The 123214-nt window shown below is 40.4% G+C and overlaps 3 protein-coding genes and 2 non-coding genes across 12 annotated transcripts; 4 read left to right on the plus strand and 1 right to left on the minus strand.

Annotated features, from left to right (window-relative positions):
* The first annotated feature begins 22230 nt into the window (after positions 1-22230).
* Positions 22231-48452, plus strand: TEX55 (testis expressed 55). The gene is made up of 4 exons (XM_010970940.1): positions 22231-23388; positions 23937-24083; positions 25854-25913; positions 48285-48452. Exons 1-4 carry the CDS (start codon positions 22231-22233, stop codon positions 48450-48452), a joined length of 1533 nt encoding a protein of 510 aa, XP_010969242.1.
* Positions 44363-69029, plus strand: UPK1B (uroplakin 1B). Its single transcript, XM_010970838.3, has 8 exons — positions 44363-44561; positions 56025-56112; positions 57101-57301; positions 59647-59721; positions 60390-60512; positions 62555-62734; positions 66991-67074; positions 68716-69029. Exons 2-8 carry the CDS (start codon positions 56044-56046, stop codon positions 68764-68766), a joined length of 783 nt encoding a protein of 260 aa, XP_010969140.1. The 5' UTR covers positions 44363-44561; positions 56025-56043; the 3' UTR covers positions 68767-69029.
* TRNAA-AGC (transfer RNA alanine (anticodon AGC)) lies at positions 61825-61897 on the plus strand. The gene has a single exon. It is a non-coding gene; the product is annotated as a tRNA-Ala (tRNA).
* A 7771-nt stretch (positions 69030-76800) lies between the features above and the next one.
* B4GALT4 (beta-1,4-galactosyltransferase 4) lies at positions 76801-103693 on the minus strand. Of its 8 annotated transcripts, none has more exons than XM_074364029.1 (10): positions 103575-103687; positions 101521-101588; positions 100899-100923; positions 100181-100272; positions 93264-93662; positions 90023-90255; positions 88117-88304; positions 83179-83301; positions 81145-81249; positions 76801-77717 (listed from the first exon to the last, which is right to left on the minus strand). In XM_074364029.1, exons 5-10 carry the CDS (start codon positions 93514-93516, stop codon positions 77585-77587), a joined length of 1035 nt encoding a protein of 344 aa, XP_074220130.1. In that variant the 5' UTR covers positions 93517-93662; positions 100181-100272; positions 100899-100923; positions 101521-101588; positions 103575-103687; the 3' UTR covers positions 76801-77584. The 8 variants fall into 8 exon arrangements, 7 of the variants coding, with proteins under 7 accessions (XP_074220130.1, XP_074220135.1, XP_045363158.1 ...); XM_074364034.1 differs by having other exon boundaries at positions 100177-100272; XM_045507202.2 differs by lacking the exon at positions 103575-103687 and adding an exon at positions 103305-103550.
* An 18279-nt stretch (positions 103694-121972) lies between these two features.
* On the plus strand, positions 121973-122045 carry TRNAG-ACC (transfer RNA glycine (anticodon ACC)). Its single transcript has one exon. It is a non-coding gene; the product is annotated as a tRNA-Gly (tRNA).
* The last annotated feature ends 1169 nt before the right edge of the window (positions 122046-123214 follow it).

Genomic DNA, 123214 nt, shown 5'->3' on the forward strand with positions numbered 1-123214 from the left:
TGTGACTTTCCGACATCACTAGGCCTTTAATTAAAGCCACTGTGAAATAAGGCAAGAACCAAAGAGCACATGATTATAGCAGATAATTGTAACTTTCCCATCCTCAGTACCATTTGAGAGTCCATGCTTAATTTGCATCTTTAAAGGAAGACAGACCCTACCTAGGGTGGCGGTTGTTTTTATAGCCCAGTGTAACTACTTCCCTGCAGACCAAAAGGCTATTAATATATTAATGAATTTCCTCCTTCTAAAATTTTTACCCAGAAAGTTTGGGGTTTTATGTGTTAGTTTGGCTTTTTTAAATGTTGAATTAATTTTCATTTTAAGGCAATAGATTGATGCCTCTCCACAACTTAGAAAGTAAAATGAACACCCTAATTTTTTTTTTTAAACATTAAGCATTTAATGTGTTGTCCCATCTGCTGTTTACAACATCTGACTGAACACCGGACTGCCCACAGAGCCATCCTCGTGTCTTTCCTGTCTTATTCTTTATTCTTTCTTGCTTATTTTCATTCTCACAGGACTTTTTTCATCCGTTTCCATTTTGCTCATTTTTATTCTCCTTTTTCTGACTCTCCCACTTCTGTTTCCGTCTCTGTCCTTCCCATCCGCCTCTGCTTCTCCACATGGTCTTTTCCTTTACTTCTTTCCCCTCTGCTATTTGCTGCTACTTGTTCTCCTGTGTTTTTTCCCCCTAGTCTGTCCCTCCGTGCTGCATTCTCAGTTAACACCAAGATGAATGCTGATTCCCCAAGGGCCGGGTGGTTTCCTGCCAGCACCAAAGGTGACACTCCTTTATTATGTATGCTAAGTATGTACTAAATACATTTAAGAACTCTACCAAGCTGCACAATTCTTTCAAAAATCTATTCTCTGACATACACTGGGTTTGCAGTAGGAGTTCCAGTCCTGGTTGTTAACACATAAACTGTGCGCCCTTGAGCAAATCGCTTTACGTCAGGGAGTATCAGGTTGCTCATTTATAAAAGAAGAGCCATCTGGGCTGTCCAAACACCCTCTCAGTTTTGTGATGCTGCTCCTTATCCTATTGGAGGAAGGAATGAGGAGGATCCAGTTCTTAGTCCTTCGAGCAGCATTTGCTTGTTGTACAAATAAATCTATGTCTGATGGAATGCTAGGCAGAAAGAAAAGACATTTGGGGGCAAGAAGCCTCCCCTTATAGCACACTTCTTGGTCTATACCGCTAAGGCAAGCACTGCAAATGGAGATCAGGGAAGAAAAAGGAGAGAGTTTGAAGTCACAGTGCCCAGAACACCCAGGGGTGTGGGAATCTCCAGCAAGAGAAACTCTTAAGCCTGACTTCCTGCCTCCTCCCTGCTTCCTCCTGAGTTCCTCATGGAGAGTTCAGAGCAACATCCTGCTCACCAGGTGTCCTCACCTGGTAGCTGAGGCCAGAGGTCTCTCCTGGGCCCTCTTTTACAAAAGCACTGACCCCACTCGTGAGGGCTTCACCTTCATGACCTTATCATCTCCCGAAGGCCCCACCTCCTAATGCCAGCAACTTGGATGCCTCTCAGAGGACTGGCACAGGAATTTTGCAAGGATATAAACATTCAGTCCATTGCATACACACACACACACACACACACACACACACACACACACACACACACACACGCAATATCACAAAGATAACATTAAAATGTAAATAATGATTCACACACTGTCCTCCTGTTACATAGGAAACTGAAGATCGCTAAGATCCCCAGCTCTGCCTGCACAGCTCAGCTATGTCACCTTCAGTCACAAGCACTGTGCCTTTCCGGATGCCTCCCAGGGATCCCACTGCGTCAGCTCCAAGTCCATGGATTGTGCTCGACCAGCTCACACTGCACTGTGGGTGACTCCCTGCAGAAGCTCTTTGTGTATCTGGTCTTCTTGGGCCTTTTTACACCAGACTGTTCAAATTACTCTGGTCGGCCCTACCTCATTAGGGAAAACTTCAGTCATTACATGACTTTATCCAACTACATTCTGAGACAAAACATTATTGGCGAACACCAGGGACTTAACAATATCAATGTTCAAAGTCTTGTCTTCCACATTAATTTGAGGTTCAGTAGTGATTTGTTTCCTCCTCCCCCCGAAATTTTACTGGTTATTTTCATAGGGCTTCAATAGTCAGTGTCTAAATTCCTTCTCTCCATCAGAGGTTGTTTTTAGGAGTCTGACATCCTCTGAGGTGAGGACAGAGCCTTCACACCAGTAAACAAATACATCTGTGAGCTCCTTCCGTGTAGGGTCTACAGCACATCCGACTCTGTGTCTCCGGTACCTACTCATAGTGCCTGGCACAAACAATAGACCCAAGTAAGGGTTAACCTGAATTGAATATGTAAATAATTAATCATGATGAATAGAAAAACCAAGGGTATTTCTTCATCTTAGCTAATCAACAAGATTGCTTCCAAGGGAGAAATCAAATTAAGATCAGAAGATCACCCAGATACAATAAGGAAACGATCTTATAACATTTTAAGGGATATTTTCATAAAGCTGGAGCATCCTTGTAAAATGCCTCAGGTATACGCATCAGGTATAGTTGGTAAGAATTTTAATGTGGATTAAAGGAAGATTAAGGCAGTGGCAGCATAATTTTTGCATTTTTCCAAATGCTCCCATGAAAACAGAGCAACTAGATAGCAAAGGCAAAAACCCAGGAACAACATTTCTTCAAAAACTAGATGACAGGGTATGCTTACAAAACACAAATGGGTGTGCCGGTGAGCCACTAGCAGCCACAAAACTTGTATGGCGTTGGTGTCTGTTTCATAGGATGAACAAAGATGGAATTAGGTGTCTTCCGAGGGTTTTGACAACAAAACCCCCGATTAGTTCAGATGCTCCAGGAAAGAAATGCTGGCACAGACTCAGGAGTACTAGGAAAGGGCAGTACAAGGAGGAGAAACTGATAGGAGTGAAATCAAAATTGAGCAGAATAGGGAAAAAGGAACAAGAATATCTAGACCAAAGTATATAGCTAGACAAAGTCAGGAAACCCCAGAACGCAAGCCACCGTATTTCTATCACCACATAAAACATAAAGCTCTGTGAAATTAAAACAAACAAACAAAAATCTTTCCTTATTCTAAAGGTTCAGGAAAATTTCACATTAAAATGAGCTAAGGAAAAGTATCAAAGTCAAAACCCAAACAAAATTATTATTTAAAAATGACAGTAAGGAATTGAATCTCTCTCTCTCTCTCTCTCTCTCTCTCTCTCTCACACACACACACACACACACACACACACACACACACACACACACACATTCAGATTATGGTTCACACCCAGATTGGAAAATATTCAGTCTTTGCTTTGGTCAATACCTCCTCCTTTACACAAAGAAGCAGGAACTATATCTGCTGCAAAGAGAATACACACACTATTTTCCCCCAAGAATGCAACCAATGAATCAAGTAGATCTACGCAGGTCAGAGTCAACAAGGGACCTAAAGCCTCCAGAGAGCAGCGTTGCCTGACTGTGTTAGCTGAGTGGTTTAGGACCTTCTCAGCAGCCTAGAAATTACATATTCACTCTTCAAGTCTCAGGCTACTTCCCCAAGCAAAGTACTGTCAGAAATTGTGAAAGGCCTGGGATTTTACCCTACTTACAAGCTAACAAGCTAGCTCATTACTGTTTCATGGTGCTGGCAGACGACATGAGATACCTGGATCAGAAACAAAGGACTTTATTACAACAAAGATGGCAGCCAAAGCTTTATGTTTGTGCCAGTTCCTCAGGTCCTCCCAGTCTCACAGGGTTGACACAGGTGGATCTGGATACTTGCCTACACCTGCAGTGGGTTGCATTACAGGAGAGGAACACGGCATTTGGAGACTCACCACTTTTACAGTGAGTGGTAAGCACGCCTGTTCTTTGTCTCAAGGAGACAATACCTTATCCTTGAGGTCACTTGCTACAGATCCAACTCTGAGAAATGGTCCAGGTAAAAGGAGCTCAGGGCCTTGCATTCTTGGTATATCCAGCAGGAGCACATGGGGATGCTCAGGGCTCATGGAAGATTGCCTCTTATAAACAACTTCTTTTTTACTTATAGTATACTGTGTTCTGTTCATTTACCTGTCTTCATTTCCCAAGTATACTTTGAGCTCCTTAAGGACGTGGACTATTTGTTTATATTTTTATCTCTAGCAACTATCTAGTGCAGTATTTAGTACTTAATAGGGAGTCACCAAATAAGCAATGGATGCATTGAATAAAAGCTACCATGGTTATAGTGACCATCTTTCAAGTACTCTTCTTGGTGGGCATGCTTGTCCTCCAGGCTTTTCTAACTGGCCCATTCCTTGTGGGCCAGCCTCTTAGAAATACCTGTGGAAGGAGGACAAGTGGCTGCGACTTAAATGGAACATATATATGGCTTTAACTTCTTAAAAGGAAATGCAGTCTTTTTTTATGATAATGGAGTCCGGAAACTCCAAGGACTTTTCAAACGAAGAAAGCAACTAGACTACACTTCCTGGCCCTGTATGAGAGTCTTCCTTCCCGTTTGGGTCTTTTTGCAGATGACTAATGTCATCATCATATTTGCCTCTAGGTTGGGAAGTTTCACTACTTCGCATTTACCTTTCTACTCCATGCTGTGTGAATGAATTTTTTCTTTATGTCCAGCAGCAAAGCTGGGAAAGACAGAACATTCATGTCTTTACGAAATGCTAAGGCATATCAAAGGGAAACAGAGTAACACAGACCTTGAACGGCTTTTACAAGTTCCAAGTTTCCCTCTGTTTTACCAGTCCATTTAATCTCATAGGACCTTAGATAAAAAGGGTAGCTATGGAGTTCCTGCTTTGATTTGGGTTTTATTTAGGGGAGGGTGGATTTCTAATTGTTTCTCTTTTTTATTGAAGTTTAGTTGATTTACAGTGTTGTGTTAGTTTCTAGTGTAAAGCATAGTGATCCAGTTATACATGTACAATCTTTTTATATTCTTTTTCATTATAGGTTATAACAAGATGTTGAATGTAGTTCCCTGTGCTACACATTAGGACCTGGTTGTTTTATCTGTGTTATATATAGTAGTTTGTATCTGCAAATCCCAAACTGGAGTTCCGGCTTTTTAATTCACTGAGCTCTACTCCTTCTGATTTATATTATACCCTCTTCTGGACTAGGAGTCCCACACTTATCAGACACCATTTTGTCATGAAGTCTGTTTTATCATACTTTGGGAGCCAAGTCCTTGTCACGTTGTCATCTCTGTGATTCTCCCACATTTCTCTTCCACTTTTTTTTTTTTTTAACATTTTTTCATTGATTTATAGTCATTTTACAATGTTGTGTCAAATTCCAGTGTAGAGCACAATTTTTCAGTTATACACGAACATACATATAATCATTGTCACATTTTTTTTCGCTGTGAGTTACCACAAGATCTTGTATCCTCTTCCACTTTTAAGGGTGACTGTATTGCACGCACTTTGTGTTAGCTTGTGCTGCTATCACAGCAGCCTGGGGGCTCAAACGAAAGACATTCATTTTCCCATAGTCCTGGAGGTTGGAAGCCTAAAATCAGGAGCCAGCACAGGTGGGCTCTTGTGAGAGCTCCCCTCCTGGTTTGCAGGTGGCTGCCTTCTTGCTTAATGCTCACGTGGCCTTTCTTCCATGGGTGCTCACAGGGAGTTATTCCTCTTCTTATAAAGGCACTAATTCCACTGTGAAGGCCTCCCTCTCATGACCTAATCCAAATCAATTACCTCCAAATACCATCACATTAGTGCTTAAGGCGTCGACAGCTGAATTTTGGAGGAACATAAACATTCAGTCTATACCACACCTGGATAATCCAGGAAAATCTCCCATCTTACAGTCAGCTGATTAGCAAGCTTAATTCCTTTGACATGTAACCTAACATTCACAGGTTCGAGGACTGGGATGTAGACACATTTGAGGGACCATTGTTTTGTCTACCACAATGGCTTTCTCAAAAAAATTAACTAATAAATAGCTGACAGGAGCTAGAAAATATTAGGGAGGTATGCATCTCCACTATATCTGATATTTCCTGTCCAGAAAAAATTCACTAACTGTAATTACTGGTTTCTCTCTGTTCAGAGGAGATGGGGGTAAGTTATCTAACTGGTAAATTTGGGAAGAATAAATTAGGCATGCTTGGCTCAGAATCTGCCTTCTTTTTGGAGGGAGTGTTTATAGGGAGCACCCATTTCACTGTTTGTCCAGCTGCCCTCCTGGGAGCAAGCACTGGCCGGAGGTTTGGGGGTGGGGCTTACCCTGAGCCCAGGCTTCCCTTCATAGAGGGCGAGGGGGGGAATCTGCTCATTGTGCAGCTCAGGATCAGCAAGCCCATTTGGCTAACAGATCTAAAGCCAGATCCTCCCATTTGGTTCCTACCAGTAATAAAGGTGATATTTTGGCCCCCATCTCCCAACTCGTTTGTCTTATTCCTAAAACTGTTCAGAATCCAGGTGAGAAAGAGGAGTACCTTTACTGGGACTCAGTCGTAGACCTCAAGAGGAAGTACTTCACCCATATGATCTTTCTATTTCCCCAGGATGTCTCGTTTCTCTGTAGGTGATTGTTTTTTGAGAACAGAGCTTATTGCAGGAAATAGTGCAAGTGCCATATTAAAACTGCCTAAGTTGATATACTTCAATTTTTTAAAAAATGCAAAAGATAGAGAGAGAGAAGAGGGGGGAAAAAAACTACCTAAGTTCAAATGCTGGTCCCACCACTTAAATGTTGTGTGAGTCTTGGCAAGTTACCTCTTTGTGCCTCAATTTACACCTGTAAAATAGGAATACTAATGCCTACCTCTTAGAGTTGTTGTGAGTAGTAAGATAAAATGAGTAAAACACATAGAATAGTGCCTCTCATTGCAAGCAGTCTCTATATTATTACGTCTTAAACATATTTATATCCCCATTCCATTTAGTATAAGAATACTAAAAAAAAAAATTTTAATGAAATAGGGTTCACTGAAGCTCAGTCTATGTCTTATTCAACTTTATATTCCCAGAAACAGCACAGTGCCTACTACAGAACAAGGCTTAATGCATGAATCTATGAAATGAGAAATGAACTTGAAAACTAAGGTAAGAGAATTGTTCTAATAAGTAACACAATTTGTCGACTAAACTTAACAACTAATACTAGGGCTTAATTTCCATTTGGCCAGAAAGTCAGCAAAATACTTGTTTTTTTTTTTTAATTAATGGCAAATGCATTTTGTCCAGTTTTGCATTGGAAACTATATTTCAAGAATAATCCCAAAGCATTTTACTATTGCCTGGTGCAATCATGAGTTACTGCTGCCCTCTAGTGGGAGAAATCATGTAGTGCACATTAAGGTCATATCCTTGTCAACTAAGTGACTCACCTTAAAAAATAAAATAATTTTTCTACTCAAATATTTTCCCAAATACTCTTATACATTTTCTTGAATGTTTCAAAATTTGTATTAATATCTCCAGTAACAAATTTATTTGTATTTATAATTTAGTCCCTTTAGGAAATCAGTCATATGAAGTACAATGTTTCACTTTTTAAAAATTTGCACCAATTGTAATAAACTGCAAAATAGACATGTAAAAACTGCAACAAAAAAGGCATAAGTGAAGGATGCCATTTAGACATATAACAAGTCACTCAAGAGTACTTCTGTTACTACTTAAATGTTCGTGGTTAATCTCTCTGATTTCTAACCTCAGTTTTCCAACCAGTTCCAGATCACTGAAATTCTGCAGAGGTGACACAAAGAATCATCAATTCAATCCAAATTTTTTTCTGAGCATCTAGAATGTGCAAAAGTCAGGAAACAGAAAAATTTGGTGGCATATACCAAACTGAAAAAGACATGGCCTCTGCATGTAAAGAGAACGGTACATGAACACATGCACCACTCAGATGGAAAGAAAACTGCCAGAATACTCTTCTGCTGGTGGTACAAACTCAAAGACATGCAAGTAAGGGGAAGGTTTGCTCTAAGAAATCTTCTTGAAGTGGCAGTAACTGAATGGGTTATTGTGAAGGATGACTAAATCTTCAAAAAAAAAAAAATGGGAAAAGTTATCTCAGATGGAAGGGAAAAGGTGACCTAATACACATTAGTGGAAAAGTACAGATTACATTTTGGAAAGATGACTACTGAGATATGGCTACAATGGCAGGTGTGTTTAGAAATGAAATCAGAAACAAAAGCTAGTTACAAATCATGGAAACTTTAAATGCCATCCAAGAAATGTGTACTTTGATCTATCTGCCTTGAACAGTTAGTGAAAAAATGTTGAGGTCACAATAAAACCCACATTTTTGGAAAGAAACATTTTGCTGTAATTCAGAAGATAATTTATTTGAAAAAGAGAAAGCTTAAAGCCAAGGAGATCAGATTGAAGGCCACTGCTACAGTCCAGGCAAGAGAACCTCAACTTCTGCCAGAATAACAGCAACAGAGAAAGAGACACTGACGGAAGATGCTTCAGGAAAGGAGACGTCAAGATAGTGGAGTAGACCAGCATGGAGTTCACCTCCCCCAATGAACACATCAAAGATACATCTACATATGGAAGAATTCTCACTGAAAACTAACTGAAAACTCACAGAAGGACACCCATACAACCAAGGCTGTAAAAAAGATACACATTTAATCATGTAGGAATGGAGGAAAAGCTATCATGTCAGGACCTGTGCCCCCGGGAGGGGACTCAGGTTGGATTTTTAGATTGGATTGCTTGTTTTTTTAATGTTGAATGTTGTGAATTCTTTTTTTTTTTTTATTTTGGATATTAACCATGATTGACTACATCATTTGCAAATATCTTCTCTCATTTAATTAAGTTGTTTTTTGTTTTGTTGATAGTTTCCTTTGACATGCAAAAGCTTTTAGTTTGATATAGTCCGATTTGTTTATTTTTCCTTTTGTTTCCCTTGCTTAAAGAGACAGATTCAAAAAATATTGCTAAGACTGATGTCAAAGAGCATAATGCATATGTCTTCTTTTAAGAGTTTTATGGTATCAGGTCTTACACTTAAGTCTTTAATCCATTCTTACAGAACAAATAGATCAGTGGAACAGACTACAGAGCCAAGAAATAAACCCACACACAATGTTCATCAATAGATGAATGGATAAAGAAGATGTAGGATGTATGAGCATATATATTCACAATGGAATATTACTCAACCATAAAAAAGAATGAAATCTTGCCATTTGTGACATGGAATGACCTAAAGGATATTATCCTAAATAACATAATTCAGACAGAGAAGGACAGATACTGTATGATTTCACTTATGTGTGGAATCTAAAACAAAACAAAACAGAAACAGACTCGTAACTACAGAGAACAAACTTGTGTTTGCCAGGGGGAAGTGGATGGGGGATTGGACAAAATAGGTGATAGGGACTGAGAGGTGCAAAGCTGCAGTTGTAAAATATATAAGTCACAGGGATATAATGCACAGCTAGGGGATATAGTCAATAACATTATGATATATTTGTGTGGTGATAGTTACTAGACTTACGGTGATCAATTAGCAATGTATATAAATGTCAAATCACTATGTTGTACACCTGAAACAAATGTAATATTAGATGTCAACTATACTTCAATAAACAAAGATAAAGGAAGAAAAGGGAGATCAAAAACATGTAAGTTCATGCTCCAACTTATGTAAAATTTTAACAAAAATCTAAGTCACATATTGCCTCTGTGCCTTAGGGCTTTCATTGCTAAAATAAAATGGTAAGACCATGATAAATTTCTAAGGTCCATTTTAGATCTAATTTTATGATTCTTTAGTCCTATAATTAGTTAAGGATGTTAACCTTAAAGAGTTAATGTCCAGATGGCGCCCGATAACCCAGGTAATTTAGAGTTTTAAAAAGGCATAAAAGTTGTTCACAAAGAGGTGGAAACTGAAGTGATAGAGAGGTAAAAAGGCATGAAATAACAGAATTCTATAGATAAAGGTAAGAAATGAAGTCTGTGGACAGATCTGCAGGGAATCCGACTGTCCCATCTTGGGGAATGACCCAACACCTACCCACTTACCCAACTAGAAGAAACCGAGATGTCATCTTTGATCCCTTCCTCCTCACTACCCATCATTCCAACTGGTAGTACTTCCAATCCACCTGCTTCCCTCCATCTCTAGTGCCACTCCTGTAGCTCAGGCCACCATCTTCCCTTACTGACCTGACTTAAATATCTTCTTTTCAAGAAAAATAAATTATTTTTTAAAGTAATGGCACAAAATTCAATAAACATGTCCCTCCCATCCCAGACCCCCAGTGATACAATGCCCTTAATAAGAGCAAACCAAGCTAACCAAAGTTTTGTGTGTCCTTCCAGAGAGATTTTACACACATACAAGCATACATGTATATATGCTGGCTTTCTTCCCCCATGCAGTTCACTTTCTTCTGTACCTAGTTTTGCCACTTAATAATACATCTTGGAGATCATTTCACACAAGTGCACATAGAGCTCATTCTTTACAATAGCTGCTGTCCACAGGTATAAATTATATTTATACCATTCCCAAGCATTTGCTTTTACAAATGATGTTGCAATGAATGTCTTTTCACATACTTCATTTTTCACATTTGCAAGTATATCTGTGGGATAACTATAAATTTATACTACATTTAATCATCTATTTCATTGGACAGTATCTGTTACTCCATAATAGTAGCAATTATTAAATTTATATATTTCCATTTCCTTTCACTCCCTTCCTCACTCCTCACTCCATTATTCCAAATAAGGAAATGTTAGGTTCCCCCCGACCCCTCAGGGTACAGTCTCTTTTCTGGAAGATTTTCTCTGCCAGTTTTGCCTGAAATGTGTAGATGCAGCATCATTCTGTATCCACTCATATTCTTGTTTGACCAGAGCTGCTCTCAGTAACCTTTCCTCATATATTATGATTCGGGGTTGTAGGTTTCATCTAATTTTTTCCAAAGGTTGAATTTGCATTTCTGGTTTTTGTTCTTATCTTGCACTGATTTCTGAGAGAAGAAGAGTGCAGCGCCATCTTTACTTGGCCATTTAAATACTAGAAGCCTCTATAATAGGATTTTGTTAGTCTCCCTGTCTCTGATCTTACCTTTCCATCCATTTTTTCAGTTACAAGAATGACCTAGTGGGAAGGGTATAGCTCAGTGGTAGAGTGTATGCTTAGCACGCACAAGGTCATGGATTCAATCCCTAGTACCTCCACTTAAAAAATTATAACAAGTAAAGAGATCTAATCACCTCCCTCCCCCCAAAAAATGACCTAAAATGCAAATCTGATTATGTCAATACCTGTAAGAACCCCTTTCGTGACTCTGTATACTCTTGGGATAAAGGCCAAACATCTCCATGATCTGGCCTTTGTCCACCTCTCCTTCCTCATCTGTTTCTCTCCAACCCCCTCAGAGTATTTCAGCATAATGAATTTCTTTTAGTTATTCAGACTCTCCATGATCTGTTCTGCCTCCAGGCATGCAATGTGCTTTTCTCTGTGCCTGGAATATTCTCCTGACACTGACCACTCCATTTACTTCTTAACTCTTAATAACCCTTTGGCTCTCAAAATAACAATGTTACCATTTTTTATGTTTACCGACTATGCTAAGCAGTTATATAAATTATATTACATATAGTACTGACTCGTTTATTTTCATAGAAGACCAGTGAGATGAGTATTGTATTCCCCATTTCAAATATGAAGAAATTGAAAGTGGTAAAGATTAAGAAATTTGCCTAAGTTGACAAGCTAGTAGATGTTGGAGCTGCAGCTAGACTGCAGCACTGAAACAAGCTGACTACACGTGATGCTCCTCTTACATCACTGGTCCTCGCCCCTCAACTTTGGGCTAAGTGCCTCACCAACTCACACCGAGAGCTGCTTGTATTTCTCCCTTCATAGCTCCTAACACAGTATTATAATTGCTCATTTCCTTGTTAGAGATTCCTTCTAGACTATGAGATTCTTGAGACTGAAAACTATCTGCCTCATTTTCTACTGTATCCAGTTTGCCTGACACATAGCAAGGGCCCAATAAATACTTTTTGGAATTAAAAATTGCTTTTCCCAGGGTTGAGAAATGGGAAACTTTTTAAATAAGTAGTAGAATGTGATGAGGGGTCAGAATCATCAAAAGCCCTTCTCTCAGCCAGATCATCAGAGATAATAACTGCTAATAGTATTAAAACATCAATGCCAAGTCACTCACCAGTTCTGGAAAGGTAGTCCCACCGGAGCAAAAGTCCCACCAGAGACATTGCCTCTTCTTACCTGAGAGGGGTGAGGAAAAGGAGAAAGGAAGATTCTATGTTGTGACAACATAATAATAAGCAGATTTCATATTTTCAAAATTTTTAAAAAGTTACGTTTGGAAAGACCTCTTTGGATACATGGTTCCAGTACAAAACACTGGGATAAGAACCATCCCACTAGACCACTGAGTCACACACACACCTTTGAAACAGGAAGGAACACCTAACACGAACCCAGGTTAGTTAGGTTTGTATGGCTCATCTGCAGTTGGCCCAACACAGATCAGGATAACAGAATGGCTCCTAAGTGCCCATCACAGCTGCCACCATCCAGAAGCTCTGAGCTTCCTTCTCTCCTGTGTGATTCCTTATAGTAAGTCATCTGCATCAACTTCAGCAAATTATTGGAAGAATAACACACTCATCCAACCTTCCTTAGTAGATTACGGCTCCTCTGCCATAATTACTAAGGAGTTAAATGTTACAAGCTCTTGGCAGATTTGGAAACCACAGATATACTGAGTCCTTTCACTTGGAAGATGGCATTTACTGGGTTTCCTCAACAGGTCTAAAGCTTTGTGATTTAGGACTAGACAATGGTTCTTAAATATGACACCAAAAGCACAGGCCACAAATGAAAAAATAAATTGGACTTTATTAACATTTAAAACTTTTGTATTTTAAAGGATACCATCAAGAAAGTGAAAAGACAACCCATAGCATAGGAGAAAATATTTGCAAATCATATATTTCACAAGGGCCTTACATCTAGAATATGTAAAGAATTCTTACAACTCAATAGTAAATAAGCAAGTAACTTTTAATTTATTTGTTAAATTAAAATGGGCAAAGACTTTGAATAGACATTTCTCCAAAGAAGGTATACAGGTGGCCAATAAGCACATAAAAAGATGCTCACCATCATTAGCCATCAGGGAAATGCAAATCAAAACCACAAAGATATACCACTTCACATCCACTAATATGGCTAAAATAATAAAGACATAATAACAAGTGCTGACAAGGATGTGGATAAATTGGAACCCACGTACACTACCAGCGGGAATGTAAAGTTGTGCAGCCATTTTGGAAAAGTTTGGTGGTTATTCAAAATATTACACAGAGAGTTATCATATGATCCAGCAATTCCACTCCTAGGTATATAACAAAGAGAAAATATATATATATATCCACACAAAAACTTATACACAAATTTTCATACCAGCATTATCCATAATAGCCAAAAAGTAGAAACAACTTAAATGCCCATCAACTGACAAATGGATAAACAAAATGTGGTATATCGTAATAATGGAAATTATTTGGCACTAAAAAGAAAATGAAGTACTAACATAGACTACAATATTGATAAACTTTGAAAACATTATGCTAAGTGAAAGAATCCAGATACAGATTTTTTATGATTCTACTTATGTGAAATGTCCAGAATAGGCAAATCCATAGACACAGAAAATAGATCAGTGGTTGCCTGGGGTTGGGGTGATGTAGGGGAGGAGGTAGGGGAGGGAGGGTGTAATGACTGCTAATGTGTACAGAATTTCTTTCTGGAATGTGAAAAATATTCTAAAACTAGACTGTGGTGATGATTGCAAAACTCTATGGATATATTAAAAATACTAACGAGTGAATTTTATGGTATGTGAAATATGTATTAATAAAACTATTTTTAGAAATACATCATTAGTATGTTAAATACTTAAAGCCTCATGTTTAAAAAACAAATTCCCAGAAACCAACCAGAAAGAATAAAGCAAAGCAAAAACAAGAGAAAACTGTCTTCCCTAGTCCAAACTGCTGGGTTTAAGGACAGGAAAAAAATGACAGCTTGAACTCTGTTCAGAGTTGCCTTCTCCTTAGTTTACTCATAAAGTAATAAATAAACAGGGTAAAGAATATAAATGGGAAAGGATGCAGGAGGGTCAACTGGCTCCCTGCTGACTCCTTCGTGTGTCATGGATGCTCACCCAAAATACAGTGGTCTTAGCAGCCCACACAATTAGGTATTACAGGTCAGAAGAGCACAAAACTGTAAACTCACTGTCTATTTTACCATAACCTTAACACTCCAAAACACCTTACAACAGAACTAATAAACACAAGGTATTTCTTTAGAAAGACTATTTAAAGAAGCATTGAAAAAAAAACCACACTAGAAAGAAAGTATAACTGAGTAACCAAGAAAGAAAAAGGACTCAATATTGAAAATTTAAAAAGACTTATAAATATATATAGAGAAGATTGAAATAATAGCGTAAGAAAATACTGTATGTTCAATAAATTTTAAATTTGAGATGAAATGAAATATGTTTCTAAATAAAGTTGAATTATCAAAACGTTTTCAAGTAGAGGGGGGAAATCTAAGTAGACCAATAACCATACAATAAGTTGGAAATCCTATAAAAGATCTGTTCAAACCACAACCATAACCCACGCACCCTTCAAGGAGCCAGACCGTGATATTTGATAGGTGAGTTTTAGCAAAGCTATCTGAAGAACGGATAGTTCCCATATAAACTGTTCTAGGACACAGAAAAAGACAGTAAACTTCTTAAATTATTTTATAAAGCTAGCATAATCCTGATACCAAAACTTGACATATATAAAATTAGAAAAAGTAACAACAGACCAATTTCACTGATTAATAAAATACAAACACCCAAAAAAAAAATATTAGCAACTGATTCCAGAATTGTACTGAGTTAAATATAGGATGACCAAGTAAGGTTTATTCCAGGAATGGATAAGTGATTTAACATTTAAAAATCTATTGATGTAACCACATGAATAAATTAATGGAGGTAATTATATGATTATTTCAATAGATACTACAAATTATTTGATAAAATTCAAAAGCCAATTCAAATCTTTTGTAAAATATAAATAGAAACTTCCTTATATCAGAAACCAAAATTAAGCATTACATTTAATGGGACATTCTCATTATATTCAGGGATAAAATGAAGATATCTATAATCTTTGTGATTATTAAACGTTGTTTGGCAGTCTTATTCAACATTGGAAAAGAAAAAGAATAAGAAGTATAAATATTATAAAGGAAGAGGAAAAGTTATCGTTACCATTGTCTATTAAGAAAAATTGAACTAATCTGAAAGTCTATTCACTAATAAAATTAAAAAGAGGGCAATATAAAAGAGAAACAGAAATCATTATCTTTCCTACATATTAGTTATTTAGAAAATATATCAGAAAAAATCCAATTCATAATAATAATAAAACTCATAAACTACATAAGAATAACTTTTTTTTTTAACAAATACATTCAACACATAAAGGGAAAAATCCAAACATTACCAAAGGACATAAATGATGACTTTAATAAATTTACATTAAGACTCATAAGCACTATTATTTACTTGCTGAATATTAGGCACTGGGGTAAATTCATTATAAATATTATATCATCTACTCATCTCAACAGCTCAGTTGAGGAGCTGTTTATCTTCATTTTACAAGTGAAGGCACTGCAGCTCACAGAGGACAGGTCACTTCCCTAAGGCCTGGTCTCTTATTCACTATGTAATACTAAAGAGAGTGAAAATTAAAACGGGTGGAAGAATCAATCAGGCAACTTAAATGATTAAGGCGCAGGAGGGAAAGTGCGGGGAAACTGAAGAGTGTATGTTCTGCTTGAAGTGGGCAACTGCTACTCACCAGGCAATTGCTGATAATGTGGAACTGTGAGCTCAGCACCGACAGATTTTCCATTCTTCAAAAGAAGCTGGAAATCTGAAGTGGATTAACAGTGTTCCACTTCCAAAAGTTTAAGGGGGGTCGGGGTGGTGGGTGAGGAATGACATCAGTGAAAATGACAGAGGCCTTTCCTTCCACAGAAACAATGAAATAATAAGCAAAAACTGTCAGTCGACTTTGTCGGGACTCTGGAAAATAGCCAAAGGCCAAACCAAGTAAATGCTGACTCCAGGAAGAGGTAACTTACAAATAATAGAAAAGCACTGCAGCATTTTTTTTTGTCCTTGTTCCCAGCTTCTCAATGCAGCAACAGTTTTGAAGATAACAGCCCATGTTCACAGTGTAGGACCATAGTCCCTGGTTCCAGAGACAGCAGAACACACCTTATTCTTAAAGAACTGTTTGCCTCTTTTGACTCGTCTGAAGGCTACTTGATGGACTGACACTAAGTGTCCAAAGGATAGAATATTGAGACAGAAGATCAATAAGAAAATATAAGACTTGAACAACACTATAAACAAACTAGACCAGACATAAAAAGAACATTCCACCCAAAATACCGGACACACAGTCCTCTCATAGAACATTCTCCAAGAGAGACCTTGTGTTACACCACAAAACAAGTCTTCATAAATTTAGAAGATTGAAATCCCAGAAGTATCTTCTCTGACACACACAGAAGAATGAAGCTATAAATTTGTAAGAGAAATAAAACTGGAAAATTCACAACTATTTGGAAATTAAGCAGTACAGTTTTAAATGACTAATAGATGATAACAGTATTACAAGGGAAATGTATACCTTGCGATGAATGAAAATAAAAACACAACATCCCAAAACTTCTGGGATACAGGGGAAACAATGCTCCAGAGGAAATTTATGGCTGTAAATGTCTACATTAAAAAAGAAGAAAGATCTCAAATCAACAACCTAACTTTACACTTTAAAGAACTATAAGGAGAAGAGCAAAACAAACCTGAGCTAGAAGATGGAAGGAAATTCTCTTTTAAAGAATAGAGCAGAGATAAATGAAACAGAGTGTAGGAAGACAACAGAGAGAAATAACAAAACAAAAAATTGATTCCTTGAAAAGGTTAACAAAATTGGCAAAACTTTAGCTAGACTGACAAAAAAATAGAGAAGTACTAAGTAACCAAAATCAGAAATAAAAGTGGGGACATCACTACCAGTCTTGTGGAAGTAGAAAGGATTATAAGAGAATACTATGAACAACTGTATAGCAAAATTAGATAACATAGATAAACTGGACAAAGTCCTAGAAACACACCTACTACCAAAACTGACTCAAAAAGAAACAGAAAATACCAGACCTGTAACACAGAAAGAGATTAAATCAGCAACAGTGAAAAACAGCAACAAAAACTACCACCAGACCAACCCAGGAACAGATGACTTCACTGATGAAGTCTACCAACAATTTACAGAAAACTTAACACCAACCCTTCTCACACTCTTCCAAAGAGTAAAAGAGAAGGGAACACTTTCTAACTCATTTTGTACATCAGCATTACCCTGATACCAAACCAGACAAAAGACATCACAAGAAAAAAGAAAACTAGAGACTAATATCTCTTATGAATATATATGAAGAAATCCTCAAGAAAATACGAGTAACTAAATTCAGAAGCATATTAAAAGCATCATACCCCATGAGCCAGTTGGATTTATCCCACAGATGTTAGGGTAGTTCACCACGTAAAAAGTAATCAATGCTATGCACTATATTGATAGAATAAAAGAGAAAAAAACACAATCATTTCAATTGTTGCATAAAAGGCAGTTTTAAAATCCAATACCCTTTTATGATAAAACACTCAAAAAATAAAAAAAAAAAAAACAGAAGGGCACTTTCTCATTCTGATAAATGGCTTTGATGAAAACCCGTATCATAGTCAGCAGTGAAAGCCTTCGCCTTAGGATCAGGAACAAGACACGGATGCCCACTTTCACCGCTTCTATTCACTGCTGTCCGGGAACTTCTAGTAAGAGTTTAGGCAAGAAAAAGAAAATGCATCTAAATTGGAAGAAGAGAGTAAAACCATCCCTATTCACAGGTGACATGATCTTATATACAGAAAATCCTTTAAAAGCCTACAAAAAACTATTAGAAATAATAAGCAAATTTAAAGTTGCAAGATACAAGATAAACTCACAAAAATCAGCTGTATTTCTATACACTAGTAATGAACAATCCAAAAAATGAAATTAAGTAAACAGTTTCATTTATAGTAGCATCCAAAAGAATAAAATCCCTAGGAATAAATTAAACCAAGCAGAGGGTGAAAGACTTGTACACTGAAAACAACAAAAGACTGATGAAAGAAATTAAAGAAGCTATAAATAAATGGACAAAACATTACATTTTCATGATTGGAAGACTTAGTATTCTTAGAAAGGCAATACTATCTCAAAGCAATATACAGATACAATGAGCTCCCTATCAAAATTCCAATAAGCTTTTTGCAGAAAAGGAAAAGCCAGTATTAAAATTCATGTATGACTTCAAGGGTCTGTAGCAATTCAAAACAATATTAAAAAAGAACAATGTTGGATAACTTGCAATTCCTGATTTCAAAATTTATTTTAAAACAGTAGGAACCAAATCGTGTGGTACTGGCATATGGGTAGATAGATAGACTAATGGAATAGAATTGAGAATCTAGAAATAAGTCCTCACCTCTATGGCTGTAATGGACTAAACTATGTTCTCCTCAAATTCATTATGTCGAGGCTCTAAGCAATACATCAGAACAGCCAAGAATAAAACGCAAGTATGCAGAGCAACTGGAATCCTTTTATACATTGCTAGTAAGAGTGCAAATTGGCACTACCATTTTGGAAATCTGTCTGGCAGTATTTACTAAAGCCAAACATGAGCCTATTCTACAATCCAGGAATCCCACACTGTGCACTGTTCCAAGAGAAATGAGCACTTATATCCACGAAAAGACACATAGAAGAAAGTTCTAAGTAGTTCCAAGCTATAAACAATCCAATGTCAGTCAATGTCAGAGTTGATAGATAGTTTGTGGTATTATCACGCCATGGAATATGGCACAGCAATGAAAAATAACTATATACTGCTACATGTAAGAATATGGTAGTCTCATAGACATAATGTAGAATAAAAGAGGCCAGAATAAGAATCAGATTTTGTGGTGTTCAAAAACCAGTAAAACTAAGCTATGGAAACAGAGATCAGGACCATATTTAACTTTAGGAGTGGTATTCACTGGGTGGGGACATGAGGAAACTTGCTAGAGTGTTGGAAATAGTCTATATCTTGATCTGGGCACTGTATAAATAAATGTATACATATGTAAAACTTCATCAAGTTTCACACTTAGTTTTGAGCGCTTAACTTGATGTAAGGGAAAAAAAATACACACACACCAAAAAGTACTAAAATAAAATATAAGTGGGGAAAATTTATATAGTCTTAAGAGATAAGGAAGGTCTTTTTAAGCATGACCCCAAAGATTAAAAACTAGAAAGGGAAAAATGGACCTTAACCTCATAAAAACAAAAAAATATAAAAACTGCATAGCAAACAAGCCAAGAAATTTTATTTGCAATTTTTATAGCAAAGAATTAAATATTTTGATATAAAAGAAGCTCCTATAAATCAATAAGGAAAAGATAAGAGCAAGACTAGGAAATTTACAAAAAAGGAAATCCAAAGTCATTAAACATGTGAAAAAGAATACAAATGAAAACAAAATACTATTTTTCACTTATGAGAGAGGCAAAAATGAAAAATATACACAGAATCAGACTTGGTATAGGAAATAGTACTCTCATAAATTACTGGTGGAGCAAGGGATTTTTTAAGTATAGTACTTTCAAAAAACCAAAATAAGCACATTTCCTTAACCAAGTAATTCTGCAACTGAAAATTTATCTTAAAGAAAAAAATATGACAAGCTTATAAAATGTTTGTACAATGATGGTCAATGCAGCACTATTCCAAACAACAAAATACATTAATATAATAAATTACACATGTATTTTGAAATAGCTATTCTTTATGATGCATATGAGCTAATTATATATTATCTCATTTAGTTTTCACAAGAATTCTGAGAACTATTACATTATTCTCATTTTCATCAGCAGATGAGAAAATTGAAGTTCAGAAAAATAATGAGATTTGCTCAAGCTCAAAAATCTAGTAAGTGGCAGATATAGAAGTAGAGCCAACTTGGTCTGACTCCAAAAGCCAGTGTGTAATTTAGATTACATATCTTGACATGGAAGAACATCTAAATCATAGTCTTAAATGAAAATGTAGTTTATAGCACAGTTGCATGGTTTGATTCTGTTTTGTTAAATATACGCACATCTATATATATTAATAGATTTGCATACGGAAAATTCTAGAAGTATACATATCAACATGTTAATAATGGTTATCCCTTGGGTGCTTGGGGAATTTTTTTTAAATTTATGCCTGTTTTTCTTACTTTTCTACAATAATTTAAATAATTAAATTCTACATTTAATTTATAAATGGGAAAACAAATCTACAAAATCAATGCCCCTTTGAAGTTGCAAACCATAGCCTGTCAGCTGTTTTACTCCACACATAGCACCCACTTGTTCCACACATTTTAAGATAAATAAAGAAGGCAAATTACTAATATGTTTATATTCAACAAACACATCTTGAGCACCTGTTATGTCCTAGGTACTGTTAGGTAAATGATTTTATTTCAGTGTATCTAAATTCTCCTTTCTGCCCCTAAGTATGATGCCAAGGGTACCCACTCTCCCTCTCACTCCTTAATTGCTACTATTTGGATTTTAAATCTTATTTCTAACTATTGAATACAATTAAACCCATTTTAAAAGAATATCTGGCATTATACTACCAATCCTTGCCCTGCCTTAGTGATTTAGGCTTTTAAGAGTCCAAGTTTCATCAGTTACCACCTCTGCACCGCCCTGTTCCGGAAAGCAGAAGTGTTGGCTGGAAGTAGATTCTTAAGGTTTATTTCAAAAGGGGAGGAGCAAATCTCAGAACCTGGCCACCACCACTAAGTGCAAATTCCTCACTTGTTAAATATTCCTTCTCCTGTCTCTTCCCCACCTTCCTTACTCCTTTTCTTTCTGGAACTCTGGCTCCTAACCCTAGCCCTCCCTTATGCTCTAGGACCATCGGATGGTGTGATTTTAGAATCCATTCTCCCTTGATTACCTCTCCTCCCTCCAGCTCTCCAGCCCTCTATGACTAATTCTGACAGAAAACACCTTGGCGTTTGAGTTTCCACAGCCAGCATAGCTCTTCCCGGAGGAGATGGAAAACAGCTGTTCGCCTGTCCCTGGAGACAAAGAAAAGGATGCTCCTGCAGCAATAAACTGCCAAGGGGTGTGTAGGGTGAGGGTAGGGAAGAGGGCAAATTCCTCCTCTCTACACTCTTACTGTGAAGAAAGATCCGTATGACTTTGGTAATGAGTGTTAATTGGGACTAAACCCTTCCTAGTACCACTAAAAACAGCACCAGCACTGTTTGTAAAGGCAGGATTTAAAACATTTTTTTAATTAAAAAAAAGAAGAATTTGGCCGCATAACCACAATACGGATTCTCTTAAGAAGAGTAACATTTAGCAGGACCATTTACCAGCACAGTGCCCAGCACGAATATCATACCGTGCGGCACAACTGTGATTAGACAAAAGTCGGTGGCCGATGAAGCGCGGATTTGATTGACGGCAACAGTGACCTCGGTTCAGGTATGCCGCCCTCGTGCGGTTGGACGCGTGTTCATCGCTAACATTTTGTTGGTTAAAGTGATACCTGAACGATCCTATTTCACACATGCCGCAGTGGACCTCCACAAGGAAACAAGGAGGGTACCGCTCTAATGCGCCGATTCACAGAGCCCTGAGACCTTGTCGCTGGGCGGTGGCGACGCCACACCTCTGGTCATCACCTCTTCTCCGGAGAAGGGTGTCGGCCCCTGTGCTGGCATCCACACTGCGAGTGGCTGGCGCCCCAGTCCAGGCTACGCCTGGAGGCAGCGGCGGGCGGCCCCGCTCACCTCCAGGTATCCGCCCGCGGGCCCGGAAGAACTGGTGCAGGGAGGCTCGAACAAAGCCCGCAGGCATTGTCATCGCGGGCTCCTGTAAGGTTGCCTGGACGACCAGACTCGGCCCCACCCACAGCGGCTTGGCAGCCTAGGGCAGTCAGGTACCAGGCAGAAAATGGAAGAGCCTCCAGAAGAAGTTCCGGCAGAATCCTTGGAAGTCGAAAGCAAACCCAAGTCCTCAAATGACAGCCACACAGACAGCCAGGAAGACAACAGGCAGAAACAAGATGAAGTGGAGACAGATGACCAGACTGATCACAAAACAGCTGACCAGGCTGTCCAAGGAGTGTCTGGCCTGGCTGAACCAAACAAATTTAGTCAAGCTGACCCCAAACTGTATGAAAACATTGGAGAAAGAACATCTGATCAGGCTGACCTCAAAACATCCGACTATTTTAATGTTATCGATGGTAGAGCATCTGATCAGGTTAACCGAAGAATGTCAGAACAGATGGACAGCAAGGCATCTAGCCAAGCTGATGGGGTCGAGACTGAACAGGTTGACAGCCAGATGTCTGCTCTGCCTGAACAAGGTACCTCTGAACAAATTGAACAAAGGACTTCAGAACAGATTGATCACAGGACGTCCAGCCTAGCTGAGAGAAGATCTTCTGAACAGACTGACCGTAAACCATCTGTCCCATCCGTACAAATAGCCTCTGAGCAGATTGACCACAGAACGTCCCACCCAACTGACCAAAGAACTCAACAGATTGAAAGTAGATTGTCTGGCCTGGTTGAGCGAAAATCTTCTGAACAGATTGACCATAGATTGTCTGTCCATGCTGACCACAGAGCATTGGTAAGGACTACCAGCGAAGTGTCTGACCAAGTGACTAAACCAGCTGAATACCAAGCTGCTGACCCTGCTGATCACCTTAAAATTGACAAGGCTGACCACAGTGTATCTGACTTAATGGACAAAGAGTATGACTACACAGAAGACAACGTGTTTGACTATGGAGAACATAGCCAGTCTGATAACAGAATGTTTGCAGATTTTGGCAACATCAGGGAAGACAAAGAAGATGACTTCAGAGTACAACCCTGCAAATTTGAGCCTAGCCAGACAGACAGCAACGTATCCAACGTTTCCCTTGAAACTGACACCGAAAGTGTAACCGATCTGCAAGCATTCAACCCATTTGATGACAGATCGATCGGTCACTTGCAAGAAAAAGACTTAGCCTATTCCCCAAAATTTCCCTCCATTTCATCCAAATTGGATTACATCATCAGTCAGGAAAAAACTCAAGCCACAGAAATCAAGCCTGTAGGTTAAAGGGGCATTTGATACCCACCTGGGAAGTTAGAGGCCAAGCCTGGGGCCTGTAGTGGTGACATGGGAGAGTGGGGGGAGGGCACATACTGTGGTGAGTAGCATTCAGGAAGGACAGGAGAAGGGTGGGAAATAATGAGATGTGTTGCCTTCTCTGCTACGCTAAGTAAGGCAATTCAGGAAGGATCAATGAACCAGGATTCAGGAGACTGGGTTTCAAGTCCTGGTTCTGCTGCTAACACTGGGACACTAAGTCATTTCCCCTCTCTGGGCTTCTACTAAAGGAAAGGAATTTGGAGTCAATTGGAGATCTCTGTGAAGGGGAAAGTATTTGAAGTAGCTTGGAGATGTCTAAGGTACCTCCCAGGACTTGGGGTGCATTGGATCAACCAGGTCTCTCATAATAATGTGCCTTTACTCCAATTCCTGGTGTTCAGATCCCATCAGTATCAGCTTCCACTGATCAGAGCAACAATGACAACAAAACTTCCTGGAGATTTTTTATTTATTTAAGACCCTTTGGGGGGATATTGTTATTTCAGGATGATAGTTCAGAAATCCAAGAAAGAAGGAGTTCTCAGGCATACAACAAACCTTATAGGAAGCAGTTTCCTCCCCTAATATATGAAGATCCTTATTACTTTGCACTACAATACATGGAGAAACACCACATTCTGCAAATATTCCAGGTAAACCTCTCAATCCCTTTCTTTAATTGTGAGCTTTACAGAAATTATAATGTAAAAAACAAACTTTGACCTGGCTTTCCAGTGGTACAAGAAAGAGCCTTTGCTAAAGAGATATGATCTCATTGAGAAGTCAGTAAGTGCATTAAGATGTATTAATCAATACATAGTAAATGATAAACACCAAATGATTGTTACCATAATATGAAGTCCTTCAGAGGAATTAGAGAGCTGGTAGATTAGTTGCTAGGGAAAAACTTGGCCAAGAGTTAAAGTTTGAGCCAGACTAGGAAGGAAGGACAAAACATTGACAATTGAAAAGGAGAGAAAAAGACTTCACAGGCAGGAAAATAATACTTTCAGAAGATGACCAACTTGTGACCATCTAAGAAACCACATTCTTTAGGGGAAAAAAGAAGTAGTTAAAATTTGCTTCTGATTCTTGAAATTACAAATTTTATTGCCTCAGGATATAGGGTGGGAAACTTCTTTAAATTATGACATTCATGGGCCAGTATAGAATTATATTACCATATTTATAAAATTTTTGCTGTTTTGTGGGTTGTTTTTGTTTCTGTTTTCCTGACATGTGTGTTTTTATGTTAATATTACCCGGCAAGGCACATGTACATGTATAATAACATATATACATGAAGTAACTTTGAAGTTAGAAAGTTGTAGATAAGAATGGCCCACCTCAAATGAAAACATTTAAAGTGGAAAATTTTAATTGTAAAGAAGCAGAATATAGAGGAAAGAGCACAAATTTTATAATCTGTTAGCTCAGGGCTCCAATCTAACTTTGCCACTTGTCATCTTTGTGATTTAGGGGAAATTATTTAACTGCTGTGAATCCCAGTTTCCTCATACAAAGTGGGGATACGTGGAATTTACTTTATTAAGCCTGCTCTGTGCCCTTTTTTCTTAAAATGTCCTTTAATGGGACAATGTTAGTGGCTGGGTTTCCTAGCTTTAATCAAAGAACTACTAATTATTAAACTGAAGGGTTAAAGTTGTAGAAAGTAGAATTCTAATCATTCTGTAAGTAATTTTCCTCATCTGTCAAGAAAAAAATAATGCTTATTTATTGAACATTGTTATAAGAAAAATTAATTATAAATATGTCTTTAATAGAAACATGTATGAAATAATTGATTGACATGGGTGCACTAAAGAGACCAGAATATTTCATACCTGAAATTTGCCCTATTGTTATTCCCTGCAAATGAAAATTCTGCTTACTTTATTATAGTATTTTGAGTTATTCAACAACAACAAAAAAGTCTGGAAGTGAGTCCCTGTAGTTTTTTTTATATGCTTTCTCATTTATTATTATAAACACTGAACATCATTTTCACCTTTTAGGATCAAATGCCTCAGAAGGAAAGTTCTATGTAAAATCATAGTGTTTTAAAAATTGTATTCAATAATTTTTTCTTTGACTAGTTTTCAAAGAAAGTAATTTATTGATTTCCCAGTCTATTAAAGTCACAATTCTCAAAACAAAAACTTTCTCCAAAACTTTCTCACTACCTATTTGATCTTGGAAACTAGAAAAATATCCATTACTACTTATTACTAAATTTTTATTCCTCCACATTTTACCTTAATTTGCCTAAAACTATCAGTAATAAGAAAGTAATTTGTAGATAGAGATGACTTTCTTTAACATGCTATGATAGATTAACGCAAAACATTGCTTCAGGTATAACCTGACCGCAGAACTTTAGCTCAGAACCATAATGCGATGCGTTACTCTCTCTCTCTCAGCAGATCACTGAATCTTTAGTCTACGAAAGGCCAGCGGACCCCCTGAATTTTATGCTCTGCCAGGTATGGAATAGGAGAAAAAGGACCACCTTTTTATTCTGTTTATTGTGAAATATAGCACACATACAAGTGTACAGGACATGGACAACTCAGTGAATTATCATGAAGTGAGCATACCAGTAACTACCATTCAAGTTAAAAAAAATTCAAATATTACTAGCATCAGAGAAACCCCCTTTCTTTCTGTCATGGTTATTGCTCCCCACAAAGGGACTGTTACTCTGACTTTTATGGTAATGACATTCTCACTTTTCTTTATAATTTTATTATGAAATATGAATCATGAAACACTTTGGTTTAGCCTTGTCGGTTATTATTTATTTGTTTCTTTGTTAGTTTGTTTTAGTGGTTAAGAGCATGGCTTCTACAGCCAAACTGCTAAATTTTTTTAAACTTACTTTTCATTTTTAATATTTATACAATTTTTAAAGTTTACTTTCCATTTACAAAATCTTGGCTATATTCCCTGTGTTGTACAATACATCCCTGAGCTTGTCTTGTCTTACACCCAGTAGTTTGAACCTCCCTCTCCTCCACCTCTCTACTGTCCCTCCCCGCTCCTCACTGGTAACCACTAGTTTGTTCTCTGTATCTGTGCAGACTTGTCAGCTTTTTAGACTTTATATAAAGGGAACCATGTAGTAGGGGTTCATTTGTTCATTCTTTTGCTCAAAGTTATGTCTGTGAGATTAATCCATGCTGTTGTGTGTGACTGTGGTTCATTCATTTTCATTACCGTTGTAGTATTCATTGGATGCAATGCCACAATTTATCCATTTTAGTTGGATGTGGACATTCAGGCTATTTCCAGCTTAGAGCTATTATAAAAATTTTTCCTGGGAACTTTCATGTGCATGTCTGTTGGTGCACATATACACATATTTCTCTTGGGTAAATACCCACAATAGTGGTTGCTGGATCGTAGGGTATGTGTTTGCTCAGCTCTAGTAGATTATTTCAAAAGATTTTCCAAAGTGATTGTACAATACTCCCACCAGTAAGCAGGGTATGTTAGAGTCCTTGTTGTCTTACGTCCTTACTGCTTGCATCCAACACTTAGTGTTACCAGTCTTTTCAGCATTTCAATGGATGAATAGTAATCAATCATTGCAGATTGAACTTGTTTTTCCTGAGTACTGAGGCAGTTGCATACTTTTTCATTTGTTTTTGGCCATTTGGAAATACTTCTTTTCTATTGTATTGTCTTTTTTTATTCATTTGTAACAGTTTTCTATATATTCTGGTTTTGAGCTCTTTGTTGACTTATTTGTTGCACGTATTTTCTCCCACTCTCTGCCTTCCTGTTTCATCTCTTAAAGGTATCTTTAATGAACAGAAATTCTTAATTTTTATTTAGTCAGATTTAATAACCTTTTTATTTCTGATTAGTCCTTCAGGTGTCCTATTTTAGAAGTCTCTCCTTAGTCCAATCTCCTGACCATAGTCCCTATATTATCTTGTTTGTGAAGGGTTTTTTTGTTTGTTTTTAATTTTTTTTAATTTTATTTGTTTTTTGTCTTTTACGTTTATATCCAATCAGTCTGGAATTGATTTTGTGTAGGATGTGAGGTGGGGTCGAGTTTCATTTTCTTCCAAGCAGACATCCAATTAACCAAGCACCTTATATAAAAAGACAGTACTCTTTATTTGATTCCTATAGTATATTTGCCAATCTTCGCTCCACTACAAGAATTTCTTAATTAGAATGCCTTATAATAAGTGTTAATATCTAACAGAGCAAGTTCTTACATTTTATTCTTCTTTTAAAATATCTTGGATGTCCTTAAGCCTCTGCTTTTGCATATCAGTATTTAGAATTATTTGTCAAGTTACACAAACACACACACACACACACGCTAGCACACATTGATGGGATTCTTATTGGGATTACATTGGCTCTGCTGATCAATTTGGGGAGAAGTGACAGCTTAAAACAATCAGTTTTATTCTCTCCATTTATCTAGGTCTTTAATTTCTTCCAGTACAGTTGTCATTTGCATAAAGGTTTTATATATCTTTTGATAGACTTATTCATAGGTATTTTATAATTTTGATGCTATTATAAATAGAAACTTACACAATTTCAGGCTCTAATTTCTAGCATATAGAAATGAAGCTCATTTTTGTTGATCTTATATGCAGTAACCTTATTAAACTCAATTTATTAATTCTAATTATGCATTTGTAGATACTTTGGGTGTTTCTACATATATAATCATATCATTTGCAAATAGTGACAATTTTATTTGACCTTTCCAAACCTTATACTTTTCTTTCCTTTTGTCACATACATTATATGTATCTTCTCTTTGCCCCTTTGGATCCACCTTCCCCTCTTCCTTATCCTGCAAAGAAACTAATCTGGACTAGATCAGTAAGTTCTATTTCTTCTGACTCCCAGTTGGGTTAAGACAGTGGGAAACCCTGGAGGAAGCCTGGAAGGAGGAAAGAGGATGAGGTCAGTTTTATTTCCCTGTCCTTTTCCCCATAATCTGTCTGTCCTGAGTTGTCTGGAAGTCACTGCTTCTCTCAAGGCATCTTACTTCATATAAATCTTCACTTCTGGATTATAGTAATTTCCTTGCCTCTTGACCTTCACTCCTAAGGTTAGTTCTACTTTTACCAGCTCTGGATTATTACATTATCTCCTGTGACTACCTTATGCCTAGTTATTTTTAAATAACCCCTTTTTAAAATAAACTCCCATTGAATTTTTTCTATTTTGAAAGTGCCATCCATCTCCTGTTGGAACACTGGCTGATACAGTACACTGGTTAGGGATCACCAGTAGAGTTAATGCTGAATAGAAGTAGCTACAGTGGTTCACCTTGCTGGCTCTCAAGCTTAAAAAAAAAAAAGTCCTATTTAATCATTAAGTATAAATGTTTGCTGTGTTTTATGAATACTATTAATCATATTAGGGAAGGTCTTATCTAGTTTGTTTTCTGAGAGTTTTTATTATGAATTATTAAAGTTTATCAGATTATTTTTCTATATCCATTGGGATGATTGTATGATTTTTCTCCCTTCTGTTAATGTGGTGAAATATATTTATTTTCATTTTTTAAATTTTATAAACATACATACAGAAAATTACACACATCAAACTGTACAACTTGACTAATTATCACTGATGAAATAGAGCCATGAAACCACCAGCCAGATCAAAAGACTGAAAATTACCAGCTCCTCAGAATCCCACATAGTGCCTGTTTCCAATCGCTACCCTTTCTCTTCCACAAAACAATCACTATTCTGACTTCTAAATTAGTTTGACTTTTTAAAATTTTATGTAAGTGGAATCAGATAATACTATTTGGGGGCTGATTTCTTTTGAGCAAAAGTATGTTTGTGAGATTCCTTTATCTTGTGCATATTTTTCATTTCTTTTCATTTCCGTATTCTATGGTAGACATTTGGCTGTTTCTAGCTTTTTTGGTTGTTATAAATAATACTGCAGTGAACACTCGTGTACTTATCAGGTGGTGCACATGTGCATGCACTTCTATCCAGAAATAGGTTATTGACATAAGTTCAGCTTTATACAACAGCTGCCCAAAAGCTTTCTGAAGTACTTAGATCAGTTTACAGTCCCACTTAAAGCGGTATTATTGTAGTTTTCTTCATGTTTCTTGTTCTGTGCTGCTTGGAACTTCTAAGAACCGTGGGCTTCTGGTTTTCAGTATATTTTGAAATTTGTCAGCTATTATTCTTCAAACATTTTTCTGTCCCAGCCCTCTCCTCTGGGAGCTCCAGTTACACGTATGTTGGGCCAGTTGAAGTTGTCTCAAAGCTCTCTGATGATCTGATGTTAATTTTTTTTAATTCTTTTTTCCCTCTCCATATATCATTTTGAATGTTTTCTACTGTTACGTCTTCAAGTTTACTGATTTTTTCTTCTGTAGTGTGTAAAGTACCATTAATAATAACATGCCAGTGTATTTTTCATTGCATACATTATAATTTTTGTAGTTTTCATCCCTAGTAGTTTAGTTTGTATCTTTTCTATAATGTTAATATCTCTACTTTTTGAACATAGAGAATACAGTCATAATAACTTCTCATTTTCCTGCTTGTTCATATGCCTAATACTTTTTAATTGAGATATAATTTGACATGTAACATTGTAGTAAGTGTATGCCTGGTAATTTTTGATTTGTGCAATTATGCATCTTACCTTAGCAGGTGCTGGATATTTTTGTATTCATGTAAATATTCTTGGACTTTATTTTGGGACCCAGCTAATCTACTTGGAAACAATGTGATCCTTTCTGATTTAGCTTTTAAGATTTTCTTCGAGTAAAGCAGAGCAGTGTTCCATCTAGAGCTAATTATTCCCCACTACTGAGGCAAGGCTTTTGAGTATCCTACCCAATGCTCCATGATTCATGAGGCTTTTTAGTTTGACAGTGAACTGGCTTGGTTCTTTCCATGACCTCAGATAGTTTCCTCGCACATAGGCATTGATCTGTTCACAGGGGATTACTTGAAGGAGACCTTCTGCAGATTCCAGAGTTCTTTCTGTGAGGTTCTCTCTTCTCTGGCGCTCTGTCCTATGAACTACAGCTGCCTTGGTTTCCCCAGGGCCTCAGCTCTATTTCCTTAACTCAGGGGTCTTTAGTGTTCCTCTTGGGTTCACCTTCCCTACAGAGAGGCCAGGAAATTTTATGGACAGTAGGCTGGAGCAACCATGAGGCTCACTTTATTTCTCTCCTGTTTCTCACAGAGCACTGTCCTTTGTTGCCTGATACCACTATCTTAAAAACCAGTGTTTCTTAGATGTTCTCCATTTTTCAGTTGTTTCACGCAAGAGGGAAATCTGGTCACTCTTAGAAGAAACAGAAGCTCCAGATCTTTGTATTTTATTGCTTTTCATCTGTTTTGAAAATTTTTCAGCCAGTATTTTTTCACATATTGCTTCTATCCCTTTTTTCCTCTCTTCCCCTTCAGAGAACATAATATTTGCCTGGAGATTCCTTTTTTATTTATTTTTAAATGTTCTTCACTGACAGACATTTCAAACATATGCAAAAATAGAGAATAGTGTATTTACCCTCCATGTGCTCATTCCTCCTATTTAGTAACTGTCATCACATAGCCTATCTTATTTGATATATGCTTTATCCCCATTCCTCCTCCCCAGCTTATCTTGAAGCAAATCCCAGTTATAATTTCATTTGTAAATATTTCAGTATGTAACTCTTAAAAATAAGGACTTTAAAAAATATCTAACCACAGTACTATGATGATCTAAAATATTTTCAGTGATCCTTTAATATCAAGTAATAAATCACTGTTTGTATTTCACCAGTTGTCTACTTTTTGTTGTTTCTAACTGGATCAAAAAAAGGTCCATACATTTTTACTGGTTGATTAACATCCTAGATAAAGATTCACCTTTCATTTCCCTCTCTCTCTCTCTCTCCCTCAACAGTATTTTTTACTGAAGTAACCAGGTCATTTGTCCTGAAGTTTCCCAGTCTGAGTTTTGCTTATTATTTTCCAGTGATGTCATTTAACATGATCTTCTGAACCCTATATTTTCTGTAAATTGCCAAAGTTATATTTAATGGTTTCTTTAAACTCAGATTTTTTTTTTGTCTTGAAAAGATTGCTTCACACTGCTCTTGTCTTTCTCCATCAGTTGGTGCACAATGACCCAGCCATTGATGACTTTTTGTGCTATAAGCTGTTATTAATGATCATTTCCTGATCCATTAATTCATTAGGGATTGCAAAATGGTAGTATTCTAAATTTATCATTCTTTTTCCATTTATTAGCCATAATACATCTCATCAACTATGTGGTTACCCTAAGGAACAGATTACATAGGAAAACAGGATAAATGCTTTACCCCTTTCTCTTTACTTACCAGCTTTCAGAATTAAAATCTTTCATAGAATTGTCTGAAGAAAACAAATGTTTTTATTATTATTATCAATTCATAGATTTAAATGTACTGTATGTATTTCAGTCCCCTTGCACTTATTCTTGTTGACGCTCAGGTTTTCCCATTTGAGGCCAATGGAAATGTTTTGAGGATGACTCCTAGCACTTTTAACACTCCTTGTCATCTTTGATCACTGCATTATGTTGTGCTATAACAAGATGTTCCAGAAATAACTTCTACTTTTCCTGTCTCAAACCTGAAAGCACCCATTTCTTCTCATCAAATTTTGCTTCATCAATCTTTTTTATTTTAGCTCTTCTAGTAGTATTGTAGTTTTAATGTGCCTTTCCCTGATAAATAGAAATATTGAACAGCTTTTCATATATAATTGGCCATTCATATATCTCCTCTTGTGAAGTGGATGTTCAAGTCATCTATCCACTTTTAAGCTGGGCTGTTGTTTTCTTGTATTGAGCTGTAAGGTTTTTTTATATATATTCTGGATAGATCAGTCTGTTATCAGATAAATATATGGCAAATATTTTTTCTCATTATGTAGTTTTCCTTTGATTTTTCTTTACAATGTCTTTCAAAGAGCAAACACTTTCAATTTTCATAAAATACAATTCATCAGCTTTTCCTTTTTAGAGTTTTTGCCTTTTAAGTCCTATCTAAGAAGTCTTTCCTAACACAAGTCACAAAGGTATTCTCCTATGTTTTCTTCTAGGAGATATAACATCTTCACTTTAATACTTAGGTCTATGATCCATATGGATTTATTTTTTGTGTATGGAGTTGTCTTAATTTTCTTTTGACGCTATAACAAATTATTATAAACTTAGTGGCTTAAATCAACACTTATTTCTTATAGTTCTGTGGGTCAGAAGTTTGATACAGGTCTACCCATCCTAAAATCAGGGTGATGGCAGGCCAGGCTGTGTAGCTTTCTGGAGGCTCTAAGGGGAGAATTCATTTCCTACTTTTGGGGGTTATCAGCAGAATTCAGTTCTGTGTTTGTAGGCCCAAAATCCCATTACCTGCTGGCTGTAAGCTGAGGGCCACTCCCAATTTCTAGTGGCCACTGTATTCCTTGGCTCATAGTCTCCTTTCTGCATCTTCAAAGCCAACAACAGGTTGAGTCTCTCATGTGTGAGTTTCGCTCTCATAATCAATCTAGCTGGAGATTAATCACTTTTTTGCTCTTGTCAAAGAACCAGATTTTGGCTTTGTTGATATTCTCTATTATTTTTTCAATTGCATTGCTTTTTGCACTTATCTTTATTATCTCCTTTCCTCTTCCTAATTTTGGTTAACTTTACTCTTTTTTTCTAGCTTCTTAAAGTAAAACCTTAGATAATTTATTTTAGACCTTTCTTCTTTTCTCATGTAGACATTTAAAAATGTGTTTCCCTCTAGGCACTGCTTTAGTTTTATCACACATATTTTGATATGTTATCTCTTTATTATCATTCAATTCAAAATATTTTCTAACTTCCCTTGAGATTCCTTCTTTGACCAGCTATTTATTTAGAAGTGTGTTGTTTAATTTCTGAATACTTGAGGGGTTTCTATATATGTTATTGTTATTGACTTCCAGTTTAATTTTGTCATGCTGGGTACAATTTCAATCTTTTTCAAGCTATTGAAACTTTGTAGCCCAGTGTTGGTCCATATTGGTTAATATATAATGTTCACTTTATAAGAACATGTATTCTGTTGTTCTTGATATAGTGTTCTACGAATGTCAATTAGATCGAGGAGATTGATAATGTTGTTCAAATCTTGCACATCTTTCCTGATATTTTTGTTTAGTTCTTTCCATTGCTGTGAAAGGGGTGTTTAAATATTCTACTATCATTGTGGAATTAGCTACTCTCCCTCTAATTCTGTTAATTTTCCCTTTATGTATTGTAAAACTGTTATTAGGCACATGAACATTTATGTTCATTATGTCTTCCTGATTAATTGGCTCTTTTATCATTATGAGATGTCTGTCTTTATCCTTGGTAATATTCTTAGTCTTGAAGTCTACTTTTTTGGATTTTAATGTAACCAGTCCAGGTTTTATATCTTACAGTTTACTTGGTATATCTTTTTTCATCCATTTATTTTCACCTGTGTTTTATATTATAAAGTATGTCTCTTGTAGGTACCACATATTTGGGTCTTACTTTCTTATATTTTCTAAAAAAAACCTCTGCTTTTTAATTGAACCATTTAGAAGAGGAGTTGGCAAACTTAGACCACTGGTTTTTAAATGGCCTGAAAGTTGAGAAAGAATTTACATTTTTAAAGTAGTTGAAGAAGGAGAAGGAGGAGAGGGAAGGAGAAGGAGGAAGAAGAAAAAGATGGGGATGAAGAGGAGGAGGAAAAGGGGAAAAGTGAAAGACAGGGAAAGGAAAGGGAGACTCAGCAGCAGTGATGGAGACAGTACATGTCCTCCAATTCCTAAAATACGTATTATCCAGCTCTTTTCAGAAAAAGTTTGCCAAACTCCGGTTTAGACCATTCACATTTAACTTAATTATCAATATGGTTGAATTTAGATCTCTCAGTTTGTTGTTCATTTTCTGTTTGTCTCTGGTTTTTATTCCTTTGTTGCCCTTTTATTGCCTTCTTTGGGATTCTTTTAGTAATTTTAATATTCTACTTTGTATCTATTGACTTTTTAGCTATACTTATTATTTTTAGTGATTACTCTAGGGGGTTACAATATGTATCCCTAATCTCTCACAGTATAAAGTTAATATTTGTTTCACTCCACCAAAAAAGGAAGCCTTATAATCATATTGGTCCCTTTACTCCTATCCACTGTCCTTTATGTTAAACTTGTCAAATGTATCACTTTCTACATAAGTGAAAATCCCCACAAGAGAACAGTATAATCTTAAAAGGCTTTAAATATTCATATGTATTTTAAAGAACATAAAAGGAAAACATAATCTTTTATATCTATCCAGATTTCTATTTTTGATGTTCTTCATTCATTTGTGAATTTCTAAGTTTCTCTCTGAAGTCATTTCTCTTCAACCTGAAACAAATCCTTTAGCATTTATTGTGTTGCAGGACTGCTGGTAATGAACACTCTTAGTTTTCTTTTATCTGAAAATGTATTACACATCCATTCCTGTAGGGCATTTTTGGTAGATATAAAGTTACTGACTTTTCAGTCAAGCAAGATGACTAAGCTCTAAAGATCTACTGCACTCGTTGTACCCATAATGTACGCTTAAATTTTTGTTAAGAGGGTAGATCGCATATTAAATGTTCTTAACAGTGTTAAATTGACTCTCCCCCCACCCCTAGACACTGGCTCTTAAAGATGTGGTTTCATTACTTTCTGGTCTTCCTAGTTTCTAGTGAGACGTCCACAGTCATCCAGACTGACAGTCCCCTCTGTGTAATATGTCGTTTTTCTCTGGCTGCTTTCATGATCTCTTGTTCTTTAGTTTCCAGGGGTTTTTAATCATGATGCTCATTGGAACATACTTATTTGGGGATTAGCTTAGCTTCTTGAATCTATAAATTTATGTCTCCCACCAAATTTTGGAAGTTGTTTGGCAGAATTTCTTCAGATATTTTCCTGCTCCATTCTCTTTCCTTCTTGTCTTTTCAAGACTCAAATTAACTTTATATTAGACATTTTTATATTATTCCACAGATCCCTGAAGTTCTCTTCATTTTTTTTTTCACGTTTTCTCTCTCTTCATCAAATAACTCCTTGACTCTGGCCTTATGTTTTAGATGTCTGTCTTAAAAACAGCATATATTATAATTTTTAATCATTATTCAAATTTGACAAGCTTTTAATTGGAGCATTTAGTCCCTTTATATTTGATGGTATTAAAGATATATTTGGGTTTGAATCAATTGTCCTACCACATGCTGTCTATTTGTCCTGCCTGTCTGTTCTGTTTCTTTTACTCTACTTTTTGCCTTATTTTATTGCTCCAGTTTTCTCTCTGTTAGTTTAGAAGTTATACTCTCTTAAATCTTTTTGTTTGTTTCACATTTGGGTGATTTTTAAAAATTAATGTACTTTATTTTTAGAAAAGTTTTACCTTTACAGAAAAATTGAGCCGGAAGTACAGTGAGCTCCCCTTTACTCCTTTCCCTTTCCCCCTTTTCCCAGCCCTGGTTTCCTCTGTCACGACCATCTGGCATTAGTGTGTACATTTGTTACAGTTGATCAGTATGATACACATTATTAACTAAAGTCCGTGGTTTACATAAAGTTTCTTTGTGTTATACATTCTATAGCTTTTGATAAATGTATATGATATGTATCTATAATTACTGTATTATAAAAAATAAAGTCACTGCCCTAACAATAATTAACAATTTTAATGACTCTCCTAGACATTACAACACATATTCTTGACTTATCAAAGTCTAAATTATTTGTACCAAGTCAGTACAAGGACTTTTGTATTTTAAATGTCTACATATTTTAACAAGATATGGTAATTCCATGTGGATCAAAATGGCAAGTGGAAAAAATTCTTTTTCATTCTTCTCAGGTACAGGAAATGATAAAAAACAGAAAGAAACATGATTCCTACAAAGAATGACTCTCTCAACATTGTTTACAAATATCAGTGTCAACATTGTGTTCTGCTTCTCATTCTGAAAAATTGTTTTTGAATGATCATTGGTAGTGACTCTTCCTAAATATGCTCTTTTTTTTAAGTGAAAATCTACAGAGTGTATCTGTAAAATTCACATAAGTTATAGAGACTTCTGGCTAATCATACAAAAATATACACATATATACTTATCCATGCATTGATATTCCAATACTTATTTCTCCAAAGCACTGAACAGTAACAAGTTCACAAATCCCAAAGAGGATCAAGAAAAGAATATTAGCAATTTATATGCAATTCCCCAAAGCATACAAATCTATCACGTCTCAAAGATGTTTATAAAATTTTCAATCAGAAAATATGTGGAAAATAGTTTATAACAGCACTTTTTTTCTCTCTTAATGGAAGAAAATTGTTGTAAAATCTCTTTTCTTGTTTCTTAACACCTCCAACATATTTTTACTATTTTCCTCTTTGACCCTGCCTGTTATATTCTGACACCAGTGGTTGTGACTTAATCTGTTCCTTGGAACAGTCCTCTTCTGATTTTTAACCTACAGCAAAACTCAGACATGTTATACTACTCTGTACACACCTGTGGGAGAGGCAGAATGTCACTTCCTTATTAACTTTATCCTCTGAAGAGTGTCTACACTGTGTGGAATGTGTAACCAGTCCAACTGGTATTTAAAAGCAAAAAGCCTTAACATGGTCTGCCTGGTATGAGAGTATCTGCCCAGCAATCGTAACTGAGATGATCATCTGATACTACTTTTGTGAGCTGAACCTTTCATTTCATTTCTATTTGAACATTAAAAGAAACTCGATTCTTGACATTGTTTCACTGGTGACTTGGTGTGGTTATGTGGTTGCATTCCAATGCACTAAGCTTCAGTCTGAACACATGCACAAATCCCTTTTTCATACCTAAATTCCATTTCTAATCATTATACTTTCAAAATCTTTGCTTATAACATCAAAGCTTAGTTAGTTTTTCCTTCAGTTGTCCACCAAATGTGCATGTGCTCAGACTCAATAAACGTTCTCCACACAGATAAGCAGTCTTTCTGTTGACTGTGGGCTGGCAAAACTAGGTGAAAGCTGATAAATTTGCGGTGGACCTTTGGAAAAATGCTGAGTGACGTGACTACAGTTATAATTAATCAGTTTGTTGAATAAAATAACCCAAATATTGAAAGGCCAACAATATTATTAGTGATCAAAAACTTGAATGTTATTAGTAACATCTGAAATTTAGTTCACTAGTTTTCAGCTCTAATACCAGATAGCATTAATATGTTTCTAAAAGCAGAACACCTCAAACTTGGCCACTCCAGCCACTTCAGCCTTTCTCATTGGTATTCTGTGATGCATTTCACAGCTGTCATTTTGACCTTTCACAATGAGGCGGTGGACCAGAGGGGATGGGCTTGGTATGGTCCGGTGATACTGTCTCAACGTGATTTTGATTGAAATTGAAACGTGATCTTGATTGAAAGAAGGGAGAAAATGGAGATCTGGCTCCCTCTCGGTGACTCAGGCTCTCTACTAAAAGGGCTGCCTAGTGCAGAAATCAATCAGCGAAAAGTATATTCAGTTCTCAGTCCTTAAGTGGTAGAAAGTAGTCCGGGCCAGGAGTAAACATGAAAGGTGAGACTGTAGGTGGAGTTGGCAGTCAACTCAAAGAGGAAGAGGCATCTCAGAGTAAGCCTTTTCAGACTGAAACTGACAGAGGACATGGATGGACACTGGAATAAAAATATAATGGGGAATGAAAGCTTCAATGTCAGAACAAGCAGAGATCAGAAGATATGATCTCCCTTGAAGGCACCCCCCAAGAAGGAGTGATTCCTATAGATACATGTGTGAGTGTCTCAAATGTTGTTAAATGAGATAACATATAAAAGCACTTACGGAAGTGCTTTTAATAGTATTATCTACAATATTGATGCTAGATTTTACCTGAGCAATCCTGGTGACCCTCCATCACTGCATTCCACAGCCACCCTGATACCCTCACCATAAGAGAAAGTAAAGCTACTGGAACACTTTTCCTGGGCATATATCCCTTCCCCTCTTCCATTTAAAGAATAAACATGACATCATTTGTCATTAGGGAAACAAAAATCAAAACCATGATGAGACGCCACTTCACACCCACTAGGATGGCTGTAATCAAAGAAACAGATAATAACAAGTGTCGACAAGGCTGTGAAGAAATTAGAGTATTTCTACTGCTAGTGGGAATGTAAAATGGTGCAGCTGCTTTGAAATACAGTTTGGCAATTCTTAAAAAAGTTAAATATTATCATATCACCCAGCATTTCAACACCTAGTTACAAACTTAAGACAATTGGAAATATGTGGCCATACAAAAACTTGCACAAAAAATTTGCAGAGCAGTGTTCATAATAACACAAAAGTGGAAAATACACAAATGCCCATCAAGTGATGGATGGATTTTTAACATGTGATAATTGACAGATGAATGGATTAAAAATATAGTTTACATATGCAATAGAATGTTATTTAGCCTTAAAAAGGAATGAAATTCTGACACATGCTACAACAAGGATGAAGCTTGAGGATATTATGCTAGGTGAAACAAGCCAGTCACAAAAGGACAAATATTGCATGATTCTACTTCTACAAGGTAGCTAAAGTAGTCACATTCCTAGAGACAAAGTAGAATGGCGGTTATCAGGGACTAGGGGAGCGGAAAATGGGGAGCTGTTTAATAGGTATAGAGTTTCAGTTTTACAAAATGGAGAAAGTCTGGAGATCTGTTGTACAACAATGTGAACATACTTTACTGAACTGCACCCTTAAAAATAGTTGAGATGGTAAGTATCATGCTTTTTACCACAATTTTTAAAAGTTAAAAATGAAAAAGGTTATGTATACTCATGTGATGGAATATTGTTTGATAATGAAAAGGAATGAAGTACTGATATAGGACTATGACTTGGATAAACCTTGGAAGCATTCTGTGAAGTGAAAGAAGCCAGACACAAAAGGCCACATGTTATATGATCCCATTTGTGTGAAATGTCCGGAAAAGGCAAATCCCTAGAGACAGACAGAGAGCAGATGAGTGGTTGCCAGGTGCAGGGGAGGAGGAATGGGGACCGAATGCTGTGAGTATGAGGTTTCCTTTGGGGGTGACGAAAATCTTCTGAAATTAGAGAGTGGTGGTGGTTGCACAACTCTGACCAGCCTAAAAAGCACTAAACTGTACCCTTCAAAAGGGTGACTTTCATGGTATATGAATTCTATGTGTCAATAAAGCTATTTTTAAAAAATTAATGTGGAGACTAGTATTTTTAAGTTCACTGTATGAACAGAGGAAAGTGAAGGAGAAACAGAAACAGAATCAGAAACAAAAGAAACTGGAATACCTGAGCCTTCAAGGAGAATTATCCTCCTGTTCCCCACATTCTTTACAAATTCCCTAGTTTTACTCTTTGGCCTTTTGTACACGCTTTATTTTCTTTTAAATTAGCCTCTTGTTATTTCATATGTGTGTACGTACGTTTGTGCATGTGTTTCCAGCTTTACTGAAATACAAGTTTAAGGCGTATAATGTAATAATTTGATATATACCTGTATACATATTATGTATGTATATATACAAATGTACATATATACATGTGTATGTACATATATGTATATATATAAGTTTAAGGTGTACAATGTAATGATTTGACATATATATATATATGTATATTTGGGGAAATGCTTTCCACGATAAAGCCTATTATTTCTTGTCTAACTCATTCTGTTTTACTCACCCAGTCTCCTCCACGTACCTTATTTTGCTCTTATGTCATCAACCTTTTTGTTAACACAATACCAACCTATCTAGTCTTGTGAATAAGAAGTTGTGAGTACATAAGCATCATTGTCTCTTGATGTTTTTGTGCTCACATGCATCTAGTTTTGTGTATGGGGTGCGGACAAGTATGGTTCCAGATGGCTGTGTAGCTGTGCTTGAATCTTCGTGCCAATGATGGGACTGGAAACATGGTAAGGCTAAAACTCAGACAAAGAGAATTGTGATTTTATGAGTGGCAAACAATATTAGCGTGCCAGCGCCTTATTAGGCTCTCAAAAAGCTATTTTTTTCCTTGTAGTATTGGCAGAATTTGCAACAAACTAACACCAGATAGACAGTGGTAGTGTGTGGCCTATTATTGTGAACAGAGAGGATTCCAATAGGCAGAGTTCAGTAATCTGCCTAATTTTGTGTTTTAATGTTTTTGAAAAAGCAAAAGCAGTCCTCCTCAAATTCCATTAAAATTGCACTAAATATTTACAAAAAGAAGCAGACCCATTTTAATACTCAAAATAGAAGGGAGAGAAACCAGAGATTTTTATGATTTCTGAAGACAGAAAGCAGCTGGGGCAGCAATGATGGATAAACTGGAGCAGACTCCTGTCCTCGGAACCCACAGAGGCAGTGAGGCGCAGGGGGATGCTCTCCGGGCAGTTCCTCGGACAGCCCCAAGTGCAGCGTGGGCAGGTACGCGGGACGGCAGGGAGCTGTGAGTAACAAAGGACTCCTCCTTTCTCATGACCTTTACACTCTATTTCAGTTGCCTACCACCAGAGCCACACCTTGTCAACACCAAAATCACCCCACAATGAAGTCATGCGTGGAGTCAAATTACACTTACAGAAATCACACTGACCCTGGACAATTTTACAGAGAAGTTTTGTATCAAATGTTTACAATGAGAAAAAAGTGGGGATAATTGTCCAACCACAGATTGATCAAATAAATTGTGACATATCCATGCAATGAAATTCTATGCATCCAATTAATGTTGCTGTAATTATTGTTTAATTATTTGGATGACTATAGTTGGATCTACCCCATATCATGCAACAACATACATATACATATATAACTATATACTATTTACATATATAGAGTTAAACATAGAAAAGAGACAGACTGAAAGAAAAGAACAGGAAAATAGGAAATCTTAAATTAGAAAGCCCTTTTTAAGCATCATGCCAAAGGCGGACGTTATTAAGAATATTTATATCATTGAAAAAAATTTTTTTTAATCTATGAAAAATGTTAGCAAAAAGGCAAATGATTAATAGAGAGTAATATTTGCAGTGAACATGGCAGGTCAATAGCCTAAACATGTAGTAAGTTCCCACAAACCAACTCCTAAAATTACAAATACCCCCAGTCAAAAAAGAGAGCCAAGAACATAAACGGGAAACTTACTGAAGAAAACATGTAAGTAGCCAAAGGTGTTTAAAAAAAAAAAAGACACCAATTCAATATTTTTATAAACAAAAATTTATGGATGATACCTAATGTGGCCTAAAGTGCAGAGAAATGGGCACTTTTTCACACTGCTGTGGGGGTTATGCATTTTACAGCCACTCTGGAATGCAACATGATAATACAAATCCAAAAACCTTAGAATGAACATGCCCTTTAGTCAGAAATTCTAATTCTAGGAATTTGTATGAAGAAAATAATGAGTTGTGCTTAAAATTTTCTGTACAAGAATATTCTCCACAGCGTTATTTATAATATTGAAGAACTGAAAAATCTGAATTTTCAACCTGAAGGATTTAATAAGTACATAATAGGATATTCATACGGTGGGATACAATACACCCATTAAAATGATGCTGAAGAAAAGTCCCATAGGGAAATGTCTGTACTGTATTGTAAGTCAAAATAACTGGTGTAGAAGACTGTAAGTATGATCCCAATTACTTGGGAGGAAATGCAAAAAAGAAAGATTGAAAATGCCATGAGGGTAAGGATTTTGTCTGTTTCATTCTGTTAGTACTGTACCTGACACGTAATCATACCTCAGATAGCTCTTAAAGGGATGATTCTACACCAAAATGCTTCTTGGGTTTATCACTGAGTAAGCAAGTACAGTGATTTTTATTTTCTATGATGAATATACATTCATTTGGTAATCAGAATAGAACAATGAATGTTGTTTTTAAGGCAGAGAACAATTTAGGGCAATACTTAAAGAAATGCAGATACCTTCCTGTAATTGACATTTTGGTCACACACTTGTGGCTCTTCTCAAGCACTATTTAATGCAATAATTTCCTGACCCCACCTCCACCCCCAACCACCAGGACTGAGTAGATCTAACTTACCCTAAACCTCTCGAATCAGAAATTCATTCATTCATTTGAAACTATTCTAGTTTTGGTGAAGAAGCAAGAGCAGCAGAAGAAAGACAACAAATAAATAAACAAGGTAATATCCAAGTGTGAGTATTTTTCAAAGGAAATAAAACATGATTATATGAGAGAAAGTAACTGGTGTGGAGAGGGCAGAGTCCTTTAGGGAGGGACATAAGGAAAGTCTTCTCAGAGGAAGCAAGAGCTGATCTGCACTTGAAGGATGATAAGGAGTCAGCCCTGGGAACCACCAAGAGAAATGGATTTCCACTAACAGGAATAGCAAGTGCAAAGGCCCTGTGGTCAGGGCATATGTACATAGGGTGCAAGTAGTACCTCATGAAGTTGAAGAAGAATACATGGCAACTTGAAAGTCATGGTGAGGAGTTTGGACCTTATGCTGAGTGCAAAGAGAACCACTGGACTCTCTTAAACTGAGGAACAACAAAGTCTGATTTATTGTCTTAAAAGCTCTCAGAACAGTTCTGATTAAGAGGGTAGCTTTAAATTGCATACAGAAACTTCTTTTCCCAAGTCTAATAAAATAAACAAAAACTTTAAAAAACCAAAAGCCTATATACTTAGTAAATATCAAATTAAGAGAGGCCACGACGAATTCACTGTTCTTCAAAAGCTGATGGCCAGGGAAAGAAAAAAATGTTTCCAGGGGAAAAGAAAGGAAATACAGCTGTATTTGTAAGGAGACAAAGGTCTAGAATTCTTACTATTACCATTAAATCCAGACAGAGACATTTTATTTCTTTTGAACTTCCTACCAGGAAGTAGCGGGAATGAATGACGGTTGTGGGGGCTGACTCTCAACGGAAGTGCCGTTCCAGAGCTAGATTCTGACCTGGGAACTGGACCCGAGCCCTGGAGTCTTCTATGTAATTGGTCAGGCCACGGATGGGGAGAGACAGCAATGGGAACTGAGAAGGAACAACCAGAGAGTAGAAGCACAGAGAGAAGATGGGATAATGGAATCCAGAAGAGGAAAGCAGTACCAGAAGGATGGAGCCATCAGCTCTGTCGACTGCTGCTGAGTGACTGAGGGAAATGGAGGCAAAGCAGAGTCTGTTCCTAAACAATCTAACCTGTTCCAGGGATGGTCCTGACCTATGAGAACTCCCGAAGCTACTGATTAAGGTACTCAGTAAATTCTGACATTCCTGCGATGACTCATCAGCAATACTAGCCTAAATAAACTGTGCTGCGTCTCTCTGTGGTATGTTACTCAGCCATAGAAAGAAACACTTCTTTTGTTCAGATGTGGATGATGCTGTGTATGACACATGGCAGCTCCAGAGGAAAGGAGAAAAGACACAGGAGGGAAGGGAGGGGAGGAAGAAATTCACTGGACATCATCAAGTAATTGATCCCTCTCTCTATGTCTGAATTTCTCCCCATCTCTTTGTTTCCAGACCTCTGGCCCCTTCTGAGACTTTGGGCCAACTCAGTGTGAGCACTTCTGGGACAATTACTCCCCCTGTAAATACAGTGTATGCCAGTTATAGAAACAGAACTACACATGGCCCTGGACAGAGAAGTGTGTGCCAGTGGGACTGAGCAGTCAGAACAGCAGCGAGGCCTATTAATACACAAAAGCAGAATGAAAGATCGAATCACACCAACAAAAACAAATCAAACCAAAGTCAAAACCAAAGCCCTGAGTGTGTGTTCGAGGAAAGCCCAGACCTACGAGGAATCCAGGGGAGTGGTGAGCTGAGCCCTGTCAAGGTACTTCCATCTGTCAGAATCACACATTCCAAAGTAGCCGAAATCTACTGGCTGAGTTTCCTGTTACTTCCGGCCTCCGTGAGGCAGGCTCAGGCAGCATCAGGCTCAGCCCATGTGAGATACCTTCTCCCAATCACAGACCACCCTTCCCTGGTCCCCACGGCTCAAAGGGCTGGTGCAAGGTAGAAAAGCACCTCAGGCCAGAGCAGCAGTGTGCAGAGCAGGCCGGCCCAGTGCCACCAGGAGGAGGAGAGGGAACGGTGAGTAGACCCCTTCCCGGGGCAGGGAAGATAACTGCACTCTCAGGGGTTGGGTTGCTTTCCTGTGAGGGGAGCTAGCTGAGTGCAAGGGAGAGGGGAAGATGTTAATTTCCTGATGAATATGACCTGTCATTTTCTGTAGTTTAGGATATTGTGAGTGTTCTGTTCTCTTTTACTTTAAACTGTACAGACTGCTTTTTTAACCCCTTCAGTATTGTCCTGTTCTCAGAACTGAGATAGTTCTCCTGGGGGGTGTTATTCATCCATCCTGATGTTCACCTTACAGAAAGGCCAAGAAAAATCCAAAAGCCTTGTGAAAACTTTAATCTCCTGAGTAAATCCCAGATAGACAGACACCTTCGTGGACCCTCAGTTTCCTTGTAGAGTCCGAAAAGCAAAAGAAAAATTAAGGAAACAGGTCACGACATTTCTTAAAAATCTGTCCCTTAGCCTAGCAGAGAAGAAGTGCCTTAGTCTTCTTGCCAGATGTCATCTGGTCCTGCCAACTCGTAATGGGATTTGTAAGGCAATTTACCGGTGTTTCTCCTCTGAAGCAATTCTGCTTAATAAATGTTGAAAAGATCAACAAATTAGCTTCATCTATACAATGTTATTTTCACATAACTTATTTTTACTCTTTTCCAGAGTAAAAATATCAGATCAGACCTGGTTGATCCACCAGGATTCACAAATCAAATTTTTTGTTCTAATGACATTTCTATACATAATATAGATTAACTTTCAAAGAATACTAGTATTATTTTATGTTTATGTTTATGTTTATGGGTTTAAAATCCTTAACTGATAACTGGCTTTAAAGATTTTTAAGACATTTTGAATTTTTATTAATTTTAATGTCTTTTTTAAAATTATTATTTTTTTAAAAAGTATTTTGGTCCTTTATTAAAGATTTCTTGGGAAAGAAAATAGCTTAAGGCAAAACTTTTTACTGATTAAATAATACAAGGGTTTGTGGTGAATAACTTTTTTCTTGGTGTTAAGCAACATTTTTGTCTGAATAGAATAACTAAGCATAAGAAAGAACTCAGTTTATATATATATATACACACATATTTCAATTATATATATATTTAACTTGGGTTATATAGTTTTCGAACTTTATAAAGAAATGGTTTTTCTTTTGATTAACCTTTCTCAATGAGGAGGAAATTTTCTTATTTTGCTTTCTGCTACAACAGCTTTTTTTTTTTTTTTTGCTTTTCTGCAACAATAGGCCTAAAAATCAGCAATCAGCTCATCTATTTTTTAACCACCTGGAAAGAATCATAGACTTGGAAATAACAAGAGGAACTTAGACACCATGTAGATAAGAAAAACAAATGAAATCTCAGAATTTCTTTGACCTCGCCTGCTTACATTCTTACTCAGAGCAAACACTGATCAGCTCTAGAATATGCTTGACCCCAGTGCTGGAATCTGGGCCTCATGGCCATGCAAGTTGCCTGCACCCCTGATGGATCACTGCCCCCCAACTGGGACACAGGTCAAATTCAAGAGGAGGTACCTTAATCTCACCTCCCCCAGGGAATCTCCAGAGTGTTCCTGCGCTGGGGCTGGGCATCCCACCGGCATTGCCCACACCCAAGGTTCTTACTTGGCTGCAAACACCTGAGTATTGCTTACATCTTAGTCCTTGACTTCAGGTGGGTGATCACTCTGAGGTCAGCACAGCAAACAAACATCAGGGGTCTAGAGCAGTGCTGTGAGGATGGAAATATTCCATACAACAGCCACTCACCACATATGGCTACTGAGCACCTAAAAAGTGGCTAGTGCAAATAAAGAACTGAATTTTTAATTGTACTTAATTGAATTAATTCTAATGAAAATAGCTACATGCCTTTACTAGTTACCACCTTGGTCAGAGCAGGTGTAGGGCTTTAAAGCAAGAAAGACTAATGGATGCTGTGGGCCATGGGTATCACGGCCATGGAAACAGACTCCTCCTTTCATCATGCCCAGGACTTATCATACCGTAAATCTGAGCAGACCAGCAATTGTCCTGATCTCATCTCCACAGCCATCTTTATCCTCACGTCCAAGTCAGACAACTGTCTAATCTTGTTCTGGGTTTCAGAGTCAGGGCTAAGATAACAACCTATTATTTGTTTCTTCCCCTATTTCTCCTTTTTTTTTTTTTTCCCTTTGTCAATCCAAATTTCACTAGCCTGAGCTATAAAGTGTGAGGTGTGGTTTGTGTGTACTCTGGTCCAATAAACTTGGGTGAGTAAAAGAAGTAATGAACTTGAGAAAAAATGATCTCATGCCTGGTGAGTGAGTCTCACTTCGTTTTCTTCTGCTTTGAAAATGGGTTTGTTTAGTGAGCAATGGTTTTGAGACCTATTCAATGTGTCTGGAAACATCAACACCATGGAGACGAATAATTATTAGAAGAAAACAAACTGAAGGAAGGCACAAGAAAAATAAAATTCCAGCCTTTCAAAAAATCTGCACTCCTCAGAGCAAAGGAACTCCCAGGATGTTGTGCAATTTGAGTAAATCATCATGGTGCCAGGCCACTGGGCAGCCTTCCACAGGGGCTATTCCTGGGTGTGGAAAACACTTTGAGGAGAACTAGACATTTTCGTTCAGGGGCAGTATCGTTTCTGAAGGGGATAGCTGCTACTACATCCTCTGCACTCTACCATCCCACTTTTTAAAATTCACTCCATCCCATGTGCTTCCTTATTAGCCCTCCCAAGTAACAAACAAACAAACAAACAAAAAAGAAGAAAGAAAAGGAAAGGGGAAAAAAGCCAAATATATACGAAGGAAGCGCTACTTTGGAATAACACAGGGAAGTTGCAGTAAACCCCATATTTGCAAGAGCTCATACACTCTGGGGTCTAAAAGGGAAGTGGGGAAAGGGGAGACACACCACTTTATCAGGGCCAGGCTCCATGCACAGCCCCCAGCCCGCAGATCCTGAGTTAGGAGTTTCATCTGTCGAGGCTCTTCCCTCTCCTAGGGCCCTTTTCCCTCTCAGGGTTTCTCCCTAATCACATACCTTCTCAGTAAGACAAAAACTACCAACAGTGTAATCACTGACTTCTAGGTATGTCACTCTTCAATTAATTTGAAAGCTTATAACTTTGTTTCTTTTGTGCAATTATTTGTCAAAGTGACTGTTTTTTAATGAACAGCAATCTATTCCTCTGTGGGTTCAGAACTAACTTATTAACAAACTTGGGTACAGACAAGAGGTAACCAAAAAAGAAAGAAAAAGAAAAAAGGTAACAGAGGGCCAGGATACATTGCCATGGCCGTGGCTGAGGCCAGTAGGGGAGAGAAGCTACGCGCGTGCGTACACCCACCAAACAGGACACAGTGTGGGCTCCCCTGGAGAGCTGTTTGCTTAGGGCAGAGGGAGGGAGGTGGGGAAGGCAGGCTGACTCTGGGCAAGGGTAGTTGGGGAAAGAAAAGATTTTTCAGCTGAGCTTCAGAAGATGGTAAACTGTTCAAGAAGCAGAAACGAGAGAACACTCAGAGGAGATGAGGAAGGCAGGCCATTTGGAACCTAGTGGTACCTACTGAATACAAGCTAAGGAGTGTGCATTTTCTCTCTTGGGTCCTCCCACCTCTCTTCTGTGGGCCAGGAAGAGAATGAAATTATGGGGGCTGGACAAACACTGCAGATACAGCAAAGGGAAGTCATTAGTCTGCCTCCAAGAGCTGGAAAGCCAAAAATTTCTCAAATTTAAGTGCAAAAGAGTAGGATGGGAGAAATTTGGGTTTGGAGAGATTGGTCAGCAAGGGCGAATGGGCAGACAGGTGGAGCCATCTGGCAACAGGTATAAGAAGGAGCTGGTGGCCAAGCTTGTGGTTGAACAGGAGCAATCAGCAAAAACCACCTTTGAATTGAGGCTATAGGGAGCCTCTGGAAGTGTTTAAGCAGGGGCATGACCTAAACCCAGAGCTGTGTTTTAAGACAGTGCATCTCAGGATTAAGTGGCTGGCACTTAGAAGGCATTTTTATCTTTGTGGAATACCCTAAGGATTGACATGTTAGATTTCAAATAACTAAGTAAACCATTTTGGCCTAATTCATACTACAAACTAGATTTTGGCTAGACAGGTGGTAGTAGGCACCCAAGATCTAAGAAAAATTTGGGAGAGGAAAATGCTTAAAATGAGAACTTTTTTTAGACTTTGAAATATGGTTTATTACCCATTTTCATCAAATATGCGTTACTCTAATAAACGGCCTATTATAAACACAGGCGTTAAAATGACAAATTTTGATCTTTAATTTTTCTTCAGATTAGGAAATGACTGCAATTCTTCAATTTTGACATCAAAACATGTTGCCCGAGTAGGCAGAACCTCTGTGCTCTGCAGGGTCATTTGAGAGCCTCTGCTTTAGAAAGTTCAGCCTGGAAGCACTGTATGTAATGGGAACAGAGGCTGGTGAATCCATCTGAGTCACAAGTTAGGAGCTGGCAGTGGGAATTGAAAAGAAAGGGTAAAATGGTCTCAGAAAACATCAGAAAATGATTATTTTTGCTTCTATCAGAAATATAAATCAATTTAAATTAGGAATATATTATTCAGGGTTCTTCATAGAAACAGAACCAATAGAATATATAGAGAGACAAAGATTTCTTTTAAGGAATTGGTTTATGTGGTGATGGGGGCTGGCAAGTTTGAAATCTGTAGAGCAGGCCAAACAGGTTGAAAATTCAGGAAAGAAGCTGAAGTTGCAGTCTTGAGTCTGAACTCTGCAAACTGGAAACTCAGACAGGGTTTCTATGTTACAGTCTTGAGGAGGCAGAACTACTTCTTCAGAAAAGCTCAGTCTTTGCTCTTAAGCCCTTCAACTGATTGCATGAGGCCCACCCACATCATGGAGGTAATCTGCTTTATGCAAAGTCTACTAATTTAAACATCAATTACATCTAAAAAATATCTTCACAGCAATGTACAAACTGGTATTATATTTGATCAAATAACTGGGCACCATATCCTAGTCAAGTTGATGCATAAAATTAATCATTGGACGGTGTTAATTTTGATACTTTCTTATCAGGCAGCAGAGACAAAACTCAAGAAGTTATTAACTTCTTAAGGCACAACTACTCCAGGTCCCAGAGAACACCACAGTTTGTATTCTGTATGTAGAAAAGGGCCCACGTGTCCCTCCTTTTTGCTCTCCCTCCATGCCTGTCCTCTCTGGAAACGTCAACAAATTCATAATGTCTTTTTTTTTTTTTAAATAGCCATCAGTGTGGAACTTTTTCAAAGTCTTTCTTTTTTCAACCTAAATAAGTTCATTCGTTTGCCCTTGTGCACAGGCATCAAATAGCCTCCCAAGAACGCTAAAAGATTAGCAGGTCTGATCATTTCCTTCCATAGAAGTCACGTTTCCTTTCCTCTAAGTATATCAGGAACACAACCCTCTATGAGAGATTCCTCCTGCTGGTCTATTATGGAAGTAAACTTGCCCCAGGTTTCCAGGAGCCTTTCCTAGAAGTGTTCCACTGAGAGACTAGGTAATAGCAACCTACACACTTGGACCAAGGTTTTCCAACTTCACTCTTGAGCTTCTTCTAACTTCTTGGATAACCACCTTCTGAACTTAGTGATTTGCCTACCTGTTTCTTTTGTTAGTTCTAGAGCAGTTGTTTACAGCCACTCTCGGGCAAGTTCTGTGGTGAGGAAGTTTACAGCTGGTGAGGGGAGGCCCCGGGAGGTTCAGGCTCCTACTCTTGTTTCAGTCAGAATCTGCTCTGGGTTTAGACATGAGCATTGCATATTGAAACCTTATTTCTGTATTTCCTTTGAAAATGTGGCTGGTTTTTTTTTATTTCTTTTAATTGAAGTATACTTGATGTACAATATTATACAAGTTACAGGTGTACAATATAGTGATTCACAATTTTTAAAGGTTATACTCTATTTAGTCATTATAGAATGTTGACTATATCCCCTGTGCTGTACAATATATCCTGTAGCTTATTTTATACATAATAGTTGACACCTCTTAATCCCCTACCCCTATATTGCCCTGCCTACTCCCAACTGGTAACCACTAGTTTGTTCTCTGTATCTGTGAGTCTGCTTCTTTTTTGTTATATTCACTAGTCTGTTGTATTTTTTAGATTTTACATATAAGTGATATCATACAGTAGGTGTCTTTCTCTGTCTGACTTATTTCACTTAGTTTAATACCCTCCAAGTCTATCCACGTTGTTGCAAATGGAAAAATCTCATTCTTTTTTAGTATCCCATTGTGTGTGTGTGTGTTTGTTTGTGTGTGTGTAACACCACATCTTTGTGATCCATTCATCTGTTGATGGACACTTAGGTTGCTTCTCAATCTTGGCAATTGTAAATAACACTGCTATGAACATTGCGGTGCATGTATCTTTTTGAATCAGTGGGATTTTTTTTCCAGACATATTGGCAGACGTGGAATTGCTGGGTCATATGGTAGCTCTAGTTTTTATTTTTTGGGAAGCCTCCTGTTTTCCACAGTGGCTGCACCAATTTACATTCCCAGTGTGGCTCTGTTTTAGAATGAAATTAAATCTCTAGAATTAGATGCCTTTACCATTCACTATCTGCTCTGGTCTGTCTGCTTCAAGAAACTGAGGCAAAAGTAAAGAAAAGTAATATTGGTTGGGTAACTAATAGTGCTAGAACTTCACATATTTTTTCATGTCATTTTCTCATGAACCCTTTAAGTATTACCACACCCGTTCAGAGATAAAGCTTAACAAGATTAAGTAACTACCAGAGGTCACAGAACTGCTAAGTGGTGGAGCTGAGTCAAACCTGGGTCTATCCAAAGCTCATGTTCGTTCTACCTCCTGTTCTACATCCAACCTGTTCTGTAATAAAGGTCTAGACAAATCATTCACTCATATATTCTTCATTCATTTAAATACACATTTTTAAAATTTATTTCATCTGCCCTTTTACTGAGCAAAATAATTTACCGAGGGCCTGCCACGTGTAAGGCACTGTGCAACTTTGGACATAGAAAGACAAATAAAACAGGGTCCCAGAGCCTCCTCCTGCTTTGGAGACTCTTGCAGTGAAGTGCAGGGAGCCCTTTGTAGGTTGATACCAGGAGGAAAGAATGCACAAGGAGAGCAGAACAGAGTCCTCCCTGAGTAATTTCTGTGTCAGGGAGAAAGCAGCCCCAGTACAGAGGAGGAAACTCAAGGGTCATCTCTGCATCACCTGGCAGTCTGGACCAGAGGCTGCAGAACTGGCCAAAGCCAGGGGATGAGGCCCAGCAGCGGGTGTTAACCGTTGAGGAATGCTGTTGGAATGCACAGAGGGCCCTCCCGTCTGGACATGCTGCCTGGTACCTGATTCTGGCCGTACCCTGAGCACAACTGGGAAGCTTTTCCTCCTCTCCCAAAGAGATCGTCCCCCCATGAATCCTTCCATGGAAAATAAAGAGGAGCAAGGATGGGAGGTTAGCAAGGCTTTTAGGACCCTCCCCCAGAGCAGTGCCTAAGCAGGGAGCAGAGGGAGGGTGAAAGGGGCTGCTTCACATCAGCTTAGACGCCTTGGCGGTGGGACCAGTAACCGTGAAAACCTCCCTCCTAGGCCTCCGGGGTCACTAGCACATACTGCAAAGCCGCAGTCCAGGAGCCTGCCCTTCCTAAATAGCCTCCTGGTTATTATTCATAGTTTCTTATGTCTGCAAACGATCTTGGTATTTACCAATCACCTCCACATCTTTTATGTCAGCGGTCACAATAATCCCATCAAATGAGATGTGTTTTATCCATTTTATAAGTGAGGAAATAGACACTGAGTTGGTGTTGCCAGGTTTACCCAGTAAGGACCGAGCAAGACCAGGTTTGAACCTTGGCCTTCTAACCCCAAGTCCGGTGTGCTCACCGTTAGACACAGCCAGTATACCACCCTGCGAGCTGCCAGAAACCTACACTTGGCAGCCACCCCTCTTGACGTTTGTGGCTGTTTAGGGGATGCAGCACATGCTTTAGGTCTTCCAGACACCAGCCTAGTGTCAATACCAGCGGCCGCGGAGGGGCTGTGAGCGCTGGCTCTCACCCCGACCTGCACGTCTGCCCCTCTTGCTCTGAAGAACCCTGCTCCCAGGCGCGGGCGGGGGCACCGCAGGTCTGGGATACATCTAGCTGGACTTTCTGGAACAAGGTGTGGGTGCAGCACTGGGTCTGGGGGAAATGCACAAACATTAGTGTGGTTTCGAGGGGCTACAGAGGCAAGAACGTAGAAAAGTGAATGAAGAGACGCCTGGAGAGTCTGACCTTTGCAAACAGGCTCATCTCAGCGGGGAAATGTAGTATCTGCTCTCTCTGCTCCAGGCTTGGTGAGGAAGTGAGCAAGGTGTTTTGTTTTGTTTTGTTTTGTTTCCTACTGAAAGTATTAACCACGTTGCAAGTCTTTACAAAGTACGATGTTAAGTAAATGATCTGGAGCTGGGCAGATCTGGGTTTGAATCTCAGCTTTTACATTATCTAGCAACGTGACCTGGGCCAAGTAATTAATCTCTTTAAGCCTCCTTTTCTTCATCTGCAAAATGGCAAGAAAACAGATTCTCCCCAGATCTTCCAGAAGGAGGGCAGCTCTGCTGACACCTAGATTTTAGCCCAGAGGGACTCATTCCACACTTCCGGCCCCCAGAATAATACAAGATAATACCTGTGTGTTGTTTGAAGTCACTAAGTTTGTGGTAATTGGTTGCAACAGCAGTAAGTAACCAATACAGATTTTGGTAAAAATACCCATCTCTCAGGTCTATTGAGCGGATGAACAGAGTGCTAACATGTGCCAAGACCATCGTAAGTCTCGCTAAATGACAACTTACATCAACACTTTGCTATTTTGTGCCATTATCTAAAAAATGATGTGCCACTGAAGGAGCAGAAGCGGGAGAAGAGGAGGGCGCGGAGTGAAACCGGAGAAACAGCTGGCAGGCAGCAACTTCAGCGCACGTGCCCATCGGCACAGGCCTGCCTTCTGTAAATCAGCCTCCGCCGGGCTGCCCCTGGCCTCTCCGACCTCATGCTTGTCAAGATTTCTTCTCTCTTCCTTTCGCCGAAGCCAAACTCCTACCTGCCTCTTTCCTTCTGTTTTTCCACCCTGGTCTGCATTTCCCCACCCTAATTCTGACTTGCAGTTCTCCCACAGAGGATTCCTATGTCCCTTTGAAAACTCTGTGCGGCAGAGTCATCTTTGGGAAAGAATGACTCTTAGGAACATAACTGGGTCACTTGGACCAAATCCCTTGTTCAGGGTCCCATCAGCTCCTTCTGGACCAATAAAGCCCTCTTTCTTTCCTACCTGCCTTCTTTTCTCTCCATAGCCCTACTTTCTTCCTTTATTCTACTGTGTACAGTCATTTTTGCTTTGAGTCCATGTTGCTATAATCATACTTCAGATTCCTTGAAAGAACAAATTGTCTTCTTTCTGTTCTTTGAGGCCCACCTAATGACCACAAATAGGCGGCTCCCTGCAAAGGGGTCCTAATTGATCCTGGGTGATAATGGGCTGAATCTGGACTCTCCAGATTTTTGCCCTTTACTCTGTACATGAACTTGTGTTGTCTGAACTTTCACCTTTCATGGTCTATTTATCTATGTCTCTAGTTTAGATGGTAACCCATCTGGTCAGGAGCGATATCTGTGCATTCCTGTAGTAAACTTTACAATGTGGCTGAGCCAGCTACGTGAGTGAGGCTCACCTTGGGGGAGGTTGTGCATTAACTCCTTCAGGGCCTCCAGCTCCACTCAGTCTAGTGTGCAACCATCTCAGGAAAGGACAAATGACATTTCTAAGCCCAAAATGACATTTCCAAGCAGAAAGAAATGAACGGCATTTCTAAGCAGAAGCTACGCATAGGGATTTTGTAACAGTGGCCCAGTTTCTTCTACTCACTCAGCAAACATTGATGGAGTCCCCACCATATGACCCGAAAACACTCATAAATTTCAGCCCCTTCAGTCCCCACCACTACCCAGGTGAAGAGGTAAAGGAAAATACTTAGAGATGTTTGAGATTACTTGGAAGGTGGGTAATAACTTACGTGAGAGTGTAATGATGAAGTTAAATTTAGCAAGGTCTGAGTCAGATAGAAGGCTTGCCTCCCACGGGTTCCCCACACAAACCGGAACTTCAGCCAAACTGGCTGATCTGCTATCTTCTGGGCTCCTTTGCTCTTCCAGGGCTCTGCTCCCTAACCGCCCCTTTCCTTTTACCTCCAAGGTCACACCCCACCTTCTTCCCACACCCACCTCTACTCGACCATACACATTCTGCCAGCCTCACCTGTTTCCTCCTCAGAACTCCCACGGTACTCAGGGTCTCACTAGATTCATTACAGTGATGTCGGAACACAGCTTCCCCACTACAGCGTAAAATCCTAGAATACAGCAGTCTTGCTAATGTATCTTTGTTATGCCTCAAAATGCAGCTTGTGTCATATTATACATTTTGATTTAGAGCATGAGTACGTGAAGTGGATAGTTAATTTAATTAATAAAACACTGAGATATGTGGATGGCTTATCTCCAGGTAATTCAAATGCAAAAGCCAAAATAATTGACCCAAACACTTACCCTTGTGTTCCTTCCAGAGAATCCCCAGGGAGGGAAAGACTCATTTTTTTTTTAAGTTCCATATTCAGCAGTAAACCTTGTAAATAATTCCTGGGAGCCAGCGTGGGCTGGGGGACAGCACTGGGGCTGTGGAGTCGTGCAGACCAAGGTCTCCAGCCCTTCCACTTCCTGGGTTGTATGACCCCAGGGGACTTAATTCACCAGTTTAAGCTTTAGTGTCCTCATCTGCAAAATGGAGCCCCCTCACCCTCTTTCTCTATCTAATTGGGTTATGAGAATTACATGTGTGTATGTAGAGCGCCTAGTGGAGTGGCACCTGGGGGGAACTAAATGTTAGCCCCTCTCTCCCACCTCCCCCTCCTCTTATGTGACAGGGTATTTTTAATTTGCCATCTCCATTGAAACATACAAAACATCCTGAAAAGAATGATTTTTAACAGCTGCCCAGAGTCCACATGGGAACCAATTGCCAACTCTGGGCGCAAGTTTACCCTTTGGGTTTCAGTCTGCCGTGAGCGAGGGCAGGAAGAGGCATCCCAGGGACCCTTGCGTGTTTCATTGCCACCGCAGGTCGGCCCTCGGCGACTTGGGGGCTGCGGTTCCTCACTCAGAAGGACACTGTCTGTATGTTCCTTACCTAAAGAACTCCGGAAAGTCACCGATCAGACGCAGGCTGGCTTTACCGTTTTTCCCCTTCTTCAAAAAATTACAGTGATTACAGAACTTAGTAACCAAACTTCCTCCATCACTAAATGGTTGCATGGCTTGGTCTGGAAGACGAGAAGGCAGTGCATGATGGCGTGACGTGGTCACTCTTTAGAACTTGCAGCAATCTTTTTCACCTGCTCCTGTCAGGTTGTAATGTTCTCAACTGTGTCCTCAGCCCCGGGGAAATCCTGAAGATGACCAAAGACGAGTCCACTGTTCGTTGCTTCCAGAGCCTGCTGATTTTTGGAAATGTGATTGTCGGTGTAAGTAATGAGTATTTTCCAGGAAATGCTGCTCTCCCCGTAATCATGATTTTAGATCAATCAAATGTGAGAGCTGAAAGGAAAATAATGATATCATTCCTGCCTCTCTACGTCTTTTCTGCCACTTAAGAAATGTGTTGGTAAAACATGCCAGCTAGACTTGAACTGTATATATAGTCATATATAACTGTGTAATATATCAAAAGGCCATGTTGAAAAAAATAGGTATTTCCCTCCCAACTTTAAAACACAAGAATCTAAAGGGAGTCGTGCCAACCATGGTCAGCATCCAAGCACTCCCACACACACACTGGTGTGTCTTTCCTATTCCACCTTGATTTGATTTGTATGGACCCTGCTGTTAAGGTTGGTGGGGAAAGAGGTTTGCATCTTGTTCTGGCCATATGCAGGCCAGGACCGGGATGTGAGAGCAGCTCAGAGGCCAGGCTGCTGGGCACGTTGTGGTGAGAGTCAAGATCACTGGCTCTGGGCCCAGCCCTGCCTCTGACTCTGTGATCCTGGACAGGTCATTGCCTTTCGGAGACAAGATCCCTCATCTATAAAATCCAGGGAGTGGGAAAGATAACAACCAAGGTTCCTTCTGGCTCTAATGTTCAGTGGCTCTCTGGCACTGATAAATATAACCAGGACCAGCTTAAATATTACAGTCCAGGAATTCGAGCGGTGGGCAGTGGAAATGGGGTGGGAGGATATCTTCATACAAGAAGTCATTGTTTGAGTGGTTCATGCCCCAAGGGTTTTATAGGTGTTCTGAAATTGTCTGGGTCTTCTCCCAAAGAGCAGTAAGATGGAGCAAAATGTGGAAGGAGGCATGCAACCAATTTGTAGGATGGAGGGGGCCGTTTGATTTCCTTAGTTGTGTAAAGCCTATGCAGGGGATGGAGTTAGTCTCTCTTGCCCTCCCCCCCATCCCTTTCCCAACTATGCTCTCCTGGCTGCTGGCCTGACAGAACCCCTCTGCCCCTAGATGTGTGGCATTGCCCTGACAGCAGAGTGCATCTTCTTTGTATCCGACCAACACAGCCTCTACCCTCTGCTTGAAGCCACTGACAATGATGACATCTATGGGGCAGCCTGGATCGGCATGTTTGTTGGCATCTGCCTCTTCTGCCTATCTGTCCTAGGCATCGTAGGCATCCTAAAGTCCAACAGAAAAGTTCTTCTGGCGGTAAGACCTTAAAACTCTCTACATTTGTGTCCTGGGCTAATTCTGATGGATTGTTGCTTCTTTCCTGAGCACAATGCTTTAGCTTTTAGTGGGGTAGGTGGGAGCAGAGGATCCCAGGTGAGGGGTGAGAAGAGGGCAAGACTCTCCCTGCCATGAAGATTGTCCATGTAGGAGCCAGGATGCCCTCCACTATTGCAAGTCCAGGAGATTCCAGTACAGAGAACCCAAAGAGAAGAGACCTGGGGGGTCACCTGTTGAGTATTTCCACATCTGCGTTTCTCCAGCGGGTGTCTGCATGCACCCAGCAGGTGCAGCTGGGAGATCCACTGGCCAGAAAAGAGACATAGTGAGAACTTGATAATTAGATTTTTTTCTCTTGAGAATAAGTAGTTTAAAGTAAGCATTTTCATATGAATCAAGTGTTGCTAGATTAGCATATAAATCACAAAATATGCATGAATTTTTAAGAAAAACCATGAGCCTTTGTAGACATTTTTGAGCTCAAGGCTGATAATTTTGTAGGATGGCTTACACTTCCCATTTTACATGCTCATTCTGCTTTTTAGGGACCCTGGAAACCCTTGCTGGGCACCATTGCAGAGAACAGCCCTAGCTCCCATCTGCCTCTGGAGGATCTAATCCTGTGCACCCACAGGGAGACTCTGCCCCAAACCACACACAGCAGGTGGGGCCCTGCCTTTGCAGATAGAAGCAAATTGGCAGCCAGCAGGGCTCTCTCTGCCCCAGTGCTCAGGACAGCAGTTTCCTATTTTGCAATGAGGTCCCACCCCCACTCCCTACCCCTGAAATTACTCTCCTACCCAAATGCTGCAAGCCCCGAGTTCCACCTTCATGGAACGAGTCCAGCAGGCTCAGGTGACTGTTGGTTTGCTTTTCCTGTGAACTGACACCGCCCCGGTACCCGGGGAATGCAGAACATTGACATTCTCTGGGCCATTAGTGTGAGTTAGTTCTCGGGCAAAAGCACTCACTTTTGCAGGGTGGGGAAAGGAATTCAGGGAAAGGTAAAGAAGGAGCAGGTGTCCTTGGAGACGAGCTTCAGCTGCATCCTGGTCCCGCTTTGAGCCAGTCACGCATGCCTGGCCCAGCTGGGAGACCTGGGTAGGGGAACATCCTTTACCGTGCCGGGCAGGGAGACAGGGCAGTGCACCCTTGACAGGGCTGAAGGAAAAAAACACCTGCAGACTATGCCTCCTTAGAGCATCTCTAAGGGGGTTCTGAGCCTCTTTAAGGGGAGCCAGCAAAGCTCTCAACAAAGCAAGGCAGCAGCTAATACAGGAGGGGAAAGTTGATGAGGCCTCTGAAGGGAGGCCTGCCATTAGCTGGGAGTTAACAGTAGCCAAAGCCTTTCCCTGGGCCGAATGGTTAAGGCAGCAGGAGGTTAGGGCAGCAGCTGCTGTAGGAGCCTCCCCTGCCCAGAGACGAAGAACCGTTTTCCCAGCGCCCCTCTGCCGACAGTGCCCACAGAAGAACCCAAGGACCAAGAGCATGTGTGCAAGGCTGAGGAGGACAGCAAAGACAGAACTCCTCCAAATAGACCCCGCCCCAGATTCACAGGTTATTTCTCCTTCAGATATTTTCCAGCCATAAATAGGGGCAGTGTGGCTTGGAGGCATCACGTGTGCGTGCTCGCGCACACACACACACACACACACACACACACACACACACACACACACACACACACACACACACACACACACCCCAACAGAAACACAAGATGCGCTCTGTTTCACCCGCCTGACCTGATGTAACTAGAGTGGGGTGAGTGGGAGAAGATGCCAGGGAAGAGAGAGCTGTGTACCTGGAGGCTGCCTGTTCCTCTCTGATGAGACTGGACATTATCAGAAGGGATGATGGATATTAAACACGATTCAGTTCATCTTATTCTGACCTCGGTAATCCTAAATTTTCAGTAAACCATAAAGAAAATGTCTCCCCATGAGAGGGGATTTATGAGGCTCTACATAGTATGTGATACACTAAGACTGTCTTGCCAGCCATTGAAAACACACACACACCCGACAGAGTCCATTCTCTTGTGTTTGATTTTCCCAGTTAAAATAGAAATGCAGGATACTGAACTGAGAAAGCTCTGTATTCACTAGTCATTTGTTCTCCGGGAAAAGAAGAGAATGGAGCTGATTAGCACCAAGTCTGGCTCCAAGCAGCTGATCAATGAAGGTTTGATGAAAGATTACGTGAATGATTGGGTAATTATATTTAGGTGAACGTGCTGCTGAAAACATAGCAATTATTTGTTTAAAAAAAAAATCTCTTTAGAAGTAGATGTAACTCTTTCATTCCTTTTGTTTCCCTTCCAGTATTTCATTCTGATGTTCATCGTGTACGGCTTTGAAGTGGCATCTTGTATCACAGCAGCAACGCAGCGAGACTTTGTGAGTACAGCCTCAAACAGCGTAGCGCAGAGACGGTCGTGTGAGTCATCACCGTTGTCACAATAATGTAATAACCGACATGTATTAAGCCCTTACCCTGTACCAGGCATTGTAATATGCCGCTTAATAATAAACATATAATTTTGCTTAATTCTCATTATGACCCTGTGAAATAGGTATTAACACTGTTGTCATTTTATAGATAAAAATTAAAATGTGACTTGAAAAGTCCAAGGTTACACAGCTGGTGAAAGAGTGGAATCCTGCGTCCAGGCAGTGTGAGTCCCAGGGCCAGGCTCTTCTCCACTCTGCCCTGCCGCTAGCCTTCCAAGAGGATGATCAATAATCCGCCACATCTAGACTTCCTCTCAACTCAGCACCCTGCTTTCTCTCCTTTTCTCCGTCCTCTAGCCTAAGCCACCCTACAGTGCCTGTCCGTCCTGGTCTCATTAGGGTTTCTTTGGAGATGGGGGTCTTCTCCCTACAGAGGACTTCAGCCTCCCAGAGCAGCTTTACACCTGCCCACAGCCCTACTCAGTGGCGCTGAATACAGGTTTATTCCAAGAGACAGTGTTTAGTGCCCCCAGCAGCCGGTCTAGCAAATCGCTTTGTCTCCTTGACGATTTGTGTGTTAACTCTTCCTCTTGTGTTGCCTCCTCCCACCATAGTTCACACGCAACCTCTTCCTGAAGCAGATGCTGGAGAGGTACCAAAACAACAGCCCTCCAAACAACGACGACCAGTGGAAAAACAATGGAGTCACCAGGACCTGGGACCGGCTCATGCTCCAGGTGATGCCTGCCGTTGTGGGGCGATGCCACTTTGTACCTAAACTAGTTACCAGAGGTGCACACATGGCTGAGAGGGAAGCCAAAGTGTGCAGACCACAGCCTCCAGGGGGCTTCCTTCAAAAAGACAGGTTCTATTCCGCTTATTTACTGGCAGGGACTGGGGGTGCACACGTGACTCAGTGGAACCCCTAGATCTGTATTTTAAGCCATGATGTTGATGAGCTTCCATTTATGAGAAATGACCTTGTCAAGAAATTTGGATTAATCAGACGCTCTACTTCTTAGAATTCAGGCATCACTTACATCAAAAAATTGTTGCTCCTCCACCCCACAGTGAACTCAAGTGGCAATAATTGTCTATTTTGCTTCTTTAGTACATTTTCATACCTGTAGCTTACCTTGTTAAGGACCATGGGCTGTGACTTGATTTGATCATCCAGTTTTCACTAATTTGTCATACCTTATTCCAAGTTTACCTCAGGTACTAACAAAAGTACAAGTCTTTCAGAATACCCACTATCACCCCTACATTGTGTAAGTATATAAATTCTTATCCCCGACATAAGCCCTCATGTGACCCAACTCTCCCACGACCCCCCACGTCCCCTCCTCACCCAACCTCCAGTGCTTCACAGGCCATCATCAGCAAACTCCCTTAGAGCCTCCACCCTTCTTTGAACTCTCTTTACCATCATCTTCTACAGTTCCCTTCATTGATTCTAATATTCCTGTTCTATCATTTTTTAGTGCATTAGGACCTCCAATGTATAGGCCACTTTTTCACTCCCTATCACTCTTCTGACTATAGGTCAAATATTTTTTCCACTCTTAGCAAAGAACTAAACTTTTCAAATGAAAATGTGAATGCTCACACAGTTGAAAAATCCACTTACCATTTTTTTAAAGCCCAGGCTGAAGTAAGTCTGGTTCAGACTTAACCATTTCCCCCAAAAATGCTCAGGTCAAATTACAGAATGAGATAATTTCCATAATCTAGTGGCAAACAGGATATACTTTTAAGGCAGTTGCTTTATCACCAAGTTTGCTGGATATATTTATTCTAACAGTTGAGAGATGCCATAGTTTTAATTTCTTCCCGTAGAAGCATTTTAGCATAATTTATAAAAAGGTAGGAAACTGATATACACTGTGTTTTATCCTTTATCCTCAGTTTTATCCGGAGTGTAAGGATATGAGCTATGTGTTAGGAGATCTTCCTTTCCTATGTCAATTCATACCTGTGTGCCATCAGGTTTTGGTTATTTTCTTCCAATTTATTTTCTCCCATTATAAAAATAAAACTTGGGGCAGGGGAGGGTATAGCTCAGTGGTAGAGCATGTGCTTAGCATGCACAAGGTCCTGGGTTCAATCCCCAGTGCCTCCATTAAAAATAAATAAATACATAAACCGAATTACCTCTCCTCTCCAAAACAAAAACAAAACAAAAAAAGTGAAAAAGGATCTTATTTTAAAAATAATAATATATAATTGCTCCAGAAAATGTTGTAAGTGTAGAAAAGTAAAACAAGAATAACTCATAATGTCTTCACCACCAAAATTTTAATTTTCTGATTCTCAATTTGCTCATATGTAATATGAGAATAATTATAAATCTCTCACATTGTTGTATCAAGAGATTAGCATTAATAATGACTGACATTTATTAAGGGTTTACAATAGGCCAGGCACTGTGCTGAACACGTTAAATGTATTAACTTATTTAATCCTCACACAACTCTATGAGGTAAATACTACATTTGTCCCAATTTTGCAGTTAAGTAAAATGAGGCTTAGAAAGTTTAACTTGTCAAAGACTCTAGAGCTCATTAATGGCTACTAAACTAATAAATGTAAAAGTATTTTGCAACTGCTAAAATGAAATACCTTAAAAATACCTTCAGTTCTCGTTTGGGGATCTTTGGTAAACCTTAAGATACGGTACACTTTCCATATCTTCTTTCTCCATAAAATTTCAGTCGCTACATTGGTGAGTCTAGCAAGGATCATGGAAGAGAATTTTCTCTCTCTCATCTGCCGACAGGACAATTGCTGTGGTGTGAATGGTCCATCAGACTGGCAGAAATACACATCTGCCTTCCGGACAGAGAATAACGATGCTGACTATCCCTGGCCTCGTCAGTGCTGTGTTATGAACAATCTTAAAGAACCTCTCAACCTGGAGGCCTGCAAACTCGGAGTACCTGGTTACTATCACAATCAGGTGAGTGCTCTCTCCTCCCAAGACCTGCCAGAAGGTTTTTCGTTCTTCATAAAGAAAATACTGGTTAACCGTAGGTATTAGTCTCTCGCTAAAGAATTCTGCACCCTTTCTCCTAAACTTCATGTTAACTGTTTCCTTCTCTGTTGGTCAATTGTAAATTCTAATCTAGGGCTGATCTGGGAAAATTTACATTTTAATGAAATTAAGAAAACATGAGAAATGCAATAGCAAGATCCAACTTTGTTTAAATGAAAATTATTTGTACCAGGTGTAGAATTGGTATTTTGAAAAATGTTTACATCAAATAAAGAATTGCTCTGCCTGTTTTTGCAGAATGTTGATTGAAAGGGATGATGCACAAAAGGAATATTTTGCCAGTTCCAAAGCAATGGCAGTTGCTGAGGGTAGATGCGGTAATTATACATCCACATTCCTTACTCAGTGGTCATGTGGAACAGTCGTAATAAAATGTTAGATTGGTGATTTGGGCAGAAGATAGTTTACATACAGGTGGGTTTTGAAAGTGTTTCCAGCCTGATAAGAATGATATGATGATGATGAAAACTAACATTTATTGAGTACTTATCTGCCCTGACACTTCTGCAAGTGCCATACAGATATTAACGCATTTAACGCTCAGAGGGTGGTGCCACTATAATCCCTATTTTACAGATGAGGAACCGAGGTACAGAGATGCTAATAAGTGCCTAGCCCAAGGCAATGCAGCTAGTATGTGGAAGAGTCAGGATTCAAATGCTAGCAGCCTGGCTCCAGACTTTAAGCCAAGAAAGAGCTTGGTAATAATCTCCCGAAGCCCTAAAGAGAATCCTCATACAGAAAAGGACGTGGGAGGGCTATACAGATTATTTCGCAGAGTCGTTCAAAGCAATCCTCATTTAGCTGTTCAGCAACACTGTTTTGGTATTGTTTTGATCAGTCATATTCAGACTGCTAGAAAAATTAAATTTATTGCTTGTAATTACAATATGCAACATAATTATAACTCTCAGGAGTAATAAAATGATTTTAATATTTCAGCCTTGGAACTAGCCCATGTAGACATATCTTGACTGGATTGTAATCTTATACAAACTGTATCATCTCTTTGAAAGGGACAAAAAAGGTTGTTTGCCATTAGATAATTGGTTTATTTCACAGCCATGCTATTTTCCCTCTCACATAGAACATTCTAGTAATGAGGGGCCTCTATGCTCCTTTTGACGACCTTTGTCATGCCCTCCCTTACAGTCCTTGGCCTCATCACCTCCTCTACCCACCAGCTACACCACAATGACAAACTCGCTGTCACTCAATTCGGCACCACGTTCCTGCATCCTGAACCTCCTCTCTCTGTCTTGGACTCCCTGTGCTCCTGCTTTCTCAGTCTCACTCATTCTTCACCCTCAACACAATCTCTTATCTACTCAGCTTTCCTAATTCTCCCTGCCCTGGTCTTGCTGGTTGCCACATGCCACCATTCTCTCCGAGTGACAGGTCCTGCAAATTCTCTTATAGCAATCCTTTTCCACAAAGCAAAGTATGCCACCCCAGTACCTCATATACTTTACTTCTAGGATTGCAGTAAGATATTGAAATATATTATAATTATTTGTTTGCAAGTCTGTTTTTTTATGAGCTTCCTTGAGGGCCATGCATCATTCAATTCTGGATCTTCAGTTCGTAGCACAATGCCTGGCATAAAGCAGGCATCGATGTGTTTGGTGGTTGGGCAGATGAAGAGGTGAATGACTCTTTTTCACACCCATATCATAGCTTTGGATGATCTACAATGCACAAAGGAAGGCTAACAAAATTAGAAAAGTCGTCATAAGTGCAGTAATAAGAGAAATCTACCAGAATGTCACGTAGTGTGTCAGATGCAAATATATACATTTGTACGTCATGGTTCATCTGCCCCCAACATGCTGTGTGCAAATTCTGATCACTACAGCTCAAGAGCATTTTGATGGGACTAAGGCAGGTCAAGGGAAGCCCCACTACAATGACAGAAAGGCATCATGAAAGGCACAAAATGAGAAGAGGTGAAAAAATAGGGGCTTTTGTCTGTGAGCTCCAGGAGGGCAGGACCCACTCTTGCCTTATCACAGCGGAGTGCCTGGCCCAGTGCCGGGCACCTGGCGTGAGTGGGCTTTTATACATATTACTGGACAAAAAACCAGCTCCCAGGATTGTCAGGAGGATCAAGTGAGAAATGGATGTGGGAGGGTTTGTGAACCATCCAGTGCCACCAATAATATTGTTGTAATGATTACTTTCCATCACGGCCCATTCATCCTAATTAGGTGCCTACTTTGTGCCAGGCTCTTGTTCTAGGTTCTAGAGAGTCAAAAACAGGCAAGATAAAATCCCTGCCCTCGTAGAGCTTGTGCTGTATAATATGGGAGGCAGACACAATTGAGTTACTAAACAAATACACAACAAATTCCAGGTCATGATAAATGCCATGAGCAGAAATAAATCAAGAGGAATACATAGAAAATGATGAGGGAAAGGTATTTTTCTCTATGGCTGTCAGGAAAGAAAGGCTTTATTGAGAGGATATTTGCACAGAGTTCTGAATTAAGTGAGAAAAGGAGACCCTCACTTACAGAAGATTAAAGAAAAGAGTTCTGAACAAAGGAAGCAGCAAGTGCAAAGGGCTCTGAGGTGGGGGCCCTTTGCTTTTTGGTCATCAGTATGGCCAGGCAGGAACATGTGAAGGAAGAGTGGAAAGCAAGCATGAATTTAGATTTAATAAGTCTGAAGCTTATTAAATTGGTGGGGAGGGGGTTCTCCTTAGGAAAAACAATCTAACACATGCCTACAAAATTAGGTACAGAGCTTTGGAATGGTCTTGCAAACAAACAGCCCTGAGCCTAAGCTCATTAGCTTTATAGTGAAACAGCCTCTGGTAGTGGCGGCTGGGGTCACAGAGAGAGGCAGGCCCACATCCTACAGCGGCTGATGGGCCACTGTGAGGACGTACAATTTCATGTTAAGGGTGGTGGGAAGCCCATGGAGGGTTTTGAGCAGGAAGGTGATGTGATGTGACCTATGTTTTACGAGGCCCCTCTGGCCCTGTGTGAAGACTAGTCAGGTACCAAGAGTGGACTCAGGCCTCAGGGAAACCAGTTAGGAGGCGACTGTAGTCACCCTGGTTCAGGCCATGGCAGACCAAGGTGGCAGCAGGAAGTAACACGTGTTTGGATTTGAGATATGTTTAAAAAGTAGCCTCAGAAGGATTGACTTAAGAGGAAAACTGTCAAGGATAATTGTAAGATTTTTTTCATTACAGCATCTAGGCAAGTGGAGGGGCCTGTCAGGGAGACGGGGAAGAGTAAGCGGGGCAGAAGTCAGGGCACACACAGCAGAGGCAGGGCGAGGAAGGGGGTTCACAAGTGGCTGGGACAGGGTTAGAGAGGATGGAACTTCAAGCGGCCCCCTGCAGACCCTGGGCAGGGCCTAAACTTTAAGGTCAGCCTTTCCAGCACATTTTCCTCTGGACCTGAGTGGTTCATGAAACCAGCCTGGCCGTTGCCTTTCCGAGGCATTCCTGTGATTCCCAGGGCTTTAGTAGAAGTCACTCAGATGGCAGGTCTAGCCCTATGTGTGTGTCACCCCAGCACTTTGCACAGAGACTGGAACAGAATTTGCCACATATAAAATGTGACCAGATTGTGGCATGTGTGAATGGATGGCTCGATGAATAAAAAATGAGTTACTCTTTTGCACACACACAGTGGCTTTTCTAGGATCCTATGATGCTTTGTTGAAATATGATGTCAAAGGGGAATTTAGAAAGCATGGTATTGGGGTTCCTTTAATGATTACAAAATAAATTTTCATTCATTGGAAGCACTTTTATTAAAAAACAAATCAAAAAGTAACTCTGCCTGCAAACAAATCACCAATAAAATCCTTTGGGAGAAGAAAAAAAAACCCTCAAATTTTATTGCAAATACTTTACATTTACTATATGAGAAAAATGTTATGCTGAAATAGTAGCACCTTGGTTAGAGTGAATGCTAAAGATACAAATAAATGTGATACAGAATAGTTGTTCGGCAGGATTACTCCTGTTTCTTCAGTAGAGGACTGTTAACACCTGGCTGATCACAGGGCTGTAGAAATAGCTGGTTATGTTACACTGCACTTTGGAGTGGCATTGATTCAAATAACAATCAGCTTTCCCACCCATCTCTTACATCTTTTTTCTGGTCCCTCCCACACGGATGTGGAATTGCCCCTTTCTCCAGGGCTGCTATGAACTGATCTCTGGACCAATGAACCGACACGCCTGGGGGGTTGCATGGTTTGGATTTGCCATTCTCTGCTGGACTGTGAGTATTTCCCATCACATGTTTTATTTCAGAGAGGATGGTGGTAGGAGAGAGCTTGAGATTGCCCTTGGTTAACCCAACCTCATTAGACTGTCTAGAAACAAAACCTCAGACCTGCAGGCTAGTCAGGAAGCTGCCGGCACCAGGGCACAGACAGTGGATTCCCTCTGGAAGTGGGGCGGTATCTTCCCCTACCAACCAGATCCTTCTCTGCTGACGGGGGTGCACGTGCGTGCTCCTCCATCCTCCGGATCTCGTTTATTCATTATAAGTAGATATCAGGGACTGTCATCTATCTTTATGGTTCCTGTCCAACTCTCACCTGCCTCCCTCCTCCCAAAGAGCTGCCTCCATCAGTCTCACCCTGCCCTGTCGCCCGCTTTATCTGATGCACTTGCAGCAAGAGGGTAGAATGGTGATTCTTAACCCTAAATGCACATTACAACCTCATGGGGGAGCTTGTGGGGAGTGGGGAGCATACCTGAACCACACCCTCCCAGACTCAGATTTCAGCTGATCTAGGGGCAGGACCCAGGCCTTTTTTTTTTCCTTTTTAAAGAAATTTTCCAGATGATTCTCATTTGCTGTCAGGATTAAGAGCCATTGCATTCAGGAAACAGTCCCCCAATTTTAGTTTCAGAACCCCTTTACTCTCTCAAAAATTTTTGAGGATTCCAAAAAGCTTTTGTCTCTGGAAGCTGTATCTATTGACATTTACTTTATTGGAAACTAACACAGAATTTTTAAAAATACTTGTTAATTCATTTAAAATAATAACAAACCAATTACGTGTTACTAATAACAATGTATTTCTGTGGGGAAAAGTGACTATTTTTCCAAACAAAAAAATAGTGAGAAAAGTGGCTTTTTTTTTTTTTTTTTACATTTTTGGAATTCCCTTCAATGTCTGGCTTTAACAGAAGGCAGCTGGGTTCCCATACTTCATCTTTATTTAATCTGTTGTAATACGTTGCTTAGGTTGAAGGATTTGAAGAAAATCCACCCTCTACATGGCTATGTCATTGAAAAAAAAACAGGAATGTTTTGGTAGCCTTATCAAAAACTAATTGGAGGAGGGAGGGTATAGCTCAGTGGCAGAGTGCATACCTAGCATGCACAACGTCCTGGGTTCCATTCCCAGTGCCTCTGTTTAAAAAACTAAAAATAAAAACAAATAAATAAACTTAAAATTACCCTCCCCATTAATAATAATAATAATAAGTAATTGTGAATATTCTTCTTTGGTACCACATAAAACTTGACAAGTAGTTTTTTAAAAATGAGTTGCAATAAAGAGTGTGAAATGTCGAAGAACTTTTCGGACTCTATTACATTAAAATGCACTACATTGGCTTGTCTTGCCATTTGCATAAATCTTTCACCCATCCATGATTTTAGAATATCTAGAACATCTAGACCAATGAACACCGGTCATTTAGGAGAATACTGATTCACTGTGTGTCAGGATGGACTCAGTGTCACCTCTGCCCCTGTGACGATGCTTAAGGCGTGATTACTCTCAAAAATCCAGTGTCACCTAACCTGAATGAACCTAACGTCATTTCTTTCCCCAAGTATGAGATGTTTCTAAAACAAGTCCTTATTTACTTTTCTTTGTTTTTCTTTTCCTTTGTATTCTAGTTTTGGGTTCTCCTGGGTACCATGTTCTACTGGAGCAGAATTGAATACTAAGAATAAAGTGTAACCACCGTATGTACCTCCCCCTGGTGATTCTGGATTTGGTGCTGGAGCCGCTCTCTGCTAATATTCCACCTGTGTGCTCCCCAGGAACACATGCGTTCTTCCTCACATTGCCAAGTCAGCTGGTATGGAGTTCCTCTAGGCCCTTACGCTCCTGAAATTCTCACCCCTGCTGTTTTTAGGAAAGAGAGAATTTAGGATAATAGATAATAACTATTCCTGTCCCTGTTTATTTTTAATTTGGGGAATAAAGACCTTCACAGGAAACTGTGTTATCCCAGCAAGCAAGTTTGTACCGAGACAGCAAATATGCCTGTGTTTCTCACTGCTTTCTAAAAGAAACCATCAAAGGCTCTCATTCATCTCAGGTGAGAGAACTAAGGAAAAGATTGCTGAAATGTAACTTTGCCTTTGTCCTATAGTGGCTCCCATCTACATAGACTCAAGTGATTCTTTTAATGCCACCTTGGGATCCTTTTATTCTCCAGGAGAATGCCCAATCTTGAGCTGACAATGGTTGAATTTCCTCTTAGATATTGCAGAGTGATATGTGTTTAGTAACCTCAATTCCTCTTTACAATTAATTAGTAACCTCTACTGATTAAAAGTACGTGACCAGTTTGAATGGCCATCATTAAAAAGTCCACAAGCGATAAACACTGGAGAAAAGGGAGCCCCCCTACACCGCTTGTGGGAATGTAAATTGGTACAATCACTGTGGAAAACAGTATGGCGGTTCCTTTAAAAACTAAACATAGAGTTACCATATAATCCAGCACCCTAATCCCAGGCATATATCTGGAGAAAACTCCAGTTTGGAAAATATATATACCCCAATGTTCATAGCAGCCCTATTTACAATAGCCAAGACATGGAAGCAACCTAAACCTAATTGTCCATTGACAGATGATTGGATAAAAATGTTGTGGTACACACACACACACATACACACACACATACACACACAATGGAATATTACTGAACCATAAAAAATGAAATCATGCCATTTGCAGCAACATGGATGACCTAGAGATTATCATACTAAGTGAAACAAGTCAGACAGAGACAGGCAAATATCACATGATATCACTTATATGTGGAATCTAAAAAGAATGAGACAAATGAAGTTATTTACAAAACAGAAACAGATTCACAGACATAGAAAACAAAATTATGGTTACCAAAGGGGAAAGAGGGGAGGAATAAATTAGGAGTTTGGGATTAGCAGATACAAATTACTATATATAAAATAGATAAACAAGGTCCTACTGTATAGCACAGGGAACTATATTCAACAGCTTGTCATAACCTATAATGAAAAAGAATATGAAAGAGAATATATTTGTATAACTGAATCGCCATGCTGTACCCTAGAAACTAACACAACATTGTAAATCAACTATACTGCAAAAAAAAAAAAAAACACTTCAGCCAACACAAAAAATAAAAATAAAAAAATAAAATGGGGAAATGCTAAGAAAAAATGAAATCTTAATAAAGGATTTTTTTTAACAAAAGAATTATGTAAAGTTTTACATAAAGCAAAATGTGATTTAAAACTAAAAGAAAATTTTGTCATATATGAATCTAGCAAAATGGGTGTTCCAACATGAGAGCTTAGTATACTCACTGGAATTAAAGTTTAGGAGATGGAAAATGCAACGAGGTGTGGTTTCCTGCTGGATACCGGGTAACCTTGCTGTACGGTTAAATGGTTGGAACTTCCAAGTTTACTTTAACTTTTTTGCTCCTGCTACACGTAGTCCAGAAGTGGGGGGAGAGGTGGAGGAAAGCATCTGACTCCAGCTGCTCAACTGTATCCTCTATGAGGAAAACGTACCTGTCACCAGCAGACTCAGTCACATGGAGTAGCCGGATTCCATGCCTCCACCAGGTTCCTCCTGTGAGTTAGGCTGAGTCTGGGGCAGGGAGGAACCAGGAAGCGGGGTCGGGGGTGCCTCTGCTGCACACCTGGATGGTTAAGCTGGCGGCAGCAGCCTGATTCCTGATTCCCAGGACAGGGGGCCAAAGCATGTGTTCTGACATGCAACCAGCTTGTTCCTTCCCTGCCTCATTTGCCTCTCCAGGACAGGGCTTGAGTGTCAAGACAAATGACACCTGCACTTGGCTGAGAAGTTTCTCTCTGTGGCCTTTTGGAAGAGGAGGAAGGGGAAGGAGCTTACTCTGGGCAAAGCTTTGAAACGCCTCTCTCCCGTCTCCCTTCCCATCCTCTCTCAGGTGTTCTGGTGCCTTTTTCTTCTGCTGCTAACTGAATTTTCCAGTTCCCCCATGCCTGAGCAAATCCTGTCCCAGAACCACTCCTGCCCTCCCCTCCAAGGCTTCAAACTTCACAATTCTCTCTACCTACAAAATTCCATACTCTTTGTGATTTGATCTCAGCTAAGTTAAGGGAAAGCCTTTCTGCAAACTACTTCATACTAAGGGGTGAGTGGCAACTAGTCTCCACTCTTAATCTTCTCTGCAGATTTTTCCTTAATAACTGAAATTGACCCCAGTTGGTTGAAACCAATGCAGCAATGGGACCAGGAAAGAGCTACTGTGGAGCAACTTGGCCCACCTGCTGCTCATTAAATCTTACCACCTGCCTTCTCCAATAAGCAGTAACTAGAAAGAGAACAGGCCTGAAGTTGGCCACTGCCCCACCCCCCAACCCCTTCTCCAGCCAGCTTCCTACCAGGTAAGACCCTGAACCCAGGCACTCACTATATCCAGGCCCCCAGCAGTTGGGGAGGTTGGGGAGGACACACGTTTCAGCTGAGACAGACCCAGGCCTGCAGGGAGCACAGTTACTCAGGACTCCTGCACTTTCTGCTCAGGGGTCTTCAGTTTAACCTCAGGCCAGTTCCTGCTCTGCCCAGGTCTTGCTTCCATCCCCTCCACTTTCCCTGGAAGCCCAGCCTTCCCCCTCTTCCTTCTGGCTTCTGGGACTACAAGTGGGGCTCACAGAGAGGCCCAAACCACTGCTCAGGGTGAGGCCCAGACCCAGCCTCACCACGGCCACCATCAGCCGCACCAGTCCGGGGAGGGGAAGGAGAGCAAGAGAGCCTGGCCCTGGCGCACCCAGACAACACCAGCTAGAGAGACTGCCCACTTCTCTGACAGGCCGTCCGCCTGTGTATCGGGTGGGCAAAGGGCCATTACTCCAACACCAAAGGTGTGTATGATTAACTCTGGGCTGGCTGACTGCAGCACCAGACGGGTCACCACGCTCCTTGGCTGGCTGTTTCCTTTCCTCCCCAGATTGCTGCCCCAGCCCCCGGCAGGCTGTTCACCCTGAACGTGAGGAGGCCCACTGCTCGTTTTTGTCAGCCCTGTGATTTTGTCCCCACATCAGCTGGAATAAACAGGGACTGCTCCTCTTCTAAGCAGCAGCTCCGGCTACCCATAAAGGGAAGAAGCAGCGATAACAGTCGTGGGAGTTTGAAAATCTAACCTCCTCTCACCGCCCCACCCCCACCCAGCCGACAGGCCAGGCTGTGGCTGAGGACTGGAAACAGCTGCTTTCTCATTTCTCTAGAATGAACAACCTCCTTTCTCCTGTGTCTAGTTTCTCTTCCCTGCTTCACCTCACCCAGATTCTTATCACCTCCTATATGTGAGACTGAATCAAAGAAGAAACACAGCGGAGACTCAGTGTAAGCTCTTGAGTTTGCTTTCATGTGTGACATTTTTGCCATCAGCTGTGAGTGGCCACCTCCCATGAGGAGATGCAAAAGCATGTCGGAAAAAGATGTGTTGCTAAGAAATGCATAGTTCCCAGGCCCTTCTCCAACCCACCCTCCCCCTAGACGCCAACCAACTCCCCAAACACACACACCACCCACCCGTACCTTTGAAAAAGACAAATAGCCAAATCCCAGGGTTAAAGAGAAACGGTGCCGTCATGCCCTACTTCCTAGCGGTCTCCGCCCTGAGTTCCTCTTGAAGAAAGGAAAAAGTAGCCTGGCAAGCACAACGGAGCCACGCTATTCTCCTGTCAGACGTAAACAATTCACAGAATACCAGCCTCCGATAAGGTCACATAAAATGAGGCCAAGCGAGGCCACGTCATAATTCTGTCCAAGCACAAAAACAAGGTCACCGTGCCACCCAAAATACCAAACACACCCCTTTGGGGCTAAATGATGCTACGTGCTTACAACTACAGGTCTCTTCTCCTGCTAGTCCCTCCTCGTGGATAAATGTATTGAGACGCACCATCACAGAACTGTCCCTGCTCTCACAGCGTCCAAAACAGAGCACACTCGGCTGGCTTAGACCCTCCCCAGACCCAAATGCTGTGATAGACTCTGACTCCCTTCTCCTGAGACACCTTGAGGTTCCCCACGGTGTGTTCTCCAGAGCTCACCGCAATGAGTCAGCATCCCGACTTATATCTGCAGGTGTGTTCCTGGGCGTCTTTGGTTGAAGGGCACAGTCTCCAAATAAACTCTGCCCATCCTTATTTCCTCTGTTTGTTGTATTTGTTGGTTTTTTCATTTGTTACCATGAAGCGGTTAAGAACATGAGCTTTGAAGTCAAAACCCTGGCTCCAAATCCCAGTTCTGCATGACTTTGGTAAGTCAGCCTCTTGGAACCTGCTTCAGAAAAGCAGGTCTCACAGGGGACGGGGAGGATTCAGTAAGATACGTAAAGTGTGCATTAGAGCAGCTCACAGCCTGTAAGAGATACCAACAGGAAGTTATACCATAAGTCTGGTCTGAAGAACTCTGCTTGGCCTGTAATCCCTGGGAACACGCCAACTACTGTCATGTTACTTCAATTTACTGCAATAAGCTTAATGAACAAGCTATACTGGTTCAAATTTACAGGCCCTCAAACAATAGCTATGAGTAATAGCTTTTCAGCAAAACTTCTACTCAACAGTGGAAGAATGCACTAGGGCATCAGGATAAGGCACTTCAATGGATACATCTCAAGTTCTGTTTATTATTTCCAGAATCCTGGCTACAAATGCGATCTCTGCCCTTGCTGCCTTCACAGAGAAACCTTATAATCTCCTGACAATGTGATATTCTTGGGGGAGAAAACAAGACACTGGAGTCAAGAGACTGGAGTTTAAATCTTATCTCTTCCTTTAACCAGCTTTGGGAAGTTACTTAACTTGAATCTGTCTTTTCTTTGCAGGACTACATACATGACTATAGGACTATTGGAAAGTTAAAATTTAAAAAAAAAAAAAAGGAAAACTGAAATACAAAGCAAGCATTCAATTATGGTGCCCCATCCTTCACCAGTGTCTCCTCCAAGGCTCCAGCTCTCTCTCTCTCACACACACACACACATATACAAGATTCTATTTTATTCGAGGTTTTTCCACTTCAGCAGTTGTCAGTGGAACAATGGAGTCTAACCTGTACAGGTGTGTTCCCGGGGGGTGGAGACTGTCGGTCCCTCCTCTGTGAATTTCTTTGAGACCCATCAGGCCCTCTAAGTAGGTATAAGATAGTCTTCAGCATTCCGCAAACCAGTGAAGGTGGCAATAGCTTAAACATCTAAGGTACTAAGGAATAGACTTGAAAAAATTTTTGGAATGTGATGGGTGAAAAAGAACTTGTGAAATGTTCCTGAGTATGCTCCATTTTGTGGGACACACTCATGGCTTTTGAGACTGTATTATATGTAGGACTTGGGGAAAGTGGAGGTTATGAGTCTGCCAGAAAATGTCTTTCACCTCTCCCAAGACTCCATTCACAGAGCATCTGGGGTCCCCAGGAAACCCCATAGGGGCTTGAGTGGAAGTGAGGGGGCAGAGGGCAGAAAAACCAGGGAGGGAGTCTGGAAAAAAGTTCAGAGACCAGATGAGAATGGAAGGCACTTTCAAGTCCAGAAGATACCAAATTTCTCTAGGAGCTAGGACAGGGGTGTAGAGTCAGGAAAACCTCCTTAAAGGAGAGAACCCAGATGAGGGCATCGTGGTGTAATGGAACCTCCACCTCCTCTTCTACCCTGCTTATCTCAAGAGTCAACAGGATCAATAAAGTGTGTGTAAAAATGTCATAAACAGTAAAGCACTATAAAAATGAGTGGTAGTATAAGTGAGAAAAAGTCAATAAAACCTTTAAAGTAGCACACTCTTCACGTTAAGTATTTGCAATGTTCAGACGGACGGCACCCACAGAATCCTTAGCAACTGTAGAAGGTGTTATCTACGACACTCAGAAAGCTTGGCCTCTCTGTGGCAACTGACAACGGAAAACACACAGGGTGGGGAAAGGGGGAAGCTTTTGTAGCCAAACTGCCCAGCAGAGCAAGCAGGCGGCCACATGCCTCCTGCCAGTCACTGGGCTTCAGTACCTGGGGCAGGTACAGAGACACAGTGGGAAAACTTAGGTCTTAAAAAACTATCTTCCACCTCAAGAAGTTTCAGTGAGTCATTCAAACGACTTGTACGCAACCTTGGTTGAAAGAATTATCTGAAGAGGGGGAGGGTATTAGCAGTAGAGTGCATGCTTAGCATGCATAAGGTCTTGGGGTCAATCCCCAGTACCTCCACTAAAAAATAAAATTAAATCAAAAATTATTTTAAAATATATAAAGAAACTTAATTACCTCCCCTCCACCCAAAAGAAACAAAAAAAATTTTTTTTAAGAATGATCTGAAGAATTTCAATAGGCATAAGACAGTGTTTTCTAACATTTAAAAAAAAAATGCAGATGCTTTGTTAATAGCTGAAAATACGGAGGGTGTTTCCACGTGGTAGTAACTACATTTTGTTTCCACTGAGAAATCATTCTCAGTATGGATCCTCAAATTCCTTGCACACACTATTCTCTTCCTTTACCCTCCCCAACCATGAGCAGGGACCTGCAGCCTCCAAACTGGAGGCCCCTGGCCTAGGCTGTTGGGAATCACAATAGTTCAGTCTGTATATGATTATAATCAAGAAAACTGGGATGTTTAACAGATACAAACTACATACATAAAATAGATAAGCAACAAGGACTTACTGTATAGCACAGGGATTTATACCCAATATTTTATAAAAACCTATAGTGAACATAATCTGCAAAAATCCCTGAATCACTATACTGTACACTTGGGACTAACACAATATTATAAATCAACTATACTTCAATTTTTAAAAAAAGAAAGAAAATTGGGATGGAATGCTAAAGATTCCGCTGAAAAGAGGAGTGGGGGGGGTAGGTATGAAAAACATTTTTCCTTTTCTAAATGAAGAAAAAACCACAGCTTTTACTGGTCCCTACTGGGTTAAAGGTAAACCAGGCCAGCTCTAGGTAAACCTGTCATGCCCATAAAATGTATTTTCCTTTCAAATTCTTCTTCCCTACTTAGGTTGTGACTGCTGTCTTTATTGGGAGCCCCAGTCCTCCTACTCCCTCCCTCTTCCTGTTTGGGAAAGATATTATTTACACTAATTGGCCAAAGTTTAATAATTAAGTGTCATATAATCATGATGGATTGCGAAACCCTGGGGCATGGTTGCATACTACTTGCTCAAGAACATCCACATCTATGCAAACAAAATATTCTTACTGCTGACCCAGTATCCATCTCCCATCACCTTCCTTAGATTATCCCACCATGTCCCGGCCCTGTCCCAGGAAGCTCAGCAGTACCAGCGGCTTCTCTCCCAAGTCATGCCCTGGCCCCACCTTCCTTCCAAATCAAAGGCTTTCTGAGCCCTGGGGCTTGGGCTCCACCCCTTCCTATCTGATCACCAACCGGGTGCGCCCGAGGCAGCCCTGCTGTACCCATTACTGATAGGGAGCAAGGACAGGAGGATGAAGAGAACAAAAACAGGATGCAGCCTGGGAACCGAGACACAGAGGCACCTGCTGTAGGCCTGGAGCAGGCTCACCAGGAGGCTGTGCTCAGAAAGAACAGGCCGGAGCACAGAAGGATGAAGACGGGAGGGAGGGAGGGCAGGAGAGGGCTTGGTCGCATTTGTGTTGTTTTCAAGCAGCAGGATTATGGATACTGACATGAACACATCTGGAGGCCTCAAACAGCAGTAAAAACCAAGACAAACAGCCAAAGCTTTTTCATATTTTACTACAGAGGTACTTCCGATGTATTATTAGCTAATATATAATTTGTAAACTGCTGATTCAGATCCTACACGTACAAAATCATTTTACAAAAATGCTCTAAAAACTAGGAGACAACCTGTTGTCTGCTGGGCTGTCCCTGGAAGGCGTCTCTGGGCAGTGGCCCCCACTGCAGAGAGGCAGCAGCGGCACCGCGGCCACTCCCCGTCTGACACTGTCCTTCTGCCACCTCTTCAGCCCCAAGCTCCCTGCGTCCTGAGTCTTCACCTTTCTCCCCCTCCTTCAGCCTTTTCCTCACCTGGGACCCACCTCTTCACAGGTGACCACGTAGGATAAATGAGTAACAAAATATGTCTTCATCCTTTCCTCCCCTGGATGAGAACAATTCTGGTTCTCTGGGACATTCAGCAATCTTAATTTCCCAGGGCCTTTTTTGTCCTAGAAAATAGGTACCACTTCAAACTTAAATCTCCTTCCACCAGAGTTCTCAATTAGCCTTCAGGGTATCTATGAGTAGCCCTTCGACACTTGGTCCTTCAAGGATCTGCATTACACTATTCAACCCTCATGATCAAAACAGCCAAGAAAGCTGTCTTGTTACAGTTGTTTCACATTCCGTACCACCAGGAGCTCTGCTAAGAAAATACAAAAAAGGAGAATTCAGCTCAATAACTGGCTGCAACAAGTTCTTCAGGTGTGCTACTCGGGGAAGTCTAGGCAAATTATTGCAATCAGATATTCAGTTCCTCCAAACGGCAGCAGAAGGTCCTGGTCATGGGCCAGACCAGAAATCCACTGTGATGTTGATATATAAAGGATTGTAATCCACAGAGAGTAATTTGTAATCACAACTGCTCAACCCATCTGTTTTCCAGACTTGTGACACCTGATGTAAGAGCTTCATCCTAAAGATAAAACGAACAAATGTGAACAATAAGATAACAACGTAATATCCATTGCCACTGCTTTTTGCCTTGCCACAAAGTCTGGCAAAAGCATCTTTGCAAATTATTGCCTTTGTTGGGTTTCCTACTGCAGAAGTTTATTTTCCCCACCTAAGGTAATGGACACCAATGACAGCCTGGTGTTCACGGGTCTGTGTAAGACCCTGAGGACCATTGATGAGAAGAGTGCTGTACGCAGTTAGCCCCAGTCTACAGGACAGAAGGACATACAATGATCCATGTCATCCACTGCTGACAGGTCCTTTGATAAGCTTCAAGGGATCTATGAATCCTCCCAGGTTACTGGGACAACTTCATGTCCGCAAGCAAGGAGGGGACAGAGCTTTCAAAAGAGTCTCAAACAAAAATATGAAAACAAATATATGTATGTACATGCACGACTGGGACACTGTGCTGTGCATCAGAAATTGACACATTGTAACTGATGGTACTTCAATTTAAAAATTTTTTAAATTAAAAAAAAGGAAGTCTCAAACAAAGTTAGACAGTATGCAGAGAAGGCTGAATGAAGCGGCACCTAACTTCATAAGGGACCCCGGGAGGGGTGGCAGAGAAGGTAAATGTGACCAAGGCTTAAAAGAGAAGAAAGTCACCAAATGGAGAAGGTGAGGGAAAGGACACCCAGGAAAAGAGACCTCCCTGTGCAAGACACATACATGCCTAATAGGATGCATCTGAAGAAGAAGTAATTGTGTGGCCAGAGCCAGGGGATGCAGGGAGAGGGGTGGGTGGTAAGCTGAACTGGTCTCTAGGAGCTTAGCAGTGAAAAGCACACATTTCAATTACAACAACAATGTAGATGGAGACCAGAGGCATAAAGTTGAGCTAAATAAAGTCAGAGGAAAATACTACAGTGTGGTTTCATTTATATAAAACTGAATAATATGCAACACTAAACAATCTTTTGTATAGGGACGCAAACACATGGAAAAACAAGAAAATCGAGAAACAGCAGAAATAATTATAATTATCACCAAAATTCAGGCAAGTGTTACCTCTTGGGGTCGGGGGAGGATACAGGATTAGGAAGGGCCACACAGGTAATGGGCAGAAACTGGCTAGGGGACACCGCCAGTGTTCATGGTATCAAAGACTCTTCAGCCCTTTCATACAGTTTGTAAGTATTCTTTTGTATCTACTCATTAATTACTTTTTTTAATTTAAAGAGAAAAATGCACACCTATAGGCAAAGACTCAAAAGGCACATGGAAAAAAGAAACAGTGTTTTGTTAAAGTGGTAAAGGGTTAGTTTTGGTCCTAATAAACGGGCTAAAAGCCTTTTAATACTGTTTGAAAATGTAGACTCTAACAAAAAGGCAAAAGCCCTTTAACACAGTTTTAAATTTTAGGGAAAAAAAATCAGAACAAAGAAATGCAGATTTTTTTCAGTCATAGCCCCTAAAAGAACTAGTTTATCAGTCAGGATTCCTAAGTGAAAAGGTTAATTCCTGGAGCAGGAAAAGTAGGTGAGCCTAGAACACCTCATCACACCAGAGCCCAGGGAAAAATAGCTCTCAAAACCACTGCAGTTATGTCAAAGGATTCAGGAGCCAGCTTCAGGAAGAGCCCATTCGCCAAAGATAAGACAATCTGAGCAGCAAAAAGAATGTTAACTCCATCCAGAAGGATGGGGAGAACATCACCTCATTCTGAAATGATAAATCAGTGCTGATTCTTTCCCTTTTTATCCTGCCTTTTCTATAAGAACCATTTCCCAGGGCACTCAACAGATGAGGAAGGCACATCAATTCTTTGTGGGAAAATCTATCTAATAAACACTAGAAGGAACGATGGAATATCAGAAGTTTACAATCCCTACTTGAATAATACATTTAGGCAACGATCACCAATGGCTGCTCAAACCACTGGGCGAAAGACTGATGGGGACCCTCACGATGACTGGATGGAGCCGACAACACCTGAACCCACAGATGGACTCTGTCACCACCAACATGTGCCCAGATGCCACGTCCTCTTCTTGGGGTACAAAATGAGATACATGGCACCACTGAGGAAGTGCTCCTGCCCCAAAACAGTACCAGAATGAGTGTTAAGTCTCCAGACTGAAGGTCCTATTTACAAGGACACGCAGAGGTCAGAAGCACAAATTAAGTTACAGCACAGGGATGCAGATGGCAAAACCCATGATGTAGGAAATCTCAGACAAATGACCTGGTTTATTCAATAAATAAATTACAAGGGGAAAAAAAGGAGGAGGGGGGAACCTACAGATTAAAGGAGACTTCAAAGGGAGCATCTAAATGTAATCTGTGGACCTTGTCTGATCTGAATAAGCCACCTGTTAAAAAAATTTTTTTAAGCATTTATGAGATAATTAGGGAAATCTGAACACTAACTGGGTATTTGATGACAATAAGAAAGCACTGTTATTTTTATTTAAGGTATGACAGTGGTATTACTGTTCTTTTTTTAAGGTTTTTTCTATTTTAAGAAACACTGAAGTATTTACACATGAAATGCTGTGATATCTGATTTACTTCTCAAGAAGCCCATGAGGGAGAAGAAAGTGGGAGAGAAGAGAGACCAGGAACTGATAACTGCTGAAGTCGGGTAGGGGCACGTGTGTGTGAGAACTCAACACCCCATTTCCTCTGCTTTTGAGTCTGTTTGAAAATTACCTTAATAAAAAGCTCTGAACACCCTACTTCAGGATGACACCTGCACCCCAATGTTCATAGCAGCACTATTTACAATAGCCAAGACATGGAGACAGCCTAAATGTCCATCAACAGATGACTGAATAAAGAAGATGTGGTATATTTATACAATGGAATACTACTCAGCCATAAAAACCGACAACATAACGAACGCCATTTGCAGCAACATGGATGCTCCTGGAGAATGTCATTCTAAGTGAAGTAAGCCAGAAAGAGAAAGAAAAATACCATATGAGATCACTCATATGTGGAATCTAAAAAAAAAAGCAACAAAAAACAAACAAACAAAGCATAAATACAAAACAGAAACAGACTCATAGACATAGAATACAAACTTGAGGTTGCCAAGGGGGCAGAGGGTGGGAACGGATAGACAGGATTCCAAAATTGTATAACAGATAAACAAGATTATACTGTATAGCACAGGGAAATACACACAAGATCTTATGGTAGCTCACAGAGGAAAAAATGTGACAATGAATATATATATGTTTATGTATAACTGAAAAATCGTGCTCTACACTGGAATTTGATACAACATTGTAAAATGATTATAAATCAATAAAAAAAGTTAAAAAAAAAAAAGCTCTGAACAAAATAAACGAGTTCATCTGATCAAATTCAGCATAGTACTATGGACAGGAGAAACCACACAGGGCGCCTGCCAGGCATGTGGATCCAGGACTTACCGTTCTATATTCACCTCATTGCCTTGGTCTCTCTTGTGGAAGATCATAGTATATTTACCCACTGCAAGCAGTGGCCGGATTATTTTCATTTTATGAAGCTCAACCCTGGAAAAATAACAGGGATTTAAAAAAAAGAAAGTCTATCCCACTTACCTACCACTAGGCACTTAAAAAAGAATCATCAGCAAAAATTTACACACATGTGCACATACAGAGTCACACATATCTTGACTATGGGGTATTAAAAAAAAGAATTTTTTTATAATGTTGGGCCTCAGACAATAAGTCCATAAAAGAATCACATTGAACATTTACTACTGGGGTACAAAGAAGATGTGTCACTTTACAGTTTGTTGTTTTCCAAAAACAACTGAGAAAATACATTTTAAAAAACATGACAAGTAGGCGAATCAAGTTTCTTAGGATCCTTAATTCACTTAGTGCTTCCTTCTTTGACAAAGAAAGTAATGATTGTTAAAGGTCAGAATCTAGGTTCAAATCTAGACTTTGTTGCTTACAACCTTGGTGAGTCAGTTCATCATTCTAGGTCTAGGTTTCCTCACCTGTAAAATGGCAACAGTGCTACAGAGTTGATCGGACAGGCTCAAAGGAGACCGTCCTTGGGGAGCATGCTTTGCAAACTCTAAGGTACTGTATAAGTGCAAAAAGGGTGGTGCCTGTTGCACAGGTGAGTAAATAAGTATTCAGTAAAGAAATCTCAACCAACTTTCATGTACCAATCAGTTGGTTTATCCAGAGCATTAGTCAAGAACCACTCTGGATGCCATGATGTTCTCATCAAATGAAAGCAAGACTTGGGGCTCCCCTTTCCCTTGAAGCTGAGGAGCAACAGGAAAAAAGAGAGTGAAGATACATGATCAGTGCAAAATTCTACTAACCATCCTATCTGGGCAGAGAAGTGGGTTTGGGGAAGATGATGGGTACCGTCAACCCCTAGGCTTTGCTACTCCTGCCCTGAAACCTTGCAGGCACCCTCGGTCCACTTCCTAAGCCACGGCCACAAGGGCTGCTGCTAACGGGCTGGCCCGTGAAGCTGCCCATCCCTATGGCCGTTCCCATGCAGCCTTTGGTCAGGGAGACCCCTCCTGTCAGAAACATTCCAGAGACTCTCAGCCTAGACACAGGAAAAAAGATCAACATGGAGCCCTGGCTTCTTCATGCCGAAGCAACGAAATATCTCCGGTAGTCACAAATCTATTAATTTCAGAACCTCAGCTGAGAGATTTCCTTTCCAAGAGGCAACAAGAAGAGGAAAGGGGTCTCTTAATAAAAAGGCCTTGTTATTACAAGTCTGAAGATCCTGGCCCCCAGCTCTTGAATAATTACTTATGTCTGGGAGCTAGGGATACCCACAACCATCTGGCCACGAAACCCAAGTTCAGGAAAGGGGGCTGACAGAGGAGACCAGACATATCTCCGGTGGATTCCCCCAAGCAGAAAAGAGTCCAAGAGAATCTGAGAGTCGTGCCAGCAGCTCGGATTCAGGCCTGGGAGTCAGGCCAGCAGCTGCTCCCCCAGCGTGTGGGGCTGGCTCATGTAGGAGGACACCCTGGTCTGCTTCAGGGCACGCAATGCCTCACAGGCTGCTAGCATTCCCTGCTCCACACATAGGGAACTGCCAGGGTCGCCTAGAGTCTGAGAGAAAACATAGGCTTCTAACAGGCCCTCTGGCCACTTTCCTCAAATTACAGCTTTGCAGACACCCTGCAGTTTGAGACTTTTCATTCACTGGCAAGACCCTGTCTCAGTAAGGAATATCCACTGACAAGTCCACAGAGACCTCCATCAACACTCCTGGACCCCAAACACCCACAAGCCAGGACAAGATCACCTTCCACCATTTCTAAACTGTCAGTGGCAAAGAACAATTTGGGCCACCCTGCCCTCCCCCCACTCCCTGCCACCCCTGAAGCCCAAGTCGGAGCCTCATGACCTGCTGGACTGGCATCTACAGAAACCATACACACCCACTGCTAGGAGAGCCCCGTGAAGGGACATGTCTCTGTTGTTCACCTGAGTCTGAGGTCATCGTCTTCGCCTCCCCATCCCCAGTAGTTGTTAGAGAATCCATTCACCTTGAAAAATTGCTCTCGGCTTAGGGCAGTAACACCCCCAAAATATCCACTGTAACGTAACCTGGAGCCAAAGAAAGGAGAGAAAAGACCATTAGCACAAAGCCCTTTTGTTCTCCACAGAAGCTTCAGAAGTCTCGCATTGCAGGGCTGGCATTCTAGGACACTTTGAAGACTGTGCACTTTCATCCATCCACTCCTGCTTGACATCCACCTCCCCACGTTCCCGGCCTTTTGTCCTCTGTCTAGACAAGTGCTCACATCTGCTCACTAAGCAAGGTGCCACCCACCAGTTATTGTTAATGTTTGTGTGCAGAGGTCTACCTGTAAATGTGCACTAGAACATCAGATCTGGATGATGGATTTCATCTCATGGGCCAATCAAATGAACAGTAGTGGCTGCTAAGGGTAGTAGGTTAAGAAGGATTCTGAGGCTGCATCCAGGTTCAGCATGTGAATGTCATAATGAAAATACTGTTTTTTTGACTTTTACTTTTTTTAGAGAGAGAGTGGGGTTGAGAACAGAAGACAGCTCCTGTACATACTTTGAATGTAAACCTCCACCTTTGTGCATGCAAATCTCTATCTCAGAGTCTGTTTCCTGGAAAACTCAACATACCTCAATAACCCCGAGGTTTCTGGCTTGGGCAACTAGGTAGGTGACGGTGCCTTTCACAAAAATAGGATATACAAACCAATAATTAGGTTTTGAGAGGAAGACAATAAATTATGGTTCGGATAAGCTGAATTTGAGATACCCTTGGGGCTTCTGCCAGTGGCAAAAAGGATACAGGGTACAAGTTCAATACAGAGGAGTGGCAACAGATACAGCTTTTGAAATCAGCTGCCAAGAGGTGGTACCTGAAGGCATGAGACTAGGAAAAAACTGCCCAAAGACAATGTAGTAAGTGAAAAGATAAGAGTACAAAGGGCAGAGCTGGGGAAATACCAACAAGGAAAAGGGGAAAGAGAAGAGGTCAACAGGTGCCAGTCAGAGAGCACTGCCCACTCATACAGAGCTCATGGATTACTAAGAAATAAAGACATGCCTTGACTAGAACACTGTAGCAATTCAGAAACGCAAATGAAGGCAGCCTAATAACTTGGATGTTACCGAATAAAAAGAGGTTACTATATGGAGGATCTCTAACTTTAACTTCAGTTCAAAGCATTCCAGGACTAATTAAATATTTCTGCTTTTCCAGATAAGGAGAAAAACCAAAAGGAAAGCTCAGTAAACATGTAGACACTTCCTATGTAACAGGTGGAGTCCCGAAGACTAATCTGTAGCTCAGCTGTTCATTTCCATGCTCTGAGTATAGACATGGAGGACACTGTTTAACCCATAATGGAAACTGATTTACTTATATACCTCCAACCTAAAATTCTGGAAAATGACAACCCAAGACAACCAAAAGGAACAAAGTGCTCAGAAGGCAGCTATTACTGACCAAGACGGCCACTGCAGCGACCTGTTGCTATGGTTACTGGACTCATCTGACAAGGAAGGGATTCCTAAGCTACCTGACAACCAGCAGCCTCATCAGGACACTGAGTAGAATGACTGTCCAGGCATAACCGGCCACGCACCAACCAGAGGCCACCAGGAGGGAAGCAGCACTGGTGCTTTGGTAGTGATCCACCACATAATGACTATACGCTGTGCAAAACGGCTGACTGAACACTGTAATAAGTAGGCCCTGCCCTCCCACAGTGTATGATCTAACACAAGAGGTGAACATGATCGGGGTTCTGAGGAAGGAGATGCCACATGTCAGGTCAGGGGGCCTAGGAGGATTCAGACAGGTAGAAAATGGGGGAACTTCCGGTGATCAGAACTCCACGAGGAAAAGCAAAGAGGGAGAAAAGTGCAGGCCATCTGAGGAGCACCTGGAAACCAGTCCAGCTGCAGTGGGAGGTGCAGGAGACCAGTTGGAAGGAGAGGTTAAAGAACTCTCAGTCTCTCAAGTACCTCTTAGATGGCAAATGTCTACGTGTTTATTGATCTCTGCTTCTGGTTTTTCTTATCTAGAAAATCATGAATATTTGATTGGCCCTGAAACAGTTTTATTTTTAAAGGGCTGTAAGGCCCAAGGGTGGGGAAAATGTAGCCATAAAGTAACAGTAGAGTCCTTGTAGAAAGCTGGCAGTAAAATTTGCCACCAGTTGGTACCTGACCCACAACCAGTGGGATAAACCAGATTTATTTCTGTCTTCATCAGAGTCTGAGACAAGGTACTTTAACTTCTTCCCTCTGCATGTGTATAAAGTGAAACTACTTCTTGCACTTAGCATCATACTCGCGGGGCAGTTGTGACAATGAATAGTGTGCTGACCAAAGCTCTGTGGCGCAGGGACACACGGCTACCAGCAGGGGGCAGACACTTCAGCTGCCTGCAAATGCACCTGCCAGCAGCTAGAGGAACTTTGCCCAAAGGAACAAAGTAAAGTGGCCAAGGGCAACCCCTACATTACCTATGCAAACCTCCTCTGGATCACAGAAGATAAGGCAGTTTACACTGATACATATGATAAAGTAGAAAAATATAAATGACAAGCCAGGACCAGAGGAAAACTGAAATCAGATAAAAGATTCAAATAGGAAACATTAGAACTCTGATCTGCAAATAAGATTCTTTTCAGTTTCTAAAAGATGACCATGGATTTGGCTTAGAGCTTCTTGCCTCCAGATCAAAAGATGAGACACATTCAATCACCTGGTTCACATTAAGAAAACCGCCAGTTACTCAAGGAAGACAAAGGCTTCCTGGTATCTAGTTACAAAAGAAACATCTGGCCGGTTATAATAGTAAGTTAAAACAGCAGGATTCATACAGGGGCTGTTTTCAGTCACACTGAAGTTTCACTCAAAATCGGTTCCCAGCAGAAATGCCCAAGACTTCATTTTCTTGTGGTCCAGCTTAATGCAAAGATAAAATCTAGAATCCCAAGAAAAGGCCCGTCCTTAATACGATCCTGTGTATTCACACTCCAAAAATGAACAACAACAAAAAAATCCCAAGTGGTCGTCATTTCTGACCACAGATGTTTAGAAAGCCTGGGTAATGGGAAGTCATCGTCTAGGTGAAGGGTCTGAAGCACAGGTATTCTGGATTGTAGAGAGTGACACCTCATCACCAACAAGTGAGCAGATGGTTGGCATGCTTCTGAAAATACCGAGGTACCAGAAAGCAACACCTCCAGATAATGATTAAGATCAAGTTCCCCAAAGGAGAACATCCTGAGATTCTCTCCCAGGCCCTTCCCCTGCCCCCCGGCCCCAGTGCCCGTGGAGTAAGGAGGCAGGAACGTGGCATCTTCCCTGAGCTGCTCCATCCCACACACTACAGGCCACCTGAACTGAGTTTTCTCCTGTCACTCTCTGGCTGTAATCATGTATCAGCAGCTCCCTAATTCCTTCCACAGGAGCCCAAACTCCTGACCAGACTGAACAAGGCCTGCAGAATCTGGCTGCCGTCCACCCTCACCTCTTGCCTCTCCTCCCTCTGCCATCCCAGACGTTCATTCTGCAGCACTAACAAACTACCCATACTTCCCCCAAAACTGTGCCATGATCTCCCTCACTTCCATGTCTTAGAACGCTGCCGGGAAGCTGCCATTGACTCCACAAGATGAAGGGGTCATGTTCCCTGAGCAACAGCTTTAAACCCTTCCCTAGGTGTTTCTTCAAGATGGGGCGCTCTCACCCACTGTAGCTTATTCCTATTATGTAGCTTTGTTTATTATATCCCACACCTCACAGCGGGGCTGGGCTTAAAGTCAGTACCTGAGGAAAAAATCACCTGTGGGCAGTACTAATCTGGGGAATCTCTTAAACAATCCAAAGTGGGAAACCTGCACAAAAAGAACAACATGGAAACCAAGACCAGGGGAGGTATCAAGAGATTCACAGTTTCCATCTGGTGCTCACTTCCCAGAATAGACACTGGTGGAATCTCTTGTATTATTTTACGGTTTTATAGTTCTCTCTCCTCTCCTCTCCTTGTCATCACCAAATGCTTCCAGTTGAATCTGCAGAAGCGAAGTATAAAACGGACACACCTCCACCGCAGGTCTGTCCCCCACACCAGCACACCACAGGGAGCTGTGTGAGGGCAGGCACTCAGCCTTATTCAGATTGCTCTCAGGGCCCCTAGCTCAGTAAGCACCCCACATAAGAGCACCCACGAAGGGCAGGGCTTGAGGGAAGCGGACAGGTAAGTGTGCACACATATAAGCAAACACGCAGTTTTCCTTGTGGAGAATTTTCTTGGTCACTGTTTTCCCTCAGTTGTTCTTGAATAGCAGCTGGCTTAAAACAAGGTGGAAAAGCAGCTCCCCCTCCCCTGGCAGGAGAGGGGCCGGAAACGAAGACAGGTGTGATGGGGCCAGGCTCTTCCCACAGCGGCTCTGAGAAAGAGCTTGTCCTGGGTGTCCTGGCTCCTGAGCAGACTACTTGATGGATATGCCGTCCCCACTCTCCCTCCAAAGCCTGGAAAGATGCCACTGTCTGCAAAGAGTCCCACAAACGAGGCCTAAACGTTGCCCTCGGGGGCACACTCGCTGCCTCCCGGAGGCAGAAGTCAGGGTTAGACAGATGAGTCACTTGAGTTCTACTCGTTGCAGAGCGCTTGCGAAAGTTCCACCAGGGAGGCAAGGCAGGTGAGGCAACGCTTGGATTATTTTCCCTCTCCTGCTCACTCCCTTCCGTCTTTGTGATCCTCTGCCAAGGCTGTTGTAATTTCTCTAATTCCTGTTTTGAACTTTAGGTGGCAGATTATGGACCATTTTTCCTATTTCTCATTTTCCACAGACACCCCGGACACCGTGTCTGCACAGCCTCCTCGACCCAAGCAAGCCGTGAGCAGAGCCACCTTACCTGTACCCAGTGCTGTTCCTGCCAACCACCAGATGCTTGGGCTGGTCCTCACACTTGTAAAGGTTCAAATCATTCTCGGGCACCAGGTCCACATCATGGAATATAAAGCAGTCCCAATTTTCTTCCTTGAGAGCTTCTAGATAGCCCACATTCAGGAGTTTGGCACGATTAAACTTTTTACTTCCAGCCTATAGATAAGGAAATTAAAACCTGAGAAGCTTTAAAAGACAAGATCTGACACTGTGCCCTTCTTCAGCGCAGATGCAGGAGCTGGTATTATCCTTGCCAACTCACAAAACTATCTATATGACATGAAAACAGACCCTTTGTTTTTCTCCTTACGTTTCATATAAACTTATATTCCATAACCTAAAAACACCTTGAAATGAGGAGTTGCTGTTTAATGGGTTTAGAATTTTGGTTTTGCAAGATGAAAGATTAGCTGAGATGAGTTGCCCAATACTGTGAATACACTTAACACTACTAAAGTGTATGATAAAAATAAGATAGTAAATTTTACGTTATGTGTATTTTACCATAATTTTTAAAAAAAACCATAGTTTAAAATACAAATAAAATAATTCAAAAAAATTTTTAAACATACGTTTATTTATTCCATGTAAAACTACAAAACCTGTCTTACATACGAGTCATGTCAGTTATCACTGCTTCACTGTTCGACTCTCAGCTAATCTCAACCTACCCCATGGAACTAATTTACACTAAACTTCTAAAAAATATAGCTTGCCAGAAAGGATCAAGAAATCTTGACCTACACACAGAAAAGGTTACCGCCAATTTCCAAAGCTACTTAAAAATCTTGCGGAATCACTGTAACAGAATCCTGCTTTAACACTTAATGGAAGAAGCTAATCCTCACAGTGGCCTTACTGGGGTTTGCCATTGGGTAAGAAAAGAACACAAATCAACCAGTACTCTAATCAAAGCTATCGTAATGAAAAAGTGTTTTACAGTATTAATTTTTTCATGGCTCTTAGGATCAAATTCCTTAAGAATAAATTCCAGTTCAATGAACAGTTTATCACAACAAAAGTACAGGCAGTTCTCAAAACTCACCATAGCATTTTCCTAAAAAGAGTTAACACAAAGCAGACATATTTTTCCATTCATAAAAATATTATATGCTGGCAGTTGCTACCCTGAGTAAGAACTCTGAATGACTAATAATGCTAAAAACAATTATGAACCAATATAATAGTAAAATTTTGTTTCAAATCCTTAAAAAAATGGGCATAGATGTACTATGTATACACACACTGATTTTCAAGAGCCTCAGTTTTTATAAAGTATACACTGCAAAGCTGCATCCTTTGACTTGTCAAAAGTTTTCTTGAAACAAATATTACCAGTTATAACCAACATTAGGCATGTAGTTAATGATTTTGCTTGCATTCTAAGCATTTGCAAGGATTGAGAGGGAATTATTTGGATGGCTCATGATAATTTGGAAAAGCTAGCCATGGATATTTATGTTGATATCTTATTTTTCTTTCAATAAATGTTAGTATCAAGTAGAGGCATCTGAGATCACCACTCCACCTAGAGCTCACCTCCTCAAGAGCGACCTGCACTTTTACTCACTGTGTTTCTACTAAATCATGTGTTTCTACTAAATCATGCTTCTGGAGGCCAAACAAGAGACTCAAAAAAGTGAAAACTTAGCAAAATGCTTTACATAATAGTGGCAAAGTTAAAGGCAAAAAGGTGGAGACAGTCATAGAATTCCATGGCAGTTAACACACAGTAATCGGTCAAATCCTCTGTCTAGATCCCTACTGAATAGCCATGTTCAATAACAAAACCCAATTTCAGCATCTCATCGTGGCTAAGTTCCTGAGAGAGAGGAAGGAGTGGAGGCAGAGTCCAGTCTGCCTCCCGCACTCACCTGGTGGATGATGTAGACGCCATACTCCAGCTGCTGCCTCTGCAAGAAGGGGTGAAGGTGTTTGAGCAGGTACAGCAGGTGCTTCTCTCTGTTGCGATGTGGAATGAGGATGGCGACCCGCTGCGAAGCCCTGCACTCCTCAGGGTGATACCGGCCTCTGTGCACTTTGGGGTTTTCTGCCTGTACTTCCTCCAGAGTGAGGTCTGGTTTGAAGACGAGCTTGATCTTGCCCTCTACAGTGAAAACAGGACACAGGAAACGATAGGACCGAGCTCACCAAGGGCTGATAGGCTTACAGGAGTAGCACGTCACGCACTTCGAATGTTGCCTGGCATGCAGTAAGCGCTGTATGAATGTGGGCTTTTATTACTTTAAAGCCTCATTTGGTCATGAACCATAACCACAGAACCATGTGACTCAGGTTCCTGGCTGCAAAAGCAGGCACATGACATAGAAGAACATTCCCTTGAGGCTGGGGAACGAACCCTGGCTCTATGACTCATCAGTGAGTAGGAGATCCACTCTGTCCTGATGGGCCTGGGGAAGAGCAGAGGCCAGGGCTGGGTAACTTCAAATGTGCTCTCACCTCTTTTCCTTCTCAAAATTCCAAAGGAGGGTGAAGTCTCTTAAAAACCAAGAACATTCCACAGAATTGAGCTCTCAGACAAGGCCCTTTCCCCTAAGGTCCCTCCAGAAGCTCTTGGGAGCTACTCTAACTCCCTGAAGGTAAAACAGAGAAAGGAAATAGGAAGTGGCCTCCCCACCTAACGCACCAGTAACAGGTATGTGCCACAGTGCAAGGACTCTCCCAGTGTTCCACGGCAGCAGAAATCCGCAACGGGGCATCTGCTCAGCAAGTCTAGACACAGCCCGACTGAATGAAACCCGAGGACCATCCATGGTAACCAGTCTCATGCAAGCTTTTGAAGATAAGGCTGAAGCCATGGACCCTCCCGTTTGATCTGAATTAACAGGGACAACAGACTGGTAAGAGAGGAGGCAGAGCTCTGTTTAGGAAACAGAGCCACACTTTTTAAAACTCCATGTGTACCAGTCAGGCTATAAAATCTCAAGATGCCTGCAAGTTGTGCTACCCTCTTCCGAGCAAACCAGTCGCCTGCCCTTCCTCTGTTGTCACTGTGTACTGCTGCACGTGATCATCCCCTACATGGGCTGCTTAGACCAGGCTCTAGAGTCTGTGAAGTGGCAGGAGGACTCTGCCCCACAGTGCCAAGAGCAAATGACTGCTTCCAGCCACCTAAAACTGACCTACAAGAAAAAGCCTTTCCTGAAGGGTCTGCACACGAGACATGGAGCCAGCAGGCAGTAATGCCCTAGAAACAAACAGTAAGAAAAGGAGTTACAATGAAAGACAAGCTACCAGAGCTGCTGGGAGACAATGGGGCGGCTGTTGAGACAGTTTCCCGCGTAGCCTGTTCACAAACCCCATCATCCAAGTGAACCTGACCATGTCTTGGTTCTTGGCCCCGAAAGAGCCCCACGTAACAGGTCTGACGTAAACCAGTCCCCCTGCTCACTTTCTCACTGTTCTAACTTTTTACGAGCCTAACTTTCCAGTGCCCGCTTCCACTCACTCTAGCAGCCTCCCTTACTGCCTCCGTGACATTTTCTCAAGTTTTGTACCTCCTTGGGTCACCAACGGCACATCTTAATTTGTCACTACTTATGTCACCCTCTTGATCCATACTCAGGACTGACTGTGTCACTGCCCATCTGTTTTTACAGATGCATTTGTTGTTTAAATATGTTGAGAGGATTTTGAACAAGGGAGATGATACAGTCAGATCTGCATCTCAGTAACTCATTTTCCTAGCTCAACTTGTGTAATTTGTGAGCAGAACAATTTCCCTCCACCAAACACTCAGGAATAATGTTTTTGCTTTTCTGTGACTGAGTAAAGAGAAGCAGCATTCCAACATGAGCACAGTTCAAGTCTACCATGCAGTTAGGAGAGAGGGTCTGCAGGTTTTGTTCAGCTTAGAGCAAGAAGCCTCCGCAGAGCCCCAGACTGCCCCACAGAGAGCTAGTTAAGTGTCCGCAGAGAGCCACCTCTGTAGGACCAGGGAAGGGCTCTGGACTTCACAGAGCTACAAAGGACCACCCTGCCTTCATCCTGCCTGTGTGCTGTCTCCCAGGGGAAAAAGGCGAATGTGGGAACAATACACTGATCAGCAATCAAGAGAAACAAAACAGCAGTCAACAGAAACAAAGCCAGGCACACAGGGAGCATAAGATTACTCTGGGGCAGTCCCAGAAATCTCCCTGGGAGAGAAGTAACCTAAACTAGATTTTTGATGACTAAACAGGATCCACCAGGCAGACATGGCCTGAGGAAAGGCATTCTGGAAAGACACTCAGAGGACTATCGGGGGAATTATGACGTCTTAGATGTCTGGAGAAGCAGAGGTCTGACTGAACCTCTGTGGGTTACATGTAATATTGCCGTGGAGCTTTCCCTCTCTAACTAAGGTGCTCCCTAAAACCAACTTACTGTTCATTTAGATTGAAAAGCAAGACATCAAAGAGGAATCAAAATGGACAACGTACTTAAGAAATAAGCACAGTTTTACACTAGGAAAGACAACACCGAAAACATACTGTCCTATCCCTTGACTCCATACTTTGCACCAAGGGGATGCTAAGAGATGTGACCCGATGGAGGCTTGGATGTGCTGGCACTTCTCCACCTGTGCTCGGTAGGTGCCAGGAGAACATGCCCAGGCCAGCCTGCTGGTGCCAGGAGGAGAGTGAGACACTTGGAGCAGAAACACCAGCCTAGATCAACTGACCCCCAGTTCATCACATGTGCCTACTGACATCTGGTGCTGAGACTTCTGGGGCTGGATGGTAAAACTGGGGGTGTTCATATAATTAACACTATACATCAGCAACAGACCCCAGCTCACCAACATAGTGTTGAGCAACAGAAGCCAGACACAAAAGAGTACATGGTGCATGTCTCCAATTATGTAAAGTTCAAAAACAGGAAAAATCTAATGAATGGTGTCAGCATGTTGAAGTCAGGGTAGTGACTCAAAGAGGAGAACTTCTGGGGCTCTGGAAACATTCCATTTCATAATTTACATGCCGGGCACACAGGTCTATTCATTTTGTGACACCTAAGTGAGCCGTACACTTCTGACTTTTGTACTTTCCTGTACATTTGTTATGTTTAGAGAGTTTGTATGCTACTTGTGAAAAAGAAAAAATTAACACTTACTGAGGTATGGAGACACAGAAGGGCAGCTGTCAAGGTCTGCTTTTTTCACAGACGCTTCATCCGTCACAGTTCCTTTCTTCCCCGAAACGTTACCCTTGTTGAAATTAGCCAGGAGATCCTTTGCTTTGGAGATCTTTTGAATAGCACCCACAAAGTAGTAACTGGTGGCCCACCCAACCACTGTCAGGCATAAGGTGAAAAACAACAGGAATTGGGATTTGTAGGAAAGGTGGAAAGTCACGTTGAAGCTCATGTCTTTTATTATCTGAGCAGTGGGTGTGTCTCGGTCTTGCTGCAGGCAGGAAGCTTCAAGTTCAGCTTTTCCAGTCCGACTGCAAACCTGATGACCAGGGACAGTGCAATGCCTGCTCTTGCTCGGTAGTTCTGCTCCAACGATCTCTAAAATGCAACCACAGAGACATGCTATTTCAAATGGAAATCCTAGCCTGAAATGATTCACATCAGCACAAACTGAAAACCCATCCCCAGCCAATCCTGACTTACAGTAATAAGAGTTCTCCAACAAAGATTCAGAAATTTTGGAGGTAGACAGTTCCAACCATCACAGGTAGACAGTCCCAACCACTCTCTCCGGGCTATTAACCCAGCTGTCAGTCAACCCAGAAGAAAAGCCATTTCCGGATGTTGCAGAGGAGGAGAAGGCAAAGAAGAGACAGGCAATGCCTCCCCAGCTCTGAACTGGCACAGCCTCAAATTCAGCCCTGATGGTTCGCTTCCTTAGTTGCCACTTCCTGGCACAGCTTTAAGAGAAGGTAACGACGTGTGAAATCTTGTTCCAGAGCATGTTTTGACCCAAAGAGAAAATAAGGGAAAAGACAAAGCTATTTTTGGAAGAGCTAGAAAAACATTTTCCTTTACAGCAGCAAATGAAAAACAAAGGATTTTTCAGTTATAAACTTTATATTCACAATGAGGCAGAGGCACAGGGCACATCCCAGCAGGTGAGGGAGCGGGCAACAACACAAGAGAATGCCCACGCAGGAGGTGGCACAGCTGCGACAGTAACGGGTAGAACTACTGCACAGGGTTTAAGATCTGGGGTTTGGGTTTAGACAGAAACTACAGCTCCACCACACATCAGCTACGAAACCCCAGCCAGTCACTTCACTGAGCCTTGGACTCATCGTGAAGTGGGGATAAAAACAGTACCTTCCTAGAGAGGACACTGTGGGACTGGAGGACCTAATACACTAATACATAAAGTGTTAGCCACCTGCTAATGCACAGTTAGTGCCCACTAAGGGCTGACCGTCACTGCTGTGACTGTCATGTTATTTCACACTGAATGACTCTGGTCCAGGGGTGACCACCAGGCAGACACACTGGGGGCTGCCAGGACCACTGCTCTGTATTCCTGTCAGGGGATGAACTGCCATTCTGACTTCATACGTCAACAGCACGTAGTGAGAGAGCACGGATTCACCTCAGAGAGGTGGCTATGCTCTCAGCTAAAATTCAGTGAAACAAAATCCCAGTTTCTGAGGCCACACAGCTGAGGGCCCTCCCTGGACCATGGTAAATGTCCTAAGGTGACGAAGTCTACTTGGTGAGGCCCCACATCCTCTCTGCACCACCAAAACCATGTCTCTCCTCAAATTCTAAATGCATTATTAGAAGACTGTGGAAAATGCTAACGCCAGGACACTGATAATCTCCACAGCCAAACATATTCTCAATTAAACGGACAGAATGGAGACCAAACTATTTTCTGTGCCAAAATAACACAAAAACACATACAACTAAATCTTAAGTAACAAAGAGAAAAACAGAAAATAAACTCTGTATGTGCAAAACTATAGAAATAAGAAAACTCTAGAAATAAAATATAGCTGAAAGCTAGCAATAATTGTATTAGGAGTATGGGATTAGCCAGGGGTGTTTTTTCTCTTTTCTTTCATTTTTGGAATTCTGTATGATATACTTAGGTGCTTTTGTAATAAAAACAGAGTTGTTGATTTTTCAAATGAGATGTGGGGATGTGGTACTTTACTGTGAAAAACAAAACAACCTCAGCAACTCTCAAGATAGCCTCATACTTATGTAAGGTTGGTAGTCCAAAAGTGGAGCTTGAGGTGAGCCTGAGGGAAACCCAGAAAGCATTCCTCTCTAGACACAATGTCATAAACAGAGGCTAGGTTCCTGGGTCAAACGACAAAAGAAGAGTTTGACCCAGGAAGCAATTAAACAGTATGGCCTGTGTTCAGGGTCTTCTAAAGGTATCACAAGTAAGTGCAGCAGGTAGTAATAACTAACTGAAGATTAATCATTAATAAGAAGAGGGATTCATTTGTGCATTTACTCTGTGCCATGCACTGGGGCTAAACCACTTGTATGGACTTAGCTGCAGGTGGCTTAAATGCTAGAATTGGCTATAGTTTTTGATAAAAATCTCAATCTTGGAAAGTTTAGACTGGGAACATTGCTTTTCTAAGAGCTGTTTACAGAAGAATGAATGACCTGACAGAGAAACTCGCTGGCTTAAGGGACTTCTGATCAAGGAAGTACTGCAGTGTTAGAGCAAAAGGGACCAGAAACCACACACATTCCAGCCCCCTCATTTTAAAGAGGGAGGAAGTGTGTTTCAGACAGCTTTTAAAACCTACCCAACAAGTAGCAAGTTAGGAACAATCACGGACTAATATTGCTGAACTGCAGCCCATGGAATTTATCCAAAGATAAGAAACTTATAATAAAAGCAAGGAACCGTTCTTAATGATTATAGTCATCCCTCAGTGCCTGCGGGGAATTAGTTCCAGGACCCGCCTCAGATGCCAAAACCCTTGGATGCTCAAGCCCCAGAGTCAGCCCTCCATTTTGGCGGTTCTGCAACCTTGGAGTCAACCAACCCCTGACCGTGTAGCACTGCAGCACTTACTGAAAAAGCTGCATCTCGGCGGACCCACTCAGTCCAAACCTGTGTTGTCCAAGGGTTGAGTGTACTTACTAATTAGCCCTTCACGGCTAACCTTGATTCTTCAGACAGGGTGGGCTCCAGTTAAAACTAACCACTTCCCCCTTTTCCTATACTTTACTGCTTTCCTCAAAACTGACTGTGCAGGCAGCCAGCGTGAAGAAAGTTCCAGTGAGAGGTCTCCAGGGTTCCTGTGAGTAAACACCCCAGGATGAAGTAGCTAGAACCCCACCCAACTGTTTGTCAAGAGAGATCTGCCCAGCCTGTTTATTAGCTAAGTGATCAAAGGCAAACCCTCTCACCACGTTTGTCTGCCCAGCTATAAAACAATTTTAAAAATTAACTTATCTTACAATGTTTCTGTAAGAATTTAATGAGATGAGGCAAACACACCTGGTTCACTCCCAAGGACATACTAAATATTTTTTGACTCTGATTACCAATGTGATTCATGCTCCAATTTATCAGAATGCTAACCAAGATAATGCTCTCTCTAGAATTATGTAATAAAATACATATTGAATGATTTTTATTTTCTATTTCTCTGTAATTTCCTATTTATCTTTCAATGAGTATACACTACTTTTATAATTAAAAAAAATAAGGGAAATATATACAAGATCTTGTGGTAGCTCACAGCGAAAAAAGTGACAAAGAATATATGTATGTTCATGTATAACTGAAAAATTGTGTTCTACACTGGAATTTGACACAACATTGTAAAATGACTATAACTCAATAAAAAATGTTTTAAAAAAAAGATCTACTCTCTTAAAAAATAAAATAAAAAATAAAATAAATAAATAAAATTAAAAAAAATAAAGTTAATGATTTTTTTAAAGAAAGTTCTTTTTAGAGCAGGTAACTCTGGTTGATATTTGAGAAAATGGCATCAGATTGGATTTATTTATAAAGACATTTAAATAAATGAGAGGCTCTGAACTTTCCCTGAAAAGAGTTTTCTTTTCAATCAAGGCTGTCTTGAGGTGACAGGGGAATCATGATTAAAGAGAACAAATTCAGGTAATGTGAAAGAAGTTATTTTAGAGCACGACTCACCACCCTTTTCCTTTCCAGGTCTGCCCAAGAGTTAGCTCAAAACAATGATATTCTCGTAATTTTGTTTTTCCTCTTTAAATTCAACCAGTCCTTTCTGAGCACCTGCTATGTACAGGCATAGTGGTAGGCAGCAAGAGGATACAAAGGGAATTAAAGTATAGTCCCTGCAGTCAAATTTTATTTCAATCCTTTCTTAGATTTTAATGTCTATAATTTGTTTCCAAATATGCCAGCCCCAATCCTGAAAATGGGAGAATAGATGAAATAAGATTGGGAAAATACTGAAAAGTAGTGAAGCAAGGTGACAGGTACCTGAGGGTTCATTTTCTTTTCTTACCTACTCTTTGGTATGCTTGAAGTTTCCATTTAAAAAAAAAAAAAAAAAAAAAGTCTAGCACAGAAGGTAGCCTAGCATAGGTAGATCAGCATGAATGCTAGTATCATTCTCAGAGAATCTCTACACACACACATTTCTACATCACCATGGGAGGTTGAGAGAGGACACCAGGTGTCACTCTACTAATATTTACTAAGCACTTCAGTACCATGGAGAAAGGACGTGGTCCTCATTCAGTAGGAAGGAGCACTTAACTCAGCAGTCCAAAGTCTCTCAATCCATCTGGTAACCCCAGGGTGTCTCAGAGTGGGCAGGATGTGGCCCCAGGCACTTGGTCCTACTCCCTTGGGCCTCCCTGGGGCAGCACCCATGGGAAGGCTGGTATTTTGCTGCCCCCCTTCACTCCGGCAGAGTTCCTGAGAGCTGACTATTTGTAAATGTGTTGTCCCCCCTCCTTGAACCTCTAGTATCCATTCTCCCAATTCTAGCTACTTTACCTGGTTTCTGAGTGATCACTACCCAGATCCTAAAGAAGCAATACTTCTGTGAAAATTAATAAAGGGTATCCTCACCAAAATGGAGTTGAGAGGCCACAAGGAGAGATACAGATCACTTCAACAAGGACCCTAACAGGAAGAGACCTACCTTTCAACTCCGGCAGGAAGTGACACAACTTTACTACTACCAGCAGGAGGAGGAAGATTTTCTCCTTGCCTGGCAACACCTCAGCCTATGACACACTGTCACAACTCAGCCAATAAAAAGCCACTATATTTCAAACTCCCAGTTTCCTCCAATGGACATTTTGTTTCTAATAGCCTCTCTCAACCTCCCCTCCTCCTCTATAAAAGAGTTTCCTTTCCTTTGCTTTATTGGACTTGCAGGTGGTTTGCCATAGGTGCATGTTCCAAACTGCAATTCTTTGCTGCTCCAGAATAAACCCATTTTGCTTGTAAAATAACTGGCTGTTTTATTGTTTTAGGTTAACAGTTCCCAGGGCAAGGAGCAAGGATAGGATAGAAATGATGACAGCCATTTACATGTACCAGTCATTTAAACTCCGACTAAGCTTGTAATGGCTGAAACTGGAAACATTTGAGCAAGAAAATGACAGCACTGTATTTTAACCATAGAATGAAATTAATATCCATAAATCCATACTGATATAAATGACCAAATAAATGGGAAAGGGCAGCTCTTTCTCACAATAAACTTCCAGTTAATAAGGAAGCAGGAGATGAGAAAAAGTCACCAGCAGGTAAACACCACTATAATAATTGTTGAGAAAAGATCCACCAAAGGGTGCTAAAATTAGTAGGTAAAAATTTGAGGATAAACAGAGTTTTCACAGTCTTAAAGTATCTCCCCCCAAACAATTAATAGCTACAGAGAAAGACAGAAACTTTATAGTGAAGAAACCTAGCAGATATCAACTTAACCAAGTGATCAAGGTTAATATCACCAGTGATAAGGCTTATGAACTTCATGAATCAGTGACATATTGAACTCTAAAAAATAACTATATTGATACTTTTCTAAAAAATAACTTCATTCTACAAAACAACTAATCAAGACTCCTCAAAAGGGTCAAAATAATGAAGAACAAGAAAAAACTGAGGAACTATCTCAGACTAGAAGAGACTAAGGAGAAATAACTAAATGCAAGGTAGGATCCTCGATAGAATATGGGAAGAAAAAATTCATTACCAGGAGAGATGATGAAATTCAAATAAAGTCTATAGTTTACTTAATAGTATTGATAACCCAACAATGGTTATGTAAAGGGCTAAAATTAGGGGAAGCTGAGTGAATTCTCTGTTCAGTATGTGCAACTTTTCTCTATTCTAAAATTAATTAAAAAGTGAAAGTTAAAATAAAAAGTTTAAGACTGTATAACCCAAGTCAATATATGGCAGTCAAATTAACTTAATTCTCAGAGAGAATCAGTTTTTTGTATTCCTAGTACCTCAAACTGACCTGTTATATTTGGTAAATAATGAATGACTTTCTAGTTGAAATCCTTAAGGACACACAATAATCCTAGGCTACTACTAAAACAAATGTGACAAAGGAAAAAAGAAGAAAAAAGAAGACTAATAAAGAAGGGAAAAAATTAAGTGGGTGTAAAATCCCATTTGGAGAAGATTTTTTAAACTGTGAAAGGCTCACTCTCCTGCTAGTTCCTGTCGGTTCACTAACACCCACACTTGTCTCAGGGCAGAGCCCCATCTCTGATAAACAGCGCTCGCTCTGAGTCATGCCCACCACCCTCTGCTCCTCTGCCACTGAGTTTTCAAAAGCAGTGCTTCTCTTTTCTGACTCTGGGAGGAGTCGCTGCTTCGCCTGCCCCTTCCTCCCGGAAACCACGGAGCACACCAGAGCCGGGTCCCTGCCCTCGGGCAAGAGCGGCCTGATAGTCCTGCATCAACGATTTCACAAGAGTTGGCATGAAACGGTCAGGAAACATGAAATAAATTTAACTAGCAAAGGACTGAAATTGTTTTACATCCTCTATGTTATGCAGCGTTAATAGAATTCATGAGTTTCTGAAGCAGGAGTTTCACGGAGGCTCGCTGTGTACTTACGTACATTCTCAGCTATCCCGGAGTCCTGCAGTGGGGTCAGCTGGAGTTGCCTTCTGCAGTCATTAGGGGCATACCAAAGAGGAGGTTTCAGAAGGTCTGAGGGAATGGAAAAAACAAGGGCTCTGAAGTCACAAAGAGCTGAGTTCAAATCTGGTTACCAGATGCATGAATGGCTTTGGGCAAGTGACCTAATTTGAGTCTTTTGCCATTTATTTAAAAAACATTTTTCAAAATGTGGTTCCAAGAGTGCCTATAATATATACAAAGGAAAATTTGTTAAAATTGTAGATTCCTGGGCCCTACTCCAGAGCTAATGGGTCAGAACAGCTGGGGCCTGAGGCTCAGGAAAATGAATTTTTAACAAGCTCCCCAGGTGATTCTTATACACATTAAAGTTTGAGAACCACTGAAATAAGAGAATGGACCCGTAATACAATAGCTCCTTCAGAAAAGTTCATCTTCCTTCTGGTGAAGAATAGGGAGTAAGAAAATATATGAAAAGGAGATTTTTTAAATGCATTTGAATAGCTTCCGACTTCAACATTTAGAAATTTATTCTAATAAATAATCAGACAGGTAGACTATGATATTCAAACTAACATTACTAAAATAACCAAAAACTGAAAACAATCAAAATGTTAACAACAGGAGCTGATTTAATTAGTTACAGTACCTACATACGAGGGAACACATGCTTTCCTTAATGGTGTTTAAAAACTTACCTGCATAAGAAAGTGCTCACGATAGCTAAGTGAAAAAAAAAACAACACATAATGTAAAAAGGTACACAGAATATAACCCAAATTATGCTATATATGTGTGGTATGCATACCTTTCACATATAAAATGCAAGAACCACTGGTGGTTGTCTCTAAACTATAAATTTTGTTCTCAATCTTTCAACTTTTCTAAAATAGGGTTTTATGATCAGAAACAATGTTTTTTTCTGATAAAATGTTTTCCTTTAAAATATATTATAGTTTTCCTTTAAAATATATTAAAACCTAGAGATGACACAGTAGACAGAGATTATCATTTTAGTAGCAATTCATTCACACAATTTTTTAAGGAAATCTGTTCTGAAAAGGCCTCAATGAGTTCAAATCTCAAAGAAAAACCTCGGAGGCTGTCAATAACTTTCAGTGCCAGAGAACTGTGTGGTCTCTGTTTGAAATTCTAATTCCTAGGCTCCATCTTCAGAGATTTTTATTTCCAAGGCTTGGGGGTGGGGCCAAGGAATCAATGTTTTCAACAGGAAGCTAGGTAGGTTTGTGGAAACCACTGTTCATTAATGGCTTAAAAAAAAAAAAAGAAAGAAAGAAAGGAAAGAAAACCACCACTGACTTTCTTTGAATGTTTCCACTTTAAAGATCTTCAAAGAAATGGTCAGCTCTCAAGTCTTGTATGCATCTCTGGAAAAAACACATTATTATTAGCTCAGTTTAAAGTAAGTACTAAATACTTTTCCTTTTCCCCTTTCTAGATTTTTTGGCTGATCTAATAATTAAATTGAATGGACATAAAACGGATTAACAGGAGAAAAACAAATTTACTTTAATACCTATGGGATCTTATAAAAATATGAGGCTCAAAGAATAACCAAAGCAGGCAGCTTTTATATCTTTTAGACAAGGATATAAAGATATATCAAGTGGCACATAAAATATACTGAGAGAGTGAGTTTTATTGCCTTCTCCAAAATTATGTAGTCAAACAGTTCAGTACCTCTCTTTAACAGATGTTTTAAATCAGATCAGAAGTCTGATCAAAGCATGAATCTTCTCAAAAAGGTACACTGAAGGGAAGCAAAATATGCCACTATATCAGTATATCAATTATTTTGAATTAAAGTTACTTAAGAAATAGCCAGTGAAAGAAGGACATTTTCATCCTTTTGTCCCCGTGAAAGCAGGAAATAAATCTCCCATGTGAAAGGGACCCTCTCTGTACAGGAAGACATCCTTATCACAAGAGATAGGAATTCAAGATGGAGAAGGCTGTATAATAAACCTTATTACTTCCTCATTAATTCACTACCCCAAGCCCAAACTTCCTTGCCTTATCAATTCTTCACACACTTACTGTTTCCTTGTCTAAAAGATATAAAAGCTGCCTGCTTTGGTTATTCTTTGAGCCTCATATTTTTATAAGATCCCATAGGTATTAAAGTAAATTTGTTTTTCTCCTGTTAATCCGTTTTATGTCCATTCAATTTAATTATTAGATCAGCCAAAAAATCTAGAAAGGGGAAAAGGAAAAGGTTTTTCTCCCTTACAACACAAACAAGCACACAAACATTTTCAATTTCATGGGGTTTAGAGGCCAATCCTGCTCTAGAAGATAAAATTCCTAAAAGATAAACTGTGGTCAGATTAAGCATTATTTTAGAGATACATGCCAGGACTCTAGCCCACGTGCCCAGCCCAGGAGCCTAGGATAGCTAGCCCTTCACCCCTGTTTTTAAGTCCACTTTCTCAGCCTGGACCCTGAATCTTATTCATCCCTATCCAAGATTCCTTGACTTTCCTGCATCCTCAATGTTATTTCCTTTTCTTGAAAGACATTTAAAAATTTTTAGAAAAAAAAATTTTTAAACACCCTCAAATCCTCAAACCACTGTCTTCTTCCTCCTGCCTTTCATCGCCAAACGGCTGGCGAGGTCTCCCTGTGCCGTGGCCGCCCTCACGTCCTCTTGAACACTTTGCAACCTGGCACACGCCCACCCTGTTGATAACTTGCTCTCCTGAGACAACCAACCCAAAGGCCTTTTCTCAGTCCCAATTATCTTGGACTTTTCTGGGGTTTTCAAACTTAGAGTTAGACCTTATCTAGTGGAAGATCAAACACCAACAGATATAGATCGACAGACACCAGATGTACGCAGAGCCTGACTAAGGGCCAGAATCTCTGAGGTACTTTAAAATCCAGCTGGCCCTCACAACTCGTCGGCCCCTGCAGGCCCCAGGCTGGGATCAGCAGATCAGTTTCCTAGTAGAAGCCCTGGGGAAAGAGGACTCCAAGGAGGAAGGGGCTTTCTCCACTCTGATGAGCCTGGCGGGGAGCGAGATGCTGGTGGCGACCCCCGAACGGCGACGAGGGGCCTCGGCGGGTAACTCCTGGATCCCTACCTGGCAGCATGTCGCCTGGCTACCCCTCCAGCAGCGTAGGGAGCGCCGCGGTAGCGCCCGCACCTGAGCCCCGGCCTCCGCAGGCCCCCTGCCCGGCCCCCGCCCCGGCTGAGGTAGGACGGCCCTCCGAGGCGCGGCCCGCGAGCGTCCAGCCCCGGCCCGTGACCGACCCGGCCCGCCGCCCGGCGATACCACACGGTGCCCGCCGCCTCCCTCTGCGCGGAATTGCGCGTCCCGGGCGCGGGCAGAGCGAAGGCCCGGCGAACTCACCCCAGACGCGACCGCGACGATCATCGCGCGGAGAAAGGGAAGGCGGCGAGAAGCAGCCGCGGGGACCGCCCCACGCCGCCCAGGAGGAGGCCCCTGCGCGCCGGCTCCGCCCCCCGCCCGTCCCGGGAGTCGCTTCGGCCGGACCCTGGGGGCGGGTCTGCGTGTTCCTTCGCTGGCGGGGCTCCACCGACCCCGCCACCCCCAACCCCACCCTCCCTGGGCGATGGAAGGAGCACCGGGAGGAAAGACCATCTTTGGGTGATCTTAATAAAGCTTTGTGCCTACTGCGCTAAGGTCTGGGCGCTTCCCAGATGCCCCTTGATTTACAAGCATTTAGCTCACAAAGCTTTGAGGAGACACAAACCTTCCCATTTTATGAAGTAGGAAACTGAGGTTTTAAAAGTTCATAAATTTACCTTACATCACCCTAACAGGTTTCAGCTTTCTCAGCTGCAGTGTACCAAATTAACTGACTTTCCCATTTCACAAGACTATTGAGAATATTCAGTAACTAAATAGTGAGAAATCCAAATTTATTTAAAAATACACACACACACACACACCCCAAGACAGAATCATATTTATAATAAAGATTGAGTGAAAAATCATGATGGGCAGTCAGGCAGGAGAGCAGGCTATATTATCCAACACAGCCTTCCACGGTAAGTAGCAGATTCTCCAAGAACCACCCCACCCCAAAAGGAACAATCCATGGGAAGAACCAGTGCTGGGGTCACCCAGCTCTAAGCAGGAGACCAGGGGCTTGGCTGAGGGCAGATGGAAGGTCTCCGCTGGCGGGATCGAAGCAAGAGGAGACAAACCTGAGCCTTCGACTTCAAGCTAAGACTGTGGAAGAACACTAAGGAGTTTCCAAGTCCCTTGTGCCCTGGACAATGGAAACACACTTTAGAGGTCACATCCTCAATTTAATCCCATAGGATTCAAACAAATACAAGTTTCAATTTTAAAAAAATCACCAAGCACCGGAGGCCACACATAAGGACTCGCAGACCTCATACCCAAGAGATTTGGGCCCCCAAGGATGTCAGATACTAGAACTATCTGACACAGAATACAGGAGAACTCTTTGAAATTTTTAAAGAAGAAGATGTCCCTAGTGGTTACTTACCAATTACAAAAAGAATGTGGTACCCATTGGGGAAATCTGGCAGATAAACCTTAACCAAGTACTTAATTTCACCAATAGTACAAAACATACATGACATCATACATGAGTTGATGCTCTAAGGACATATTGTTGCAGAAAAATGTGTTACAGCTCAGTGTTACAGCTCAGTTACAGCTTGTTGTTACAGCTCAGTTGTAACAGCAACCTGGATCCGGGCAAGAGACCAAGCAGCACTCAAAGAGTTGGAGAACTCAGGTTTATTACACCAACAGGCCCAGAAGAATTAACACTCCAAGCTCTCCACCCCATCTGTAGGTTTACACAGGCTTTTATAGGCTGCCAGTTTACACTTTGCAACACAATATGCAAATAAGGTATAACAAAAGTTGACTAATTAGGAACAAGCTTTGTAGAAATGGACCAATCAGGAGGGAGAGAACCAATCAGGAGTGCGCTCCATGCAAATGAAGTATTACAAATGGACCAATCAGAAGTTAGGGAAATGGACCAATCAGGAGTGAAGGAAACGACCAATCAGGAGTGAGCTCAGGGATCAATAGAATTTTAGGGGTAAGTTCCACTTTCCTAGAAGTAAGCTGTTTCAGAGGCAAAAAGTGAGATAGAGCCTCTGGGCCAGGGAACCGGATGGTGTTGGCAGGAGAATAGTGGCCCTGCCTGGGGTCCTGCTGGTCTTTTTTTATGGGGCTTTCCACCTCAATATCATCATTGTTGTACTGCCAAAAATGCATAATTCTAAATTAAAGCCCAAATTAAAGGATATTGTACAAAACAACTGGCCTGTATGCTTCAAAAATGTCAATGTGTTAAAAGACAAGGAATGATGAGGAACATTTCAGATTAAAGGAGAGTTGAGGAGATTTGACATCTAAATTCCTGGATTGGAAAAAAAATGTTACAAGGTATGTTATTGAGACAATTGTAAATGAGTATGTATGTCATGGTAGAGTAAAAAAAAAAAAAAAAAGGAAAGTGAAAGTGAAGCTATGCCAATTCTGAGCCCAACCTTTTAAAGGCCATTATCTGCTTTCTGTTCCACTGTCTTCCATGTGTCAAAGCAGTCACAGCCAGCCCAGATTTAAAGGGAGGGAAAATATAGCCCCATTTCTCAGTGAGATGACTGTCAAAGAATTGGAGACTATTTTTAATCTTCTGAGTTATACATATTCATTTCCAATTATCTCAATAATACTCCTTTGAGCAACTTTATTCCAATCTAAGACCACATGTAAAGAAATCTCCTTAGTCTCCATTATGGACTGAATTGAACCCCCCCCACCTCAAATTCATATGTTAAAGCCTCTAGAATTATGAGAAAATAAATTTCTGTTGTTCAAGCCACCCAGTCTACAATATTTCGTTATGGCAGCTTTAATGAACTAATACAGCCTCCTGTAATCTGGAACAGCTTCTCATCTGTCTTTGTCTTTCATAACATTGACATTTTTGAAGTGTACAAGACAGTTGTTTTGTAGAATATTCCTTGATTTGGGCCTATCTAATTATTTCCTCATGATTAAATTCCAATTATGCATTTTGGGCATAAATATGATAAAGATGATATTTATTATACCCTCAGAGCATCACCTCATGTGTGATGCCAGTTTGTATTGGTAATCTGTAGAATCACTTTTTGTTGGAACCCTGAACCATCATGTGAGTAGCCCAGATACCCTGAGGCTACCATGCTATGAGAAAGCCCACACTAGCCATGTGGAGAAGCCAAGGAGAAAAAGAAAAAGAGATGTCTAGCCACCTCCCAACTGTTCCAGCCACCAATCGCTCAGAATCGCCCCCACCTGAAGGTTAGACATCATAAAGTAAAGGTGAACCCCCTACTGCACCACATCTGAATTTCTGACCCACAGAATCATGTGATATAATAGTAGTACTCTGTTGTTTTCAGCTTCTACGTTTTGGGGTCATTTGTTACACAGCAATAAATAAAGTAAACCATGTGTCATATGATAATATTCTGTCAATATTAAATTTGTTGCACTCGTGGTTATATAGTAGAGTGACTTTATTCTTAAGAATTATTTAATGATGAAGTGTCATGATGTCTGCAATTTCTCTCAAATGGTTCAGTTAAAATGTGTGTGTGTGATAGAGTTATCCAAACTCTATCTTATCTAATGGAAGATCAAACACCAACAGATATAGATGGACAGACACTGCATGGATGCAGAGCCTGACTAAGGGCCAGTATATATATATGTATATATATATATATTTTGAGTTAAGCAGGCACACAAATGTGACAAAATGTTAATAATTGATCAATATCTTTTTAAAAGTGTATACAGGTGTTCCTTGAATAATTTTTACAACTGTTCTAAGCCGTGAAATTTTTTTTTAAGTTAAAATACAAAAGAGAGAAAGGATTAAATCTCAAAGTGGAAAAAGCAGTAACTAGACTTTCCTTTCTGGCCAAGATAAAGTAACAGGGACCAGATGTACCATCACCTGAAGCATCCATTTAAAAAAAAAAGAAAAATATAAAAGAATAGTTTTCAAGATACTCATTATCAGGTAACAAAGGACAGTGATCTCTGACAGACAGGAAGCAAACAAGGTGAGCCCCACAATTGTCCCAGCTCACTACCTTGAGAGAGTTTCTAAGCATAGCAGAGGGAAGGGAAAGCTAAAACAGAACCGGGAAGACTCCCTGAGTTGAGGAGATAGACCCTGGAGTCCAGGGAGACCAGAGCAGCTAGATTTCACAGGACAGAATACCAAATAAAGACAGATGCACAGAGACAGAATACTGGAGATCTGCAAAGAATCCCCTCAAAAAATCTCTATGATCAGTCAATCTCACTTTCCTAGATGACTCCGTGCTCTGAGGCCACTCTTCCTTCTGAGTAAGATGGCCCACATTCTGCCTATGGAATGTATATCTCCTAGGTCTCTCTCTCTCTTGCTCTCTCTCCCCTTCAGAGATGGCCCACACTCTGTCTATGGAGTATATATCTCTCTGAATAAATCTACTTTTACTCAAAAAAAAAAAAAAAAAAAGGATTCATGATCAATGCATGCATGTAGGGAAACTATCCAAAGCCAGGGAAAGAAACACCTATAGGGATTAAAGGGACTAGTCCCTGTCACTCACACTGGTTTGGGAAAACTGCCTATTGCCATCATTTTTATGACTGGAAAAACTCATAATTCACAAGGCACTGGGTAGAGTACTCAGGAAAGTCTTGCTCAGTGATGGAGAAGAAGTAGCTCAACAATAAACAATGTTCCAGACCTGACTACTATATAGTAAAAACAAGACCAAAAAGACCAAACTAAATCCAAATAAGTTGAGTGTTTCCTAGAACAAAGTTCAAGAAAATTTATAGAGCTATAAAAATATCCAGCACCAAATAAGGTGAAATTCACAACGCTTGGCATCCAAACAAAGATTATCAGGTACACAGAGTCAAGAAAATACAACTGATGGGGGCAGAATAATCAGCCAAAAGCAACCCAGAACTGACACAGGCATTAGAATTAACACAGAAGAACATTAAGACAGTTATTATAACTGTATTCCATGTATTCAAAGTTAGAGACATGGGAGATATAAAGAAGGACCCAAACTGAACTTGCAGAGATGAAAAGTAAAACACATGGCGACAATAGCATATAAGCCAGAAGGGAATAAATGAAAGTGTACTATTATAAGGTTCTTAGATTACATGTGTAGTAGTATAATATCACTTTAATGTAGGGTATGATAGACAAACATGTACACGATAAACCCTTAAGCAACCACTAAAATAGCAAAATAATGAATTAGAACTAGTAAAGCAACAAAGGAGATAAAATCAAATCAAAAAAGAAACTTAATTAGGCCAAAAGAAGTTAGAAAACCAGGAAAAGAGGCAAACATAACAGATGAGATAAATAGAAAACAAATAGCTAGAGGATATACTCAAACTTAACTACATTAATAATCACATTGAATATAAATGGTGTAAACACCTTGATTAAAAAGCAGAGATGGAGAAAAAAAGCAAAACTCAACTATACACTGCCTATAAAAAGTGCTCTTTAAATATAATGATAATATAACAAATAGGTTAAAAGTAAAAAGATGGAAAGAGATACACCATGCTAACACAAGTCAAAAGAAAATAAGAGTAGCTACTTTAAAATAAGACAAAATAAATTTCAGAGCAAAGAACAGTAGAAGGGATAAAGCAGGTCATTTTATCATTATAAGGATAAGGGCGTCAATTCATCAACAGGAAATAACAATCCTAAATATTGATGAACCTAATAATAGTTTTTCAAAATACATTACATAAAAACTGATAGAACTGCACAATTACAGTCAGAGATTTCAAACCTCTCTCTCAATATTTTCTAGACCAATTCTACAGAAAATCAGTGACAATACGGAAGATTTGAATAATACTATTAACTACTTGATCTGATTGACATTTACAGAACACTCTACCCAATAATAGAAGAATACACATTTTTTCCAGTGCACAGAGAACTATTATTCCTAAAATAAGGCAATAAAATTCAATATGATTCAAGTCATACAAAATATGTTCTCTGACTACAGAGGAATTAAACTAGAAATCAATAACAAAAAGATCCTTAGAAAATTCCCAAGTATTTGGAAACTAAACAACACCCTTCTAAATAACTGGGAGAGTAAAGAAAAAATAAAAAAAGAAATCGAAAAGTATTTTGGACTGAATGAAAATTAAAATACACATATAAGAATTTGTAGATGTCATTAATGTAGTGCTTAAGTGAAAACTTACAACACTAAATGTCTATATGAGAAAAGAATAAATGTCTCAGAACAATGATCTCAGCTTCTACCTTACAAAACTAGAAGAGGAAGAGCAAATTAAGCATTAAGTAAGTAGAAGAAAAAATAATAAAGATCAAGGCAGAAATCAATGAAATAGAAAAGAAGAGAGCAATAAAGAGAATCTAAGTAATTCTGGTTCTTTGAGAAGATCAATAAAATGGATTAAGCTCTAACTAGACCAATCAGAAAAAAGAAAACAGACACAAAGCTATCAATATCAGAAACTAGAGAGCTGGCATCACCACATATTCTACAGGTATTAAAAGGATAAAAAGAGATTATTATGAATAACTTTATGCGAATAAATTTCACAACTTAGATAAAATGGACAAACATCTTGAAAGACATACATTACCACAACTCCCACAAGAAAAAACAGATAACATAAACAGCTCTATATCTATTTAAAAAATTGAAACTGTACTTAAAAGCCTCCCAACACAGAAAACTCAAGGCCCAGATAGCTAGTGAATTATAGAATTATAGAATCCACTAGCTAGGAGAAATAATGCTAATTCTACCCAAGATTAGAAATAACATACATATTCTACACAAATTAATATTTGTACTAATACTAGTTCTACACAAGGAAGAAATAATACTAATTCTATACAAGATTTTCCAAAATTTGAAGAGGAGAGAATAAGTATGAGGCCAACATTACACTAATACCAAACCTAGACAAAAATTTTACAAGAAATGAAATGGCAGATTCATATTTCAAATGTACATAGAAGCAAAAATTCTAAACAAAATTTTAGCAAATTGAATCCAATAGTATAAAAAAGATAATACAATATGACCAAGTGAAGTAGATACCTCCCAAGAATGCAGGATTGCTTTAAATGTTAAAAAATGGAATGGTAATTCATCATATTAGCAAAGGAGAAAAACATATAATCATGTCAACAGATGCAAAAACCACATTTGACAAAATCCAATATCCATTACTGATAAAAAACTAGGAATATGAAGGAATATCCTCAACCTGATAAAACACATTTACAAAAATTTACAGCTAGCAACATGTTCAATGATGAAAGATAATGATTTCCTACTAAGATCAGGAACAAGACAGGGATGTCTTCTGTCACCACTTATATTCAACAATGTATGTAGATACAAAAACTCTAAACATAATTTTATCAATCAAATTCAATAATATATAAAAAGGATGTTACATCATAACCAAGAGTCATCCCAGGAATGAAAAAGCAATCAATGTAATTTAATCAATGTAATTCAGCATATTAGTAAACTAAAAAGAAAAATCAGGTGAAATAATACTTCTTAAAAAGTAATAAAAATGAATACGATTGGAAAGAAAGAAGAAAAACTATCTTTTTCATAGATAACATGATTGTTTCTGTAAAAATTCCAATGGCACATACAAAAAATGCTACAAAAACGAATGAGTTCAGTGCGTTTGCAAGGTACAAGATCAATATTCAAAAATGAATTAAATGTCTGTATATTAGTAATGAATAATTGAACTTGAAATTTTAAAATACCACTTATAATAGCATCAGAAATATGAAAAATTTAGGGATAAATGTGACAAAAGATGTGAAAGTGAGGCAAGCTGGGACCTGGGACCCTTGGCTGTAGGGCTTGCATTTGGACAAACATCTCCTGGAGCAACAGAATACAAAGTAACTATAAGGGACTAAAAAAATAACTGTGTACATGCACAGTCGGGGCAAATTATGACCAGCAAGATACAGAAAGTCCAAAAACTCAACTGTCACTTCTGAGGTGCTGGGAGCAAAAGCAGGGTACTGCGTATGATCCCTACACAGAGCACGGCCTCTGGTCCAACCCATGGATCTGCCTACTTTCACCCAATTTAAGGGACCAGCTCACTCTCCCTCAGGAAGCAAACAACAGAACCTGTCACTTGTTTCAGTCCCTCATGCTGCAGCACATGTCTCAGTAAAGTCTTGCCTGAATTTCTCCTCTGGCCTCTTATCAATTTCTATTGATTATGGAGTCCAAGAACCCTGACCTGTAACAAAAGGTCTTACAGTGAAGATGACAAAACATTACTGAGAGAAATTCAAGAGGCCTAAAGGAATAGAGTTATATACTTTGTTCATGGGTGAAAAGACTCAATATTGTCAAGATTTCTCTCCTCAAATCCATCTGTAGAGGGGCAAGGTATAGTTCAGTGGTAGCGGGCATGCTTAGCATGCACGAGGTCCTGGGTTCAATCCCCAGTACCTCCATTAAATAAATTAAATACATACATACATACACACACACATACATACATACATATACTTAATTACCCCCATATAAAAAAAGTTTTAAAAAATTTAAAAATTGATCAGTAGATTCAATGCATTTCCAATCAAAATCCCAGTAGATTGTTTTCCTTCAGAAATTGAAAATCTAACTCTAAAAATTAAATGAAAATGCAAAGCACCTAGGATTCCTAAAAACAATTTTCAAAAAGAACAATTGCAAACTCTAAATAAAGACAAAAAAGTTTTTTAAAAGGTAGCATGAAATATATTATTTGAGCAAGTCATGTAGTGTAAGAAAGAAGAGTCTACTTGGCCTTGATGCTTGTTTCATTCTCCTTTGAGCTTCTCAGGCTTAAAGATATTGAATTAGTTTATCTTCTGAGCCAAACACTCAAAATTCTATAGCAAATAATATTTGCTGAAACATAACTGTAAGTCACAGCTGGTTTAGAGGAGTGAAAAAAAGACAAAAGAAGAAAACTGCAAGTCACAAAATAATTTTTTGATTTCAGCTTTTAGAATCAATCAACAGATAAAATACAGAAAAATTAATTATACTTACAGAACAAAATGCAAATGCTATAAACCCTCACATTGTAAATATAAAGGTAGAGAAGATAGAAATTGGGAGGTACAGAGGGAGAGTGGGTGGAAATGAGGGGACAAGGAGAGGTGAAGAGCAGGATGAGGGGGCTACTTTTCTCTTACTACCCAGTAGGGAATCAAGAATTACTACTTACATTGAAGGAGCAAGAATTCAAACGTTAAGCATGGTGTTTAAATTTATAATGATAATCAAAAGAAGTATGGGAAATTATATCATTAACAAAGCACAGGAAGGGGGAAAGAAATGGAGAGCTAGTCTCAATGATTTGTTACCATTCATAGCTTTGGGTTAACAGACCCTGGATAAAGTATATAAATCAAGAAACAGTGATATAGGCATAGAGTTTATAATTATAGCACTAACCACTAAAAGAACTAAAACAAATTCCTTTTAATTAAAATTAAAATAGGAGGAGGGTATTGCTCAGTGGTAGAGCACACGCTTAGCGTGCAGGAGGCCCTGGGTTCAATCCCCAGTATCTCCATTAAAATAAATAAATCAATAAATAAACCTAATTACCTTCCCTCCCCAACAAAAACAATAAAATTAAAATACAAAACAAATTCTTTTTAATTAAAAATAAAATTAAAAAACAAAATTTTTAATTAAAATTTAACTAAAACTTAATTCTTTTTAATTAAAAGCCTTTGGGTGGTAAGACATGGAGGTGAGAGAGAGGTTTGAGGAATGAAGCAAGAAATTCTTCTTTTTCCTTTGAATACCATTCTGTACCTTTTACATTTTTTAAACCAAGTGCACATATTACTTTTATTGTAGATATTCCTTATGCAATTTTATCATTTTAGTTTTGTTTAACTTTAGGTTTAAGGTTCAACTCTGTGTCCTCAGCACTGAGCCATGAGGAAATTATAATGCACCTATTTTTTAAGTTTTATGGTCAGAACATTTACATTTTCCAGATAAGGCTAAGTTACTTCACAGCCCGTCTCCTCACGATCTTATTTTCCAAAAAAACACTAACCCACATCCAAAAAAACCCAGAAAGGCAATTTAAACCTTTACTAGTGTCATGAAAACATCAAAGGAGGGTTCCACTCATAATACATAATAAAACCTCTTAAAATCTTTCCCTGACCCGTTCTCAATGTCTCACACCATATGGTAGCTGCTCCCAAGTCTCTCTCCTTTTCAAACTTAAATGAAACACATCTCACACTGATTCTAGTCTCCTCCCTTTTCTTTCTGGGCCTTGCTCTCTTCTAAGTCTCTACTTGCTCAAATATAAGTCAACCTTCTCCTGCTGTCCATTTCATCTTTTACCACAAAGGTCTTTCTTCTTAGTCAGGGGCAACTGGCATCACTGTAATGCTATTGCTAAAAGAAAACCAAATTTCCCAAAATTTGATTTCTGAAAAATCTACCCCAAATATTTGAGGCATATCCTGCTGGAATTTAGTTACAAAGCTATGTTTCTCTACTGTAATCATCTTAAAGATAGAAGTGAGGTTTTATTCATCTTTGTGTTTGGGGAGCCAACAACATAGTAATTCTCCTTATAGCAAATGCTCATGTTACTGGTGAATTGTAATTTGAAATCGCTTTTATGGGAGAGTACAGGGGAGGAGGAGAGGAAGGAAACTAACATTTACTGAGCATCTCCTATGGAGCAGGCATCATGCCGTTAAGGCAGGGATAGAACTTTGCACCTTCTCTTGTAGATCAGTAATTCTCAACTGGGACCAAGAAAAGCGGACGTGGAGGAGCACATGTAGCTTAAAAGAACCCTCCGTGTGAAGCTATTACTCCCCACCGTGTGTGCAAGCACACAGAACATGCATAGAACATTCTAGTACCCCTGATTCAGATAAACTAAGATGTTTTTACAAATAGTGATGTGTCCAAAATGCTGTTTGACCTTGAGGTCTTGAGGGTAGGGGAGAAAGATTTAAGAACCAGTGGTGGAAACTCTGTGTATGTGTGTTGAAGTGTATCAATACACATACACACTCAAGATGCCCACTAGATGGCAAACCCACATCTCAAACATTAACGATTACTAGGATGCCCCCTTCTGAGCATTTTAATGATTCAAGTCAAATTTCTGTAAGGCCGGAATATGATATACAGTTTAAGGAGTATGCAAATTAACTTTGTGGTGATGTTCTTACAAATAATAGCTAGGGATAGAGACTAAGCTTATTGCTTTACAGTTTCTAGAATCTTCTGTGACTTACTTTCCATGCAAAATATAGTATTAATGCAGATGAATTAAATTCCCTTACAAGATTATCTGATTTCATCTTTAGGCTTCAGAATGAGCTAATTATGGGACTAAAGCAAGTGACAAGGCCAGGATTTTACCCCAAGTAGCTTAACTCCAGAAACTATTCTCCATTTACCAGGATGCATCTCCACCTCTCACTAGGGTAAGAGCATAGGCAAGGAGGAATGCTGGTTCTCCTCTCTCTCTGTCCCTCTCTTGACCCCTACATCACTGCCAGGCTTAGTGAACACCACCATGCTCCAGGGTCTTAATGACTGCCCACTGGACTAGCACAAGCTAGCTGTGCCTTCGATCTCTCCCATACCCAGCCACGCTGACTTGCTTTCCACTCCCTGATCAGGTCCTGGTCTCACACACACATTTGTGTCTCTAGAAATACAGACCTCACTGTCCTGAAAATCTTCTCCCCTATTATCTGCAGAAGCAATAGTCACTCTTCAAGATTCCACTAGAGTCACCTCCTCTAAGATGCCCCTCTCTGACTTAGCCAGGCTATTGGGCACTCCGACTTCAGGGCTCCTATCATGACATTTGTCTCCTTATACTGCAATTACCAGTGTGCCTGGCTCTCTTGCCACTAAAGTGAGGGTGTGGATGGAGTCTTATCAACTCTGCGTCCTTGGCACAGAGCCAGAGCCAGAGTGGCCCCCTCAGGCAGGCTGCTGTGCCATCACAGTGGTCCCACTGAGCTTCCTTTCTCTGGTAGCCCAACAATATGTTTCAAAACTTTAAAGTATGTGGGAGGAAGTCTCCCCAGTCTCCCTCACCCCACCCATCAATCAGATGAATCCCTGTCTACTTTTGTCACTATTCTCCTTGACTGCCACTGGAGCTCCTGGCTGAAATGAGCATGTGCTGTATAAAATTTACTTAGTGTTAGTGCCAGCTAAAGATACAGATATTTCCACCAAGAGACTTCAGAGTTTACTTAGATTCTTACCAATCTGATCGTTAGAGTAACAGATAACAGATTCTGACAGTACTGGGGTGAGCTCTGCTTCTTTACTGTGTTGGCTGCGTTAGTTTCCTAGGGCTGCTGTAACAAAATACCACACACTGGGTGCCTTAAACAACAGAACTGTATTATCTCACAGTCCTGGAGGCTAGAAGTCAAGATCAACGTGTTGGCAGGGTTGGTTTCTTCTCAGGGCTGTGAGGAAGAATCTGTTCCAGGCCTCTCTCCTGGCTTCTGGTGGTTTCCTGCCAACACTTGGCATTCCTTGGCATGTAGAAGCATCACTCCAGTCTCTGCCTTTCTCTTCACATGGCATTCTCCCTCTGTGCATGGCTGTGTTCAAATTTCCCCCTTTTCTAAGGACACCTTTCATAGTGCATGAGGGACCCATTCTACTCCAGTTTGATTACACCTTAACTCATTACATCACAACCACCCTCTTTCTGAAGGAAGGTCACATTCTGAGGTACTGGAGGTTAGAACTTCAACATAGGAGATTTGGGAGGACACAGTTCAACTTGTAACATTTGCCATATTTTCTAAAGCAAAAATAGGTACACATCCTTTGGCATATAGTTGACAGTGGGGCAGAATGTTTGTAATCAGGACTGTCTGGGAAACATAGGGGTTTAGGGAGGATATTTTAAAAGCAAATCCAGGCATATGCATGTTAATCTGAAAGGTTTTGAAACAACTTGAAGGAAATATTCAATTGAAGTTCTTCTAAATGTCTAGAATTAGAGCAGAAACCCGCAGCTGCTTTAAATAATCAGGTCCCATGAAATCAAATTAATGCAAGATAAATAGATGATAGAGATTCACACACATCTTAACTTTGAAAAAGTGCACAATGAATGAGATTTGTATGCCTTTGACTAGGTTCTTTTAGGGCTAGCATGGAGAATTAAATACCTGTGTAGTGAGGATTGAAAAAAGCACAACGTTCCCTGAAATAGATGTGAGATATTTCAAGTGTAATTTTTATTATAAACTGGTACCATTTCCTCACCACCACCAACCCCCACAACCTTGGAAACATACATCCAAGAGGTATAATGAAAAGCAAGGGAATATATTGTCCAGGTTACAAATGTTTACAATTTTAGGGATACAATTATATATTGAGGGTAACTTCCATCTGTAACCTATTGTAATTCCTGTCCTCAAAGTAATTTCTGCATATTATGCTCTCAGAACAGGAGTGAAAAACACATCTGGGGACACCAGAGATGTAAGAAAATTGTGAGCCACAATCAGAGCTGCTTCCCAAATCACCCACAAGAGACAGTATATCTTCAGTGTTAGGATGCTATTTAACAAGAGACAAGCTTACACTTTCTGAAAATATTTCCAGGTTCTAAACACTTAAGTGTAAAGTAAATCATCCCAAACCACATTGGAACTGGGAAAGATATAAATAAATAAATAAATGCAAATAAAGTCTTATAAATGTGTTTTATATGAAACAAGAGACCAGGATGGGGAAATGGGGAAAATTCCCCAAGAAACTGCATAATGATAGAGGAAACAGAAGTACTGCTCAGTGAGAAGATAATAAAAATCACTCTCCTTTATGTATGGAGCACTAGCCTAGATACAGGCCAAGTGCTAGGCTATTTCCTTATCTTATTTAGTCCTCATAACATCCTTCAAGGTAGTTACTATCACCTTGATTTAACAGATGCAGGAACTGAGGCTCAGAGAGGTTAAGTAATTCGTCCAACCAAGGCTATGGAGCAAGTAAGAGGTAGAAGCAGGCATGGAAGCCAGGTCAGCCCCCGCCCACAGCCCATGCACCCAGAGCTGGTGAGGGGCCTGTGGGGGATCCAAAGCTCCTATCCAGTGCCTCTAGAACATCCCCGTCCAGAGAGGCCTGAGTAGGACCACCAGGCACATTGAGAAAGGCTGGACTGGACCCGGTGGGGAGTGCAGAGGCAGATTACAGGGCATCCCGTGGAAGCTGAACAACAACTGTGTATCGGGAAAACAATTTTGTTCAAGAGGGCTATTTATAGGGATGTTTTTCCTCAGTACTCCCTTCCCCCATCTCCTCCCTTTTGTGTTAAAAGGCTCCTGGCAGATTGGTAAAGGGTTACAGGCAATGCACAGGAAACTCTGGAACACAATGAACGGGGCGGAGACAGATCCCCACCCACCTAAGAAAATCACTTGCTTCAGTATTCAGAGACCCTGGGGGAGACAGATGAAGGTCTGAACCGGGTCTCTGCTCCTTTTATTTGCTCTCTCTGAGCCAGAAAGAAGGCAATGTTCCCAAAGTGATGCAGAAGCAGAGGCAGAAAAGGAGGCAACAAACACCAAACAAACAAAATGCCAAGATAAATGAGATCAGTCAGATGGCCAAGCCTTCCCCTTTCCTGAGGACTCCCGAATTCTCTGAGGAACCCAGGTTTTTCTTCCCAAAGTCTCTGTTCGGCTGAGGAGCTCCCAAGATACAGAGAAAGAAGTGAAAGAAGTGACCCCCAAAACCAGCTGCTCAGTGGGACCCCAGAACCTACTGCTAGGCCCTGGGGACAGAGGGCCTGTCTCCGGGGGCTGCCCTTCCAGCAGCAGCTCCATCCCCCTACCCTGACATCTTTCCCTCTGGGTCACCAGACAGACACCTCCATTGAAATGGATCCAAATTCAGACTCAGAAACTAAGGCCAGACCCTGCACAGATTCAGATGTCGGTGTAATAGTGATTCAGCCCAGAGCACTGGACTCTCTCTCTGGCCTTGTGAAGTGTCTTCTCTGCATGTGACTCTGGGAAGGAAGTTTCCCGCTGCTGTTTGGCAACGTCCAGTGCCCATGTGGAGTGGGATAAAGGGGTCTTGTTCATCGTTTCTGAGCACCGAAGATTCATTTAGTGCTACATTGTGCATTATAGGTTACATGTGACTATGATTCTTAAAATACTCTACAGAACATAAACGATCCCCAAATTTGTTGTTTTTAAACAACATACAGTGCAAAGAAATGAGAATGTAACTAAAAATATTGGAGGGGGAAACTTATTTCTCAAATAATTTCAAATACCAGGTGCACATGTCTCATCTAATCTCTAGTCATAACCCCTCAACTTTTACCTACTTCTTCAGTTTACACTATCAAAAGACATTTCCTCCTGAGAGCTCTGGCTATGGCCCTTGACAAGTATGTTTTATCTTTCTCCAAAAAATAGTGTTTATCCTTAGCAGCCCCCAATCTTATAAACTTGGTGTCAGCCGAGGGGGGCTGAAGAGGGATTCAAGGAGGTGAGCTGCCCAACTGGAAAAATGTGCGAGGAGTCGACATGCTGCAAAACAGACTGCGTGAGGACTCGACATAGAGTGAAACAGCACTTTATTCTAGTACAACAAGATGGCACTTGCCTGCATGGCGCACTTGTCCTGCTTTTATCTATTCTGCCCGCACATGCGCACTATTCATTTCTTTGTTCATACTGCTTACATAATGCTACTAGCGCATGTGTACCTTTACTTCTTTGTTCATAAGGCTTACATAACTGGCGCATGCATACATTTACTTCTTACTTCATACACAGGCGAGTTATTGTGACCTCTGACCTGGGTCCCAAGGCCTACTTACTGAAGGCTGCCAACAGGTGGAGTCATCTTGGACTCTATGCCCTCCTACATCTAGTCTTTTAAATAAAAGTCTGAGGTTCTGAATTAGGAGATAGGGGCACTGATCAATGCAATTTTATTTTAAAAGTTACTGAGATTTCCTTTTTTGTAACCAAGTCTTTTTCTCATTATTCCCTCACATTCCACTCTTTCTACTCCAAAATGCCTAGTTGACAGTGAGGCAACTGAATCACATTCTCAGCTAGGGAAGTGAGCCTGTAAAGCTGTCTTTCCTAATGCTTTTTCATTTATATATATAGTAATATATTATATGTTAATTAATTATTATGAGGTATTATTATTATAAAAAATATATACATTTTTGCCCTGAGAAATACAATTTTGCAACTCTAGGAACTGAAAGGGAGCTAAAATACACAATGCTTTGGAGATAAAGACAGAAAAAGAGAGAGAATAACTTTTATAATAATAACCATATCTGTCTTTCAAACTTTAAGCTGGGAGTGGGACCATTTAAAACCTTCCTTCTTCTCTGTTCTTATCCCTGCACCTGCTTGCTCTTCGAAGCCCATTTAGAAGCAAAATTGGCTTTCCTGGTTGCAGTGGTGGTGGAGCAGTGGGAGGCCAGCTGCCGTGTTTCAGAATGTATTGCCTGGTTACAGGCTAAAGGTTATCCCTGCTTCTAGGATGGGGCAATTGATTCTGGTTCTCATTCCTTCTCTCCTATGAAGCTGACCGCTCCTCCACTCTGCTCTGATTAAAGATTGATAATGTAGACCTCCCTCAACCCCACTAAGGATGCTAATCCAATCTAATTTGGATACTTAGAAGCAAAAACTTGCATTATAACCTAAATTTGGGAACTCCCAGCACAGGGAAATGCAATAATGGAGTTTGGGATACATAACTTTCTAGAAGCCTTTTTGCTCTGACCAGCCTCATTGCCTACTGGCTTCAGACCCTCAGGGCACTGGTGGCTGGGCTCAGAGTGGGCACAAGACATCTCTCATGGAAGAACCTCACACAGTGTATCAGTCTACTAGGGCTGCCATAGCAAGATACCATAAAGTAGGTGGCTTAAACAATGGAAATTTATTTTTTCACAGTTCTGGAGGTTGGAAGTTCAAGATTAAGGTGTCAGCAGGTTTGATTTTCCAAAGGCCTCTCTCCATGCCTGGTGGATGGCTGCCTTCTCCCTGTGTCCTCACCTGGTATTTTCTCTGTGGTACACATCCCTGGTGTCTCTGTGTGTCCTAATCTCTTCTCACAAGGACACCAATCACACTGGATTAGGGCCAACTCGAATAGTTTCATTTTAACTTAATTACATCTTTAAAGGCCTTATCTCCAAGTACAGTCAAATTCTGAGGTATTGGGGGTTAGGGCTTCACCATATGAACATCAGGGGGGGCACAATTCAGCCCATCACACTCAACTATCAGTGACAACACTCACATCTTTAAACTGGGAAGGGGGAGAGGAATGGGGGAGAGAAAATGTACCCAACAGGAGGAGGAGCTAACACTCGTATCCAGAACAAAGAATTCAGAACATATTCATCACAGTCCAAGGATAAGGAATCATGTAAGAGTATTTAATTCGTTGGGCATGAGAAGAGGAGGGAGAACTCTAAAACTGCTGATTTCTAACTCTAGTTTGATGGGCAAACTAGTAAAAGAAAAGGCTAATTCACAGGTGACATTAAATCTCCCAGTACTCACTGAGAGTGAGTGTAAATAAAATAAGTTTTTACAGCAGAGAAGATTGCTACCAGCCTTGGTGAGTGAAGGAAGCAGATGGCACCCTTTGACAGTCATCAGTCTTAAACAATTGCAGGTAAGATACATCCTAGGCCAGGACAGAATTCTTCTGTGGGAGCTCCATGTGAGCGAAGTGCTTTTTACATCGTGATAATCTCCTAAGGCATAATTTATACTGTCACCAAATAGTTTATTAGTCATCCTGTTAACATTCCTACACTGTCTCCATGTAACCTCCTTCCTGGGAAATCCTCAGCCCAAGGGAAAAGTCCATTGAGACCCAAATCTGACTTCCTTCCGCAGGCTCAGAAAAAGGTACACATCTTAGAGTAAGCGAGGAGAAAAAGAAAAATGGCAAGAAGGGAGGAGAAAGAAAAATAGAGAGTGTCCCCAAAAATGGCTAGATTTGAGTTTGGCACCTAACACGGGGCTTCCTCAGCAATGAGAGGGGGTAGGGAGCAAATGGGAGAGGACAGCTTTCCTGCTCCCTGGGTCAGGCCGCCACCATACAGCTTTGCAGCTTCATTATCCAGCTTGATAAACTGAGAGTTCTTCCCAACATAAGGTGTAGATAATTGAGAGCTATCAAGTAGAGACAAGGAGCTACCATGTCCCCATTTCAGACAGGGTTTGTTCAATCAGCCAGGCATAATGGACGCCTTGTCCAGTGTTCAGTATTACATTGACTCTGAACCTTAAATAGCTTGAACTCAGCTTATCATGAAGCAGGGGCAGAAGGGTCTCAGGCTGTCCTAGAATAAAAATTCTATGATTATGGAGTCCCTTTGGGAAATCCTCAGTAAAGCACAGAAGAGTCCTGGGGCTATGTCAGTTACCTGCTTTATGGTTCATCTAGGCAGCCTTGTACTGTGACAACCTACACCTGCTGGGTTTGATGATAATTGGGGCATCTGGTACATAGCTAATGTTATAATCTGAAGATTTTGAGAATTACTTGTAAATTACTGTTTATTTAACCTGTGAACTTTATTGTGAGAAAGACTATATCCGATGAAAAATTTATATAGGGGGAGGGTATAGCTCAGGGGTAGAGTGTGTGCTTACCATGCACGAGGTCCTGGGTTCAATCCCCAGTACCTCCATTAAAATAAATAAACCCAATAACCCCCCCCCCAAAAAAAAAATTTTAATTAATGCAATTAAAAATAAATATTTGAATACTGTCTGTTGATTCGCTAATATTGTATCAATATACATTTCCTTACTTTGATAATTGCACAGTGGTTATATAAGATATTAATATTTGGGAAAGCTGGATGAAGGGTAAATTCTTTGATTTTTTTTTGCAAATTTTTATAAGCTTACATTACTTCAACACAAAAATTTTAAAGAATGTTTTTAAAGCTTTAGAAAGGTAATTCACAGGGCTTGACAATTTATCCATAATTTGTGCCTGGGGGCCTGGGTCTAGGAAAAGAACAACCTTTCAGCCTCTCTGCTGCCAAAATGATGAAATCCACTGTAGGTCAGATGAAATAATGAACATGAAAGTCTTTGCTACAGTAAACTCCTAAACAAATGTTAACAGTAATAATTATAGTCTTATGTGGAGATGCTTCTCTATAAATAAAGGAACAAGCCATTATACTAAAAAGTGCTATCAAATATTCTCCAAGTAGCTTATAAGATGCTTAGAAATTGCTATCCTGGCATTAGAAAACAGGTAATCATTGATGGATTTTGAGCAAAGCAGGCAAATAACAATAGCAATACTTCAGGAAGATTCAACAAGTCCTTTAGTGCATAGGATGAAGTAGGAAGAGCCAGGACCCAGCAAACCCCACTAGGAGTGATTCTAATAACTTAGGAGTGAATGGTCCTCACTGAATGGACCTGGAAGGAAGAAGCCCAGAGGACAGGCATTTTGAAGGACTCATCGGTCTGGGCGGGATTAGGCTGGAAGTGTGGGTGGAAAGAGAGAAATGAGTCAGTGGTTACTTGAAGACGTCTCGCCAAGATGACTGGGGCAATGCTGGTGTCATGGAGAGACAGATGGAAAATAGAAGGAAGGAGAGACCATACACAGAGCTTGGGCTGCAAACTCCAGTGGATCCAGAGGCCAGGCAGGAGCAAAGGGGGGATAAGAGGCAGTGGGGGCTGCGAACTGGAGGACTCATCTCTCTTAAGAGGGTGGAGCCTCCATGGGGGGCTGCTACAACTTGGCATCAGCAGTGCTTGCCATGTGGGAATGTAACTTTGGTATTACCAGATCATCCATTTTGCAAGAGAAGCCAGAAATCTAGATCTCTTA

The sequence above is a fragment of the Camelus bactrianus genome, chromosome 1 (genome assembly GCF_048773025.1).
Source record: "Camelus bactrianus isolate YW-2024 breed Bactrian camel chromosome 1, ASM4877302v1, whole genome shotgun sequence".
Lineage (NCBI taxonomy): Eukaryota > Metazoa > Chordata > Mammalia > Artiodactyla > Camelidae > Camelus > Camelus bactrianus.

What these genes read in the sequence shown, in the direction of transcription:
- B4GALT4 (XM_074364048.1), bottom strand. Translation starts at nt 93,516, where the DNA reads ATGAGCTTCAACGTGACTTTCCACCTTTCCTACAAATCCCAATTCCTG. An exon ending in GCGTCTACATCATCCACCAG is followed by an intron (nt 88,305 to 90,022) that starts GTGAGTGCGGGA and finishes CCTTATCTATAG; the next exon opens with GCTGGAAGTAAAAAGTTTAA. An exon ending in GACGATGACCTCAGACTCAG is followed by an intron (nt 81,250 to 83,178) that starts GTGAACAACAGA and finishes TTATTTTTCCAG; the next exon opens with GGTTGAGCTTCATAAAATGA.
- TEX55 (XM_010970940.1), top strand. Translation starts at nt 22,231, where the DNA reads ATGGAAGAGCCTCCAGAAGAAGTTCCGGCAGAATCCTTGGAAGTCGAA. An exon ending in ACATTCTGCAAATATTCCAG is followed by an intron (nt 24,084 to 25,853) that starts GTAAACCTCTCA and finishes CTCTCTCAGCAG; the next exon opens with ATCACTGAATCTTTAGTCTA. An exon ending in TGAATTTTATGCTCTGCCAG is followed by an intron (nt 25,914 to 48,284) that starts GTATGGAATAGG and finishes CTCAAATTTAAG; the next exon opens with TGCAAAAGAGTAGGATGGGA.
- UPK1B (XM_010970838.3), top strand. Translation starts at nt 56,044, where the DNA reads ATGACCAAAGACGAGTCCACTGTTCGTTGCTTCCAGAGCCTGCTGATT. An exon ending in ACAGAAAAGTTCTTCTGGCG is followed by an intron (nt 57,302 to 59,646) that starts GTAAGACCTTAA and finishes TTTCCCTTCCAG; the next exon opens with TATTTCATTCTGATGTTCAT. An exon ending in TTGCCATTCTCTGCTGGACT is followed by an intron (nt 67,075 to 68,715) that starts GTGAGTATTTCC and finishes TTTGTATTCTAG; the next exon opens with TTTTGGGTTCTCCTGGGTAC.